This window comes from Perognathus longimembris, chromosome 5 (genome assembly GCF_023159225.1).
Source record: "Perognathus longimembris pacificus isolate PPM17 chromosome 5, ASM2315922v1, whole genome shotgun sequence".
NCBI lineage: Eukaryota > Metazoa > Chordata > Mammalia > Rodentia > Heteromyidae > Perognathus > Perognathus longimembris.
Genome location: NC_063165.1, coordinates 78,133,604 through 78,277,782, shown reverse-complemented (window position 1 = coordinate 78,277,782; position 144,179 = coordinate 78,133,604). Strand labels below are relative to the sequence as shown.

The following is a 144,179-nucleotide window of genomic DNA, read 5'->3' as shown; positions in this document are numbered from 1 at the left end:
AGAGCAAAGAAATACAAAGTACCTTGGAATGGTCCAAATTCCTCTCAATATGAATGTGATGTCACTGAATTTTTCATTTATCTCTATGAAGGAATGGGTTGATGGCCACTCACCAACTAGACCTGGAAAAATTGCACAAATGAACTTTGTATGTGCATAATTAAAATAAAGGAGATTTGGCCAAGTAACTAAGAGTGGTAACTCCTTTAAAAAGGATTCTCAAACCCCTTCTTGTAGAATACAATATAGCAGCTAGTTGTTGATGCACAGAATTACAATCTTAATTCTCTTTTTCCTGATAATGGGAGGACTAATGTATTTTCCTAACCAAATAAAGCTGTAAGTTCATCAATGACAACTTCAACATGAGAATGTGGCTTACTTTATTTTGGAGAAAATATTAATATAGGCTAACATGTTATCAGATAAAATGTATGAGTCCAAAAATTTCTGATCTCCCTGGAACAGATTAAATAACTTGAGCTGGGCTGGGAATATGGCCTAGTGGTAGAGCGCTCTCCTCGTATACATGAAGCCCTGGGTTAGATTCCCCAGCACCACATATATAGAAAATGGCCAGAAGTGGTGCTGTGGCTCAAGTAGCAGAGTGCTAGCCTTGAGCAAAAAGAAGCCAGGGACAGTGCTCAGGCCCTGAGTCCAAGGCCTAGGACTGGCAAAAAATAAAAATAAATAAAAAAATAACTTGAGCTGGTGATGATTTCACTGAATTTCAATTACCATTGCATTCTTGATTTTGAGAGTTGAGAATCTTATATATGGACAGATGGAAATGGGGGGATATTTACAATATGATAATATATCAACTTTATATATAAGCAGCTGGAAAATGGACAGACATAGACAATACCATATACGTTGACACTATGATTGGAATTACAAAATAATATGAGCAAGTGTGAGGATTTCTCTGGTGAGATTTCCAGGATTTCATTTAGGCGAGTGGAAAGACCTTTTCTATGACGGTGAGATCATCAATCTTCAAAATTTAAATCAAAGAAACAAAATCCCCTTTCTAATTTGAGCTGTGACCCACTCAATATCTATAACCTCAGTGGATACACTAGTCCTTGCAAAATTGGAAGGTAGGTTTCCATAATGTCTGTTGACGCTTTAACCTTGAGATGAGGTCACTGGCCATATGATTATTTACTTACCATGTTAGTCACGGTCTCAGCCGTGGAAACTGGATTATTTCAGGCCATCTTTATCTTCACTAAACCTCCATCCATATCATCACAACTTTAGCACACCACCATTGTTGCTTATTCTTATGTGACACAATTATCCCTAATCTTCCTCATTTCGATGTTCCAGGTTTCCATGTTTCAAGTTTCTTCCAGACTTTATCAGTTTCATTTTCTTATTTCATTCATTCTTATTGAGATAGGATCTCTCAATGTGGCCTAGAATGGCCTTGTGTTCATGATCCTTACTAGTGCTGGGATGAGAAATATATACCTGCTTGCCCCACTCTACCAGTTTCAATAAAGTAACTGCCACAAAATTAAAACAAATCTGATTCACTTATACACATTCTTGAAGGAGGTACATTTGTTCTGGGTTTGAAATATCATGTCCTAAATTATCATCTTTGTTAGTGAGAGATACAGCAACTGCAAGTTGAGCTCCTGAATTTTACTGACTTACTGGTGGAGTTGGAAAGACAATGTTATTCCACACTATCTTAAGTAATAATGCATCAACATAATTATAGCCTTATTGTTTATACATACAAAAATTTGTGTCCTGTCATAAGAATCAAATCAGTCAATGGTAAACTGATACCAAGGCATGGTAAAATATTTAAAAATTCCATCATGAGGAAACTTTCATAAACACCTGGCTGTTTATCTTAATGCAGGAAATTTAGTTACAAGGTAAATCAGTGGTGCATTAAAGTGTAATTTGACAATACAAAATAATGTTACTAAGAGGTACTGGATAATTTGTAGAAGGAAGAAAGGAACTGAATTGAACTATAACGGTAGAATTATGAATCAACCCAGCACAAATTATCACTGAATTGAAAAGCAGTCAGAAAACACAAACTCTTTTTTTTTTTGGTTTGGTGGTGCTATAATTTGAAAACAGGACCTGTGCTTGCTAGATAAGCATTCTATCAATTGAGCCACAACTCCAGCTTTTCACCATGTTTTTTTTTTTTCAGGTAGAATTTCATGCTTTTATTCAAAAGGCCTTGAACCATGTTCCTCTTATATTTGGTGAATAGCAACACTTTAGTGATAATATTAACTAACACATTTGTGAATGGCTGGGGTTTATATCATTCCAAACTTTTCACAGTTTACAATCAAATTATCTGATAAACTACAAAATTCCTTAAAGATGTTTCTAATGGATTGTGGAATTATAAGCCATCAGTAACTTGTATTAGAGATGTTAAGAGTTCAAAAAGTTATCATAATTCTAAGCTAAATGATTAAAGATATTTTTAAGAAAGGGTCTATCATAAGTATTGATAGTTTTATGTTATATTTTTAAAGCTTAACCTAAATAAAAAGTTATCTTATATGTGTGTGTGTACGTGTGTGTGTGTGTGTGTGTGTGTGTATAATTACATCACAGTTGAGGTTTTCTGGGAGAATTCTCAATAGAAAATATGCTATCATATATCTGAGTAATCTCTGAGTAGGGTTACTATTTTCCATTGCCTTAGGGGACAGTTAGTATATTTCCAATACTAAACAGATACTGAGTAACTGTTTGATAAATGTTTTTTTTCAACTGATATAGATAATGATAAAGGAAAGCTACTTTTAATGTAACTTTGATTAGGACAATCAAAGGGCACATATTTCTAAAAGAATAATTGTTAAATGAATGAAAGTATTAATATTAAACTCATCCTCTTTTTCCAAACATTCATTGTACATGTCAATACCACAATATCTATCAGATGAAAAGAGAATAAAACATTTTATACTCAATTGATGCATATGTTATATAATAGCATAGAATTAAAAGTCAAGAAGCAGTTGTTTTGAAAACTACTCCCATGCTATTGGATTGGGAGGATTAACATCATGAAAATGGCAATACTACCAAAGGCTATCTACAAATTCATTGCAATACTCATCAACATCCCAACACCATTCTCTAATGAAATAGAGAAAGCAATCCAAAAATTCATTTGGAACAATAAAAGACCCCAAATAGCAAAAAAAAAAAGTCCTTACCAAGAAGAACAGTGCTTGAGGAATATCAATACCAAACTTCAAACTCTATTACAAAACTGTAGTAACAAAAGAGGTTAGTACTGGCAAAAGAACACGCCTGTGGACCATAGAATAGAACTGAAGACCCAGAAATGAACCTGCAACTCTATGCCCACCTAATCGTTGATAAGAGAGCCAAAAAGCATTATGGAAGACCAACTTTTCAACAAATGGTGCTGACAAAATTGGTTAAACACCTGGCAAAAACTAAACCTAGTTCTTTATATATCACCCTGCACCAGAATCAATCTCAAATGGATCAAAGACTGAGAAAAAAGCAGATAGCCTGAGACATTACAGGAAGGAATAGGAGAACACTAAGGCTCCTTGACACGGGTGGAAACATTCTTAATAAAGGCCCAGAAACACAACAAATCAAAGAAAGGTTGAAAAAAAAAGGGATTGCATGAAACGGCAGATCTTCAACATGGAAAAGGACATAGGTTGCAAGATAAATAGAAAGCCCACCGACTGGGAGAAAATCTTCCCTAGCCATACAACAGACAAACAACTCATATCTAAAATATACTTAGAACTCCAAAAATTAAATTCCCCCAAAACAAATCCTCAAACACCTGACCCATCAATAAGTAGGGACTGGGAATGTGGCTCAGTGGTAGAGTGCTTGCCTAGCATTCATGAAGCCCTGGGTTACATTCATCAGCACCACATAAACAGAAAAGGCAAGAAGTGGTGCTGTGGTTCAAGTAATAGAGTGCTAATCTTGAGCAAAAAGAAGCAAAGAACTCAGGCCCTGAGTTCAAGCTCCAGGACTGGCAAAAATAAATAGAGACATTAATGAAGAGAAAATGAGAATTGCTAAAAGGGACATGAAGAAGTGATCAGCATCCCTGGCCATAAAAGAAATGAAAATCAAAACAACATTCAGTTTTCACCTTACCCTAGTGAGATTGACTATTATCAAGAAAATTAATAACAATAGATGCGGGCAGAAATGTGGCCAAATATGTACCCTATTACAATCTGCTGATGGGAGTGTAAACATCTTCAGCCACTCTGGAAAGTAGTATGGAGTTTCCTCAAAAGGCTAAATATAGAGCTCCCATATGACACAGAAATCCCAATAAAAGATCACAAACAAGGCCATACTAAAGTTACCAGCATGACTATGTTCACTGCACCATTATTTACCATAGCTAAAATATGGAACCTATCCAAATGCCTCTCAGTAGATGAATGGATCACGAAATTTTACACACACACATATATATGAAATTTTACACACACACACACATATATATATATGAATTCTATGCTTCTGTCAGAATGAATGACATTGCCCCATCTGTAAGGAAATGAAAGGACTTAGAAAAAATCATATTAAGTGAAGTGAGCCAGAGCCAGTAATATAGACTGTATAGTTTCCCTCATTTTTAGTAATTAGTATATGTCTAGGATAGTCCTAGAAGATGATCACAATAGCTCAATACCTATGTACATATGATCACATATGATGATGCTGAGCAAAAAGAACTCCAAGTTATGGAAACAACCGGTTTATCATTGTGGTTATTTTTAACATACTATGTGAAATTACTTTTTTCTTTTATTTTGTATTCCCTTTGGGTTAGCCCCTGTTGCCACTGTATTTGATTTTCGTACCATGGTATTCTATATATGTTTGTCTAAAGTAGGGAAGAGAAGGCACACATCAAAATGGTTAGACAAAGGGTAAAAGGTGAACCAATGCAACAGCAACACTTACAAGACAATATGTTGTAAAATAACTGTACAAATTAGGGTGTGGGAGGTTCGGAAGGAGGGAAGATGGGAGAAAAATGAGGGAGGAGGTAACAAGTATGACAACAAATATAGTCACTACTTTACATATATGTAACTGTAAAACCTGTGTCCATCACCTTGACAATAAAAAAAGCAGTTACACATACTAGTGGAGCCCAGAGATTGGCTTAGAGCCCCCTATGAGCCATATTTTGGGTACATAAGTGTTTATGTCAATTTTTTCAGATTGTTAAAAGAATAAAAGCATCTTTCTTCCATAGACTCTCTTACTCAGAATTCCCAAAACAGTTGAAAGTGAAATGACAGCATACTTGTAGCCCTCTACCCCTTGTTAAAGAATTTAATGAAAACTTGAATAAATGAATGAATATCTCAAGAAAAAAGAAGCAGTTGTTATAATAAGTGTCTTTCTCAAAAACTTTTATGGCACTTTGAAAATAGAAAGGCATTCCCAGTCTTCATATAATTCCTAACTTGAAGGGTGTAAATAACAAAACAAAAACTAATGTTTTCTTGTTGATAGTGGTAAAACTTTTTTGATTACATATGACTGGTGAGTCAAACTAATTTCCTTGATAATTATCCTTGTTTACACTGCAATGTACGTTTGATAATACTGTTTTTAAATTCTGAGTCTGTCAGATCCCATTACTGTCTATTCTTTGACAACTCTGCTTGTGACACGAAATCTTACCAATGTCATGATTACTGCACCTGATCATTTACTTTATCTTTTGTCCTGCAGAAGTACCTCCTGTCACCATAAATGAATGCACTGTTAAGCCAACAAAGAATGGAAGTCTTTTCCAGCCATCCGTGGTATCATAGAAAGAGTCCAACCATGTAGTCAATGGCCACTGTGTTGTAATTGTCCAGCAGGCTATCTGAACCTAGAAACAGCTGTAACACCCAAGGTGTCAGACTGAAGCATTGTGATATAGAAAAGATAACTTCTCCCAGTAAGAAATGTCAGTGAATACAGTAGGAAAATGGTTCATCTATCAAATGGAACAAACAAGCAAATGTTTCATGCAACAAGAGTTTGCATACTGGTTTTTAAGATTAGAAAGCACCTGGAAACAATTTCAGTAATTAACAGCCACAATAATCTCATAAGAAAGAAAAGCATTAAATGAAACTACTTACAGTAAACATCTTACGTTTTACTTTTAACTTGAGGAGAACTATAGTAGTTTTCATGCTGCATGATGATGTAAAGAATCAATGTTTATAATAACTGTCTCATTTTAAAGCGATCATTGATACAACAGTATTTTATACTTTTCTATAATGATAATAATTTATTATATGATATGCAAGTGTGTTGTCAGAAAATCAAAACACATATATGTTGAAAGAGAAACAATTAAATATAAGAAAAAATGGAGCAAATGAATGAAACCTAATGAAATCCCTAGAGTAATTCCAGGTAATTTTAGTTAAGAATTTTTTTTCACCTTAAGGTCTTGCCTCTTTTAGCTGGCAAAAACTTCATCTTTAACTCTTTAAATAAAGAGTTCATAAAAGCTATGGATCCTAGCTATTGAAAAGGTTGAGTTCCAAGGATCACCACTGGAAGCCAGATGAAGAAGAAACATTTGGTAGACTCTTATTTCTGTTAACCACTAAAAAAGATGAAAGTGGAGCTGTGGCTCAAGTGATAAGAGTGCTAGACAGGAGTGAAAAAGCCTAAGAAAACCCCGCAGTCTTGAGTTCATTCAACTCTCAGAACCAGCACACACAAAAGCAAGAGTTTATGGAAGGTGTAAAAGTAGACTGTGCACTGAAATTGTTTAACGTGTTGCCTATATGTCATGACATCAACATTCTTGGGTAGACTAAGACTTTAAGAAAAATAACATGTAATGGAAAAATCATACAGGCCAATGAGACCTTACTAGGAGTGGAAATTCACACAAGGAAAACAAATTTTGGGTTTATTTTGTACTGATTCTGGGGTTTGAACTCAGAGCCTGGGCACTGTTTCTCAGATTCTTTTTTTGTTTTTTATTAATTTATTTATTATTATGTTTTTATTACAAATTCAGCTGAAGCACCACTCCAATGTTTTCTGAGTAGTTTATTGGAAATAGGAATCTCACTGACTTTCCTGCCCAGGCTGTTATTGAACCAGAGACTTCAGATCTCAGCCTCCTGAGGAACTTACACCATATGGTTCAAATTTATATTTTAGTAAAATCATTGGAGTTGTGAGATAACATGTTTTGTAATAAAAATAGTAACATAACATAAAGACCAAATGGTAATCTAGTTGTATCTATTTAAATATGACTGAAAAAATAAAAGTTGGTTTAACCATGTAAAATTTGTCCAAAAGAAGAAAAATGCACGCAGTGATAAAATTTAATTTGATATTCAAAATAAATGAATGTTTGTAATTTGTTGACTTCTTTCTTCTTGTACTGGCTTTGGTTTTAATCTTGTTATGAACACAACCTTGATGAATCATGTAATGACAAAGTAGGACTCCACACTTTAAAAGTCTAAACAGGGGGCTGGAAACATGGCTTGGTGGCAAGAGTGCTTGCCTCCTGTACATGAAGCCCTGGGTTTGATTCCCCAGCACCACATATATAGAAAATGGCCAGAAGTGGCGCTGTGGCACAAGTGGTAGAGTGGTATCCCTGAGCAAAAAGAAGCCAGGGACAGTGCTCAGGCCCTGAGTCCAAGCCCCAGGACTGGCAAAAATAAGTCTAAACAGGGGTTCAAATATACCCATGTATATTTTATTTAGAGATCATACGCCGTGCTAAGTTGAAACACACATACACACATAAACACACATACATATACATATGTATGTTATATATGTTGCATATATAAATGGTATATACATAAATGGTACATACATGTATGTATATATCTACATATACATGCATACATATATGTCTACATCTATGCATACATATATATGTAAATACACATGTAATCATGCATGTATATAGACTTTCATATACACACTTATGTATATCCTTATGCATATATATACTTACACAGATACATAAATATATACATACACATATGCATATATATGTATATATTCCAATTTGTAGAAGAATTCCAATCAGGAATATTCTCTGTTTATTTCTTGGATAGTTTAACAAAACCCTGTTTTGTCACTTTTATAGATAATTCAGCTGCTTGTAACCAAATGGCTTTCATTTTCCCATCAACACAGATGTAAAAGGCAAAAGTGTTATCACAAGAGATAGACATATATAACACTTTGCTTTTTCTCTTTATAGTTAAATTTAGCTTGTGTCTTTGTTTCGAACTTATAAATCAGAGCTTATGCACATACTGGACTTACTGAATACTCAACCATTGAATTGTTAATGTTTGGTCAGTGTCACACCACCCCCAAATAGGGATGTGGGAGCCAAAATATTCATCTCCGAGGTAAACTCTTCAAAAGCTTTTCATCTTGATAATCTGAGAAACTCCAGATTAAGTAAGCAATGCTGAAAGCTGCTTTTTCTTAAAAGAAATGTGTATTTAATATCCATACCTAAATAGGACTATTTACATTATTGGAAAATCAGTTAAGTCTGTGACACAGAGCAATTATGCATCATTGTTTGATCATTTACCTTCAGTAACTTATCCCTACTCTTTTCTGGAAGAATAAAATATTTATTCCTTTGTTTTCTAAAGTATGGATACATAAGATTCTCTCAGCTGCTCCTTCCTAGCCTATTACTGCATGAAACTCTGAGGTCACAAAAGTATTTATTTCCTCTTAATCTCTTCTATGCCCATTTAACTTTTCTTCCAGCCAAACAATTTTTAAAAAGCAAAGGGAAGTGGTTTCCCTTAATATATAAACACTGCTCATATCTTACTGTAACTTTCTAACTATGCAAATATAAATATTTGAGAGGGTATGCTATAAATAATTACATTTTTAGCATCTCTTCTTTCAGTAGTCATAGCCTTTTGTTTTCTTCTTTCCTCATTTGATTCTGTCCCTTCTACTCATTTACCATTATCTCTGTATCTGTCTCCGTCGGTCTTGTTTTGTTTGTTTTTCTTTTTTATTAACTCTTGCTCCTCTCAAACTTACTATCTTCTTGCAAATGCACAGATTCAAGAAATGCATCAGCACACGTGGTTTATATGTCCCTTTTTTGCTGTTGTTGTTTTATTTGGAGTTGAACCTGTGGCTTTGAGCTTACTAAGCAGTCACTCTTCCATTTGAACCCCTCCACAACTCCCTTTGGGTGTTAGCTATGTTTTAGATAGGGTCTTGCTTTACGCCTTGGCCAACTTCCGCTGAAATCCTAGTTGTGCTTCTCTATAATAACACTGTCACAATCACATACCATCATGACAAGTCATTGGTTGACATAGAGTCCTGCCTATTCATTTTACTACTTGGTCTGGCCTTGCACTGACATCTCTTGACCTCTATTTCCCGAATACCTAGGATTACAGTCATAATCCACCATGTTTGACAAGTGTTATGGTGTTCTTCAGGACATTCATGGTTCTGTGTCATTCTGTAATAAATTAAGCTGCTTAGCTTCACTTTGATGAGGATTTTCTCAATGTATTTGAGAACGGAAAAACTACTACTTTCCAGAAATGTTTCAAAAATCTCTCTTCTTCTAAATATGGCTATGACTTGTAAAATGTGCTAGAAACTGCTGATGTTCAGATCTTAAACTGGATTCTGGATGCCAGTTTGAGTAGGATGTCAGTAATTATAAAACATATGAAATTTATGTGAATTATTTATTTTAAGGATGTCAAGAATTATACAAGCTAAGAAGGTATGAGGTAAGTCCAAAGAAACATCACTCATCATGAATGTGTCCCTCTGTGTCAACCAGCCTTAAAGTCATGCATTTAGATACTTTTGCAGTAAAATCATTGTATTTACATTGATAATTAAAATTTCCCATGGATATGGGTGAATTGTCACTTGTAAGTATCCATCTCACATTATCAGTCTCTGATGAAATTCTAACTACCTTAGTGGATAAATAGATTTCACTGTAAATTAACCTAATGTGTACGCCTACATGCACTACTGAATTTTGAAGGCTGAAATATTTTTCAGGAACATATAAAACTTACAAAAAATATTATTGGACATCTATTGGTCTTTGGATGTATAAACCCACTAGGAAAATTTTGAAAAGTGGAATCTTCCTATCTACCCATAGAGCAGCTCATAGATTATTATCCATATTGACTGCCTTTTCTCCTTGGGTTGACATTGAACTGCCATCAGTTCATCTCTACCCAAGTAGTGAGGATAATATGCTTTTAAATCAGTGGCTATGTGCATCATATTAATCAATAGCAGAGATAATGAAATTATAATTCAAACATGATGACAGCTTCTCATTGTCACTTATTTAGCTACAGAATTGTCCATCAAAACAAGGATTCCATTATTGTTACCATGACAACCTCTCTATATCAGGAAAATCATCTTTTTTAATCTTTATTTTGTTGTTGGTTGTGGAGCTTGAACAAAGGGCCTGGGCGCTGTCCCTGAACATTTTTGTGTTCAAGGTTACTACTCTACCATGTAAGCCACACCACCACTTTCAGTTTTTGAGTGATTTATTAGAGGTAAGTTTCTCATGGGGAGTTTTCTGCCTTAGAGTTTGGAACAGTGATCCTCAGATCTTAGCCTCCTGAGTAGCTAGGATTGCAGGCCGAAACCACTTAGTCAGTGTCATACTTTGGAAACTTATTGACTTGCTTAATAGCAACATGGTTACAACTGTATGTAAGATGTCTTGGTTATTTTTGTCCACTTAAAGTACAAATTTCTGTTGGAACACAAACATTTTAGTTATCTTGACAGGATGAATATGAAATTTTGAATGTTTTTATTAAACAGTTAAATTTCAAAACAGAAAATAAATTCTGTCACTAAGAATGAATATAAATGTTGGTAGTTAATATTGTCTGAAATTATTTGAATGCATCTTTATCATGTGCAATTATAAAATAAAATAATCACTTTATTGAAATATATTGAATTTAATTTTAGAATTTTTTTTCTTTTCAAACTGATGTACAGAGAGGTTACAATTTCATATCATAGGCATTGGATGCATTTCTTTTACTGTTTGTTACCTCCTCCTTCATTCCCCCCTCCCCCTGCCCCCTTTCCCTTTCCCACCCAAGGGGTGTTCAGTTCATTTACACCAAACAGTTTTGCAAGTATTGCTTTTGTAGTCATTTGTCTTTTTTATCTGGTATCTCTTGATTCTAGTAGTCCCTTTCAGTTTCCTAGTTCTAATACCAGTATACATGGTTTCCAAGGTACGCAGATAAGGTACAGAGATAGTGCAGGTACAACCACATGAAGAGGATACAAGAAGATCATCAATAATAGAAGCTACAGTTACACATAGCACATTGAAAGTAGTTACAACAGTGATATAACAATCATTTCCATAACCTGGAGTTCATTTCACTTAGCATCATTTTATGTGATCACAAATGTTGGAGGGGATGTGTCCAAAAGGGAACCCTACTTCCTTGTTGGTGAGAATGTAAGCTGATTCAGCCACTCTGGCAAGTGGTATGGAGATTCCTCAGAAGGCTAAACATGGAGCTCCCCTATGACCCAGCAGCCCCAGTTTTGGGCATCTACCCAAAAGACCACAAACAAGAACACACTAAAGCCACCAGCACAAAAATATACATCGCAGCACAATTTGTCATAGCTAGAATATGGAACCAACCCAGATGCCCCTCAGTAGACGAATGGATCCGGAAAATGTGGTACATATACACAATGGAATTTTATGCCTCTATCAGAAATAATGACATTGCCCCATTCATAAGGAAATGGAAGGACTTGGAAAAAATTATACTAAGTGGAGTAAGCCAGACCCAAAGAAACATGGACTCTATGATCTCCCTCATAGGGAATAATTAGCACAGGTTTAGGCTGCGAAGTCGCAGCAGAGGATCACTAGAATCCTCTTTTTTGTCTCTCAGGTTCTACTTAAATTCCTTTATGAAGAATAAGCAAATCCTAAAGTGAATTAAATGTTGAAAAAAAATAAACCTTTTTTAAATAGGTAATTTCCTATTCCTCATTTTCATTGACTTAAGAAAAGAATTGAAATGAAGAACTAAATGAAATGCTTAAGCAAATTGAGAATATATTTAAAAGAGAATTCCTTACCTCTTTGGCTTCAGTAATGCATAGGAAATGTTGGTTGGTATGAGATAGGTGGTTTAGAACATTATAATGTAAATGAAGAAATTTAAGAATGTTGACTAGTTTTGGAACCAATGCATAACATGAAGAAGGCAGAGTTACCACTAAGATGTTCACTTCTTCATGAAATTCTTTATTTATTAATAAATTCTTTATTAAATAATTTATGTTCATTGATAAATCCAGTGCCAAATTATCAGAGTTCAGTTTATTTCCTCAACAGAAACCTTTATTTTTCTCACTGACATTTGTTGAAAATATAAATAATGACATGTATGCCATTACATTTGAGAGCCTTGATCCCACAGAAAGATGCTAAACTTGGGCCTATCATCCTAAAGGCAAAGTAAAAAAATATTATTAGGCTCACTGTGCAGGCTGATCAAGGCAAAAAAGCAAGATTATATCACAAATATACAAAAACAAAGAGCTTTACAGACATGATTTAGTCAATGCTGTACCTGCCTAGCAAACATAAATATTTGATTTCAAACATCAGTACAATGGAAAATTGAATTTTATATGTACACATAAGCTTTTTTCCATTCATATTTGCAATAATAAAAATGTCTTGAGATGAAAAAGAATGACTGAAACTTAGTATAGAACATTATTCATTTCATTTAAAGTCCAACAAACTATTTGGATATGTGAATAACTATTCGTAATTTGGGAGAAGAAATGAAGATCTTTGTACTAATTTTCTTACATGCAATGACCCTAAACGAAGAACTTTATTAAACATCTCACATTACAGAAATGTTTTTAAGGGAAGTTATGCTATTTGCTGAAAATTATTTTGATTTCCCAGTGCCACTCATAATATGCTTTCAACAAAAGCTTGTAAGAATTAATGAATTAATAAAAAAATACATAGACATATGTACATGAAAATAAATAAGTTTAAAATCTGATATAATTAAATATTACATTAGCATAAAACAAAAGAGTGCTGAATCTAGAGTGTATTCTGTAATTAAAATGGGATACTATACATAAAACTAGAACAATGAGTTATAGTTCCATTATATTAATTATATTTCATGGGTTTATTCTTTTTAATTGTGATGCCATCAATCAAATAATTTTCAGAGGCCATTCACAGATATTAGAAGTACATAATAAAAATAATCAAACAAAATAAAAGTGAGCTTGGCACTGGTGGCTCATGCCTGTAATCTTACCTATTCAAGAGGCCGAGATCTGAGGATTGTGGTTTGAAGCCATACTGGGCAGGAAAGTCTCCATGATACTCTTATCTCCAATTAACCATCAGAAAACCAGAATTGACACTCTGACTCAAAGAGGTAGAGAACTAGCCTTGAGCAAAAGAGCTCAGGGATAGCTTTCAAGCCCTGAGTTCAATCCATACAACCCATAAAAAAGGGATACTGGAAAATATAGTAATATTGCTTCCTATAAAAAGATTACTTCCAGATTGATCATTATAGTTTTGTTATGGCAAAAATCTTTGTTGCCAGTAGATGTAGAGTAATGATGGCTTTTAACAAAGGTAACATTTTGTAATAAGTTATATTCAGCAATATTTCAATACATTTTTCACAACAATATGTCCACATCACTTAAAAACTCAAGTCAGGTATGATATCATCAGAATAAAAAGCACTACAGATTCTACACATAAATTTATCCTCACCATCAGGATAGAAAATAGAATTTTGTTTTCAGTATTCATTTTGAGCCAAATACTTTTATTATCTGAAAATATAAATTGGCATGGAGTAGGCGGTGAACCAGCTGAACTCGAGGTTTCATTCCTTTTTAATTTAGGGGGAAAGAAATATGAAAGGCTGAAATTGAAATTGCTTCATCAGAATTCACATTTGATTTTCACATTTTCAACTACTCAGCTGTATCGGTGCTCAACTGACTTCACTTCAGGCTGAATTATTCAAGGAAGTCATTCAGTAAGGAATACTTGCCATGTGTGTTCTGTAGAGTGGGGAACTAATTAAAAGAAACACACAGCTGGATTTTAAGAAGCCTTTGATACTGATTGTAAGGTGCTAAAAATGCTTGGTGCTTGGATTTTGTTCCTCATATGCTTATACCATTTGGAATCCACAGTCTTCGCTTGGAAGAAAATTATCAAGAACCCTTCATGAATGAATGAAGAAATCATTACCATTTCGCTTTCTTCTTTTGCTGAGCGCTTAATGGGCAACATTTGAAGTAGGTTCTGGTGCCTAACATTAACAGTAGGAATAATATACTATAACTTCTGATAACCAGTCACAAAATCTTTATATTAAATACAGACAGACACTCTCTCTCTCTTCTCTCTCTCTCTCTCTCTCTCTCTAAAAGGTGTATCTTCTTCATTGAAGAATTATAAAATGTTCATCGTGTTTTGCTTTTTTCTGTATCAAACTGCAGAAATTTATCTGTGCTTGAATTCTGTGCTAGAATTAGGCCACATGGTTTGTAGTGGGGAAGAATCAAATAGAGATTTGAAACAGAAGAATAATTAGCTTTCTTTCCTCTAAGTGCAGAAGATGAGGTCTCATTTCTGGAATTAAAGGTTCCTTTTTATAGAGGCTGGTGACTTGGGCGAGGTGGGACGGGTACCTGTGACCTGGCTTGGCATGTGAAGGGCAGCACCTCGGCCTCCCGCAGACCTGCCGCTCGCTTAGGGCCAGCCAGTCCATGGCGGTAAGCAGCACGCATCACAGCCACCGGGCCACAGTGAGACCCTCGGAGGCCACCAACCAACTCCCCCTGGCTGTTCTAGAACTCTCCAGGCTCCTCCCTTCCAAAGGTGGCTTTGGAGCCCCTGGAGGAATGTTGAAATTGGGGGAGCTTGAAAAAGATTACACAGGTACAAACCATAATGAGGCACAGAGCAGGAAATCCCTCAATGAAATCCACTTTCCCTGGGGAGGAAGAAGGGCTTGTCAGCATGTTGCAGGAGTCTGAGACTGAGTGGTCATAGGAAACCCTTTCCCTTCTGGTTATTTTCCCCAATGGCAGTGTCTGGCTCTTCACAGGCTTGAACATAGAGGGTCCTTGAATGGCCACCAGTTGTCCCCAGGGATGGCCACCTGGAATTCAAGACCTCAGGATTCCCAAGTGTCCTCAGGGTACCAGTCTACCACCCTCTGCCCTCTGAAAGCACAACTGGCTTGTTAGGCTAGAGAAAGGAACATGGTTCTTTGCACAAAATGAGCGTCTGTGCCCCAGCCTTCCAGCCCCCTTATCAAGTCAAAAGACAATGGCTTATGCGTTAACTTTCTACCTTTGGAGATTAAAATGGTTCATGCTCTGGAAACAAATAAAGTTCATGAAGCCATCTCGTCTTCCTTCCTAGGAGCAGTCTCCTTACCCAATAGACTGCGGCTCTGTGGGAGGATGAGCTATGTAGGTTATAGGTGGGTGTGTTTGTTTAATGTAGCATTCTTGGCAAAGCCTGTCTTGTTGACAAGAGCTGAAAAGTAAAACCCTGTTTTTCCAAGTCAGGAAACACTGTCATGCCAATTTCTCTTCCATTTCCTCACAGTTCCATCAGGCAGAGAGCCACGCTTCCAAGTTCTTGGTAGACCTAGGTAGGCAAAACCATGACAACCTCTTGCTGGATGGTGTAGCCATCAAGGTCAAGGGCAAAGTCAGGTTTCCATGTCTTCCTCCATGGGCTCTGTCATTCTCCATCTTCTCTTGCCAGTCGTGGGAGACAAGGAGAAAATCTGGTAGCCGGCTCAGCCACATCTGAAGGTGTAGTGGGGCAGAGTAGGAACCCAAGCAAGACGGTGGGAAGGAAGCTGAGACGGAAGCAGACTACTCGCAGCACGGGTGCCACAGGCCTGGACAGGCAGGTCACGTGGCTTGAGGAAGAGATGCATTCCTCAAGGAGCATCCTCAGAACATACAGCTCTAAGTCCATGTCTGGGTGAGAGATGACAATGCTGATAGCATAGCAGATTGGGATCGACCTTGGCAGGGAGTTACCAGCCCGGGCTTTGTGGTTTGGAAAGGTGCAGAGAACAGGGAGAGCATAGAGCTGCCTGGAACACAACACCTTTCTCGGCTCAGGTTTGCCCGGGGCCGCCCACAGTCAGGGTCCTCCCACCTGGAGCTCAGCTTCCACTTCCTACCTAGTGCTACTTATTTGGTCAAGGAGCCTGGTGCCATCTATTTGGCCCCGGGGTCTTACCCATGAGTCCTCTGTACCTTGTGACTTTGTGGGTTCATCTACTTCTTGTGCCAGTGGAGGCCTAGATGCAAAGAGAAAAAAAAAGTGAGCCATTGCCAAGAGTTCAGAGCTTGACTTTGTTGAAGAAGGTGAGGATCTGGCCTATTAGAGAGAGAGAGAAACCAGCGTGGGCAAGTGCTCCTATGCTGCTTCGGGCATTGGACTGGTAGCTGTCCATATTTCTCAGGTAATCTTCACTTCCACTGGCATGGCCTGCTCAGAACAGAAAAGCAAGAAGAAAAGAGTAGATGACTAACAGTAGCTTGAGCATGGTACCAGAAAAAAATAAAACAAACAAACAATTATATACCTTATTTTTATGAGAATATATTAGTTGTATAGAGTCAAGAAGTAGATTTACTGAACTGTACATGTAGAATAAAAAGCTATGGATCTGCCCAAAACATGTCAGTTAAGGATGAGTGTTTTAACAATAAAAGAATAAACAAAACCTTGAAGAAGTTCCAAAGCTGGACAGCCTTACACAAGGTGGTTTTTATAAGCTTTTACATACTCATATATACCAGTCCCCAAATAAATGCTGCACTTAGAAAGGGAAAGAGATTTAGGCAACATAAGACTGGGAATGTGGCTTAGTGGTAAAGTGCTTGCCTCGCTTGCATGAAGCCCTGGGTTCGATACCTCAGAACCACATAAACAGAAAGTGCCAGAAGTGGCCCTGAGTTCAAGCCCCAGGACTGGCAAAAACAACAACAACAAAAAACAAACAAACAAACAAACAAAAAAACAGAGAAAAGAGCTCTTCTGCTCAGTTGAATAATTACTTTCAAATGACCAGAATTTTCAAACATCATTTGCTTGAGAATTTTATAAAATTAAGTCTTTTCTTAAGCTAATCCCTAGGTCATTTTATCCTATGTAATCTTCCTATTACTGATTTTTCCAACTACTGCTATGCCAAAATGCTACAAACATTTCTGGGAATCAGAAGTTTCAAGGGAGCTAACAAAAAAGTGTTGAGAGGGAAGCATTCCTTCTGAAGGATCTAAGGTAGAAATCACGACCTTTTTTTGTGAAATTGTAAAGGCTAACTGCCAATCTTAGCCCATTCTTCCTTCTTCCCTCTCAAGGTAAGCAGCTTTGGACAATGGACCTTCCTCCATTGCTGTTTGCTCTTTCCATTGTGTTATCTCCTTCCTTCCTCCTTTATTCTCCTCTTCCCTGGCCTAATGGTAATCCATGACTATGTGGTCACATGGGTCAGAGGTAATGAAAGGCAAGCGTTCCATCTCAAGTCCTTAATTCACCCACATCTTCACATCTGCAAAATAACTTCCTGTGCAAGGTGAAGATTTAGAGGCTGGAGGAATTAAAATGTGGATACCTGTAGTACAGAAAATTTTTGTTCCTGTTCACTATATATTGTCACACTAGGTGGACTTATGCAAAATCATAAAGAGCTTCAGAAGAAGAAATCATGACAAACATAGCACATTAACAATGATCAAAAATAGATAATCATTAGTTACTCAAAAATGATAAAGAGAATGAATAGAAATAACATTAACATTTATGAATAATTATTATGGACGGTTACCAAAATTAAACCTTTTAAAATAATAATATAATATAATATACAATAACATATAGTAATAATAATATAGTATCATTGAATTCTCTTTATCCGATCTTATAGGCATGATTTTCACATTTTTCTACAAACTAAATGAGAATTAGAAAGATTAATTTGTCATCAATTTTACATTGATTCTCAATTATTTTCTCTATGCTTTAGAAACTGTTCGTTAGCAGAGCTCAATGGAGCTACTTACTGTTTAACAATATAAGCTGAGTGTCCATGGCTCATGCTTACACTCTTAGCTACTCAAGAGGCTGATATCTGAGACTCAGGTTCAAAGCTAGCCTGGGCAGGAATGCCCATGATACTTGATTTAAATTTAATTTTTATTATAAAAGTCATGTACAGAGGGGTTACAGTTGCATAAGTCAGGTTATGAGTATATTTCTTTTTGAACATTGTTACCCCTTCTCTTGTTTTCTCCCACTTTTTCCCCTCATGGTCCTTTTCTCCCCAAATTGTAAAGTTCATTTCCAACATAGTGTTTAGTGACTGTTAAGTTGGTTCTGTTTGTGTCCCACCATTTCAGTGGTTCCCGCTCCTTTCCCCAAAGCAGATAAATGTATATACAAGACAATGGTTAAAAAAGGTAAAAAGAAAACAGTGAGAACAGGGTATAAAACAATGGAATAAAATAAAGAAAATATAAATAACTGCAAACAGTAACCAATAAACAAAATCCTCTTGTTTTCATTTCCATTTCTTGGAGTTCATTTTGATAAGCATCATTATACATAGCTATAGGGACAAAGTAATTGAGCTATTGTGGTCCTCTCCTGTGAATGTCCTAAATATATTTTAATTATTACAAATGAGTGAAATCATGCAGCCTATTTTTCATTGGATCTGGCTTAATGTATTAAATTTTTCTAAATCTTTCCATTTTCTTATGAATGGGACAATCTCGTATCTTACCTATGGTGAATAATGTGGCAATGAACATGATTGTGCTGGTGGCTTTAGTGAAGGCTGGTTTGTAGTCATTTTGATAAATACTCAGAAGTGTGTTGATTGGTCATCCTTATTTATTCTTTAAAGAACCCTCATTTGAAGTATTTAGCCCACTTGTTAATGGAGTTGTTTCTTTGAGAATTTGTTTTTGGGGGCTTAGTTTTTTGAGCTATATGTATATTTTAGATATAAGCCCTTGTTAAACATGTAGCTAATAAAAATCTTCTCCCACAGAACGGGAGAATATCTTTCTATTTATCTTGCTTGCTATGTACTTTGATATGCAGAAACTCTTGAGTTTGATGCAATCTCACTTATACAGCCTTTCTTTGATTTGTGTTGCTAAGTCTTTACTTTTGACCTATGCCAAAGAGCCTTAATCTTTCCCCTATCCCTTCCTGTAATATCTTCAGGGATTGGAGCCTTACATTGAAGTCTTTGATCCACTTGAAATTGATTCTGCTACAAGGTGATATGTAAGGATGTAACTTCAGTTCTCTGAAAGTATATAGCCAATTCTGCCAGAACCATGTATTAAAGAGGCTGTCTTCAATCCTGTGTCTTTGGCTCCCTTATCAAAGATTAGATCTGTGGATTTATTTCTGGGTCTTTGATTCTATTCCATTGGTCCTCAGGCCTATTCTTGTGTTAGAACAAGCTGTTTTTATAACTACAGCATTATACTTTGTATTAGAGTTGGAAGTTTGGTACTGATATTCCTCCAGCACTCTTTTTCCTAGTAAGGATTGTGTTTGCGACGTGCCATTTTCTATTATTCTATATGAATTTTTGGATTGCTTCTTCTACAGCCAGCACTATCCTTAATGGTGTAAAGTTAAAATAATTTCCACTTCAATGTAGTATTGGAATTCCTAGCTAGAGCAGTAAGAAAAGACACAAATAAAAAGAGGATACAAATATGGAAAGAAGAAGTAAAACTCTCCCTCTCTGCTGATGACATGATCATGTATTTAAAGAACTACATAGATTCCTCTCCAAAGTAACTTGACTTGATGTGAAAGTTTGGCAAAATATCAGGGTATAGAAATAACCCACAAATGTCAATGGCTGATCTGTATGCCAACAATGATAGTTACAAGGCTGAAATTGGAAAAGCAACTTTTTTGTAAAATCTCCAAAAAAAAAAAAAACCTAAATAAAACAAAAAATAACAAACACATAAACACACACACGCACACACACACACACACACACACACACACACACACACACACAAAACCAAACTAGAAATTAACCAAAGATATGAAGAACCTCTATGATGAAAGCCTTAAAAATGTGAAAAAGGAAATTACAGCATGTTTTAGGATTGGGAAGTTGAACTTCATGAAAATCACAATATTGCCCAATTGTATTTACAAACTCAATGAAATACCTATCAAATCCATGACATTCTTTTTTATTATTATTTTTTTTTTTTGGCCAGTCCTGGGACCTGGCCTCAGGTCCTGAGCACTGTCCCTGGCTCCTTTTTGCTCAAGGCTAGCACTCTGCCACTTGAGCCACAGCGCCCCTTCTGGCCATTTTCTGTATATGTGGTGCTGGGGAATTGAACCCAGGGCCTCATGTATACGAGGCAAGCACTCTTGCCACTAGGCCATATCCCCAGCCCCCATGACATTCTTATCTCATCAAAAAGCCAGAAGTAGAGCTATTGCTCAAGTGTTAAGTGCTAGCCTTGAGCAAAAAAAGTTTAAGGACACTGCTTGGCTCAGGGTTCAATCCCCATGATCAGCACACACACACACACACACACACACACACACACACACACACACACGAAAATAAAATGTGTATTAAATGTGAATTAGAAAAAAGTAACTGAGAATGCTTTGTAAGCCATGTTTTACAGCTATGGAAATAAGTTTTGTGGGCTCTATCAAGAAGTTAAAAGGTCTTGAGTTTGATACTCTATTCCAAATCACCATTAGTTCCCTACTGGAATTTTGTTCAAAAGGTATAAGAGAAGGACTGTCTTAACATGCTCAAACATAGAACTCACCAATTCAAGAAATCAAATTTCTCAATTCTCAGCCAGCAAATGTGTTTAGATCACAAATGAGAAAATTATTAACATGCATCTAAATAATCAAATCTAATTGTATTGACAAAATTAATGGTTTTACTCACAATTTATTGTATCTCATTGAAATATATATTGACCAAAAATTGCCAATAAATACCTACATTCAATGCATTAGACTTTATGATATAGGAAATACACATACACAATTACTTGGAAAGTACATTTCATTGGAGAATTGTCTGTTTGCTTGCTTCACTTTAACATTCATTAATTGAATTGTTGTTTCTTTGTTACTTCTTTGTGAATCCCAGTTTCTTGAGTTCCTTCTATTTCCTGGTTACTAATCCCTTCTCAGATGCATAGCTGACAAATATTTTTTTCTCCCATTCTGTGCTCACTTCACTCTAGAGACTGTCTCTTTTGCTCTGCAGTTGCAATCCCACTTGTCAGGGCATGCTGAGAAAAAAAATCTGAATCATGACCGAAGTGAATTGTGAATACCGAATACTGGCCGCAATAATGGAACCAAAAAGTTCCAGAGTCTTAGAATTTAGCACTGCAGCACATAAATGTTGACTTATGCCAATAATCCTTTCCATTCATTTTTCAAAGGTCTTTGTTTGACCTCTTAAATTGTTAACAGGATATTTTTTAATAGAAAGAAGTAATAATTTCTTCATGAAAAATTCCAAACAGTACATTTTTAATGAAGATGGTTTTTCAATATACAATACACACATCAAATCTATTATTACTATTACCATCCTTTCTATGAAAAAATTTCTCATTACTATTATGGTTTTCCTAATGTGAGCCCTGTGCTTAATGATGAACACAAATTTATATTTTTTTTAGTAAATAAAAGACTTTTCTAAACTACTGCTAGCTCGGGCAAATTCTTTCAAATGCAAAATGTTTTCTTCATTTGGTGGTATTAATAATATAAAATTCATGAACAACAAATGTTGCTCATGACAATGAGTAATGATCCTTTACTTCAAGCTGTACTTGTGAACAGTACTCTAATACTTTTCCCTTTTCCATTTTATCATAACATTGTAAAACTTCTGATTAATAAAAATGTATCATTATTAAATTAAAGCAAAAAAACAAAAGCCAATCAGAAAAGGCATGGCTAAACACAAAAAAAACTAAACTTCAATTGCTTTCTTTATCATGACAAAAGGAAATACTTTGTACAACCTTAAAATGACTCTCTTAAGAAACTAAATTTAAAGCAAATTGGATACTAATATAAAATATTTTCTACTGGATTTCTACCGATATTACAGATTTCCAAAGCATCAGTAAATGAAAAACATAATCCTGTTACATTAATAAATTGGATTTTTTATGACTTTACATCTGATGGCAAGGCTGTGGATGAGTGCCTTTGTGGAATATTATGTTTCGAGGTTCCTAGAGAATGCTGAAATGAAGGGTTTTCAGATACAATTGAATATTCAGATACAGTGTTCTGAACCAATCTTAGAAATAGAAACAGGGTTCTGAAAGTAATATATAAAGTCACGGAGATATCTAATTGTGTCCTTCAGGCATCTGAAAGATTCCATGGCACTAATCCCATTTTATAAAAATTCTATTTATAAGAAACAGAGGATTAGTTCTTTCAGAAAGCACTTTTAACATCCATCTGCCTAACAAACAATAACAAGAGAGCAATAGAAAATCTCAGATATTTCCTGTTCTAAATGGAAAAGAACAAGTAAGGATAGGATATACTGTTACAAACAGAGGCATTCATATTTGGAGCTGTTTTATCTTGAATATAAATAATGTGATAACATTTCATAGCTTATTAATATTAATAATGTTTAATAATTCTTTACCTCAAAATATGTAATTCGTTAGTAAAACTAAACCTCAGGCCAATACAACAAATACCAGGATACAGATACTGGAAAGAAATGGGGGAGGGGCAGGTCAAGGGAAGGAGGAGGAGATGAGTAACTAGGAAAATGAGGAGAAATTCCATACATTTCCTTTGAAACTGACTTTGGTACTCTGGATATTGTATATATGTGTATTGGAACTCACGAAAGGAAGGAGAATTTCAAAATGGAGACATAAAGGATTAAAAACAAATCAATGAAACAGCAATACTTACAAATCCATATGCTGTAAACCAACTATACAATCATGAGGGGGAGCAAAATGAGGAGGGTTGGCAGGCGGGGGGGTGAGGGAGGAGGTAACAAATTGGAAAAGAAATGTACACACTCCCTTGTGTATGAAACTGTAACCCCCCTGTATATGACTTTGAAAAATTAATTAACAGAACAAAATAAAACAAAAACTTGGAACAAAAATTGCAAACCTGAAACTTATTGAGTCATTCTAAATATTTTCTCTGTAGAAGTTTGTGCTTTTAGAAATCAGAACAGTGTTTGTAACAGTCCACACAAGGTTTCCTCCTCACCAATATTTAAGAGTTCTGGTTCAAAGACAGAGGGAGCAGAAAAGTTCTCATCCCCAAATTAATGAAGAAAAATCCAGAAGTAGAAGAGTGATTCTACTTGTAGAGAGAGCAAGACGCTTTGAGTTCAAGATGTAATATGACCATGCACACATATGTGCAGGAGCACACAGACACAAACACACACACACACACACACACACATACACACACACACACAGAAATAATACTTTTAGGTTTTTGTTGTTGTTGTATTTGCCAATCCTGGGGCTTGGGACTCAAGGCCTGAGTACCGTCCCTGGCTTCTTTTTGCTCAAGGCTAGCACTCTATCTCTTTTTTTTTTTTTAATTCAAATTTTTATTATCAAACTGATGTACAGAGAGGTTACAGTTTCATACGTTAGGCATTGGATACATTTCTTGTACTGTTTGTTACCTTGTCCCTCATATCCCCCTCCCTCCCCCCCTTTCCCTTCCCCCATGAGGTCTTCAGTTCACTTACACCAAACAGTTTTGCAAGTATTGCTTTTGTAGTTGTTTCTCCTTTGTTACCATGTGTCTCTCAAATTTGGTATTCCCTTTGAATTTCCTACTTCCAATACCAGTAAACACGGTTTCCAATATACTCAGATAAGATTACAGAGATAGTGTAGGTACAACCACAGGAAGGTGATACAAGAACATCATCAATAATAGAAGCTACAGATACACATAGGACATTGAAAGTAGTTACAACTGTGATATAACAATTGTTTCCATAACATGGAGTTCATTTCACTTAGCATCATCTTATGTGTTCATAAGGGTATAGCTATTGGGCCTTGTGATGCTCTGCTATGACTTGCCTAAACCTGTACTAATTATTCCCAATAAGGGAGGCCATAGAGTCCATGTTTCTTTGGGTCTGGCTCACTTCACTCTATCTCTTGAGCCACAGCACCACTTCTGTTTTTTTCTGTCTATATGGTGCTGAGGAATCGAACCTAGGACTTCATGCATGCTCTGCAAGCATTCTACTGCTAAGCTACATTCCCTGCCTACTTTTAGGTATATTTATTGAAATACAATAAAGTAACAGCCACTGTCATTAAACCAGTATATCCTAGGTGCCTATCAGTTCCTATAAACCTTTTCCTGAAGAATGAATTTGTTTTCCTCTTTTTTTTTTTTTTTTGACAGTCTTGGGGGGCCTTGAACTCAGGGCCTGGGCACTGTCTCTGAACTTCTTCTGCTCAAAGCTAGCACTCTCCCAATTGAGCCACAGCACCACTTCCAAACTTTTCTGTTTATATAATACTGATGAATAAATCCAGGGCTTCATACATACTAGGAAAGCACTCTTGGTGTACTCTTCTTAATTTTTATTTATTTATTTATTAATACTTATTGTCAAAGTGAAGTACAGAGAGGTTACAGTTTCATATGTTAGACCTTGAGTACATTTCTTTTTTTTTTTAAGTTCTTTTTTTTTTTATCAAACTGAATTACAGAGAGGTTACAGTTTCATACATTAGGCATGGGATACATTTCTTTTTTTTTTTTTTGGCCAGTCCTGGGCCTTGGACTCAGGGCCTGAGCACTGTCCCTGGCTTCTTCCCGCTCAAGGCTAGCACTCTGCCACTTGAGCCACAGCGCCGCTTCTGGCCATTTTTCTGTATATGTGGTGCTGGGGAATCGAACCTAGGGCCTCGTGTATCCGAGGCAGGCACTCTTGCCACTAGGCTATATCCCCAGCCCCGGGATACATTTCTTGTACAGTTTGTTACCTTGTCCCTCATTCCCCCCTCGCCCCTCCCCATTTCCCTCCCCACCCCCGAGTTGTTCAGTTCATTTACACCCAACAGTTTTGCAAGTGTTGCTTTTGTAGTTGTTTGTCTTTTTTTACCCTATGTCTCTCGATTTTTGTATTCCCTTTCAATTTCCTAGTTCTAATACCAGTATACATGGTTTCCAATATACTCAGATAAGATACAGAGAGAGTATAGGTACAACCACAGGAAGGTGATACAAGAAGATCATCAATAATAGAAGCTACAGTTACACATGGCACGTTGAAAGTAGTTACAACTGTGATATAACAACCGTTTCCATAACATGGAGTTCATTTCTCTTAGCATCATCTTATGTGTTCAAAAGGGTATAGCTATTGGGCTCTTGTGATCCTCTACTGTGACTTGCCTAAACCTGTGCTATAATTCCCTATAAGGAAGACCATAGAGTCCATGTTTCTTTGGGTCTGGCTCACTTCACTTAGTATAACATTTTCCAAGTCCTCCCATTTCCTTAGAAATGGGGCAATGCCATTCTTTCTGATAGAGGTATAAAATTCCATTGTGTATATGTACCACATTTTCGTGATCCAATTGTCTACTGAGGGGCATCTGGGTTGGTTCCAGATTCTAACTATGACAAATTGTGCTGCAATGAACATTGTTGTGCTGGTGGCTTTAGTGTGATTTTATTTGTGGTCTTTTGGATAGATGCCCAAAAGTGGGGCTGCTGGGTCATAGGGGAGTTCTATGTTTAGCCTTCTGAGGAATCTCCATACCGCTTTCCAGAGTGACTGAACCATTTTACATTCCCACCAACAATGAAGTAGGGTTCCCTTTTGGCCACATCCCCTCCAACAATCGTTTTTGTTAGTTTTCTTGATATAGGACATAATTACCGGGGTGAGATGAAATTTCAATGTTGTTTTGATTTGCATTTCTTTTATGGCCAGTGACATAGAGCACTTTTTCATATGTCTCTTGGCCATTCTCATTTCCTCACCAGAGAAGTCTCTTTGTAAGTCTTTAGCCCACTTGATGAGGGGGCTATTGGTTCTTTGTGGTTTTGTTTTGGAGGAAGGTATTTTTTTGAGTTCTGCATATATTTTAGATATGAGGCCTTTGTCCGTTGAATGGCCAGTAAAGATCTTCTCCCAATCGGTGGGCTTTCTGTTTATCTTGCGAGCTATCTCCTTTTCCCTGCAGAAGCTCTGCAGTTTGATGCATTCCCATTTGTCCAACTTTTCTTTGATTTGTAGCCTTTCTGGGTCTTTGTTAAGGAAGTTCGGTCCTGTGCCAAGGAGCCCAAGTGTTTCTCCTACTCCTTCCTTTAGTGTTTTTAGGGTGTCTGTTTTGATTCCGAGGTTTTTGATCCATTTGGAATTGATTTTTGTTACCTCCTCCCTCATCTCCCCTCGTCCTCCTCCTTCCTTCTCACCCCATATGTTGTTCAGTTGGTTTACACCAAATGGTTTTGCAAGTATTGCTTTTGGAGTCCTTTGTCTTTTTATCCTTTGTCTCTCCATTTTGATATTCACTTTCACTTCCCAGTTCTAATACCAGTATATACAGTATTCAGTGTACTCAGATGAAATACAGTTATAGTGTGGGTACAACCACAGGAAGGGATACAAGAGGATCATCAACCAAAGAAGCTACGGTTTCACATGGCATGTTGAAAGTAATTACCACAGTGATATAACAGTCGTTTCCATAACATGGAGTTCATTTCACTTAGCATCATCTTATGCGTTCATAGGGGCATAGCCATTAGGCTCTTGTGATCCTCTGCTGTGACTAGCCTAAAACTGTGCTAATTATTCCTTATGAGGGAAACCATAGAGTCCATGTTTCTTTGGATCTGGCTCACTTCACTTAGTAAAATTTTTTCCAACCCCTTCCATTTCCTTATGAATGGGGCAATGTCATTCTTTCTGACAGAGGCATAAAATTCCATTGTGTATATGTACCACATTTTCCTGATCCATTCGTCTACTGAGGGGCATCTGAGTATGTTCCATATTTTAGCTATGACAAATGGTGCTGCGATGAACATTGTTGTTCTGGTGGCTTTAGTGTGTTCTTCTTTGTGGTCTTTGGGGTAGATGCTCAAGAGTGGGGCTGCTGGTTCATAGGGGAGCTCTATGTTTGGCCTTCTGAGGAATCTCCATACTGTTTTCCAGAGTGGCTGAACCAGTTTACATTCCTACCAACAATGAAGTAGGGTTCCCTTTTGGCCACATCCCCTCCAACATTTGTCATTGTTAGTTTTCTTGGTGAAGGACATTCTTACTAGGGTGAGGTGGAATTGCTCAAAGATGCATAAATGTTTGCATCTTTGTGCCGAAAAATTTCAGCCAGGCCCCAGGCAATATTTTGAATGTAGAGATGTTGATTCAGAGATTTTCAGGTTTCCTCATATTATTTCTTCATTTACTATCTATTTTATAAGAAATGATCTTAATATATAATTATACTCCTGGTAAACATGATTATATCTAGATTACTTATGAAACTAAAAAGGCCTTTATTATTATTCTCTGAACAATTAGATTTATTGAGGATATTTAATATATTACCCTGAATAAGACTTACTGGTACATCCATTGCACTTACAATGAATTTTAACAAAAGTGTTTAGCCCAGGGAAAAGATTTAAGTTAATTGGGTCATCATGATTGTTGGCACTTTGTATGGAATTATTCTGCACAATTACTAATTGGAAAGAAAAATTGGTTAGTATAGAAGACACTTATCATATCCTTTCTTATCTCCAAGAAGTGCTTGATATCCCATTCATCCGCAAAAGGAGAGGATATTTTTCAAGAATTCCACAGTTTCAAAATTTGGAGATACTTGCATCATGACTTGCAGCACTCACATGAGCTATTTTCATAGATGGTAGGGAATTATTGAATAAATTAGCAATCATCTTGGGGTACACTGATTGAATATCTACCTCTCTGCATGGGGAGTGACACAGGATGACCTACACTACAATAATTTCATATAGATGATAGATAGGTATGTCCTTGTTTATGTGTCACTTCCTTCCACATTATAAATTTAATGGTAATTGCCTCATGTGACAATTAATTGTTAAGAATAATTCATAACTGTAGTGGAGAAGTCATAACTGTACTGAACAAGTTGAGTTTTCATTATGTTTTTTTTATCCTCTACCTACTGTACCATGACATTAATATGTATGAATTTAAAGTCCTCCTTCATACCATCTTAGTGTTATGTGCTATATACTCATTAACTTAGTTCAACTAAAAACTAGAAAATAGTAGAGCAAAGAATTGCTATTTATTCTGAGTTTCAAAAGGATAAAATTTTCTTTGATAAATTGGATGGCAATCAATAATGTTGTAAAATGTGTATGTATATATGTGGGTATATGTTTAAATATATTATAAGTAGTGTAACTATTTTTCTCTCTAATGCAAACTCTTTTCCAAGTAAGTTACAGAATTGTCTAAATGATTTATTCTTATTCTCTTTGCTTTCTACAAATGTCATTTTTTTCTAATTATAAAACTGTAAATTATTCTTTAAAAAAATAAAGCTTTAAGCCAGACACCAGTGGTTTACACTTGTAATCCTAGCTACTCAGGAAGCTAAGCTCTGTGGATCACACTTTGAAGCCTGTCTGGGCAGGAAAGTCCATGAGTCTCTTTTTTTTTTCCCTCTGAATAATTACTTATTTATTGTTAAAGTGATGTACAGAGGTGTTACAATTTCATACATAAGGCGGTGGGTACAATCCTTGAGTCTCTTATATCTAATTAAGCACCAAAAAAGCCAGAAGTGGAGCTTTGCATCAATTATTAGAATACCAGCCTTGAGCCACAAAACTGAGGGACCGTATTGACGTTCTGAGTTCAAGGCTCAGGAGCAGAGCCATTTTATTTTTCAAATGAAGTTTTCAACAAGCAAAAGCTTTCTGAAAATATTTATACATTAACATGTATGCAACCGAAAGTGTCCTCTACAGATAAATCTATTGATGGAGATGATATTTCTTTTGATCATCTTACCAATAAGTTTTTAAATAGCTTGCTGCCACTCTGATGTATTTCAAGGCATATCTGGCTATTACCTGTGTTCTCAAACCAGTCCAACATTTCTGCAGCTTAGAAGAACAATATTTATCATTTTACTAGGCATAGATTTACCCATCTCAAGCACTCTGAGATGACAGAGTTAAATACTTCTTTGAATAATTTAAAGTAACTCCTGGAAATTTAAACCTGGAGTGAAAATATAAATTTAGAAAATAACATGCCACACAGTCTTCTGTTCACATTCTAGGTGTAGACAATACAATATGATGCAGTAGTTCTTTGCCATGATAATTCCTGACTCTACAGAGAGACCAAGTGTCTCTTGGATAAGAGGGAGACACTTTCATGGAAAAACAGTTACTTCCTGCACTGTGGAAAATGTCTGTGTACTTTCTTTCTCCCCTGGGAAACTCAGAGTATATGACCCACATGAACTCAAGTTCTAATGTCTATTTTTTATCTAAGAATGTTCAAGTTCAAGTCCTCAGAAGGAGCATACAGGTTTTCCTTTGATTTTAAAGTGGAGGATTAGATAAACTTGTATGAAAACAAATAAGTTATATTGTGCACAGGAAAATGGCAGTTTTGTTGCACTACCAAGGAAGTTTCGAGTTAAAGGGAAAAGTCTTCTTGATTTCTTGTCATAGAAGCAAAAGAATGAATTTTGCGTATTTTCTCTTGGAGGAGTGGCACTGTGGTTTGAAAAGGACTAAGAGAGTGTTCTAACATTCTCTAGAGGTGGTCTAAGCAAATCATTATAAAATGACAAAGACAAGTGAAAGAAACTGTACCCTAGCCATCAGGGAAACCAGGATTCTACAAATTTCTCACAGATAATATTTGTTAAAGAAAAACAAAAACGATGTAAAGTCTATTGGAACATCACATTCTCACTTGAAAACTTTGATCTAAATGATAGATCAAAACTTTTTTCTCTGACTTTCTGATATGAAATTTGAACTCAGGTCCCACGTGTGATGAGGAAGGAACTCTAGCAGTTAAACCTTACCTCTGTCTTCCAGTCCAGGTTCTTGCTAGTTTATTGCAGATACAGTGTTTTTCAGCCCAGGCTCACTTTCAACCTCTACCCTTAGACCTCAGCCTTCTGAGGAAGCAGGATAACTCGTCTGAGCCATCAGTGCCTTCCAGAAAGTTGTTTATGATTTATTTCATTTTATTTCATGTCTTCATTGTTGTTATTGTATTGGTGTTTGAACTCAGATACTCGGGCAGCTGAACCTGACCCCTCAGTCCTTTTATGCTTTTTTTCTTATTTTTCAAAGAAAGTCTCATATTTTTTCCTAGACTAGCCATATCAATAATCCTTCTTTTGTTTTTTTGCATAGCTAGTACAACAGGTATGTAGCACCATGCCCACTTTTTACTGCTTGGCTATGGGTCTTTTGAAATTAAGGCCCATTTTTCTTAATATCTGTTTTCCAAGTACCTAGATTTACAGACATGAACCAATGTGCTTAGTGCACAAGAAAATGTTTTGAGCAAAAACAATTCAGAAATTTCTAATGACACAGAGAGATGTAACTTGATTTAAACACTTGGCAATGTAAATTCTTATCAAAATGTTACATGTGGAATTTCATTATATTGTATATATTTTTGTGTGACATGTATCCATCCATTGAAAAAATATTTTGCTGCACAAACATATTAAGTGTATACAATAGAAGAATAATTATAAGAGACTTTTATAAAAGTAAATGGCATGTATGTATTACTTTACAGTTTGTTGGACGGTCAGATATCTGGAATGGTTTCCCACCCAATAAACTCATGATCTTGCGAGAGTTACATTTTTGTGCGAGGCTCCTGGAAGAAAATGTGTTCCTTTGCTTTTTCCCGTTTCGGTATGTTCCCTGAATTCTTCATGCTCTGACCCTTTTCCATTTTTCAAAGACCGCAGGCACTCAAGTCAATACATTTCATCCATGGGTATGCATCTGATTCTATTCCAGTCGTGGTGACTACAAAACAGTGCATATTCTATTTGCACTCCCTCCCACAATGAGTTCAGCTGATCAGACTTCACTTTGATTATTTCTACAGCTTTGCATTGTGCTAGCCAAGTTACCACAATTATTCATATTTTGTAGAGGCACGGAGATGTGAAGTATTTCTGCTATTTGTTGTACTGGAGTAGGACAACAAACCAAAGTTTATGGTCTTGGGTCACAAGACCACTATTTCATTATGCATTCTTGTAGTTGAAAAAATATACAAAGCATTTACAAGAAAAACATATGTTTAATGTGGAAGTGTCATGATAGTACTTTGGGTAATATTTAGGTATAGGTGAGAATATCACTATTATAAGTGTAAACTGATGCATGATATCTAAAGTTTTAAATTTGAACTGTTCCTAAAAAAAAATAATGTTACCCTGTTAAGGAAAATGCTATTTTAAACTCAACAATACTGGAAGAGACCAAACACATTATACAATCCTATTTTAATCCAATTTACACCTATTAAGATGTGTGGAACTGAGGAAATAAGCAACAGTATTTTCAGTGTGTCAAAAGCAAATGTTTACTCTATTTTGATGGCTAGGGCTGAAAATTCAACTGCTGTCAGATAAATTTTGCTGCATACATGACTAATTACAAAAACAGACTCCATCAGTGTTAAGGTAAACATGATTTCTGTCTCCTCACTATATTCGCAATTTTAAATTGTTGAACCTCAGAAATGGAATGCCCCAGGGATGTGTATAAAAACAACAGCCTTTCTATTCACAGCAACTCTTTCTCTTCAGCCTTTTCATTTATGCAGGTGCATGCAAGAGTATTAAGCCAAAATATTTTGTAGAAAAGCACCTGAGATTCTAATATATGCTGTTCTATTTTCTTGTTTGATGTTGTCAACTTCTGAAATTGCTAAACAGAAGTGAAATGCAACTTTCAAGTGCTTTCAAAATTAAGTAAGTTCCACTATAATGTTGCTAATTACTTATGCTTTGATAGAAGTTCTAAGAGTCAAGAATGCACTAGTGCATACATAAGCTCCTATTTTCAAAGAACTCAAAATTAAGGTGGCAGACAAGAATATAACAATCTGTAATTAAAATAGGTAGTTCACCTATGGTTTTAAATGCTAAATATGAACCAAGAAATGGTGAGGGAAAGATAATTTATCATTTCTGTTGAAATCGAAAAGGACACTTCCAAAAGACTGCAAGGAAATCAGTGGTCTGGATACCATATTATCTACAGAAAAAAAGTCCAAGTGAGTGTCCAAATGCACTAAGTGATAAGAAGCAACACAAAGAAATTACTAGAATTGAAGCAGAGAGTGAACGAGAGGTTGGTACAGGTTACATGTGTGGAGCAGGGTCTGTCACGTCTGGCTACTAAAGCTTCTGGGTTTTCTAAGAACCTCTCTCTCCTTACCCATTATTTTAGCTGTTACTTTGAATATCAGTTACTCCATAAACAGAAGGCCTATTGGCTCTGTCCATCATTCCACTTGAAACAATCTAATCTTATTGAAAAAGAATCTGTGCTAATCAAAACTGCTTGCCAAGGAAGTATTTAATGAAGCCAGGTTGGAAATAGTCCAAATTAAGGGCCTAAAAGAGTTAGAATAATTCTAAATCATTCACCATATCCCCACTTCACTTTCTTGTAAGGCCCACCATCCATTGCAACCCTGGAATTAATCAAGAGTCATAGAAATAAAGTAACTTCATTATTTCCCTTGGTGGTCAAATTCACTGGCTGATGTGATTTGTTGGCCATTTTTACTTGGAAAAGCATGTGTTAGACTTACTCTTTAAAAATGATCTGAACACATAAAATGATTCTATTCATGGATATGACCCCTAAAATATAATAATAGAGAACTCTATGGGGTTCTACAGTGTGTAGTACAAGCTAGCATTAGAAATTCACCATTCATGAGTTTCTATACATACTTCAGCTTTCAGAATCGCCACAGGGCAAAGAGGACCATACAAATCACACAGGAAATAAAGCATCACAACAGGGAGTTTTATTTTGAAATTTATTTCTAACCACCAAAGTACAATATAATACCAAACAACTTAAGAACTTCCTTTTCAATCCCAAACAAGAGCTAAGAATGCTCATGAAAATATGAGATTAGAGTTTTGGGATTTTACAGTCCTATTGTAATCTGTAAGTAATTTCAATGAATAATTTAAAAACAGTAAGTTAATTATTATGTATTTATTCAATCTTGCAATAATCTGTCCTTATTTTACAGAAGTTTAAGTGTTGCATTCTTAAAATTTTAATGCAATCACACTTCTAGCCCCAAGAAAATAAAAATAAGTGTAATGTTTGTTTCTTTTTTAAGTAGGGTGTGTCTGTGAAGAGGCAGGGTAATAAGAATGTTCTTAATCAGTAATAATCAAAGCAATTTCAAAAATAGTCAGCATTTGTGATATAATTATTATATCTTTTGTTTTCAAGACATCTTTTCAGGCATATTAGAGCAGAATTAAGAAAATTCTAACCATTTGTGGTTCATGCATGTAAGCCTAGCTACTCAAGAGGCTGTGATGAAAGGAACCCGAATTGAAGCCAGCCAGTACAGAAAAGTCAGTGAGACTTTAGCTCCAGTTAGCCAAAAACAGATCCAGAACGAAATCACTGTTCAAATGGTAAATAATCATACATGAGTGAAAAAGCCAGCAATAGTACAAAGCCATGAGTTGGCCCCTGGGCTGACATAAAAGAAATTTCTGTCCATGGTTAGCAATGAAATTAAGTGTACAGCATTTTCACACCCTTCATAGTATTGGATTTAAATCCTAACACTCACCTCCAAAGAAATTTCTTATTAATTTTTTACTTAGTTCTCATAACTTATACATTTATAAATAGGTAAGTAATTTTATTTGTACTTGAGATATAAATACCAGTCAAATAGACCAATTAATTGAGCAAAAGACAGATAACTAGGAATATAAATCTTAGAAGATGACCATGATAAATGTCTGTCATGTGTTTGTATAGTTCCTGTAACTTCCATCTCCCATCCAACTTCCTTCTATTACATACATGAGGAAACGAGAGTGCTGAGCTCCAGGAATCACAAAATGTTTTGAATCAGATAGATTTTACTGCTATTGAGACATATCCAACCTTTAGCAATTTGATTAATCCTCCATTAGAACATGAGGAGGATGATAATATATAAGTCTATCAATGCTGAAAGTTAAAATAATATTTGAAAACTAGTCCATACTATGAAAAAGTTTTAGTACTTTGTGAGCCCATAATGCAGGCATTGGTACAGTATGAAGTCAATAGGAAGAATTATGATGTGACAGAATGTCACTTTAATCTCACTATATCAAAGATCCCATCTGGCTAAGAAAAAAGAAAAAAAAATAAGAGTATCTGTTGGTAACAGATGGTGTCCATGTGTCAACCCACAGGTCTCATGATCTTCACCTGCTGAGATTCACATCTCCCAGTACTTTCCTATCCTTGAGTTTGGACAAAGCCTAGGACTGGATCTGATCAATATAACAATGCTTGTTGATCTATGACTATGAGAGGTTTCCTGCCATAAGTCTCCCTCTAAAGTGACCCTTGATGCCTTGAATATGTGAGTGGCTTTGGTGAGGAAGAATGAACCGTAAGAACTGTCATCAGACGGTAGTGCATGAAAACAACACCAAGGAGCTAGGGCACAAATTATTTTCCCTGTCCACACACAGGATTGGGGCACAGACTAGCTGATTATTTATTCACAGCCATGCCAGCCTCTTGGTACCCAGACCAGCCTCTTGATGCTTGGAAACTGAGATAGGTTGTAACTTGCTGAGTTTGTTTTACTTCATGGTAGAGCAACACAGAAAACAAATAACAACAAAACCCTAATACAGGATGAATTTCCTTGACAACACAAAGGTCTTCAAAGTATATAAGTTCTTAAGCATTATTTTTTCAAAGACAAAGGTTGATATGTCTCTGCATTAGTCAGACTTTTCCTCATTAAGGAAAATATCTGTCATTTGAAAAAAAAAAAAACTTACACCATGATTCATGTCAAGCCCTAGCTTTCTGATGTGTTAGTTGTTGGATTTGTTCATTTTGGGCCTGAGTTGAGGCAGATTACTGTGGTAGTGGGAGCAGGTAGCACGTCATGACAGAAAGCAAAAGGGGCAAGAGAGACAGAATCTCATTTCCTATGGGCAAGTACATAAGCACAATCTATCTAATATTTTCATTTAGGAGAAATACATGGAAGTCTTCACTACCTAGATAGGTACTGAAAATCAAAAGTTGCTATATTGATCCATTACAACAGTTGCTCCTGCATTATAAAACAAGATCTTTTGACTAATTATAGGCAAAATGTTTCTGGCATTTACAAAGTGGCTTAGGTCTCAAAAAGAGCTCTTAATTAGGAGTCCTCATACAACACTTAGATTTGTCATTTCTTTCCTCCAGCAGTCTGACTTGATACCTGTGCCCCAGACACGACATAGACAAAGTTGAATTTACTATGAGGACAAATAACACAATTTCTGAGAATACATAAAATATCTCTCACTGACAAGTTCGGAGGGTTATTATAAAAATTGGAATTGTGCTATGGGAATTGGGGAAGGGGTCAAGGAAGGAAATCAGCTAAAGCTGCAATTTTTGGTAAATAGATAAATAACAGTTGGATACTTCCAACAGCCCAAAAGGTAGAGGATCAGAATTACTAATGTCTCTTACTTCCTGTCATCAGACTTCACTAGAGATGTCTCTTGCTTCTTTTTTGTTCTGTTGTGGTCAAACGGAAGGCCTGTGCAATGTGTGACTTTCTCTAACAGAAGTATTTTATGGCTTGGCTCTTAGAACCAAATCAATTCGAAGCTGACTACACTATTCACTTTCAGTAAAAAGTATGTTTAGTGCTTTCTGGTGCCTTGAGAGAGCCTCTCAAAGGTCAACTAGTTACTAGTATTATGATTAGTAATATTCGTATTAGTATTGCTATTTTCATTGATCCTTCTACTCTAACATATGAATTGTCTTACATATTCTAGTGATACAGTATTCTAGTTTCCTGAAAGAAAAATACCATATCAAATCTTGGATAAACAGTAGCTTAAGTAAGCTAGTAATAATTTAATTGCTAAAAATACCAATAAAAGCTATTCTAGGTCATTATAGAGTCCTTAACATTGAACAAATAAAGTAGAAGAATAGTTAAGCTAAGAATAAATACACTAAAGATAATTAGATACTAGTATTATTCTCTCCTCTATATGAAGTGAAACCATGAAATAAGAAAAAGTGGATTTCTGCTCAGACTATTTCTGTGCCCTGATAGTAGATTTTTTTTTTTCCCCAAACAATAATCACCAATGTGATTTCTGTTGGAGAGGAGCCCTTAAAAGAGGGGATTATATCGTGAATTTGTGATCCCAAATCAGGATTAGTGGCCTATGTATTAGAGAGGAGAAAGAATGTGCTTTGATATTAGTGTCTTTCATAGAAGAGAAAAGAAGAACTTGCCCTCTCTGTCTCTCTGTCTCTCTCTGTCTTCCATGAGTGTAGATAAAAAGTATAAGACTCTGTCTCCATGATGCCACATATGATTGACAGCATCACCAGCTTCTCAATCTCTAAGTGCCTTCATCTTCACCTTCTGAGACTCATGATTTGTGAAAAACTGTTTCTTGTTAAAACAACCAAGTTACAACAATTTGATAGAGCAGCACAAACCTAAGGCAAAAAAAATTCCTTTAGAAAAACAAAGGGGACAGAGTTCAAGCTTGACAAAAGAAAAGAAAAACAAAGGGGAAACGTGGTATGATTTACTACATACACAGTTTATTTTCTGTTTCCTAATTAAATGTACACAGTACAAAAAGTTAAGTCCTGTATAAGTTGCTACATAAGTTAAATCTACAAAATACTGAAGAAAACCTCGGGTATAATTTACAATTACATGGAATTTCACTTAATTTAAAATATCACCTGTTTTAATTACATTCTAGTCACATACAGACTTGTTTGGAGACTGCTATTGCAACTATAAATATCATTATTCAGATTTTAATATATTTAACAGTTTAATCCTGTCCATATTATTGTAATAAAGTCCAAGTACTATTGATGGGCTTAGTTCTATAATTATAGATAATTGCCATGAAAGAATGCTTTAGAGAATATTTGAAGACAATGGCAAGTAAAACATAAGAAAAGTGAAATTGAGATCCAGTATTCATTTCTCCTCAGGAACTCCAATTGATAGTGAGTTTCATAACCAGTTGATTTCTATTGGTTCATCCAGAGTTACATGATTGGCTTTTAAGTCAATATTTAATATCTAAAAAATAATATAATTATAATTAATTTTTCAATCATAACCACACTTTTTTCCAAATATTTTTTTCTTTTTTACATATTATGTAATTTAGATATATCTTCTCTTTTATTTGATGAGTTTTTATTCAAAAATAGTGAAAATGGCTGTTAAATGACATGGAAAACCAAGACTGTTAACCACTTATATTAATACCTATGGCATTAATCTTTCACATGATTTGTAAATATGAAGTAACTTAGAGTTGTCCTATAACATCCTTTTTACTTCCTTCCTTCATTTTTTCCACTTGTCTAAACCCAAAGTATAGATTATAAAATGTATTTTCCTTTACTTCAATCACAAGGGGATTTCAGGAGCTTACTTTATTACTGATTTCAATTTTGTAAACATTAACACTAATTTAGAGAGATTTTATTTTATTGGCATGTATTAATTGTTTGAGGGGATTTAAAGTGATAATTCAAACATACAGTATACCACAATCCAACTCATTGCCATCTCCATTTCTTTTCCTCATTTTCTGAGGAACACAGTGTCAATAGGTTTCATTGTTCTGTTTCATGCTTGCTTTCAAAGTACTTTGACCATATCCACTCTTTTCACCATCCCCCATTGCCTCTCCCATTAAACTAGTACCCCCACCCCCAAATAAGCCTGCTTTTCCTGTCATTCATTGATGATTTTTAAATTTTTTATTTCATTTTATGCCCTTCAATATTTATTTCAAAAAATGTTTAAATATGGTATTTCACGTATGCATACATTATAATTTTGTCAAACTGTCTCAATTGCTTTCTCTTTCTGTATTTATCTTCCCTCCTGTAGTTTAACAGCTGCAGTGACTTTACTTATGCCATCTTCATACAGAAATACAAGATGTTTTATTTATTTGTTTGTTTGTTTGTTTATTTATTTGCCAGTCCTGGGACTTGAATTCAGGGACTGAGCACTGTCCCTGGATTCTTTTTTGCTCAAGGCTAGCACTCTGCCACGAGGCACAGCGCCACTTCTGGCTTTTTCTATATATGTGGTGCTGAGGAAGCGAACTCAGGGCTTCATGTATATGAGGCAAGCACTCCTCCCACTAAGCCACATTCCCAGCCCCTCTAGAAGTTTTAATATAGCATGTAAGTTTCTTGTGCTGGAAATAATTGCATTTGATCATATCGGGCATAAGGCATAGTCATGAAAGTAATCAATTTGTCTAATAGGCTTGAGAAGTAGACATGGATGTTTCGACCAGGGAGTGGCCATCACTTACCTTGGTTGTTTGGTTATGATTAAATCTAAGTTGCTCAATATTGCCATTGCGTACCAGAGACACCTCATGGACAATACTGCTCGCTTCTCCCCATACTTCAACATTCCCAAGCGTAATTTCATCTTTGTTTATGTAACCATCTTTCAATATGGTGGTTGTCAAAGTGGTCTACAGAGGTAAAGAAAAAGAAGTCATTAAACATTTTTCATTGGCAGAAAAAACATTGTTTTAGAAAACATACATATCTGCTAAACATCGTCTATTGCATAGTCCAGGAAACTGTGTACTTCAACTAAGTGTGTTACATAATAAATATTGGATGAATTTTTTTCACATATGTTAACAGAATGGTTTATAAGTGATCTGAAATACCTTGTTTAAGTTAAATTGAACAAGTAAATACATGTCATTTTCATAGGTATCTGCAGAAAGAAAACAAAGAAGAGATTGATTCATTATAAAAAAAGAACAAGAGTATTAGTATAAATAACTTTTCTTTTCAAGGAAAAATTCTCTAGTATTTTTGATTAAAGTAAAATTGATAAAACATATCATATACATCTTGTCTATATAAAATTCATTGTTGACATAATAATTCCATAGGTAAAAACTAAACACCAGAGCTTAGGTACTTTATCACAACCTATACCATGATTAAATATTACTCTTAATGTTCAAAAGAAGAAAACATCAACAGATTTAAATAGTGAAAAGTAAAAGTAAATAAATTACTCGTGAGGGCTGTAAACATTCCGATTTTTCTTGACTTCTAACATTGAATTCATACATGAATGGAAATTTTGTATAGCATAGTGAATGGAGAATGTAATGTAGCTAAGCTCATGAATAAAACTTGGCAATAACATGGCCAATGTATTTTAACTCCTCTTTGACCTTTACATATCAGTACTGTTGTCATTAATTTGTTTAAAATTAGTTTACTGTGAAATTTTTAGTAGTAAAATTGATATTGTGTCAAGTTTCTTGCATAGTAAAGTGTAAACACATAATAAGATATATAAGTGGTAATATGCCATACATATTTTAGTCTTAATGTTTAAATATAACATTGTTGCCGAATTTAGTGGTTTCAATCACAGAAATAGGTAAAAGGTTTTTTTTTTACAATAGTGACAGATTATTAGGAAAATATTGATATTTTCCTTAAATAAGAGAAATAGAATTCATATGTCCTTTGTGAATGGCACATATCAATATATTTCTGTAGGATAAACAGGGCAGGTTGACATTTTATACAGTTAGACATTCATGAAGCTATGAAAACCAAAGCTTTTGTTCTTTTGTTTTGCATGAGTTTTAAGTTAACTTCATTTGTGTTCTTTTCATATTTTTCAGAGGGAAAAGTAGTCTATAGCATATTTGATATGTGTTTGTTTAAAGCAGGTGGGTGCTGAACAGTTGATTTCAAAAGGAAAAAAAACCAACACAGTAAGCACAGGGAACTATTTGTGTTGCCTTAATGTTTGTATCCAGTCAAGAAATTCCCAGGGCATTATTTGTAATCTTTATACATGATTATATTAAATATATTGACACTGTGAAACATAATAAAAAACACATTGTACGTGTCCAGAACAAATATATATTTTTATGAAAAGATCATAAATAAATATGTGAATTTACTATTACTTTCCAGTGATTTAAATAAGCAGATTCAGCCATGGAAACTGAATAAGAAAAAAGTTATAAAACATTTGTATGTAGCTTGATTTTTTTTTAATGGAGAGAAAAATATCTTTTAAAGAAACACTCCCTAGATAAACATTATAATGCGCTAAGTTGGTTTATTAAATTATGACATTTAATAATCCTAAACAAGGATGCAAAATGTGAATAGCTCAAGTTTTACATTCCCGGGAAAATTGTGGCACAAATGAAAAACAAATACTGTAAACTGTGAAGAATTTCATTATTATGTTAATGAATATCTAGGACTTAAGGAAAATGGTTGATGTCCCTATTTTCTACATGAAAACTTTAGGAAGAAGAATTATTTTCCTCTCAATTAGATGCTTCTCATTAACCTATCGTTATTTTATCAATCTTAATAAATTTATATATGAACAAACTCAATTCTTATGGTTTTAGAACTTTAACTTTGAGCTAATGACAAGCACACAAACACACACACACACACTTACAGACACACACAGACACTTGACACACATCTACATACATACACTGTGACCCCTTCCCCTTCCCTCCATATGCTTAGGAAATCTTTTATCTACACACAATAACTAACATTGGAAAGCAAGACAGAAGATAGAAACTCAGTAGACTCCACTCATGTCAGAAAATAGATGCACTATGAAAATATATTTACACTTACATGCTGCAACTAAGAAAATCTATTATACGTTGATAGTTTAGGTTTAAGAAAACTATTCCACAAGATCTTTCATTTCTTACAAATGTTAGTTCATATTAAAAAGTCTTGTGTAATCTGGGCGCTGGTGGCCCCATATCTATATTTGTAGCTGATCATTTGGCTGAGACCTGAGGACTGTGGTTTGAAACCAGCCTGGCTTCAAAAGCCCACGAGACTTTTATCTCCAATGAACCACCCAAAAGTCCTAAGTAGAGCTGTGGTTCAAGTGATAGAGGACTACACTTGAGAACAAAAGCTCAGGCACAGCGTGCAGGCTGTGAGTTCAAGTCCCAGAAGTGGCCACCAAAGCAAAAACGAAAAAGTACCAGTTCTAGGGATTTGAGTATTAATACTACCCATCAGCAAATAATCTTAACTGTGCCTGATATCAAAGGATACATAGCAGAAGCCACACAGCTCAACATTTAGCTGTCCAGGGTGATCTTCAGGCATAATCATAATTGAAATAAACATAGGTGCATGTGAAAGGATATCTTAATGCTGAATATTTTTAACAGAGCAAACCCCCAGCATACAGAGGCCTAACTCAATTAGGTCTCTTGTTTTGCACTTCCTTTGCTCAAGGGACACCTGGAGCACACATGTTTTGTTTGTTTCTTTAACACTGAATGCACCTCACTAATCACCTTGAGCTGACACACACTGAATGTGTTCCATTACGTGGTGGGTGACCCCTGCCCCTGGCATTCTTTATTACTTATTTAGCCTGGGGTGCCCATATATTAAAAATGAGATGGGAGTTTATAAATATTGGCAACATTGTTTATGTAAGTTGAAATAATGAATAATTAAGCTCTTTGAGCATTCTGTTCAGATTGTAAAGTATAATGTTAGCTAATGTAAAAGTAGGAAGAAGGATCATATAGGTAATCAGTTAGATTTATTGGCTACTTAGGGCACTCACTGATAGTGTCACCATCATCCCAAAACAGAGAACCTCGTGCCAACTGATTGTCATCTGCTGCAACAATGAGCTTCATGTAATTTTTTCGACTATAGGAAAGAAATAGATAATTTCATGTATATTTGGGGAATGGAATTTTTTACAAATGATAATTATATATGAATCTAATCTCATACAAATAGAAATATCAACTAGAATGCAAATATTTACATAACATCAAGACATATCCCATTTCTTAAACAAATCAGAAACATCTAAATCCATAACCTCAATTTCCTTTTTTTTTTTTTTTTTTTCCTTTCTTGCTTTTTTCTTCTTTGTTGGTCCTGATGCTTGAACTTGAGGCCTGGGAGCCTCTTTGTGATCAAAGCTAGCACTCTAGCCCTTGAGCCACAGCTCAACTTATAGCTTTTTCTTAGTGGTTGGTTGAAGAGAGGACTCTCACAAACTTTTCTGCCCGGAGTTGGCTTTGATCCTCAGATCTCAGCCCCCTGGGTATCTAGGTTCACAAGGTATAAGCCACTGGTGTCCAGCTAAAATTCATAATTTTTAGTAAAAATACCATGAATGTTTTATAAAACTTAAGAGTGTAGAAGTGTCCTCATTTGTATTATGATGAGTTACATCATGGAATTTATACTATGACGTGTATTATGACAATTTGGTGTGACAGCCTTAAATTCCCAAAGAATTTCTCAAATCAACAATTTTTGCTATCTTCTTTTCCAACCACAAATGGTGAAGGACTGGTTGCCATGGATGATCCAAAAATATCCAGAATCAGAAACTGCAAGTTTCTTCAAAACCTTGATTTTTTTTTTCCTGGTAGAAGATTTTAACCTAGCAGTATGAATGTATATATTTCAGTTAATATCCACTGGGGTAAAAGAGAACGCTATCATTGTATCAAGAGAGAATTATTTAAAAAAAAAAGCCTAGTTTAATCCACAACTTAACACTTACTAATTTTAGATGAAAAAATATTCACAATTTGCATTGTAATATATGTAATGTAGATATATAAGCATAGCTATATGTATAAATCTAGGTATATCTCTATGTTTATATCTATATCAACATTTGTTTATCTTTCTAGACAGAGAGACCCATACCCAATGCTACATATGTCCCTTTCTCCCTACAAACACAGAGAGAGAGAGAGAAAGAGAGAGAGAGAGAGATCAAGGAAAAGAAAGAAAGAGAGAAGAGAGGAAAGCTCTCTTGTAGGAGGTTACCTAGATCCTACAGGCCATTATCCATCTATCTAAAAAAAACAGATGTAAGACAATATAAGTGGACATGTAAATGATGAGCATGGGATACTGAGGTAATTTCATGCTGCCTCATTAGTTGTCACACAAATACAGCTATGACAGTGGGAGTTCCATAGAAAATTCAGCATTCCTCTCTTGCTGCTTAAATGTAAACCTATTCTATTTTAAATGTCTTATATAAAAAAGAAAGCAACAATTCATTCCACATATCAGAGGGAGGACAAAAAGACACAGCCAAGTCCGCCACTGAAAAGACACAATATTCACTTGTCAGTTCTTCTCTATGTTGTTACATAGGTCCTGGGGTCTGAGTTTGTATTTCACTCTGGGTAGCATTTTTCCTTCACAAAGGGAAATTTCATGGGAAGCCAATTTCCCCAAGATCCCTTGAAATGCCACATAGTCCCACCTGCAGACTTGCTGAAGTTATTTTCCAGAAATTTTTTAGGTTAAAAAAATTAAACACCACTGAAGGATAAGATTGGATTGCTACGAATATATCACTGTTATTTTATTTTTTTAATCCTGCAGTATAATAAAGTCTCTCCCCCGGGTGGCAGATAAAGAAGTTTGTTTACAGTTTATTATAAACTATCTAGTTCCCTGATATCAGGGCTTTCTCAGCTGGTACACAAACCCGCTTCACATGCAGTGCAGCACCTGTGTGTCCTTCCAAGGGACTCGCAGTGCCACTGACACTAACAGTGACTTTTTTTCTCTTGCTGTGTTGCGTATGAGGATGTCCCATGTATCTCCCTCCATACAGATGATGGTGTGATAAAAAGAACTGGCTTGAGAGTCAAATATTTATTAGGACCCTATTAACTTAATTGGAATTCATGTAACTATTAAGAGCCTTCTTAATTCTGTTATCTCTGCACTCTATATTGCAAAGTTTAATCAAAGCCCTAAAATTAGTTTTGCTCACCTGAAAAATGTGTTCTGAGCTGGCTCTTGGCAAGGCAGGATGTAGCCACCACGCACATGTAGATTTATCATGTCATAAGGGGCTGCAAAAACATGATTTTGGCCTCTGATATTTATGTCCTCGCCCTGGAAATGAATGGAGTGGGTAGGAAAATAGGAGAAAGAAAAAGAAAAGAATCATCCACAATATTGGAATTTGAGGGGGGAACATTTATAAATCAAATGTTATTCTTCTGAAGGTTTGAGAAAAGGCAGATACTAGTGGTTCACACCAACAATCTTAGCTATTTAGAAGGCTAAGATCACACTTTGAAGTTAGCCTGAATCAACAAACAGAAGAAACTCTTATCTGCAATCAGCAAACAAAACCCAAAAGTGGTATTGTGACTGAAGTGGTAGAACACCATCCTCAAACACCAAAAAAACCAAGTGAGAACCCAATCCCCATCAGCAACATAAAAAGTAAAAATAGGAAGCTCAAATATTTACTTAGGAAATCATACTGTCAAAGCATATCTTTAGTCCTGTTCAAATACAGGTCCTTCTAAATGCTCTGAAAGTTATCTGTGTGTTTTGTAGAGCTCACACGAAGAAATTCTGTGGCTTTTGTAAGGTCACTGACTTTCCATGATCATTAGACTTTGAAAGACCACGCTATTTTTAATGATCATTTTGCAAATAAAGAGCAATGACATTTCTGAATATAACATGATCTCTTTCCATCTTTATGTTTTAATGACAAACTAAGAAACGCTTCTTGCTCACTTGGTATAATTAAATTCAACTGTAATTAGCAAGAAATGTTTTGCTGTTGAATTTTTTAAGTTGAAAAGAAAGTAATACATCAAAGATTGCATCAATTTCTTTTCTTTTCTTTTTCTTTCTTTTTTTTTTCCAGTCCCTGGCCTTGAACTCAGGGCCTGAGCACTGTCCCTGGCTTCCCTTTTTTTTTTTTTTTTTTTTTTTGCTCAAGGCTAGCACTCTGCCCCTTGAGCCACAGTGCCACTTCTGGCCTTTTTCTATATATGTTGAGGAAATGGGCTTCCTATATATGAGGCACGCACTCTTGCCACTAGGCTATATTCCCAGTCCCTAGATTGCATCAATTTCTGTTTAGTGAATTCTCCAGAATTGTGTCAACAACTTACAGTATGGTAATCGAACCAACGAGCATCAGGAACATAACCTTGCACAGATGTCGCATACTGGAATTTAAAAATACAATCATTAAAGCCATATAAAGCCCAACATATCCTTTTAAGAGGAAAATAATTTGGTAGAACTTACAGCTTCTAATACAGGGGTAACCATAAATGCTGGACCCCACAAGAACTGCTTGAATATATCCCAAGTTTGCTTATCTTGGAAGAACCTTGAAAAACAATCACAAGTAATCAGCAAGGCAAGAAATTATCTGTCCCATATGTCATAAATTTTAAACTTCAAATTCTATGTTCATTTAAATCATACTCAACCCAGAACTCCAGATATCTAGAACAAACTTGCCACTTGAAATTAAATGAGCATCAGTATGACATCAAGAAGATGGCAAATGGGCTGGGGGTATGGCCTAGTGGCAAGAGTGCCTGCCTCATATACATGAGGCCCTGGGTTTGATTCCCCAGCACCACATATACAGAAAATGGCCAGAAGGGGCGCTGTGGCTCAAGTGGCAGAGTGCTAGCCTTGAGCAAAAAGAAGCCAGGGACAGCGCTCAGGCCCTGAGTCCAAGCCTCAGGACTGGCAAAAAAAAAAAAAAAAAAAAAAAAAAAGAAGATGGCAAATACCAAAATGTTTACTATGATGATTGGTAAAGGATCAACTGATCAAAAATCGTTCTGGAAGAAGAATCATAAATGTTAACTTTTCCTAGAATATTGTTTTTTGAAAGACTTGGAAGTAAAAATATATATCTTTCCATAGAATAATACAGTATATAAAATAAAAGTGTTTACTTGTTAACCTTAGAAAAGAAATTGAAGCCAGGAGTAGCAGCTTACACATGAGACAAGCAGTTGGGACACTGAGGCAAGAGAATCATGATTTGAAGCTAGCCTGGCCTGCACAGCAAGAATGCCTCAAAAACTCAAAAACCAAACAAACAAAAAATACAAAGAAAAACTACTTAACCTACTCAACAAACATCTCAAAGCATTTGCTATGTCCTCATAGGGAATAAGAAAATATAGTAGAATATAATCAGCATACATTAGATGCATATGTAGAAACCTCACTTATTTTTCCAATATTATAGACTAGTGAAGAATTAAGACATTCTTTTATATGCTAATAAATTACTAAATTAATGACCATCAAAACTTAAATCTATCATACAGTTTGAGATTAGTCATTATTAAATAGAAATGTTCTTTAATTAAATTAAAACTATTTTAAAAAATAAGTTTCAGAACAGTGTCCTGCATACCGTAAACACTGTAAAATAGGTTGTTACATTTTAATAATTATGTTTCCTTGGTTAATGGATGGATGATATTCATGTGATTACTACATTTATTCATTTAAATGCTTTATTAACCCAAATAATTATTAAAATTCCAACAAAAGTCTTCCATTGTAATTCTATTTGAGCAAATTAAATGGAAACTATCTCCACAGAGAAGGAAGTGACTTTTTACTTACTCGTGCAAAAGAGGTCGGATGACAGTGCCGCCCTCAGCATGAATTTCATGCATTTGTGTGTAGAAATAGGGCAATAAAGTGTATCTAATCTCCAAGACATTCTTTGACATTTCAGCAAAAGATGCATTCCAAGAAACAGGATCTTGTCTCTGAAACAAAACACAATTAAGTAGACTTAATACTTCCACGTTTAATACTTAGGTGGAGAACAAAAAGTCAAAAATTTTATGGATTCATTGTCATTGGGCTATGTAACTTTCTTCACAGTAACCATATGCTACAATATTTCTACTTCATATGAATTAAGAAAAAAGATAATGTATTATATGCATATTTTATTATTCGGCTATGTTAGCGCTCAAGATTAAACTTACACAGATAAATGTTCCCCTTTTAATAGATGAAAACAAATAAACGGCCATGGTGCTACTCAATGATAGAGCAAGTCATCTAGGATGGAAGTGATATGACTGATAATGCTATGTAATAATGCTATACTGAAATAATGAGACAAATACAGAATGTATCATGGTGCCCACACATTACACTCCTCATTAGATGAGAACAGTCTATAGTACTAAATAACTTAACAGAGCCAAAGGAAGACAGGGCAAATGGGGAAGTTAAAGAACATGTTCAAGATTAGTCTGCAATGCCCACTCAATAAATCAAGACTAAAACAGAGAATACCAAAATTCCATACATTTATTATTGACCCTATGAGTTAAAATATAACATACAGTGAAATGATTATTATTTTAACAGCAAAGATACAAGAGCTTTTCATATCAACGTTATATTTATGAAGATGGCCACTTTATAGATTTGGGGAAGAGACAGTTTGAATATTGACTGAGTGATAATTCTAGTTTCCAAGTGGTAGGATCCCAAGAGACTTGAAAGCAAAAATCAACCTAGGAAAATTAAAATACATACAAAATACTACTGCTACTATTTGCAAAGTCGAGTAAGAAAAGATCATATCTAAACAACGTATTCTTTTTGAGTAGAAAACTAAGATTTTGAATTCAGAGCCTGGCATTTGTTGGCAAGAAATTTTCCACTTATGTCATGCCTTTTAACACTTTTTAGTTTACTTATACTGTGTATAGGCTTTCAAAATGTTTCCATGCCATCCTCCACTGAAATCCTACTCTGTATTCGTTTCATAGATACAGAATTTCAAAGGCAACATTATAGTCAGATTATCATTTGAGATGAGTTCTTGCTTACTTTTGCCCATTCAGGCCTTACACTGCATACCTCCATTTTTCCCCATCTCAAGAATCTATCTGAAATTACACGAATAAGCTACTATCTTTAGTTTCTGTCACAAAAATTTGAGTTTACTGAATCATGTTGAATCTAAGCGAATCTTTTCTTCTGCAGTTTTGATTTATAAAAGCTTATTCTTTTTCTCCCACTCTAGTCTGTCTTCAAAAACTTGAAGCATTTTAATATTTTAAGAAATTTCAAATGTGTCTTATACCAGAAATTCTCTTTTCCATATTTATATTGACTCTTGTCACCCATTCAATTCTTTATTCAACTATTATGTCAGTCAATATTCTGTAGAACACTACTTCAATGGAACTTCCACAAATGTCTACCATTTAAACACAGGTATTTGCGTCTGACACAATAGATTTTTTTTCATTTTTTAAGTCTCTCTAGTACATAATGATTCATGAGGAATAGCCTGTAGATATTAGAGTAGACTTTGAATAAATATTATTTAATCAATTCGTGTCTAGCCTTTTATTATTTCCCAAATATGACAGCCTTCTCAATTGTATTACTGACAATTAGATTTCTTAATCTTCCCTACTTCATTAACTATGTATCTACTCTGACTTTCAAATTATTTCAAAATGCGAAACTATTATGTCTTTTGTCCTTGAAAGCCATCTGGTTTCGAACCCTCTCTGATGTGTATTTTGCTAAACACTGTTTGCTCTCCACTCCTTCACTGAAGGCATCAGCAAATGTAACATTGAGACATTTATTTATTTCCTCTAGCTGGATAATCTCCCAAGCAATATCATGGTGTCTCTTGTATTAATTCAATGTGCTAATAAACGTCCTCCCCCAAAGCTACTTCTCATGAATCCCTTTTCTTAGTTTCTCAATTATCAACTCCATATTTTAACATTTTCCCTTTTAGCTTACTAATTCCAGTCATTGCTACAAATGGCTTCCTCTTCCATTTATTTATTGGGGAACTGACTGACTTCTTGCTCTGTTTCAGTCTGAAAAAGTTCTAGAGGCAGAGTTTTCTCTGGCTGCTTAAAAAACCATACAGAACAATGGAAGTAAGTAGATCAACTAATCACGCCATATACCCTGAAATATAATGAAGAAGTCTTTCGGGGAGAATATTCTCCCGTTGGGATAAAGGATATCTTTCCTAGATATGAAGAGATTCAAAGTTTGAAACCAAAAGTCAGTCAAGAGGGATGCAGTCTCCTGAAACGTGTGTATGGTTGGTTGGGAAGAAAGGCTGGAAAAATCACAAGGATGACTTACTCGAGTAAATGCAATGTTGTGATTTCTTGAGTAGGGATAAAATGCGCCAAGTTGCATCCAGCGAGCACAGAGGTGGTATTCAGAATTGTTAAAGAAACCACAGATGTCTGCTCCAGTCTAAAAGATATTATTATATGTAATTCATTTTGAAAAATGGGTTTTAAAAATGTGTTTAGTCAATTAGACAAGACAGACATACTTACATATGAAATTCCAAAGAGACTAAATTCCATCATACCTAAACATTAGAAAGAATAACTTTAGAAACTAAAACTTACACACTGTAAAGTCATTACTTCTCTTAATAAACTTACTGTCTTTTCATATCAGCTACGTTATAATGAAATTATTTTGGATTATTCATATGTGCTTCTGCAACTTCTTATGAAACTCAATCTTTTTGCTTAATAATATTAACAAGGGTTATAAAACAAGTTATACATTAAAAGAAGCTTCATTGACACTTGAAATAAGACATGTTCAATGCACACATCTGCCATAAACATATTTCATGAGGGAGAAGAAAGGAGCTGTCACTTTTCCAATATCATTTTTGAAATTAATCAGTTTGTTTCTGCAGCTATCTCACTAAAGGTCTTGTCGTTAAAATCAAACGAATTATCTCAAATAAATAAAATTATATAAGAATTCATCACTTTAATAATCATTACCAAGTTCTTTGTTAAAAATTATACCTGTATATTGTATCCCTTGAAATGATCTTCAGAAAATGATTTTAATACAAAATAGAAAAAGTATTTTGAATAACACTGCATTTACTTAATCTAAATGTTAACAGAAGTTTCATGATTTTCTTTAGAAATATTATATACTTTACCATTTGCCAATGATTTCTATTGCCTATCATCTACAATTTGTTACCCATTTTTTCATCTTAGCATTATTTTTTTCTCAGTCCCTGCCCTTTTCAAACAGGAAGCTAAAGACCAAGTGAAAAGATTATATTTCCAATGTGAATCACTTGGATATAGTTTACAAGCAATAATCTTGGTCCTACATGGGGACTAACAGCACTTGTTTTAGATAGATAGATAAAGAGATGGGTAGATAGATGCATACATACATACATACACACATAGATTGATGATATACGCATTGTTAGGAATTGGCATGTTTAATAGTTTAAGTCCTTTCTTTAAAAACTCTTATCACATCATCAATTGATTGTACAGAGGCATTTTATTTCACCATATCAGGTTTTTTGTTTTGTTTTGTTTTCATGTTTTTTTTTGCCAGTCCTGGGGCTTGAACTTACGGCCTGAACACTGTCCCTGGTTTCTTTTTGCTCAAGGCTAGCACTCAAGCACTTGAGCCACAGCACCACTTCCGGCTTTTTTCTATATACGTGGTGCTGAGGAATCGAAGCCAGAGCTTCATGTATGCGAGGCGAGCACTTTACCACTAGGCCATATTCCCAGCCCATATCAGTTTATGAGTTCAATGTGTCATGTCTTTCTAATTCTATGTTCATCCCATCTATTTCCTCTAATGGATTAGTTTCTTTTTAATATATATTAATACATATTAAAATACATATTTATATACGTAGAATATTATGTTTGCACTTGCTTGTTCTTCCTCATTTGATCTCATTTTATCATTGACCTATCACTAATATTTTAGTTGTTCTGAGTCAAACTATGATACTAAAAGAATAATTTTGGTAAAGTAGGTGTATGAACCAGCACCAAGTGAAATGCCATAGACCACTCATTAAATGTGGATGATTCTCACATACCAATGATGGATTTGTCCAAATTGTCCCAGTTTGCATAGTTGTCTCCAAGCCAGTGTCCCCCCCAGCGGCCAGCAGTGGGATACGTGGAACGAGAGATGACAATTCCCCTTTTGCCAGTGGTCTTCTGCAGCGCACTAACACAAGCCAGAAAGCACTTTGAGCTTTTACATGGGACATGATCAATTCCTACTTAAGACCTCCTTGTGGAGTCTGTACATTTAGATTGACTCCTACTAAAACCAATTCTTTATAAGTCAAGAATACCCTCACAGACATTACTCTTTCCTTCTGATGATTACACGAGTACCACAGTAATAAACCTAACGTGTGAATGATTATTAAAACTACCTGCAAAGCAGAAAATAAAAATTTCCCTTGAAAAGGATAGCATCTTTATACTTATTATTAGAATTGCTCAATATTGAGTTGGTAGGTCTCATTCTTGAGCATCTATCAACAATATTCATATATTTTTCAATTAACACAAGTCATTTCAACTATTAATAGTATTAACTAGTTATTTGAAAAGTATTCAGTCTACATAAATATTATTTTAATAAAATCTACTATCTATTGATTTTCCATTTCTCTTTAATTATAGCTTATGAACTTTTAACATTCAATCCACTGCACAGAAAAGCCAGGCTAAAATATTACTGTCGAGAAAAATCATATTAAAATGTTCTGTTTGGGAGGGTAGATTAAAGGAAATAAGATGTTGATGGATCTTACAAACAAAACTAAGGATCATATTACTGGCATAGAATGTATCCCAAGTCAGATATCATCAAAGCAAAAAATTAGGTCACACACACACACACACACACACATTTTTTAATTCAGTCTTTGAGATGGATTTTAATGACCTGCGCATTTTAAAACACAAAATGCAACAATGCATATGTTTATATATTTTCTCTTTTCTTATTTTTAGTTTCTCCATCTCTCTGTCTGTCTCTCTAACTTCCCTCTCAGTTCCTGAATAAAGAATATTGCAAAATTATTAAATAGAAAAAAATCAATACAAAATACAAAGTAGAAAAGTATCACAATTAATTAAAACAATTTTATGTTAGTAGATACTACAGAACTCCCTCTGGAGAGCACCCCTCAAGCTCAAATACCTAACTAGGAAGAATTTTTGAAGTCAGCAAACCGTATGGCTAGTGTCAAATCATTTTTTGTTGCAACAAAGACAACATGAACTAAGAGGTTTATGTATATTTAATAACTACATTGCGACCTTGAAAATACTAATTTCAAGCCATACCTCTGGTATTCCTTATATCTCATAAGAAATAAACCTACCATATTACTCACAATGTTCAAGGTAGCTCAAGATTATTTTAATTAGCAACAAATTCAAACCAAACTACAAGAGACTATGATCATATTAGATAGAAAAGATGGTATACTAACCATCCTTTGACAACCAAAACAACATTGTATGAATTCATTAACTTAGCAGTTTGCCCACTCACCACTTCCCAAACCATATTTTAACTTTTAACATATTTTTAACTAAGCGATCTTAAAATTCCATTCGAGTCACCCTGTTTTTCAATGGCTATATTTTTTCCTAATGTATTTTTATTGTTGCCCAGAATTATATATATCATTTGTTTCATTTGAGGAAGGGTTGTTATACAGAGATAATAAATCCAAGGTCTTCAGAAAACAGTCTACATTCCATCATTATTGGCATAGTTTTGAGTTTGTTATAAAATCAAGGTTATTAGGAAGAATATTAATGAGAAGCCAAGGGTCAGTTAGACATGTTCTCCTTGATAACAAATCATTTGTTGGAAGATTTATCCAAGTATATATTCCTTTGTCAGTATCATCAAATTATTTCATCACATTTTTGTTATTTGCTTGACACTGTACAGGAGCTCTTTTCTTATTAAATGATACAAAAATGTTTTCTTGGTAAGATGAGAATAAACAAAGCACCTGAGAGTAGTTAGAGAGATACATACATACATACATAGGCATGTAGAGAGAGAGGGAAAGAGACAGACAGACAGACAGAGGAAGAGATTACAAATAAGGATAGGAAGGTATTCTATAACACAGATGATAGATAGATGTAAATAGGTAGAGAGCTACATGATCGAGAGAGAAATAAATAGATGTGGATATGTGATCAATAGGACATAGATGCACAGATAAATGTAGAGAGGTAAATTATAAATGAAAAATGATAGATGGATAGATAGATAGATAGATAGATAGATAGATAGATAGATAGATAGATAGATTCCCTTTATTATTGGAGGAAGAGGTCAATTCCAGAAAACCATTAGGAAGGAAAGAGCTCCAAGAGGAGGGAGGCCAAAGGAGTCTCTTAATAGACAATGCATATAGATTAACAATGGTAATACTAAGCCTTGAAGATCACTTGAGCGCTGTCAGGGCTATTTGACACCTTGCTTACTCATAGGTAGGTTTCATCTGGGACCAGCCATAGAGGTTATGCACATCGTAATGCAGCACAGATGTCCCATCGCTGAGAATCTGCTCAGTCTCCATGCACATGGTTCGGAAGTGCAATCCTTCATATCTTTTCGTAAGTGCTGAAGGAAATTAGGAACAACTTTAAAATACTATGAAGAGCACAGAAGAGAAGCTTGTACCTCATATCTATATAGTCTTATTTTTTAATTTAAGTTTGGGGTATTAAGAGTTGTGTATATTCATATAAGGTGGTGTTTTGATTCATCAAATTGTGGAGAAGTTATTTCAAGTTTATTAGCATATCCAGCAAAGAAAATTTGTATTATTCTTTATAAACAATAAGAATACTTATTATACACAGGGCTGGGAATATGGCCTAGTGGTAAATTGCTCGCCTCATATACATGAGGCCCTGGGTTTGATTCCTCAGCACCACATATATAGAAAAAGCTGGAAGTTGCACTGTGGCTCAAGTGGTAGAGTGCTAACCTTGAGCAAAAAGAAGCCAGGGGTGGTACTTAGGCCTCAGGACCGGCAAAAAACAAAACAAGAATATTTATACACAGTAAGAAAAATTCTTTTAAACACTTTGAGATAGGTAACATATTATTACTAATTTTTATCATAATTTTATCAAATTATCTTAAGTTAATATGAAGTAATAGATGATTCATGTTCACAATATTATGCATTACTGAATGAATACCAGAACATTTTCCTTATATCAAATTATATCCTTATATACTAATATATTCTTTGCCCTGAATCCTTAGGTATGCAATACTATATGATAATAATATTATCATATGAAAATACCAGTGGCATAACAGTGCAATTTTACCTGGAGCATACGGTGGGTAATTTAACTCATCATTTCTGCAATTATTATTGGTTGTTCCATTTACAAAACTGGATGGCTCATTCATGTCCTTAAAAATAAAGACAGCAAACATTTTTCAAGGAATTTAGAACACAGATTCTGAAAACAATTTCTTAAGATGACAAGAGGATTAAAACAGCTTCAAACAATGTTATGTATATTCCATATTTCAAAAATTATATATAAAGGCTTTCAATTACACTGAGGAGTTTGGTTCACTGTTTCTTAACACTTTCTCCATCTACGCCTTCTTTTGAGACAAAGAAAAGATCTTATGTTCTCCTGTAGTGTGAATTCCACATATAAAAGTGAAATTAATTATATTTCCATGGCATAAATTATAACAGTGTATAACATAGCAACTCTATCCTTCTCATTGCTGCCTACAGCCTAGTAACAATTACTTTTTACATTAAAAACCTAGAGAGATATTTTAAAAGAACAAGATATTTTATTATCTTGACTGAGCCCCTTAGTCTCCAAAGGCATATGAAATTAGATTGTGATTTACATATATAAATACATAAAATATGTAAACATTTTCTTGATCAATGTGCCAATTTAATATGATACAGTAAGGACTTCTTAAGATAGTTTATAAATTTTCTATCAAATATTTGTCTTGCCACTATTCTGAAAGAGCTACAGTTCATAAAAATCACATGTCTTTAGAGCTGTTCATAATAGCATCCTTATAAAATTTTCTTCAACTAAAAGTCCATTTATTTTCCTGTGTAAAAACCACCAAAGATATCCTACATATACAATCTATTCAAGAATACATATAATCTCCAGTATATATTTACATATGATAAGGATTTTTTTTCCATAGTACCTCGAAATTTTTTGTAAAAACATAAAACCTTTCAGCAAAATTTTAAGCCTTCATCTAAAATCAGGAAATTATTTCAAATATAACATCATGACATTCACAACAGATTACTTCTTACACAAAAGCTGAGAGTGGAGTAAGACTTATTCACTGAATTGAAAGCAAAACAAATGTTTGATATCTTTATTAAAAGTTGAAAAGCTGAGAGATTTACATTCCTTGGTCAATCTGATAATTTCCAGTAAAAAGCTCTCGTACACCCTTAGAATTCTTCAAAGTATATTACAATTAGTCTTTTGCATAAGAAAGTTTGGGAACTAGGGAGGGAGAAGATGGGGGAAAAATGAGGGAGGCGGTAACAAGTTAGATAAGTAATGTACTTGCCTTGCATTGAAACTGCCACCCCTCTGTCACTTGGACATTAAAGAAGAAGAAAAAAGAAAGTTCTATGGAAAATTTCTATCTTTTACAGAATCAATTAAAATATTTGGTAACCATTACCCCCAAAATAACATAAAATACATAGTTTAAATGTTACTTACAATCCACAAGCCATCGAACATCATTTGGTCATTGTAGAAATCCATGATTTCCCTGGTCCACCACTCTGCAGTGGAATTCCTAAAGAAATCTGGGAAAGCTACATGAGCTCTGGAGGCCTAGAAAAAATGAGAATGCAGACCCACATGTAAAAAGGCACCAAAGAGGCCCCATGGCTCCTATTCACACTTTATGTGACTCAACACTTCATGTAACAGGAGTGACAAAGAAAGAGACCAGATAACAAGTTAGTTACACAAACATTTGTGAATTTCCTTCAACTTTTCCAGTGTTGGGGGAAGGGGAATTATCTCAATCAAACCTTACGGAGAAAAATAAAATAGAATAGAACAATCAACATTTAATTTTAAGTAAAAATAAATGTTGTGTTACCCACCTTTCTGAACTTTTACAACCAACATGTTTTCCCACTACCCCCAACTAACTTGTTGTTGAGTTGACAGTCATTTGGGACAGTTGAAGTTCTACTGTGACACTTTTACACACACACACACACACACACACACACACACACACACACACAGAGTTAGTTATGAACTAGTTCATCTCCTTTATCATAGTTACTTTTTCTCTGTTATTCTCAAATAAAGCCCTCTACAAACTCTCAGGGAAGAGTGATTTTATTCAATTTCTTAGCAAATGAAATTTCTATTTGCCAGTCTTCATGTCAAATTTCCAAGTTCTGGGCTGGGAATATGGCCTAGTGGTAGAGTGCTCGCCTAGTGGTAGAGTGCTCGCCTCGGGTACAGAAAGCCCTGGGTTCTATTCCTCAGCACCATGTATGTAGGAAAGGCCGGAGTGGCGCTGTGGCTCAAGTGGTAGAGTGCTAGCCTTGAGCAAAAAGAAGCCAGGGACAGTGCTCAGGCACTGAGTTCAAGCCCAGGACTGGCAAAAAAACAAGCAAAAAAAAAATATTCCAAATTCTATGTCACTGGTGTTAGCAAGATTGGCCGGAAACTTGGTCATTTTAAAAATAAAGAAAAACAATCAAAAATTTAAAAACCTACACATCAAATGCTTTCTTGGAATACATCGAATGTATTGCCTGCCAATGAGATTTACAGAAAATGATACAGGAGGGAAATATGCAGAGAGAAAATGAAATACGTGATAGAGTATCAACTATGAGCATTTCAAGTTGGAAAAGACTTAAATTTATCATGTCTCTCCATGGTTGTAGTTTTCTCCAAAAGATAAAAGTTTCATGGGATTAGAGTGATGAATACTTTGTAGGCTAAGATGTCTCCAGGATCACAACAATAAGTTACAAGATAGTTACTACCAGGTAATATTGCTTAAATTTCATTTTTTATTCTTTATATAATTTATTTATTGGACCATTTACTGTTTTTCTTTAGATAAGTGTTCTTATCCTTTCAGTGCAAATGTTTGATTATCCAGAAAAAACAATCTCAAGTATATTCAATCTAATACTCTTTATCTCTCTTGTGGAACAGAGACCTAAATTTTTTATTATTAATTTACTTTATTGTTATTGCAGAGGTGATGTACAGAGGGATGGCAATTATTAGTCAGGTAATGAGTATATTTCATTTTGCCTACATCTATATAAGAAGTCTGGCACTCCACTTCAGTGTTACCACAGCCATACAAGAATAAAAGCTCGTTGACATAGAACTGATGTTTTCCCTCTGATTTATAAGTCAGTATCTTCTGTCTTTTAACTCTGAATTAGAAATACTTTAGGATAATTTAAGCTTCCTTATTTTCTTATAATTAACATACATCTAAATGACAATGATTATAAATCAAATTAAGTATATTTCAAGCTCTTCACTTCAAAAATTAATTCTGTATTTTGTATTTTGTATTTGTTTTTTACTCTAATCTAATATTCATTTTCACCCTTTTTTGTGTTACCTATTTGAGATTTCTCTTTTTTCATATAGGTGTTATTATAAACTCAATTTACATGGGGTTTGCTGTATCCCATATATTTTGATACCATTGATTCATTCATTCATTTGCTTGTTTGTTTGTTTGTTTGTTTGTTTGTTTATTGCCAGTACTGGGGCTAGAACTCAGGACCTGAACACTGTCCCTGGCTTTCTTTTGCTCAAATCTAGCACTCTTCTTCTTGAGCCACAGCACCACTTCTGGCTTTTTCTGTTTATGTGGTGCCGAGGAATGGAACTCATGGCTTCTTATACGCTAGGCAAGCATTCTACCACTGAGCCACATTCCCAGCACTGATACCTTGCTTTAAATGTTTATTTTTCATAAGAATCTGCAATTCATTTTGCATTATTCTTTTATCTACTGATTATTCAGTTTATTTCTTCATATCCTTGGATGACTTTTTCTTAGAAAGAAATGAATAACAGGGCAGGGAATGTGGCTTAGCGGTAGAGTGCTTGCCTAACAAATGAATAACATAGTACTTGGCATAATATCAATCTTCACAATATATGATATCAATGTTCACTAACTTGGTATCCAAGCTGGAGAATATCTGAGGAGTTTTTAGTGAAAAAAGAAGTGTATCTTGCTGTTGATTAGATGGAATTTACTAAGAAGTCAGGCTACTTAGTGGATATGTTGTTCAGTGTACACTTTCTCTACTTAATTGTAGTTTTTCTACCCATAACTGAAAATAAAGTATGGAATATTTTTACTATTCTGGGATGGATATCTATATCTATCATAAGATCTTTAGGTGACTGAATGTAAATATTTTGGTGCTATATTATTATTATTATTATTATTATTATTATTATTATTATTATTATTATTATTATTGTCAGTTCTGGGCCTTGGACTCAGGGCCTGAACACTGTCGCTGGCTTCTTTTCACTGAAGGCTAGCACTTGACCATTTGAGCCACAGCACTATTTCTGTCTTTTTCTGTTTATGTGGTGTTGAGGAATCAAACCCAGAGCTTCATGTATGCAAGGCAAGCACTCTACCACTAGGCCATATTCCCAGCCCCGTTGCTATATTATTGATTGTGCATATGCTTATAATTGCTTATCTCACTAGTGACTAATCTGTTAGCCTTATATTGTTAACCTATTAATACTGTGATGACCCTTTCAAAATCTATTTTCTGTGTTTTTTTATCCTTGTTCTCTGTTTATTATGAATATATGAAGTAAATTTGCCATTTGTTTCAGTTTTTAAAGGAATCATGTAGATATTATACTGTGTAAAATAAGCCAGTTACAGAAGGACCTTTACTGATTCTATTTATTTTAGGGAACTGAAAATGTAAAATTCAAAACAGCAGAGTTATTTGCCCAAAGACAGCAGTTGACAAAAGTAGGAAATTACTTTGGAAAAGGCATAAAATCTCAATCATATTAGAGGAATAAATTCTGGAGATTAACTGTACAACATTGTCTCTACAAGATATGTACTTTATTGTATACACTCATTTTTATTGCTAGTCTCAAATTAATTTCCCTTACCATGGATAATACTTATATTTTTTGTTTGTTTTCAAAAAAAGAATGGCTGTTTGAATGAAGTAAAATATAATGTTGCTAAATCAAATGACTGATACATTTTTATTGTTACTAAACGTTAAATGTTCACTAAATATAGTAATATAGAAGCCATTTTTTTTAGAAAAGAACATTCCAATTGGATTGTTGCTCAGAAATGATTGTTAAATCCACATCTGGATTTTGTTCTTGTTGTTGTTATAGAATTAATCAGGAAAAACTTACATTGACGGCTTCATCTTCAGTTAAAGTCTCATCTATTGTGACATTGGGTAAATCTGGCCAAACCTATAACCAAAGAAAGGAAAACAGCTCAAACAAATTTAGTGTGAAATAGTTGCATTCAACCAAAGAATAATATATTTCCAAAGCATATTCTTTTTATATAGCAAGATCCTTGGATCAACAATCCTGCAAATACTTATCTGTATTTTCTGTATGGGCACTCCCTGCAGAATAATCACATTTGCTGTATGTGTCTAATTTTTAACAAGGTAAATTTTTAAAAAATGACATTTGTGTGATACTTGATACATATACATATGATGTGCATGTAAGATATATAAATGTATCTCATATATTTGAATTTCTTATACATATTATATATAATGTATATATACATATCATTATACAGTTAACCTATTTCTACTGTGATGACAGTTTTAAAATCTATATTCTCTGGTTTGTCATCCTTGTTCTCTATTTATTATTAATATAGGAAATAAGTTCTCCATCTGTTTGAATTTTATGAAGGAATGTTATAGATATTATACTATGTAAATTAAGCCAGTGACAGAAGGGCATTTACTGATTCTGTTTATTTTAGGAATACATATAGTATATTGTATATATAAAAAATATATATTAATATTATGAATATACTGTTTTACTTGAAAGGACAGAAGAACTTATTTAGAAATGGTTTGCTGAGACAAAACATCCATTAATTTGCACAGTCGGTGATAAATCTTTGCTTTATCTACTCTGCACTCACTGCCTAAGCTGCCTTGCTAAACTCCACACACCAGGAATACATAAAACAGAAACCAGTTTCAGTCATGTTGCTAGCTCCAAGAATTTCAGTCTAAATAGAAGGAGCTAGCGGCAGAATTGAAAAATATAAATGGTTCCCCAGAGAGTAATTTGAGAAGGATTAAAGACTAATAGGAGATAGTGCTCTCATGTAAGGAAGGAAGGGTAGAAATCTGAGAAAATTATGTAGAAATATAGAATGACAAGAAATAAACATGGAAGCTATCTCTCTTTGAGACAATATGACATACCTTATGACTGCAACATTTTTAAGATACTATGACTTTCTATTTTTTCACCAGATTTTGTTTATTTTTTAATTTTATTTTGTAAAGCCCTGTAGAAACTGCTATAAAAATAAACCCAAAGGTTTTGCACTCTCTTCACTCAACATCTCCTAATGCCATCATATTCTGTCATCATAACCTGATGATCAAGTCAAGCAATGGAACTAATGATTAGAGTATGTTTAAATTTCACCAAATGTATCATTATTGTCTTACTTGAGATAAAAGGTATGGAAGCTAGCTCCATTTTTAATTTTGCCTCTCATCATGGAATTTTGTGAGTTTTAGAATTACATTGTCCAAAATGCATGTAGTAGTCTGAATATTGTGAATATATAAAATCCCATGAACTATATTCCTTAAGTTAGTAATATAATTATAGCCCTTAACAAGTATTGCTGTTTTCACTAAATGAAATAATTTTTAGAGGATTAAAAATGCTTAAATGACTCAAACCATGGATTCCTCATTTGTTATTGTACTAATAATAGTAATTTCTTTGGATTAACCATTTTATTTATACTCAAAGAATATCTGGTACCTTTGAAATTATAAAATAATTATAATTTTGTTTATTTTTCCAAATACACTTTAAAATTTTTAGTTAAATTCAAATGTGATATGAAGTAACAATTTCACCATTACTTTCTTTAAAATATTTTATACCTTTGCCCAACAGATGTCATTGGTGTTTGGCCATTTGACAAACACATCTTTTTCTATTCCTCTTGAAAATGCAGGATAAGGCTTGGTTTCATTTCCTGAAATTGCTGGATCCTAAAATTAAAATAAAACATAAGCAACATATATGGGGAATAAAAATGTAGCCACATGGGGCTGGGGATATGGCCTAGTGGCAAGAGTGCCTGCCTCATATACATGAGGCCCTGTGTTCGATTCCCCAGCACCACATATACAGAAAATGGCCAGAAGTGGCGCTGTGGCTCAAGTGGCAGAGTGCTGGCCTTGAGCAAAAAGAAGCCAGGGACAGTGCTCAGGCCCAGAGTCCAAGCCCAGGACTTGCCAAAAAAAAAAAAAAAAAAGAAAAGAAAAGAAAAAAAATGTAGCCACATGGGCAGCTATGGTAAAATATTTGAGTTTTCCATTATCATAAGGTTTGATTCTTACATCAACATTATTCCTACAGCAAAATTATGCTCTAGTTTCTTTAGAAGGTATTCTAAGAGCTTTAAAAAATTCACTAGTTACTATGCTTAGCAATTTCCTTAGTGCTTTCTTGTTTAAGCTTCATTTCTCTGGTGATATGTCTGTTTGCTTAATTTATTCTCTATATGAAAATGATAAAAAATATTAGCTTCAGTGAATTATTAACCTAAAGGCAAAGTCTTACATGTGAAACACATGACAAACAATCCTAGTAAATGACTTTAGAATTATATGGGAACAAGAAACCTACTATCTTTGTTGATACTTCTATATGTTAATGTCAGTTTATAGCTTGGATGGTAACCAGAAACAATCTGTCATTGACTTCCAATTTACGAGTTACCAACATAAAGATGTACCTAAGTAAAAGCCAGGCAGTGTCAGGCTCGGTAAATTAAAGGAAATATTAATGAAGGAAATGTTCAGAGCTGAGAGTACAGTCCAAACTTTAACAGTTATTATTTGAAATGTCTTTTTGTGTCATACTCATTTAGAGAGAATTTGAAGACAATAACATTGTAAGAGAAAAAAGTTAAAAACACTGACCAGTATAATAATGTATCTCATCCCCTCATTTCTTATTCTGTTAACAAACTGAGGCAAGTCATGGAAATCTTCACCAATTGTGAAGTCTAGTTGTCTTTCCATGTAATCAATATCTGTGTATTGGACATCCTGAAATAGAAAACATTAGTGGCAATTTGTTAAGAAACAGCTGAGTCAGTGTGCCTTATTCTATTATATGTGTAAAAATTACAGCAATATGAAAGTACTAGTTCTCCTCACTATATCCTAAAGAGAATTAATCTATAATAAAGTGTTCAAACAATAAAAGTGAGCCAAGAATGTTGGAGCACTGTGTAGTCCCAGTCTCAGGGGGCTGGGGCAGGAGGATCACTAATTTGAGAGCAACTTTCATTATGTAGTGAATCCAGGGTCTGATAAAGCTATATATTCACTCTATCTCACAGAAAAAAAAAGGAAAGAAAAGTTTCATACAGAATTATAAATTATTCTAAGACTAACATAATAACTTATGTATGTATCCTAGTCTGCCAGAGTTTACGTAGCAATTTTTATTTGGAAGTAAATATTCTAAATCAGTGTATTTTGGTATGTAATTTCCAAGGAAAATTAAAATATAAAGAAATAGAAGAATTTCTGGTGTTACAAAATTATAATAAATATAGGAGCTTCCTACAGTGCATGAATAGAAAATTGTTGCTTTTGTGGCAGAAAGGAGAAAGGGACAATAGCATAGCCTCCATTATGATAAGTTCTGTTTAACCTATCAAAGACATATTTGGACTAATACCCTTGATAAATAAGCAATGCATTTTGACATATAAATATTTTGAGCTGTGTGCTAGTGGTTCATATCTGTAACCCTTGCTACTTAGGAGGTTGAGATCAGAGGATTGCGGTTCAAACCCAGCCCAGGCAGAAAGTCTATGAGCCTTCTTTCTCCACTTAACTATAAAAGCACTAGAAGTGATACTGTGGCTCAGTGTGGCAGAGCACTTGTCTTACACAAAATGTGCCAGGAATAGCACCCAGGCACCGAGTTCAATCCCCATGAATGAGGAAATAATAATAGTAATAATAATAACAAAAACAACAAGAAATATTTTGAAATATATGTACTCAAACAAACAATTAAGTTTACCAGAGAATCATGAATTAACTCCAAATCATTACTAGTTAAATCAAGTATTTTTGGGCAGGCAATCAACTTAGCTTGTTACTTGTTCGTAATAGTTAAAAAAGATGATGACTGATACAGCATTGGACAGTGTTATAAATCTTGCTTTTATAATGTGTTTCTGCTTGCATATTTCTATGTGATCCCAAACAATACAACTAATTTTCCCTCAGTACTGGATTCCATAAGTACCAATATCTTATAAGGAGTTCATCCTTCTTAGAATGATTTCTTACCAAACTTTTTCTACTCCAGTGGAAAGTATTACTAGAAAAATCCTTGTGATTCATTAAGTTTGCAAAAAAAAATTAGTAAAATAAAATACAATTGCAGATAGATTAATTATGATGATTTGGAATGTTTAATTTCCCAAATATTATTGAGTGAAAAGAGTATTTTTACTCCAACTCTCATTGGATGGTAGAAATTGTAACTATTAGCTACACCACAGCTAAAATCATGCCACGTAACATCCAACTCCTTTACTCTAATTTCTCCTGTTAATTGATCATGAAGCTTCCTCTGGATTCTATAGAATATCAGAATAGGCAGAATGTATCTGACTACTTATACCACCCATGATTTGTGACAGGACCCAATGTGTATCGTGACACGATACCATAGGATAAAAGACATGAAGGAAAAGAAGAAAAACAATGTGTTTCCCCTTTCCCTTATCATTCATATAAAGGTAATTGAATAAAATGTCATATCCAATTCTGACATTGCTACCACAACCTCAGCATCTGTTTCCTTTTGATTCCCATTGTATCTTTAGTAAGGTCTTGAAAGGAGATATACGTACATAGGGAATCTTGGCAGCCACCATATCTTCATACAGCTTCTCAATTTCTGAAGTATTTCTGTATCCATAACGACACAATTGGAACCCCAGAGCCCAGTATGGGGGCATTACTGGGTGGCCAATTACCTTTAACAACAATGACAAGAAGAAGTTGTTACATTTGAAGTAAGAGGCACATTTTCTAATAGGAAGAAACCATTTTTTAAATAAATACATCATCATACTTCATGATATTGCTTTGTTGCAACCTCTGGAGTTGGACCCAAAAACATGTAGAAATCCAAGATGCCGCCAATGATGCGGTAAGTCAAAGCAGGAGTGGGCTGGAATGTAACATCTGAAAATGATCCAACACAAAATTCCGTTTGCATCTATGCTAATGACAGTGATTTGTTTCAAAAGTCACCTTTGTACTCCTGGTGAAAATTTCAATAATTATCTTACCCATTCCATTGCTGTTCAGTAACAGAACCCCATGAGCATTCCCTTCATCCTCCAGTGCCATGTAATAGGGTTGAAATCCATAGGAATTAAGCTTATACTGAAACAAAAGGTTAAGCACAATGAATGCTTAGTAATCACAGCCTTGGTATTTAAATGTTCCTGTTTATCCTACTCAAATTACTTGAATTAAAATAAATATATTTCCTTAGGAAAATAATGTCTCTGTTGTTAGAAATGCTATTGCTCTTCAAACATGTAAATGAGTATACAAATCAATAACATCCACAAATCTGGTATATTAACTGATATAAAATAGCAATTATATTATTGTATTTGGATTTTTTCCACAGGCTACATGTCTGAATGCAATTCCTTTTGCTGACCTTGTATCCTAGAAATGACTAAATCATTCAGCCAAGAACATAGTATATAAAGGTATACTATTTTCATTCCTAAAGCATCTTATTCCTCCACCACAACTAACTTTCAGTCATTTGTTATCATGTGAATATAATCATCTCTTTGTTTTTTTTTTTTTTTTTTTTTTTTGGCCAGTCCTGGGGCTTGGACTCAGAGCCTGAGCACTGTCCCTGGCTTCTTGCTCAATGCTAGCATTCTGCCACTTGAGCCACAGCGCCACTTCTGGCCATTTTCTGTATATGTGGTGCTGGGGAATTGAACCCAGGGCCTCATGTATACGAGGCAAGCACTTTTGCCACTAGGCCATATCCCCAGCCCCCAATCATCTCTTAATACCTATAGTAATGATGAAAATTTACACAGGTAATTTTGGCAAAATGTTCTTTTGTGTTTACATGCTTAGAAAACTACATTTTCCTTTGAACAGTTATGACAAAAGCAAAAAGTTGTATGTCTACGGGGATCAAAATTAAATGGGCACATCCTAATTTAAAAACAAATAGTTGCATATTGGAAATGGAAATGAACTTTACAACGTGGGACGGAAAGCAGGAGAAAACCAGGGAGGGGGTGACACTGTTAGAAAGGAAATGTACTAATTGCCTTACTATGTAACTATAACCCCTCTGTACATCACCTTTATAATAAAAAATTGGCTGCTCTAGTAAACACATTTGCATTTTATTACTGAGGGTATCTTTTAAAAAAGACATTATTGAGCAAAATAAAAATGAGATTTTATTTTACCAAAATGCCTTTGTTTTCTTGACATGCTTGGAGTCATTGTAATTAAGAGCATATTTTTCATAAAGCATGAGATATTTTTTTAGCAAGACAACTCTAGGAAGCCTATCACAAGTATATAAAATGTTTTCAAGATGTAGCTAGTAGTTTGGCCTCGGGTAAGTATACAATTGCAACAGTGGTTTACAATGGTCTATGTATCAAATCACTACATAAGAAATGAAAATTAATCAATTGATAAACAAAACAAGACCTGTAACCATATAGAATAGAATTCTTTGTAATTGAAAAGGTTGGAAAATTACTTTGTTAACCTGCATCTTTTAATCAGGCCAATCGACATTTTTCCCGCTGTTTTTATCTATCTATCTATCTATCTATCTATCTATCTATCTATCTATCTATCTATCTATTTTTTATTTTATTATTTTACTATATATATATATATTCTTTTTTTTTTTTGCCCGTCCTGGGGCTTGGTCTCAGGGCCTGAGCACTGTCTCTGGCTTCTCTTTGCTCAAGGTTAGCACTCAACTTCTTGAGCCACAGCACCACTTCTGGCTTTTTCTGTTTATGTGGTGCTGAGGAATTGAACCCAGGGCTTTATGCATACTAGACAAGCACTCCAACGCTAAGCCACATTCCCAGCCCCTACACCTACTTAAGTAGTAGTACAAAGAGGATACATTTCCATAAGTCAAGTCATTTTGAACATATGTTAATTGGTTTTTAAAAAATAAATATTTTCTAAAATATTTTTTATAATATTTGCATTTGGTTTTAGAAACCTTCTAGAGGAGGGAAGGGGTGACATTGTCCAAAAAGAAATCTACTCTTTGTCTGATGTATGTATCTGCAAGCCCCCTCCTCCTGTACATCAACTTCATAATAACAATAGCAATCATGTTTGGACCATGAAACCTCTTCTCACGTTCACTACCAGTTGAGGAGATCTTCTAGCCACCTCTAACCGCTTTGTATTTCTCCCTCATCCCTCCACTGTGAGCTTGCACTCAGGGCCCTGCACTGTCCCCGCGGCTTTGTCCTCGGTGTCCTGGCTCCCCTAGATAGGTACTCACTCCAGGGGGCTGATCCCGAGTGAACATGCCCCATGTGTTCCACTTCAGGTCTCTCCTAAATGCTGTGTGCTCCACTTCCCCAAAACCATAGATGTACTCTGAGGGCAAGCGCGTAGAGATCTGAATAAACTGGTCATTGAAGGCAAACCCAGGCAGTTGAGAATCCCAGCTGAAAACACAGGAAGACAGCTGTACTTGGGCCAAAATACACTGCACCTGAGTAGCATATTTAAATAATACTAGCAATTATGCTGTTGGCAATCTGAAAGCAAATAGTTTCCCCATATATTTAATTATACCCAGATACTTAGATACATTGATCATTACTATAGCACACACACACACACACATACACACACACACCCCTTTGAGTTACATATCATATGTAAAACATAATATGAATAAGATTGTGTTCCTAATAATCATGTTAAATGGCATAATCTGCACACCTCAAAAGACAAGGATCACTCATTGTATATCATACGTGTGTTTCACAATGAAACTTTTCACTACGTACAATTTATAAATCCCTTACTCTGAGCATACCAATAATTGATAAAGATACCATTTTAGTCTCAAAAACTAATGAGCAATTAATGGTGACTCAGTATTCTACGCCAGGAAAATTCACTTTCACTTTACCTTGAGAAAATCAAGGTACAAATATTCTACATGTGGAATAAAAGGAAATAAATATTAATAGGAATTACAAGCATAATTGATAATTTAATTCTCCCTATATTTCACTCAATCTTTTTCATGTTCTCTTTTGCATTTCTGAAAGATGTTACTTAATAAATCATATGCTACAAAAAATGATCTTTTGTTAATTGAGTCATTGGCTAGCAAAATAGGCGTGAAGAGATTGCCTACCTATGATGAATAAATCTGTGCCATGATTAAAGTTTAACATTACTTTTTGGAAAACCAGTAGAGTACCTCACTCCAAACATGGCCATTTAGCACATGCTTCTCTTGTTTCCTCTTGCTGGCCATTGCTGACTACCTGAATTGATCATTTTGTAGGCCCTCAGAAGATGTTAAAAACACAACAGTCCTTTGAACAACAAAAGTTCCTCATCCCGGAAAAATTGGTAAGATAAATTTAAAATAATCAACAGTATATTTTATTCTAGTGTAGCTAAAATAAAGTCAATGACTTCAAATGATTTATTTTCGATGATATCAAAATAAATACAGATTTATATTTGAAGCCTATGACTTTCATGTTCTTATTCGAGTCCCTCTTCTCATAAATAAGTGTAGCAATTCTAGTGATACATTTATATATGTACCTAACTTGTTTTGACCAATGCTCATCATGGTCAGGAATCTTAGTTTAGTTTTCCATTACCTAGAAGATACAGTCTCAGTTCCATTCATGTAAGCCATCAGATTTCTAGTGTAAATCAAATTTCAGATCAGTTTTATCTTATAGTCTCATTTCTGAACTAAATGTCTAATTTTATGTAAAAACTAGCAATTATTTAACACATCTTAAGGCCTTAATATGATGTCATGGTACGACTGTCATAATAGTGAACCATTGTTACACAGTAACCTTCCTTTTCCTTCCTGAGCTAACGGCGATAGCCTTCATAAGGAATAATTCTATCACGTAATTCTCATGTATTCCTTCATAAAGAATAACCCTGTCACTTACATAATTCTCCCAGTGCTTCTGCGTCGAACTTGGATACCAAATGGATTTTCCTTGATTTCAACATCATAAAGTCTGTTTTCGTAAGTGCTCATTGGCGTTTCTGGAATGTTCAGTGGCACTGGAACTTCGTATCTTTTATTTTGGGAATCATAAATCTGTAGCAAATAAATAGGAAGCAAGAGGGATGGAGTTTGTTCTATGTTGCTGACTGTGCAAATATCATGAAATATTTTAAATAATCATTGAAACAATCATGTTTTGAACAATACACTTCAAATAACTAATTCTAAATCAAACTAGGTAGCATTTCATGATTCATTTTATATAGATTCTTTGTAATGATGTATGCAGACTCATTATATCTATTTAAGGTGTTTAGAACAGAATATCAAATACAAAATGTTAAATATTCCCTGTAAGGACATTCCAGTTTTGACATACCATTCTGGATTCAACAGTATGTCACAAATATAACCAAGTGGAACATGCAAATGTTTACTCGCAATTATTAATTTCTTTGTTCTTTCAGTACATTACCTATGTGTACAAGTGCTTGCTGAAAGTATATTTGCTTTTCAGGGTTCAATCGCAATGGGAAGCTTCCTTCTATGATCCTTGTGTTAATATTCTCACCAAAATAGCTACCCAAATAATATTTTACATTAAACTGAAAGTATTTTAAATGTGGTTAATCACAATAAGGTGTGACATACTAATATTCCCACCAAAGCCAAGTCCACATTATTCTGTGATCGTGGGACACACCTCCAGCATATGTTGTCCCTGCCATGTGTAAGCATGCTCAATGGAGATCGTATAATCACAAAATTATGATTCTGAGAATCCCAATTCTCAGAATGCTGTTCCAATTACATAATAACAAATAAAAGTACTTGTTAAGGACTCTGCAATCTTTCCCATGATATCCTCTGAGTTTTGCTTTTTTCGAATTTGCTATTTTGTGTTTTCTGGTCCTGGCTTGAACTGATAGAGTCTGGGCACTGTCCCTGAGCCTCTTTGTGCACAGGGCTAATGCTCTACCAATTTAAGATGCACCAGCACTTTTGGCTTTTTCTGAGAAGTTTATTGCAGTTAAGAGTCTCATAGACTTTCCTGCCTGGGCTAGCTTCGAACCTAAATCAGATTTCAGCCTCCTGAATAGCAAGGATTTCAGCGTGAGCCACTAGTACCTGGCTAATTTGTACTTATTTTTGTATTTTTATTTTTATTTTATTGTCAAATTGATGTACAGACAGGTTACAGTTTCATGCGTTAGGCTGTGGGTACATTTCTTGTACTATTTGTTACCTCCTCCTTCATTGCTCCCTCCCCCCTCTCCCTTTCCTTCTCTCCCCAGGAGTTGTTCAGTTGGTTTACGCTAAATGGTTTTGCAAGTATTGCTTTTGGAGTCCTTTGTCTTTTTACCCTTTGTCTCTCGATTTTGATATTCCCTTTCACTTCTCTAGTTCTATTACCAGTATATACAGTATCCAATGTATTCAGATAAGATACAGTGAAAGTGTGAATACAACCACAGGAAGGGATACAATTGGATCATCAACAAAAGAAGCTATGGTATCAGATGGCGTGTTGAAAGTAATTACAACAGTGATATAACAATCATTTCCATAACATGGAGTTCATTTCACTTAGCATCATCCTATGTGTTCATAAGGGTATAGCTATTGGGCTGTTGTGATCCTCGGCTGTGAATAGCCTAAACCTGTACTAATTATTCCCAGTAAGGGAGACCATAGAGTCCATGTTTCTTTGTGTCTGGCTCACTTCAGTTAGTATAATTTTTTCCAAGTCTTTCCATTTCCTTATGAATGTGGCAATGTCATTCTTTCTGATAGAGGCATAAAATTCCATTGTGTATATGTACCACATTTTCCTGATCCATTCGTCTACTGAGGGGCATTGGGGTTGGTTCCATATTTTAGCTATGACAAATTGTGCTGTGATGAACATTGTTGTGCTGGTGGCTTTAGAGTGTTTTTGTTTGTGGTCTTTTGAGTAGATGCTCAAAAGTCGGGCTATTGGGTCAAGGGGAGCTCTATGTTTAGCCTTCTGAGGAATCTCCATACTATTTTCCAGAGTGGCTGAACCAGTTTACATTCCCACCAACAATGAAGTAGGGTTCCCTTTTGACTACATCCCCTCCAACATTTGTTATTGTTAGTTTTCTTTATAAAGGATATTCTTACTGGAGTGAGGTGGAATCTCAGTGTTGTTTTGATTTGCATTTCTTTTATGGCCAGTGACATAGAGCACTTTTCCATATGTCTCTTGGCCATTTTCATTTCCTCATCAGAGAACTCTTTTCTAAGTGTTTAGCCCACTTGTTGAGGGGGCTGTTGGTTCTTTGCGGTTAGAAAGAATAGTGCTGGAGGAATGACAATACCAAACTTCAAGCTGTATTATAAAGCTATAGTAATAAAAACAGCTTGGTATTGGCACAGGAACAGGCCTGAAGACCAATGGAAAAGAACTTAAGATCCAGAAATGAACCCACAGAACTATGCCTACTTAATCTTTGATAAAGGAGCTAAAAAAAAAAAAATAGGATGGAAGAAAGAGCACCTCTTTAACAAATGGTGCTGGCAAAACTTGTTCAATACCTGCAACAAACTAAAACTAGATCCTATATATCACCCTGCACCAAAATCAATTGCAAATGGATCAAAGACTTTGAAGTAAAATCAGATATTCTGAAAAACACTACAAGAAGGAGTAGGAGAAACACTTGGGCTCCTTGGCACAGGATGAAACTTCCTTAATAAAGGCCCAGAAATGCTACAAATCAAAGAAGGGTTGGACAGATGAGCTTGCATCAAACTGCAGAGCTTCTGCAGGGCAAAGTACATAGCCTGCAAGATGAACAGAAAGCCCACAGATTGGGAAAAGAACTTTACCGGCCATTCAACAGACAAAGGCCTCATCTCTAAAATATATGCAGAACTAAAAAAATTACCTTCCTCCAGAACAAAACCGCAAAGAACTAATAGCCCACTCATCAAGTGGACTAAAGACCTACAAAGAGACTTCTCTGATGAGGAAATGAGAATGGCCAAGAGACATATGAAAAAGTGCTCTACATCACTGGCCATAAAGGAAATGCAAATCAAAACAACATTGAGATTCCATCTCACCCCAGTAAGAATGTCATATATCAAGAAAACTAACAATAACAGTTGTCCTCTCATTTCCTTCAGTTGACATTGCCTTCTTTACCCCACAAGAGGAAGTATAACTTATCAATGGGACTTGTGTGAGATTATTTTTGATGGGTTTATGTACCTTGAAAGATCATTGCAAGTTTTGGTCAAGATAAATAAGCATTCAAATTTCATTTGCAGCTTACATTTGGTTGACTTCATATAGAATGCTCAAGCTAACTTTTGTGTATTTTTGAGGCAGAAAATTTGATATGAATTATTAAGTAGTATACTTCATAATTAGTTGCTGAGTTTTGTTTCATGTTAAAATTTTAAAATCATATATTTTTAGATATCTATGAGATATTTGAGAACATTGCCTCCATTATTTGTCAGGAAATTCTGACTCTGGACTGATAGTATTATGATTTTACAAATGTTAAGCATTTTCCCTTTTAAAATTACCATAAGATTAATGTAGAAAATTGTTAATCAGTATAAGAGTTACTCTGGAAAGTATCAATCATATTTTATTATAATTTTATGAAAATCCATTAACAGCATCAACTGACGTAAAAATGAATTAACATCTAAAATGTCATTTAGTTTTACTTAGGATTTAGTACTTAATATTTACCAATGTGTTTTATTAGTTTCATTTTACAGAGTGCTCAATAATTTCTGATATTTTTGTTCTAATATTTTGATTATTTTATTTTTCCTGATTTTTACTACAATTGCTACTATTCTGACTTTCATTTTCTTATGCACCCTCAAAGACAAGAAAATGCATTGTGGAACTCTTCTTTTATACCCAGCCAGAGTGTTCTTCTTAATCATGTCCTATTAGTAGCTAAGTAGATTGTTGTCGGGATTCTTAAAAGTAAAATTTATATTTGTAGTGGTGGAAGCAATTATTATTTTTTTCATGTATTATTTCATTAGATATGACTAGATTTATATATAGGAAATAATATGTAAATAACACAATATACATATAGTAAGCATTGTGTTTCATGCATTTTGAAACTGATAACATGGTTTAATTCTAAGTAACTTGTCTACATAGTACCACTTTAAGATTTTAACTCATTTATTAATTGGATTGTTGTTTCTTTGAGGGTTATGGGGAGAGGGATTTAATTTTTTGAGCATGAAGAATATTTTTTAAATCACAAGATGTGAGTCAAACATTGAGATAGTTTCATCAAACATACCTTAAACTGCAGCATGTCATTTTTGTGATATTTCACCTCCACCCGAAGGGCAGTGATGGGTTTTGATGGGAGCTGAATTGCAGCTCTTGCAGGATTGAGCTGAAGGTCTGCTGTCATGCCAGTTGGAAAATACTGAATTGACGAAACTAAGTAAGGGTTGTCTTGTCGAGGAAAGTAACATGGCGGTGCTCTGGGGTCAGATGTAGCCTAAAATCACAATGAGGGCTCATGGTCAGACAGTGTATGCTGGTGGAGAGTACACTTCATCCGAGCCTTATCTATAACTTCAATCTTTTATTACGCATTTAGAACCAAGTAATAAAATATTCCATTCAGTTTTTGTATTGATCCTAAACATACAACCATGGGAGAGAAAGTTCAAAAAGACTCATGTTTTCAGCTTTAAACAAAAAGCCAAGTAGAATGGATAGATGGACAGTTTATACAGCTAGAGATTTTGTAGTAATATGTAAAACTGAAATGTAAAAGGCAAGAGTTGTAAATGGCCATTTGAAATTAAAAGATAACTGTTAAAAAACAACAACAGAATCAGCCAGGAAGGGAAATGGAATATCAAAATCATAAGACAAAGGATATAAAGACAAATGATTCCAAAAGAAAGACTTATAAAACCATTTGGTGTTAACCAAGTGCACAACTCATGGGGGCGGGGCAGAGGGACAGGAGAGGAGGGGTGTGGGAAAAATGAGGGAGGAAGTAAGAAGTTGAACAAGAAATGTACTCCCTGCCTCATCTATGAAACTGTAACCCCTCTGTACATCATTTTGTCAATAAATAAGTAAATATTTAACAAAAAAAATGAATCAGGGTTTCTTAACTTTGCAAAAGTCACATTATTCACACAATTTTGATCTTATACATAATCTTATACTTAATAATGACTGGTATGTGTTGGGGGTGTGTGTGAAATAAGTTTATAATAAACCCTCAAAACAACATGTGAGCTGGATTCCAGGGGTCTAGATCAGTATCCTAGCTACTCAGAAGGCTAAGAACTAATACTACAGTTTGAAGCAGGAAAGTCTGTGAAACTCGTCCCTAATTAACCACCCAAAGGCCAGAAGTCAAGTTGCAACTCGACTGACAGAGTGCAAGTGTTGAGTTTCAAGCCCTGAGTTCAAGCCCTAGTATTTGGCACAAAACAAACAATAAAAGCTAAAGAACCATGTACTCATGCCCCTTTTTCCGTTTATAATGACACAATTTCACTCCCTTTTTCTGACTATTGTTCAGCTGATCAGATGCACTTGATTAGCACTAAACTTAGGAACTGTGACCAAACATTAGAGCTGAATGCATTTTTTGAGAAATAACAGCTAAAACCTAATAGAAGAAAACACTGGACTGTGGTACTAAGGCTACTTGATTTACCAAAATCTGTTTTCTTTATCTTCCTAATTATTAACTTGTTATTTGGTTTTCATTATTTTATTATTGTTTTTTAGTTATCACAGTCTCCTTCGTAAATGTTGGGTTGAACAGCAAAGGCATCTTGTACAAAAATATATAAATTGTGATAATGTTGGCTTTCGCATTTTCTTTGTGGCATGGAGAATGTAAATAGTGCCAGTAGCTATGATAAAATTTAAATATAAAAAATGGAAAAGTAAATATGGAGAAGCCTGGGACATTGAAGACTTTAGAAGTTATGCATATAAGCTTGTGATTCATCTTGTAAAGCCAAACAAATTAGATTCTTGATCAATACACGTGGAATGGAGGGCCTGGTTTCTCAGTTTACAACAGTGCTTACTTACCTCTACTGGTCACTCTTCATTCAAACCTCTAGGTCTCCCATACCTATTTTTTCCTACCCACAATCCCTTTAAATTTATTACTCTGTAAGTCATCTCATTGATAAATCTTGTTGTACATGGTTATTTTTTAGAGTTGTGATGATATTCCGTGAGCTTTTTAAAGTAGGGAAAGAGTTTCAAGACATGTTTGAAGACATTCTTAGCTTACTTAATGTCCTAGATGTGATCCCAACATTAAACTGCAAATAGAATAATAATAATAACAATAATAAAATGACTCTATAATTAGTGATACAGGAGAGAGGAGAGTTGAGGGATGTCTTTTCATGAAGAGAGACATGCTATTGTTGAAGAGGTGTTGACTCCTGTAGTCAGGAGCTGGCAATATGAATGTGAGTATGTGGACTTCGGGGTATGGTGATCTACACAATTGCAGGCATTGAAAATATGAGGTATGCATCTCTTTCATGATGGGGTGTTCATTGCTGAGTAGGAGAATATACTGAAGAGGGCTCGATTGAGGCTTTGTGGAAGAATAGATTTAGTGATAGACGTGCCAGTGGAATTTTACCACCAATTTTCCCTTACCTTTTCTCCTGTTTTTCCTGTCTCATAATATGTATCTAATGCAAAATACATTTGTTTAATGTTTTTTTTCCCTAAACTGAATATAAACCCTAACAGGACAGGTGGATTTGTTTATTTTTTTTTTCAAATGGACTAATAATCACAAAGCACTAGGGTTATTAGCTGAGCACCAGTGACTTCCTCTATAACCCTAGATATTCAGGAATCTGAAATCCAGAAAACTGAGATTCAATATCAGCATAGGCAAGAACCTTCACTGGATTCCAGCTCCAAATTAAACAGTAAAATGCCAGGCTGGAGGCATGGCTTAAGTGGTTATATGCCCCAGAAGCAAGTAATCCAAGCAGCAGTGAGGCCTCGAGGTCAAACCTCAGAACTGGCAACACAACAATTTTTGCCAGTCGGGTAAATGAAGAGGCTCACCTGGCCAAAGTGTTATATTTGCTTGGAAGAAACGGATAACAATGAAATCTGTTAAATTGTTCTAAGATGGAGAGGAAAGGGGGAGGGAGAGAGTTATAGGGAGTGTGATTCATCTGGATATACTGTTTACAGGTGTAGAAACATATCAGTGGAACTCCCCTTTACAGAATATGTGTGCTAATAAAAGTAGAAAATCTCAATATAAATAAATAAATAAATAAAGTAATAAATAAATAAAGTAATATATCTCAATGAATATTTGATAAATGGGAATCAGTGTGGTTATTAAATGGGAAAGAGCGTGGGCTAAAGAAGTATCCAATGCCTAACATATGAAACTGTAACCTCTCTGTACATCAGTTTGACAATAAAAATTTGGAAAAAAAAAAAAAAAAGCCAGCCTAGGGAGAAAAGTCCTAGACACTCCAATTAACAAGCAAGAAGCTGAAAGTACAGCTCTGACTCAACTGGTAGAGAACCACCTTTAAGTTAAAAAGCTAAGGGACAGCACTCAGGCCTTGTATTCAAGCCCCAGTATTGGCATCAAAAGAAAAAAAGAAGCTCATGCTCCCCACTTCAATCATACCAGTGTCTATACATGTTTATGGAGTAAATGGAAAACAGACATATTCTGCCTCATTTTCCTTAAGTGTCCTGCATTCTGTTCTCCTATTGCCTTCAACTCTTTCCAATTTCTTCCTGTTATCCTTTTTATTACCCATTTCCATCTCATTATGTAGCGATGATCAGCAGTTGTAATGGCATCTTCCTAAACAATATCTCTCATTTTGGTTTTGAATAGCTGTTTTTTTTTCTTCTGTCAGTCATGGGGCTTCACCTCATGGACTGGGCACCTGTTTCTGAACTATTTTGCTCAAGGCCAGCATTCTACCAGTTAGAGCCACAGATCCACTTCCAGTTTTCTGGTGGTTAATTGGAGTTAAGAGTCTCCCAGGACTTTCCAGACAGGGCTGGCTTCAAACTGAGATCCTTAGATCTCAGCCTCTCTAGTAGAGTAGCTAGTATTACAGGCATGAACTACCAGCCCATGGCATTATGCTGAGGTTTCCCTCTCTTCTTTCTTCATTAAATTACAAGTGCTTTGGGACCAAGAAGCTCTAGCTCCCACCAGGAGCTATGGAATGCTGTAATCCTGAGGACTCTGCTGACTAAATCACATCACACAGCTTTTTTCCTTAAGACTGACTTGTTCTGGTGTTTGGCTTCACAAGGCTCAGTCCCTCATATCATATACTATCAGCTATTCACATCAAGGAAGTTTTTGGAGGCCAGCTAAGGTAATTTGTGAACTGTTCTGTGAAAGTGGAATGTTGCTGTGGGGCATAAGTGGGCTGTTGGTGGTGAACTTTAGTGCCCCTCAAGTTAATATGTTAACATAAAATATCCATGTTTAATAATTATTTAAGACTAGCATTGTGTAACTAAATAAAGTCTGGTTTAAAGTCAAAAAAATAAAGAAACACAAGAAAGCCTGTCTCCACTCTAAACAATCAGACTGAATGTCTTATGTCTGATTATTTTTTCTCTTGGCTTCTTTGCTCCTATCATAGCTGGTACCTTGCTACTTGAGTCAATTTCCAGACTGGTGTTTTGCTAGTTATTTTGAAGATGGAGTCTTGTGCACTTATCTGCCTGGATTGACTGGAATCTCCATCTTAAAGATCTTGGTCCTCAGAAAAGCTTGGTTTACAAAGGCATGAGCCACTGGCACCCAGCTCAGAATCCTATTTTATTAAGTAAAGTGACAATGTGTGATGCATTCTGAAAGTGATTTATATTAATATGTTGATTAATATAAGTCATGTTAACCACTTTAAAGTTGGAGTGTGCATCAGCACTACTAATTGTACATTCTAAATAACTCTCCACATTAATTTGTTTTGCTATTATAGAATTCAAAATTGTGATAAATTTCACATTGAAATGCTTACATGGAAACACATATTGAGTCAGAGATAAGCTGTCCATTACCTCTTTCATTAAGCAGCCACGCTGCAAACACTGAAGCTCTTCTACAATTTCTGTGTCAGGATAGCAGTTGAATCTCTCATAGTCTGGGAAAACTTGGTTCCACTGAACGCTAAAAGATTTTCCAAGGTTAAAGCTGAGACCCGTAATTAGGAGAACCTTCGAAGATTAAAAGAGTTATACATTTTTCTTTAGTTTTTCCATAACAATTTTAAAATACCTAATCATGTGGGCAACTCCAGAAATTCTTCAAAACAGTCCATTAATATTTTTGATAGCAGTATCGAGGAACAGAGCAGCAAGGAGCAAATCTCCATGCCATGAAGTTGCTAGATCCTACAATGGTACCTACAACATATTGTGGACACTGAGATCAAGTCTCAAATCTTCTACTTAATGATTTTAAGTTCTTGCACCTTGTGTTCATGAGTTTTTGATGAACTATGCATTCAATGCCATCTGCAGTTTCCTCCCTTGTAAAATCAAGTCAGAAATCTTAATGACTAGGAGAGTTTCCTGGCATAAATGATATGTGAAACTTGAAGCACATAGCTCAGTACCCGAGACAGTAATTCTAAGAACATGATACACACTAACTTCTGCACAGTATATATAGGGACACAAAGGTAGGTCAAATTGATATGGAAGCTTCTAGACTAAGGAGGCATTGTATATTTCTTTAACATAATAATTTATTAATATCTACAATTTTCAGTGTGGGGGAAAATGAAGGGAATTAATATGGAATTATAAAAAATGGTAAGAACAAGAAATGATAGAAAAGGGAGGAAATAAAGAAAGAGAGAGAAACAAATACAGAGAGAGAAAGAAAGGAGAGAGGGGCGGGGGGAGGAAGGGAGGAAGGAGAAGGGAAGGAAAAGGAAGGGAATGGAAAGAAGGGTATAGGAGGAAAAGAAAGTAGGGAAGAAGGAGATTTGGAGGGAAGAACTCAGGAGGAAGGAAAGGAGAAAGGGAAAGAAGGCATGGAGAGAGAGAGAAAGATGGGGGAGGGAGCGGGCAGGAAGGATAGAAAGAAGGGAGGAAGGAAAGAAGGAAAAGAAGAGGGAATAAATACCAAGAAGACAAAGAAAGTGCAAAGTTTGGTGGTTTTTCCGTTTTAACAATGAGAGCTTATGGCAGCTGGACGTTTTCAAGAATTCTTTTTACCTGGTTGGAAGCATCATAAGTGAAATTGCCATGTGCAGACATAGGCTGGTTGTTTTCAGCTACTTTAACTTCAGTAACAGTTTCTGTCAACCCCAGGACTTTTATGGTTTCAAATGCTAAAGTTGTTCCTTCCTCATAGTTTGCATGTGTGCATGTAATTTGTAAAATGTTCTGGAAGAAGAAAACAAAGCAGTTAATATTATAAATAAATTATCAGATACAAAACTGACATAACAACAGGCTAGGAGAAAATGAAATGATCCAACCACCAACTCCTCCAATCCCACCTGCCCTCCCCAGGGAATGGATTTTTCACTATATATCTAATATCTCTCTCTCTCTCTCTCTCTCTCTCTCTCTCTATATATATATATATATATATATATATATATATATATATCTCATACAATGTTATTTTCAGAACTATCTTAAGTCAATTATGGTGCAAGTCATATGCAAAGCTCCTTATTCTAGCCTTATCATTGATGATGAATAGCATAGCTCTGACCAAAAAATGAATTAAGAGACTTCAGATCTATGAAATCCTTTTCTATGTGTTATTCAAACTTTAATCTGTAGATAGATATTTTTCATCCTAAACTTCCATGCCTATTCTTATTGTGATTAAAATATTAAAACATTTTCAAATGATTTGAAATTATCTTCCTAGGGTATGTGCCTTAAAAACAGGTGTGAAATACTTTAAGAATTATGATAATTTAAGGGCCCGATTTTGTGATAAAAATGATCTTTTACCTTTACATATAAATATTAAAATAAATTAGCAATTATAATTTCCCATATAATTCCATTGCATTTTTACAATTGAAAGAAAATTTTAATTATTGTTTTCAAATGTATTTTGCAACTAAATAAGACATTAGTAAAATTTGCATTCATTTAACTGTTGAGAGAGAGCTCTTACATTAGAAACTGAAAAAGTATAGAATATATAGCTGCGACTCTCGATGCTTTCTGAAATGGAAAAAGAAAATATCAGATCAAAACGCTCTTAATCACAGTTGTACATTTAAGGTTGTTTTTTTTTTTTTTTTTTTTTTGCTTAGAGAATGTTTTTTAAGTAGATCTCTTGGAGAAACTTCTTATTCTATTTCTCCCCATATGTAAACATAATAACTTAATATTTTATTTCCTTAGTAAACAAAACCAATACTTAATATTTCAGAATCTGGTGAAATATTTCTGGAAGTTACATAAAGAGCACTGATAGGAAAAGATACATTAATGTACATTGTACTATTTTGGACAATATTTACATTTTATTCAGTATCAGAAATTTTATTCAGTAATTATCCTTCCTAATAAAGACATGGCCAACCCCACAATTGTGCTTCCTAACTTAATGTCATTATTTTTTCATTGTTTGGGGAATAAATCAATGAATCTAAAAACATGACAAAGAGCAAAATTTGTTCATGAAAGAAACTCTAAAGACCTTTTGATTCCTTTCTGCTCAACTATTTTAAACTTCAAGTGGTTGTACAAGTACCTTAAAATTTAACATATGTGTCTATGTGTCCAGTGTATGTTCGCCAGTCAGCTCTTCCGTCATTCTCCCACATCCTGTCTGCCCCCACCCTCAACGCGACTCTTTCCACATTTCCCCTATCACATATCCATGTTGAGTATTCTTGCTGTATTTGTCTCTCGTCCCATTTTCCATTCCACTTCTACTGGCTTCCTTAGTGGAAAACAAGGACATGCTGCATCATGTATGTAACCAAGTCTAGGTTCTTCATCATGGAATGGAAGATTAAAACTAACATAATTTTAAGGAAACTGTTAAAATAACAAATAGTGTCATAAAATTATATACGATTTTTAACAACATCAACTTGCTTAAAAATTTCATAAAACCAATTGGATTACAATCAGAATCTGAAGTAAACATCATATCATTCCAATATTTTCTGATGTAGTTATTATTCAAAAATATTGGGTTGGATGGCTATAAACTTTTTGTTAGCATCTACTTTTACTGAACTTCTATATAACAAAAAATTCTTACTATTTATTCACAGAAGTTTGCTTAGGACCCTGAGTGTATAAGAAACAGCAGGTACACTGGGCTGCTGAGCTAGAATAAGACAGTGAGAAGCATTTGGGGTGTGTGTGTGTGTGTGTGTGTGTGTGTGTGTGTGTGTGTGTGTGTGTGTCTGTGTGTCTGTGTGTCTGTGTGTTTGTGTGCCTGTGTGCCTGTGTGTCTGTGTCTGTGTGCAGGCAATTCCTCTAAAAGCACAAATTATAATAAGCCTGTAATTTCTATATAACTTGGGATTCCTAAATGAGTAAGCCGATTGTCATTAGAGGATATGCGGCACAGGTTTAATGATTTAAATCAACTTTTATGGGGATTATGAAACTGTTGGATTGTACATTGTAAAAGGTTTTTGCAACAATGACAGATCTAGACCTGTTAGGCAATTAAAAGTGGCAGGAATGAAACTTGCAGATATGAAAATGAAACAGAGTAGTGTCAATAATGGGTATGATGAGAGAATTCAGACCAAACAAGACTCAAGAGAAATTTCTAGACTATAAGACAGAGCAGCCAGCTTTCCAGGTCTTGGCCTCAGTAGTGCTGTTTTCCATCAGTTTTTAAAGGCAAGGTTGTGTTGACATGCTCAAAAGCAATTCCCTTCTGTGGCTACATGATGGTGAATGTTGAGCTCCAGGATGGCCTGGAATTATTGCTTTTGATTAGACAACGGAAAGGAGATGGAAGGAACACAGAGGTCCTATCTAATGGTAGCACCTGGGCATCAGGAAAATAGGACAAAATGCAGTAATCATGGAGGGATGGACATACACAGAAAACAAAAGTTAATGTAACAGTTCTGACTGATGATTGGGCAGGAAACACCATAATTCATCTTGAATCAAGAACACTTTTTCAGTGAGTTCTGTAGAATAATTGTGATTTGTAACACAGTGGTAAATTAACAGAAATAAATGTAACTGATTCAAACAACTTAAGTCTAAATATCACAAGTGAAGGAATTACTAAATCCCAGCAATAGTTTCAAAAATTCATAACATGACAAACAGCAAAAAAAACTGAGAGATGTCACATCCTCAGATTAAAAAATAGCATACAAACAGTTAAACCCTTGGTGTGAGGGTAGAGACATTGAATGACATGTAGATTTAAGATATATGGATATTTTCAAGTACATTTTGCTAAGTGTTGAGCTCAAATAGAAGCTAGCTTTAAATTTGTACAAACCTGCACAACCTTCAATTAAAGGAAACAGATAATAAATATGAACTTATGAAACAAGTTATAAATAACTAAATTTAAAAAGATCTAGTAGGATTTAATTAACATGCAGTGTCTCAGATATATTTAATAAACTGGACTCTCAAGTTTGGAAATGAGAAAACACAATTAAATAAACTTAATAAAATAAATTGTGAAACCGTCTCACTTCAAATATTGATGTCATTACCGAAAGCTTTAAACAGCAGGTTTCCTTTTATTTAGAGGAACCCAATTTTGCCTTTAAGAACTAGAATCATGTAAAACATTTGAAAACATAATGCAATCTATGCATTTGGAAACATCACCTTAATTTGAAAGGTATTCACACAACTTATGTAGATACACTTGTTGAAGGCTAATGAGAAATCAATGGTCAAAACCAGTTATTTTGATGAGATATAAGCAAGAGAGATGACAATATTAATTCTCATAGAGGAATCTACAAACCTACGATAGCATGCGCAATTTGTCTAGAAGCATAAGCAGTAGGGGACTTCATAGGGAGGTTGAGAAGCTATCATTGCCCATCAAAGCAGACTTACTTGTGCTTTCTCCATCATCCCAGAAAAAATCTCCCTTCGCTATGTTATTTTCATCCAGTGCAATGATAAGGCCGAGAGGATTCTTCCGGCTATTAGGTAAAATAAGGAGTATGTATAATTAAAAAGAAATGTTTGGAAGTGTGATGTCCTGTAAATAAGCCCATTTTAATCTGTTTTGGAGTTCTGCGTTAATACAACAACACTGATCCATAGATTCAAAGCAATACTAATATTCTTTCAAATTCTTATGTGAATGTAGAGATGATTTATGTAACTGGGAACTACACAAAAGTAGGAAATAGAAAAACATGGAAATGAAGTTGTTTAAGGTATAATAGCTATAACATTGACCAAATACCTTATTTCGACACACAAAAAAAAGAAAAATTAAGTGTTTTATATCTGTAGTCAACCACCATAATCTGTTTTTTTTTTTTAATGGATTTTCTTTTTGTCATTTCTTTTTTGGTACTGGGGATCAAACCCAGGACGTTGCATGTGCTAGGCAAGCACTTTGTCACTGAGCTACATCCCAGCCCTCAACCACCATAATCATAAATTGCAGTTTATTAGATCTATTACCTTCAGTGCATAATAATGAAAAGATGACACATAATTTTAGAAATGTCTAGAGTAATCTTTACTAATTTTATAAGAAAACCAGCTGTAATAAGAGTGAGACCTGTGATCAACAAAGTAATTTCTTAGTTTTATATTACCATAAAATAGAAGCCCTTTGCCTAGGAGATCCAAGACATATTCTTTGCTGATCTTAATCCTTCCAACTCACATTCTAACTCAACAGTTTACTTCTCTTATTCATCACATCTTTACTGTATAACTAAAGCAGAAAGAAAAGTTGTGAGTTTGGAAAACTCAGTGTATGAATGACTCATTATTTTCAGCTGTATAGCAAAGGCTAATATTTCAAACTACTGGAAACAGAGATTACTTTTACTGGCATATTATACAAAAAATAGTAATGAACTTTTGGATTTTAATCCAATCTTTATAAGTTCAAACCATTGTGTGCATGTTGTATGTGTACCTGCATATATACATACAATTATTGTATATATACACACATTTAAGTGACATATTTATATATAAATATATTTACAAATAAATTATTATATCAATTTATGTGCATATAATTTAAATATTTTATATATACACAATTAAAATATTTGTAGAAACATGACATCTCTAAGAATAATCTGGCTGTGAAACATCTTGGAGTGAAAGCAAATATTATCTTGTGATTCTTAATGGAAAGAATAGCTACTGCAGGAAATGGCCAGCTCACTTTACCTAGCAGTAGTTGTTACATCGGGCTCTTGGATTGGAATGATGTAGCCTCCTCTCAGGTGCAGTCCGATTTTGTCTTCCGGAAGGTACATATTCACCCTCTCTTTCCTCCAAGGTCGTTTTGCTCCCTAATGTTTGTGAAAGAATTTTATGCTACATGTCACCAGAATTGCAATTTACACATTGTGGCACTTTTTATTATGAGCAAATCATATCATCAAAAGGAACACTGTACTGTTTTCCAACTTTGGGAGAGAATTATTGGAGATTATTGCACAAAGAAATAGAAAATTATTTTTCCTTAAAATACAAAAACTGGAGATGGAGATATTAGCTTCCTTTCTAAAATAATGACTGATTAGCTTTACCTTTTACATTTATTTTGATTTAAAGTTAGCATGTTTCTAATGGTGATTCTTCATTCTCATGGAGATTGTTTAGCATTCACATGAGAAAATAAACAAACAGTATTTATCAGTCTGGCTTATTTTTCTTGAGGAAAGTTTCATCCAAATTTTGCTGAAATTACATCTGTGACTAAATACTATCTCATGGTGTACACATGCCATATTTTCTCTATCCATTCATCTGTTGCTAGACACCTGGTGATTCGATATACTAGCTCTTATAAAATATGTTGCAGTCATAAGTATTGGAGGGCTGCTATCTCATAGATAGATTCATATCATTGCTTTTGAAATATACTCCACCATGTTACAGCTGGATTATCTGCTAGATCTAACCTTATTTCATTTGTGGGGCCTCCCTACTCTTCTCTGTACCAAAAATATAAAAAATGAAACAAGAATATCTATAATTCAAAGGTGAACAAAAAAGATTTCAATTGTCCAGCTATAAACTTCATGAAAATTCAGGAAGAGCTCAAACAGTCCAAACTCTAAGAAATCATGTAGAGCCAAAAAAAATAAACCAGAAACAAACAACAAGGTCATTGACCTGACTCCATCATTCCACAAAGGAGACAAACACTGAGAAGTAATGCTGTGCTCCACAAGTAAATAAAATGAAATTAAGAGGACATGACCTGTTGATTGCATTTCTATTAGAATGAACTAATGTGAAGTCAATTTCAGACTTAAAAAGGCCAAGTCATATGTAAACATTTAATGTAGCTTAAATTGATATATTGTCATATTTAATATAATGTCTGGTGTTTGAATGTTATCTAATACATTAAGAGAATAAAGAGACTTTACTGAAATTGGAGGAGGGGGAAATCTAAGTGCAAGCAAACATACACATTGAATTTCATGATAGTTTGCCTTTTAAAGATCTATTTTTAAAAATAAAAGTCATTGCTTACATAAAAATAAATAGCCTGATTAGGAAATATAGGCCTTGTAAGAGATAATGCCTTTCCTAGTGGTAGAGTGCTTGACTCACATACCTGAAGCCCTGGGTTCGACTCCTCAGCACCACATATATAGAAAAAGCCAGAAATGGTGCTGTGGCTCAAGTGGTAGAGTACTAGCCTTGAGCAAAACAGAAGCCAGGGTTAGTGCTCAGGCCCTGAGTTCAAGGCCCAGGAATGGCAAACAAAAAGAAAGAAAGAAAGAAAAAGAAAAAGAAAAAGAAACAATGACTTGAAAAAGAATGACTTGCCCAGTTGAAAAAAAAATAGAGTACATGTATGAAAGCTATCATTTCTTTCCAAATTAGAAATTAGAAGTTTTTTCACAATTGTTTGGAGATACCACATAGAATCAAATATAAAACTATCTCAGTAATTCTTCAGGCAGTATAGACAAGTAAGATAGGGAAGAAACATTAAAAATATTAAACACTGTGTCCTACAATATTCCTTTGATTCCACTATAGAATAAGTATCTTATGGCACATCAAAATTTACTCCATTTTCACAAATAATGGACTTATATGAACTCTTTTTCAGTTCTCCATTTTGGAATTCTTTTTTTTTTTTTTTTTTTGCCAGTTCTGGGCCTTGAACTCAGGGCCTGAGCACTGTCCTGGCTTCTTTTTGCTCAAGGCTAGCACTCTGCCACTTGAGCCACAGCGCCACTTCTGGCTTTTTCTATATATGTGGTGTTGAGGAATCAAACCCAGGGATTCATGTATAGGAGGCAAGCACTCTTGCCATTAGGCCATATTCCCAGCCCCATTTTGGAATTCTTACTGGATGGTAAAAGTTAGAGAAAATCTCGGTAGAAATGTGCTATCTATTCGGTGTTGCATTCTGCCCACAGATATTGAGAATTCCTCATGACCCAGGCACAGCTATGAGAAGAGTACTTACTGTTTCATAGTCATACCAGGTTGCATCTGGGATGTAGGCACTCACCACCTCTGCTCCCTGAAATCAAGCAAGACAACACACGTACACATCTGCGCATGTTCAGTCCTTGAGTTGGGGGCATGGATCTATTACTAGAGTGAATGCCTAGCAACATTGAGGCCCTGAGTTCAAACAACAGTGCAGTCAAAATGAAAAAAATAAAGTAAAACTATAGAAGGATTGAAAAGGAATTCAATCCTTAGCAAACAGCAAACAGGTTGTAAATGCTGTGGCGGATTTTCCATTCATTAAGGGGAAGAGATTTTCACTGTTATTGCACTTCAGTATTTCCAGTAAATAATAATTCCAATAAATATTCCAAGGCCTATTTACTGATTTTATTACATAATATAAGAGACAGGCAAAGTAGTCATAATTTCTAGTGGTGATTAAGGTAGCATACACATCTTTCTACTGTAAATCACGTGTTTTTTGAGTGACATACTGTCTTCTTTTTGTCTTCATGGGCTGAGAGACATGTAAAACATAGGAACCACATGATTTAATTCATTATTTTGTCAACATTTTTCTGATGACAGTCTGATTTTCAAGTATCCTTTTATTTACAATTTAGCAAAATGTCAATACTTGTGTCTAAATAACTGAGATTGTTACTAACTGATTTGAATCTGATTAATGAATAATGATTTTTAGGAGAAACCTGATTTTATACATCTACTTTATGTTATATAACTGATAAGCCTTGGTCTATTGCATGATTTCATAAAAATGTTAATGTCTACTGTAATTCACAAACCAATGAAACATACATCAGCTTGAAATTATTCATCAAATAATAAATGTTATCTAATGCTTTGTAATGAAATATGGATTTGGTTATATAAAATTCTCTTTAAAATAAATAGAAATAAATAATAGAAATAAATAATTTTAGTAAATTTAAATACATACCTGCTTCAAAACAGGAGTAATGAGTAAGGCAGGGCCCCACAGAAACTCAAGGTCCTCAACCCAGCTGTTCATGTCGTCATAAAACCTAAGGAAAACGACAACTTTTACCATGTTACAATGTTTATATCCAAATTTCTTATTGGGTTTATCTTTTCAATATTTTCTGAAAACTGTGATTTATTTTACTTAGCATATCACTTTCAGGCAACACTTACTGGGGCTGGGAATATGGCCTAGTGGCAAAAGTGCTTGCCTTGTATACACAAATCCCTGGGTTCGATTCCCCAGCACCATATACATGAAATGGCCAGAAGTGGTGTTGTGGCTCAAGTGGCAGAGTGCTACCCTTGAGTAAAACAGAAGCCAGGGTCAATGCTCAGGCCCGGAGTCCAAGCCCCAGGACTGGCAAAAAAAAAAAAAAAAAAAGAAAAAAACACTTACTAAACCTGTCATGACTCATCAGACTCAACACAGACGAAGGAAAGAGTGGAGTAGAAGACAGGGAGAAAAAAGCAAGGAAATGAGTTTGACTGCACTACATTAATGATAAGGTTACTTGTAATCGTGCATTAACAATCATTATGTTTACTTTTCTGCTGTAAGTCTTTCATAATATACTTCATTCCATTTAAACATTTTCATTATAAAATTCCAGTTCAGTATGGCTTTAACTGTATTTTAAGTAATTTCTTAAGCCCATTTCTTGAGCCCATTTTTGGCCCTGATACTTGCAAAGGAAAGGACAATTCCTCTTCACTTGAAACTATGCATACTTGGTATTTATATGATTTACATTTATTATTTGTTAGTCACATCTGTTTATAAGGTTTTACAATGCATACTCTGTATGCCTATAATAACCCTACCCTTGATCTTTCTCACTGACAGAATCTCCCTAACACATATTTTAAATTTCATTCAAGTCCCACATAATATTTTTCATCTACAAAATTTTGCTTCATAAATCATTTTAGAGATCTTAAAACTATTTTTTACATTTAAAAAAGCAGTCTAAAGCTACCTAATACCTTAATTAATTTCCATTCATTTGTATTACCTCCCAAATTTCTTTAACAATGCATTGCAACAAGAGCCCTTTCTGTCTCTGCTGTGTTTGTTTTCTTTCTTTCTTTTTTGTTCTGTTTGTTTATATGTTATTGGGAGGATCAGGTGAGGCACAGAAATGGAGGGACAAAGGGTGAACAAAAGCGGCGGTGGTACTCAAGACACTATGTTGAAAATCAGCGATACAACTTGGAGGTGGGATTGGGAGGGAAACAGTGGGAAAGAGCAAGGGAATGGATGACACTGCCCCCAAAGAAATGCAATGCCTCTGTATATCGCCTTTACGATAACAGTAAAAAATAAATAAAAATAGTGAAATTTTATACATAATACTTACTCATGAAGAACCGGCCTCGCTACTGTTTCTCCAAGCGTGTGCGCTTTGTAGAAGAGCGTGTAGAGGAACGGCAGCAGGGTGTAGCGGATCCTCAGGTAGTGCCTGGACGTCCTGACGAGAAGTGAGTCCAGTCCAAACACTGCAGGGTCCTGCTCCTGAGGACAAAAAGAGAAAATGAAAGAACATGAAATAACACAAAAATAAAATGAAAATTAAAACTAAAAATATTTTAATTCACTCCTCTAAAAAAGAGCACACACACACACACACACACACACACACACACACAATTCTTTAGGGAAAAAATAAAACAACAACTTAAAACTACCCCCATTTTACCTTCAAGATGTCTGAATAAATGTTAGCCTCATTATAATTAAACTTGTGTTCTTCAATAGGCACTTCCCATTTAAATACACAAGGAGGAAAAATGAAAAATAAGAAAATAAAGGTGTTATTTTTCACCTGCTAAACATGAATACGATGAATCATTGGCACTGTTATTTTTTTTTTTTTTTTTTTTATTATCAATTGAACATAAATTTTTTTTTTTTACAAGGTGCTGTGCAAAGAGGGTGCAGTTACATAGTAGGGCATTGTGTACATTTCTTGTGATATCTTACAACCTGTTTTCCCATCCCTTGTCTAGGTTAGGTAGACCCATATGCAGTATACAATGTATCAAGCACATATACAGTGTTCACAGACTTGGTCTCTACTGTCTCTCCATCTCCCTTTGTTAACAGTCATATATCAGGGAGATCATGCCCCTTTGTTTTCTGTGTTCTAGGCTTGTCTCACTCAACATTATTTGTTCGAGTTCTGACCATTTCCCTGCAAATAACAATATTTCACCATTCCTAATCGCTATGTAGTATTCCATTGTGTATAAGTACCATATTTTTTGGATCCATTCATCTGTGGAGGGGCATCTGGGTTGTTTCCAAATTTTGGCTATTGTGAATTGTGCTGCGATAAACATGGAAGTACAAATGTCCTTTTGATATCTTGGGTTTTGCTGTTTAGGATAGATGCCTAGGAGTGGTATGGCTGGGTCATAGGGTAGGTCTATATTGAGCTTTTTGAGAAACCTCCATACTGTTCTCCAAAGTGGCTGTACTAATTTGCACTCCCACCAACAATGGAGAAGGGTTCCTCTTTCCCCACAGCCCCTCCAGCATTTGTTGTTTCCTGAGTTCAGAGTATAGGCCATTCTAACTGGGGTGAGGTGGTATCTCAGGGTTGTTTTTATTTGCATTTCCTTTACTAGCAGGGATGTTGAGCATTTCCTCATGTGTTTCTTTGCCATTTTTATATCTTCTCTTGTGAAGTCTCTCTTTAGCTCTTTTGCCCATTTCCTAATAGGTTTATTGGGCTTGGAGGGGCTTAGTTTTTTGAGTTCTCTGTAGATGACAGATATCAGGCCTTTGTCTGTTGCTGTGCTGGTAAATATCCTTTCCCATATCGTTGGCTGTCTTTCTATTTTGGTGGCTATGACCTTAGCTGTGCAGAAACTTTTTAATTTGTAGTAGTCCCATTTGTTGAGTCTTTCCCCTATTTGTTGTGCGCCTGGGACTCTATTCAGGAAGTTCCTTCCTGTGCCTATAAGTTCTAGTGTCTTTCCTACTCTGTCCTTCAGTAGTTTCAAGGATTCAGGTCTGATGTTGAGGTCCTTGATCCATTTTGAGTTGATCTTGGTGCATGGTGATAGGCTTGGGTCTACTTTGAGTTTTCTGCATATGGCTGCCCAGTTCTCCCAGCACCAGTAGTTGAAGAGGCTATGTTTATTCCATTGTATGTCTTTAGCTCCTTTGTCGAATATCAGTTGGCTGTAAGAGTGCGGTTTTATTTCTGGGTCTTCAATTCTAATCCACTGGTCTTCCGATCTGTTTTTATACCAATACCATGCTGTTTTTGTTATGATGGCCTTGTAGTAGAGCTTGAAGTCTGGTATGGTGATACCTCCTGCACTATGTTTTTTGCCTAGAATTGCTTTGGCTATTCTAGGTTTTTTGCTGTTCCATATGAACTTATGGATTGGTTTCTCTATTTCAGTGAAGAATGTGGCTGGGATTTTGATAGGTATTGCATTGAATTTGTATAACAATTTGGGCAGTATGGCCATTTTCACTATATTGATTCTGCCTACCCATGAGCATGGGAGGTCTTTCCATCTCCTTGTGTCTTCTTTGATTTCCCTTATTAGATTTTTGTAGTTTTCATTGAATAGGTCCGTCACGTCCTTGGTTAAGTTGATCCCTAGGTACTTTATTCTTTTTTTGGCTACTGTAAATGGAATCGTTTCCATAATTTCCTTTTCTGTTTGTCTATTGCTGGTGTACAGAAAAGCTGCTGACTTTTGTGGATTGATTTTGTATCCTGCTACTTTGCCAAATTGGTTTATTAGATGTAGGAGTTTGGGTACTGAGTTTTTTGGGTCCTTGAGATATAAGATCATGTCGTCTGCGAATAGGGATAACTTGATTTCTTCCTTGCCGATGTGGATCCCTTTGATGTCCTCCTCTTGCCTTATTGCTATGGCTAGGGATTCCAGTACTATGTTGAACAGAAGTGGGGAGAGTGGGCATCCTTGTCTTGTTCCTGTGTTTAGGGGGAATGATTTAAGTTTCTCTCCATTTAATATGATATTAGCAGTTGGTCTGTTGTATATGGCTTTTATTGTTTTGAGGAATGTTCCATCTATTCCTGTTCTCTCCAAAGCTTTTAATAGGTATGGATGTTGTATTTTGTCAAAGGCTTTTTGGGCATCGACTGAGATAACAATGTGATTCTTGATTTTAGTTCTGTTTATGTGGTGAATTACATTGATTGATTTACGGATGTTGAACCATCCTTGTGACTGAGGGATGAAGCCTACTTGGTCATGATGTATGATATTCTTGATCACTTTCTGGATCCTGTTAGCTAATATTTTATTGAGGAGCTTTGCATCTGTGTTCATTAGTGATATTGGTCTGTAGTTCTCTTTTTTTGTTGGATCTTTGCCTGGTTTGGGGATGAGTATGATATTAGCTTCGTAGAATGAGTTCGGGATTTTTCCCTCCGTTTCTATTTCGCGGAAGAGTTTGAGGAGTATTGGAATTAGCTCCTCACTAAAGGTTTTGTAGAATTCATTGGTGAATCCATCTGGGCCTGGGCTTTTCTTAGTAGGGAGGTTCTTGATTACCTCCTGTATCTCACCGTAAGTTATTGGTTTATTTAGTTGATTTATTTCTTCTTGGTTCAGTTTGGGCAGTTTGTACTTCTCTAAGAATTGATCCATTTCTGTAAAATTATTGTTTTTTGTTGAGTAGAGGTTTTGGAAATAGCTCCTTATGATTGTTTGAATATCGTGTGTATTTGTTGTAATTTTTCCTGTGGAGTCCCTGATTTTACGTATATGAGTCTCTTCTCTTCTTTTTTTTGTGAGTCTTGCAAGGGGTCTGTCAATTTTGTTTATTTTCTCAAAGAACCAGCTTTTAGTCTTATTTATTTGTTGAATGGTCTTTCTATTTTCAATCAGATTTATCTCTTCTTTAATCTTTGTAATCTCTCCCCTCCTAGTCGTTTTAGATTCTGTCATTTCTTGTTTCTCCAGTTGTTTTAGTTTCATCGTGAGGGTATTCACCTGCTCTGCTTCCATTCTTTTAATGTGGGTACTGAGTGCAATGATCTTGCCCCTCAGTACTGCCTTAGCTGTGTCCCATAGGTTTCTTTGTGATGTGTTTTCTTTGTCATTGTGGCTTATGAATTCGTTGATTTCATCTTTAATTTGATCTGTGGCCCAAGTGTTGGATAGCAGCGTGGGGTTTAGCCTCCAAGAGTGTGTATAGGCTCTGTGGTATCCTTTGTTGTTGAGGGTTACCTTTAATCCACTGTGATCAGATATAATACATGGGATGATGTCAATTCTTTTGTATTTGCTGAGGTTCTTTGTGTGGGCTATGACGTGGTCTATTTTGGAATATGATCCATGGGCTGCTGAAAAGAAGGTGTATTGGGTCTCTGTAGGGTGGAAGGTTCTATATAGGTCTGTTAGATCCATTTGGGCAATGGTGTTATTTAGGTCCTCAGCTCCCTTACTAATCCTCTGGGTGTTGGATCTGTCTCTTGGAGAGAGAGGAGTATTAAAGTCACCCACTATGATTGTGTTTGCATCTATCTTGCTCTGTAATTCTGTGAGAATTTGCTTGACATATGTCGGGCCTCTTTTGTTCGGTGAGTATACATTTATCACCGTGATGTCTTGATTCTGGATTTTTCCTTGTATCAATATGTAGTGTCCTTCTTTGTCTTTTTGAGTGGACTTTAAAGAGAAATCCAGCTTGTCTGAGATCAGGATGGCTACACCTGCCGTTTTGGTGGGTGCATTTGCTTGGTAGATCTTGCTCCATCCTTTCATTCGAAGCCTGTTTTTGTCCCTTGCTGTAAGGTGGGTCTCTTGTAGACAACAGATGTCAACTTTTTGCTTGCGGATCCATTCTGCCAGTCTGCTCCTCTTGATCGGGGAGTTTAAGCCATTTATATTTAAAGAGATCAAGGATAAGGGTGTTTTTTCTCCTTCCATTTTCTTGTTGGGCTGTTTTTTCCTGTTGTTTTTTTTTTTTTCTTCTTGTCTTTAGTGAGCTTGTGTTTCTGCTGGACTTTGGCTATTGAAGTTTCTTTCTGAATCTGTCTGTGTGTCTTTTACGATCTCTGTTGGGTGGGCTTCCCCTCTTAATATTCGCTGTAGGGCTGGTTTTTTATTCACATACTCCTTTAGCTCCTCTTTGGTGTGGAAAGATCTGGTTCTCCCTTCGAATGTGAACTCCAGTTTCGCTGGATATTTGATCCGAGGTTGTAAATTGTTATTCTGAAGTACTTGGATGGTGTTCTTCCACTCACTTCGAGCTTGGTAAGTTTGTGTGGATAAGTCGGATGTTATTCGAATCCTCTTCCCATTGAAAAAAGTTTCCTTCTTCGCTTTGGCTGAATTCAGAATTTGCTCTTTAATCTTGAGGTCTGTAGTCTTGAATATTATGTGCCTTGGGGTGGTTTTCCTGGGGTCTGGCCTGCCAGGTGTCCTATAGGCTTCGGTTACCTGGATGGGGTCCCCTGTGAGATTGGGGAAGTTTTCTGCAATAACTTTATTGAGAACATGATTAAGCCCTCTGCTCTGATATTCGGCTCCTTCTTCTATTCCAATTATACGCAGATTATATCTCTTGTCTTTGTCCATTAGTTCCTGGAGTAATCTTCCCTGAAGCTTCACCTTTTCTTGGAGTGTGGTCATTTTCTGGTTGTTGTCAGCTGCTTCATCGTCCAGGCGAGAGATTCTGGATTCCATATGGTCCACTCTTTGTGTTATGGTTTCAATTGCGGAGTTTATGGATGTCAGAGAGCTATTCATGGTTGTCATATCAGCTCTGATCGTGGAAATTTCTTCCTTTAAAGAGTTGTATTTTAAATCTATTTTTTCATGCATTTCAATTCTCAGGGTGTGGAGATTTTCTTTAAAGGCGGCTTGCATTGTATCCATTTTTGCTTCCATTTCTTTAAACGAGGCTTGCATTGTATCCAGTTTTGCTTCCATTTCTTTCTTGGCTTCCTGGGTGTCCTTCCAGATTTCCGCTCTAAACTCCTGGAATTGTTTTCTGATTTCATTTCTGACGGTTTCGATCATTCCTGTTAACATGTCCTCATTTGCTTTTTTATTCTCCATCTCCTCTCCAGTCGTGCTGCTTTTTGGAGCTGGCGAGTTGGCTTGTCCTTTGATGAACTGAGTTATGTTTCTTTGTGATTTGCGCATCTGGAAGTCTGTGTAGTTCTTCCCTCCCTTCTGTGTAGGCGTGTCTGCGTCAGCAGGTGCTGTCGCTGTGGCCCCGCCCACCAGTGCAGGGCACGCCTATCAGAGCGGGCGCTTTCGCCGGGGCCCCGCCCTCCTGTGCACTGTGAGTCCCCTACAACAGGCACTTAAGTGGGGTCTGCCTCCCAGAGCGAGCCCTGGGTTGTTGGGTTGTGCTTGCGCCCTCCCGCGAGTCCGTTGGGGGGGGGGAAGCAGTATGTGTGGGGCCCAGTGGGATCGACTGTCCGGGTGTGGCTTGGCACCCTCAGACCTCGCCTCCGCTTCGAGGAGGGGGAACGAGATCAGGCTCAGGTGACCCTGCTGGGCTGGTATTGCCCACCAGCGCCTGTGATTTTAGTTGTAAGAGTCCGCAAGGTCTAGGCGCCTCGGGTGGGGCTTGCCCTGCCGGCCGTCCCTGGCCCCTGTTGGGAAGGGGACGGGGCCGGTTCTGCCAGTTCAGGAACCTTTGGGGGCTTGGGGCTGTTCCGCCCTTCCCCTGCTAGACTGGCTTCCCAGTGCCTGCTGGGAGCTTCCCGCCTGATTTGGGGAATCTTTGTTCCCACGGGAGTGGGGAGGGGGAGGGAGGGAGATATATCGTCTTTGTCGGGCTTGGGTCTCCCGTTGGGGGAAGGGATTATGGGGGACTCACTTTTGCTGCTTTGTGTGCGTGTCCCGCACCGCCGTTGGCCCTTCAGGGGTTGGCGAAGTGTCGTGGTGGCTCCCCCGTTCCCTCTTTCTGCCGCGCTGGGTTCCCTTGTCCGAATCCGGTGTGGACCCGAACTTCTCGTCGCTGCTGGGTGTGTCTTGGTCCGCACCCTGCTTTGTGTCCGTGGGGTCTCCCGCTATATGGATTCTGCGCTCCTGGCAACCTGTCTGCCGATCGCCGGGTTTCCCTTTCCCAGCCTGACCCTGTTTGGGCCAGGGCCGGCTGGTGGGGGGAGGGTGCCCCGATTAATCTCCGGCTCCGTGTAGGTTTTCGGTTCTTCTTTTTTGCTCCTTTTTGTTTTCCTGCGTTTCTCCACTGCTTCTGGATGCTGGTTTTGCTGGGTTCTTGGTGGAGTGTTGGGTGTTGGAGTTCCCAGCTCGCTATTCAGTTGGTGCGAGTCGGGGTGCCTCCCTATTGTCTCGGCGCCATCTTTCTCCTCCGGCACTGTTATTTTTATAATATGTCTTCGTACTCCAAAATGTCTGCATATAACTTTGTGTTCCCTAGCAGTAAAGACATAAGGCAGCGCTTCATGCCAACTGGGGCTCAGCCCTGTGACATGCTTTGGCAGTTGCCATCCTGTAGTGGGTCACTAGTTGAAGCAAGGACTTGAAATGGTGAAGCTTAAGATGTGCTATTTGGAGCCTATTAGAATAAACCCACAGAGCGAGCTAGCCTAGGAACTCAGACAGCAGAGCCCTGTGGGCAGCCTGCAGGAGCTGAAGGAGCATTCATTCCTATTGAGACCCCAGAGGCACTCAGAGTGCTCCCATTTCCAGCCATTGAATAAGCACAACAAAGCAGGTAGTCCAGAACATGACCTGGAAATACAGGGCTTTCCCAGGAGGCACCATTGTCATAGAAACTTCCCAAGCGCCCAGGATGAAGATTCTCTAGAGTTGAGTTCCAGGTTGTCTTCTCCCTACCACAGTCTTCTCCCTACCACACCTTGTTAGCTTTGCCAGGCGGAGACCTGAATTGTGATTTGATAAACACACACACACACACACACACACACACACACACACACACTTACACACACACATTTATACAAGCCCTGTCTGTTTTTTTTTTCTGTTTTTTTTTCCATAAGAACTTCATCAAGAAACCTCCAATATGTTGACCTGTCAACAGTTTCAAGAAAGCAAATGAATACAGAATGTAATATAATGTGTATCAGGTTCTCTTATAGATGTAAAATGCATATTTGATAGCTCAAGAGAGGTTTATTTTTTTGCTGTCAAATGCTGTTACAGCCTGACCTGTTCAGCTAGCCCTTTTTCATATCCTTTTCTCTTTCTTTCTTTCCTTCTTTCTTTCCTTCTCCCTTTCCTTCTCTCTTCCTTCCTTCTTTCCTTCCTTCCTTCCTCCCTCCCTCCCTCCCTCCCTGCCTTCCTCCCTCCCTTCCCTCCCTCCCTCCCTCCCTCCCTCCCTTCCTTCCTTCTTTCCTTCCTTCCTTCCTTTCTTTCTCTTTTTCATCTCTCTCTTTCTCTTTCTCTTTCTCCTTTTCTCTCTCTCTTTCCTCCCGCTCCCCACCTTTCTGTTATTTTGTGTGTGTGTGTGTGTGGTGCCAGTCCTGAGATTTATACTCAGAGACTGGGCACTGTCCCTGAGCTTCTTAAGGATATTCTGTTCTACTACTTGGGCCAGAGTTCCACTTCCAACTTCATTGGTAGTTTCTTAGAGACTAGTGTTTCATAGATTTTCCTGCTGGGTAACTTCAAACTGTGATTCTAAGATTTCTGCCTCAACAGCTAATTTGTAGTCAAACATTGCCATTTGCTTTTAGAAATATGATTTTTATTGCCCACACAGGTTTATTTCAGGGCTGGCAGAATAACTATTTCCCTGTGTTGCTTTCCTTACCATCTAGAGCCATGTTTTTTTTTGTGTTTTTTTTTTTTGTTTTTTTTTTGTTTTTTTTTTTTTGGCCAGTCCTGGGGCTTGGACTCAGGGCCTGAGCACTGTCCCTGGCTTCTTTTTGCTCAGGGCTAGCACTCTGCCACTTGAGCCACAGCGCCACTTCTGGCCATTTTCTGTATATGTGGTGCTGGGGAATTGAACCCAGGGCCTCATGTATACGAGGCAGGCATTCTTGCCACTAGGCCATATCCCCAACCCCTAAAGCCATGTTTTAAAGGGGTCCATTTTATCTTGTACTGGCTTGTTTATTACAGTTTTGTTATACAGAGATTTTGGGTGCAAATCATTTTCTGTATATGTTTAATTGGAAGCTTTCCTTTCAGTATAGAAGACATGGAAAATCATTGATATCATATTACATTTTCTTTGAAAGAAAACTTACCTGGAAATTGCATTATTATATATTATTATATTATACATATATGATATCATGTATTATATGCATTATTATATATCTAATTCATTATATATCTAAAACGTATTTATGTATTAAGAATGCATAATCAAACACAGTTGTACATATTATTTGTATTTTATTATACATTCTTAATATATGAATATATATTTATATATTTTATGTATATATGTGTAAATGCATGGATATATACGAAGAAGAGGGATTCTAACTATTACAAATTTTGCTGCAAACTTTCAGATCATATGACTTGCAGAAATTTGCTAAAGTACAATATTAAAAATCTGGGGCTAGGAATATGGCCTAGTTGCAAGAGTGCTCGCCTCGTATACATGAAGTCCTGAGTTTGATTCATCAGCATCACATATATAGAAAAAGCCAGTAATGGAGTGATGGCTCAAGTGGCAGAGTGCTAGCGTTGAGCAAAAAGAAGCCAAGGACAGTGCTCAAGCCCTGAGTCCAAGCCCCAGGACTGGCCAAAAAAAAAAGAAAAAAAAATTCTGATAGTGCTTCACTGCAAACCACATCACCTTAGAGTCACTCACCGCATATCCCTCAGCATTATGGTTCCTAGAAAATGGATAAAAGGCACCAAGTTGCATCCATCTTCTGCACAGCTCTTCAGTGGTATTAGCCACAAACCCACAGATGTCTGCACCCACCTGTAGGAACAACACACCCATTCATTGTTCAGGGCTGAGATTCAACACATCCCCAGAGCACAAGCACGAGTTGATGGCCTAAATAATAGACCTGATTTATAAAAACGAATGAATTGTTTTACCATCTTTAAATGTGTCTCCCCAAACTAGTGTTGTTTTCTGTTATTTTGCACAATCTTTTTCAAGACAATGCCTCACAATATAGCCCAGAATGACCCTTAAATTCCGGATCCTCCTGACTCCACCTCCCCAGTACTGAGCCACAAGTACAAGGCCATTACCATGACCGTGCTCTTTCCATCTTTGTCACCGTATATGTTTTCTCAACTTTGTTTGCATTTTTATGTATTTTCACTTCTGAAATAATAATTACTTCATTGTATGAAGATGAAATTATTTTATTAAAAGTATCTTACTGAAGAAAGAAAAATCTTGCTTTTAAATCCAAAACTTCCTTCTTTGAGTTTTCCCAGTGAACACATGCACAATTATGGGGAAAAGTTAGAACAAATGACCATTTATTTATGTGTAGCTCACAAAGAAAAAGAATAATCAGAATTAAATAGATTTTTATGCAGTAGGTACCCATATATAGCCTTGCCTCTCAGAGGCCAAAAAGTGCCATTTAAAGTTTAGTATTTATGATTGACATCATTTCTTTACACGTATTTATACGTATGTATTCATCTATAAACAATATCTAATTTTACGTTTTCCATTTTTAATGTTCATTAGTTGAAATTCAGTCTGTTTTGTTTCTTTTTTAATTATTTTTAATTTTTGTTTTGTTAATTTAATTTTAATTTTTTTAGTCTTCTCCAAATACTAATACAACAAATCAAGCAGCTCTGATACTAAAGAAAACTACTAACATGGCAATAAAACAACACGTCGTTATTTTTTATTCCATTGCTATATAGCTTATCTATTATTCATATGTGATGTGACAATGTGTTTTAAAGTTTCAAATGCAAGGTATATGCACTAATTATTTTTGTTTAGTTTCTATGTTTACATTGATTTTTTTTGTAGAATAAGGGAATCAGTATAAATTTCCTTAGATACTTTATACATTTTTTCTTATGTAGTGGTTCTAGTTAGTCTTGTATATCAACAGGCTATGATTCGCATTTGAAACTGATTTTTAAATGTCATGTGTAATACTTCATACTGAAATATTCTATACTTTAGAATTTCAAACATTCTTCCAGCACTGATTTGTGTTTTATTGTTGTTGTGTTTGTTTTTTTGCAGGACTCTGGGTCTTGAACTGGTGGCCTGAATATTGTCCCTGAGCTTTATTGCTCAATGCTAGCACTTCACCAATTTAGCCAGGACTCCACTTCACTCTTTTTTTTTGTGATTAATTGGAGATAGGAGTCTCTTATTGACTTTCCTCCTAGAAGTCAATTTAAATGGTGATCCTCAAATGTCAGTCTCCTCAATACTTAGTATTACAAGTGTGAGTCACTGACACCCAGATTCTATCATTGCTTTTCATCTTGTTGCTAAAAAGCATGTAGCATTATGCTTTGAAACTAAACTAATAACAGAGCATCTTAAGTATATTTAGAGTTTTGACATTTACATTATTATCAATGTATTTAGATTCCCCGCTACTGTCTTATTTTGTGCTTTATATTTCTTACATAAGTATTTTTCCTATATTCTTTCTATATAATTTTTTCCTGTTTAGACTGGATGTATTCATTTGGTCACTCAAATATCAGAAGTATGTATCATCAACATTTTTATTTATCTCATATATTTGTGACGGACACAGTTTGGTGGTGTCTTTAATAATGTGCTGTCAAATCATTTTAAATAGATATTATAAATATAATGATAATTCAATGAATAAATCTCTCTGGTTTGATCCCTTTCACTGGAAAAAAAAAAAACACCTAAGTAAATAACTTTAAAAATGAGAGAGCAAACAGACTGATTTGGTGCTGTTCTAAGCCACAGGGGACACAAGAATGATTAGCTGGCACGCACTTCGACACTCACACATGGTTGTGTCTGTAGAATCGTCTTACCAGAGGCATTCCGAACATACTGAACTCCAGCATCCCCGTGATGGACCACTCCATCTGCTCCCAGGAGGCCGTGTTGTCGCCTAACCAATGGGCAGCATGTCTCCCAGAGCCCGCGAACGTGGATCGGGTGAGGATGAAGCCTCTTTTATTCGGAAATACCTTTTCTACAGCTCTAAAAGTGAGAAAAATGGAGCAATGAGCGTTAACTTACAAATAAGTTAGACATCTGTTTGTTTAAATGTTTTCATTTCAAATGGATATAAACTGTTCCCAGAGACATCACAACATGTAAAAGCTGTGGTCAGAATGTTACTCATTCTTCTTCTTATCATTGTTATTATCATCATCTACCTATCCAGACAAGTACAAACAGTAAATCCTCTTTTGCAACCCAGAATTCAGTATTGAGTGTGAAATTTGGGTGCGTGTAAGAAGGATTATAATTTGCACAATAGTTGGTAAGGTGGGGGTTTGTTTACTCACACAGGTTGGCTCTGAAAATAAAGTTGATATAAAAGCTCAAAAGTAAAAAGTAAATAAAATAAACCCTATACTTATTTCAATGCACTCTGGTCAATCAATAGAAATGACTGAGGAAACTTTCACCCATGTTTTGTCAACTTAAAAACAACACAAAGTTTAATCAATATGTGCATGAAATCCCATGCTATAAATATACTGAAATAATTCCACATGTGTATAATGCATCATATTAGTTTAAACTCAGTAGGTTTACGTAGTGCAAAGGCAAAAGGTAGCTTAATTTTTACATTTACATATATTTGTAAACAAGGATGAAAAAATCTGGCATAGTCTTAAGGCATTTTAAATATCTTTATATCCACATCAACTACCAACATTCATCTGATCACCGCTGAACCTTCACTCTTGTTAATTACCCACCATAGCTAAAAAAAAAAAATAAAGAAATAGATACAAAATTTAATGAAGACTGGGTACAAGAAGTTTTGACATCCTGGTATATTTTTTTATGAAATATCTTTAAGCAGTAGTACAAAATGTGGAGGAGGTTAATGCAACATATTAATTTATAAGTATAATGCATGTTGATCAGTTTGAAACAAAAAAAAACTTTAGTTGAATAATGACTGGTTTTTAGTTGTGGGAAATTTATTAATACACTGAGATCTGGAATTTTTTAAACTTTTGCAAAATAGAAACTAAGAAATTGCTGCATAAAAAGCATTTAATTAATATAGGATACTCCTCTCATTTGTTCTGTATTACTTTTCATATACATGTGGTTCATGGTATTATAAAATTAGTGATCCAGAATTTAGAAAATGCATTTAACTTAATACATATAACGTATATATCATATATGACCACATATATGTACAAAAACTACATGAACTATGTATCTCTTCATAACTATATTCAAAATTAGTAAACCTTATTAAAAAGTCTCACATTTGGAAGGCCATAAGATTTTAGGTTGAAAAAAGTGTTTTCCCTTCCTCCCTCTGTCCCTCCCTCCCTCCGTCCGTCCCTCCCTCCCTCTCTCCATTCGTCCGTCCATCCCTCCCTCCCTCCCTTCCTTCCTTCCCTCCTTCCTTCCTTCCTTCCTTCCTTCCTTCCTTCCTTCCTTCCCTCCCTCCTTCGTGTTGCTGTTTTCCAGCTAAAGGAATATATCCCCCTAATCCCCTCGATGCAGTAACTACATAGGCCTCCGTATAAAGCTATACCCACTTCTCGGTGGCGATGGCCATGCTGTACCCATACAGGCTGTGCACGTTGTACTGAGTCCCCCAGCTCTGAAGCGCATCCATGCAAATTGTCTTGGAGTACAGGAGTTTGTCAAGAATACCTTAGAAAAAAAGAATTTGGGGATAATTCTTTACATTCAGCCTTTTAAATCTTCATATTGCTTTTTTCAAAATGTACTATGTGTCATTGTACTTAATCAAAGGGTAATGAAAAATGCAAATAGTTAAAATGATATCCAACTAGGTATAGCTTTATTTCATGCCATCATGACAGTGGAGAAATTATTCAGAAGAAGAGGCAAGTAGTAAGTTTGATTAAATGAAATAAACGTATGTATGAAATACTGTGGTAAATCTATTTTTTAACAATCGATATTCACTTTAAAAATATACTTCTATTGTCAAGGTGATGTACAGAGGGGTTACAATTACATACATAAGGTAGTGAGTACATTTATTGTCAAACTTGTTACTCCTCATTTTTTTCCCACGTTCCCTCCCCCACAAAGCAGTTGTACAGTTCATTTCTTACACATTGTTTTGTGAGTATCACTGTTGCATTGGTTCAGCCTTTATCCTCTCTCACACAATTTTTATGTTCCCCTTCCCTAATTCAAATAAACATATATACAACATCATGGTACCTAAGTCAAACGTAGTGGCAACAGTGGGTGAATCATAGGAAAGAAAAATGCAAGGAAAAAGAAATAATTTTACATTGTACATTAAAAATAGCAATGAAAATTAAAAAAACATTTGTTTCCATATCTTGTAGTTTATTTCACTTATATGATCACCTGTACTTAGCTATTGAGCTATTGAGATCATCTGCTAGCACTATCCTAGTTATATACTAATTATTACCAATTACAATGAGGAAAACCATGGAATCTGTTTCTTTGAGTCTGGCTCATTTCACTTAGTATGATCTTTGTGAACCCAGCTGCTCCTCAGTAGATGAATGAGCCAAGAAATTGTGGTATATATGCACAGTGGAATTCTACACTTCCATCAGAAAGAATGATATCGTAAGAAAATGTAAGGACTTGAATTTTCAGGTTCAAAAAAGGAATTCTGAGTCAACTTCAAGTGGCTTACACCTGTAATCCTAGCTACTCAAAAAGCTGAGATCTGAGGACCAAGGTTTAAAGCAAGACTAGAGAGGAAAGCCTGTAAGACTTCCAGTTAACCACCAAGAAGCTAGAAGTGGAGCTGATGCTCCAGTGCTAGAGCACTAGCCTGGGCAAATCGTTTCTGGATGGAGCCCTGAACCTGAGTTCAAGGCCCAGGACTAGCACAAAACAAATATCTGTTAAGAAGATAAACCATGTCCTACTGACTTGGGGGTCAAGAGCTGAGAGTATGGAGGACCAGAATTATGTTGAATATACTTTATATACGTATGTAGAAATTAAACAAAGGATTTTGATAAAATTAGTTTTGGAAACAGGAATGTGCGTCAGGCAGGGGATGAAGGAAATGCATCTTTACAAACGATATTATATATATATATATATATATATATGGACACATCAATAGGGATGCCCCTTATATAACTAATCAATACTAGTAAATCTATTAGATTTCCATTATATTAATAAGTACTAATTATAGTTCCAAATTTTAATAATTAAAAATGACCGGGAGTATATTTTAATGGGCATATAAAATATATACATATGCATATATTTTGCCAATAGACACACTGTAAATTTTATTGTATATTATTTAAAGATTATATTAGCAAATATTTTAAATAAAAATACTTTGAGAAATTAGGCAAAATTTTAAATTTGGAATTATATGTGTTATAACTTAAAAGTCAGCACAAACCATTTTTAATTCAGGATTAAGTAAATAAGCAAATGGGATTTACCAGGAATAAAAGGTGGATAATTCCATTTGCTGTCAGCACAGCCTTTCAGTGAACCATGAATAAAACTAGAAACTTCATTCATGTCCTGAATGTACATAAAAAGAAAAGAAGCAGATATTAAATAATCATAAAGCATAAAAACAGAAATTACATTATTGTCTAAGAATATTTTATTTAAATAAAATTTTTCTTCTATAAGAATAAAAGTTGCAAACCAAGCCAGATTTTTAAATACCAAAAACGCATTTCATTTTGCTCATTTTGATTGTTTGTGTCATTGTCCACCTACCTTCCACATTTATCTAGTTTCAGTGTGCACTAGACATCGTATACCAGATTATTTTAGTAAGTCACATCTCCTAAAATCTCAGAAAACAAAGGAAGCTATGGGAAACCATCCTTTAATATTTTAATTAAAATGGTAATCCCCATGGATTTAAGTTGTCCCAGGTGATCTTGATCACATTCTGAGAATAATTAACAGACTTCAGTGGTGATTGTCCAGTGAGGTAATGGATTCACTTATTTTTCTATTTTTTTTTGACAAAGACTCAATATTTTCTTATTACATACTAGCAATATAAGCCTAACCAGTTAAGGAAAGCCTTGTGCTTATTATCTCATGTGCTAACTACTTTGTAGGATTTCCAAAAATAATGTTATTTACCACATCTCTATTAAATTATCTCTGTGCTCTAAGTAAACAAAGAAGTGACACATATGCCTTAACAATTTTTTTTTTTTTTTTTTTTTTTTGGCCAGTCCTGGGCCTTGGACTCAGGGCCTGAGCACTGTCCCTGACTTCTTCCCGCTCAAGGCTAGCACTCTGCCACTTGAGCCACAGCGCCGCTTCTGGCCGTTTTCTGTATATGTGGTGCTGGGGAATCGAACCTAGGGCCTCGTGTATCCGAGGCAGGCACTCTTGCCACTAGGCTATATCCCCAGCCCCCTTAACAATTTTTTATCTAATATTCCATGTCTCTTTTCTTCTCCCACCCAAATCATGGACACATTTTAAAAGCCAGATCTTTCATCTTCATGGATCGTGTTCCTCTTTGACTCTAGTTGTCAGATACCTTCTTAACCACATTGTTGCTATATTATCTTTGTTTGATTCCTCTTCTTCTGTTTCCTAAATACTCTAAAGCAGTCAACATTGATGGATTTGACATTTATTTTCTGAGAGAATGACACAGCCAATGTGGAAAATTATCCCATAGCATATAAGTGAATGGCTTGATTGGGCATTATTATTATTATTATTTTACAAAACTGTTGCTCAGATTTTTGGATTCTCCTTTAAATGCCAGTCATTTCTGAGTGTGGTATATGAATAAGATTGCACATCTCTACTAATATTCTCTGAATTACACACATGAATATCCAAATTGTGGTGATCAACAGATTCTAAGAAAATTTATCATATGGGATTAAGTGATGTACTCAAGGGAGGAGATTTCTCACATCAAAGCAAAAAGTTAATATCTCCCAAATAAGTTCTAAGTATTAAGCATGAGGAAACACATACACTTGTTTTAAAGTTCAAGAATAATTGAAGTGCTGTTGGGTTATTTCTTTGGCATTTATATCTGCTCTCTGTTCTACTGCACCTGAGTGTCCCATCAATTTTAATTAAAGTAATAACTTAAGAGCTAGGATGAGAAGAGAGCTTGAAACTACTCTACATTTTTACTACTTTTTCCTGAGTGAGTTAAAAAAAAAGCTAAAGAATTTACACTAGTTGATACCTCAATAGAATTCCTTAACATATTGTTAACATTTTATTCATTTTTTCTCAAAAGGTATCACCTTCCCATATTTGTATATTACAGATGGTACAAAAATAAGTATTTATTAAATGAGTGGTTTAATTGCATAAATAATTAGTATTAAAAATTATGAACACTTCAAAAATAGAAATAATATGAACCTAACCAGTCAATGAGAATTCAGATAGATTACACTTTTAAAAAATCATGGTTTCCCCTATGTATTCCGAATTTTATTTTCAAAACATACTCAGATTTCAGGATCATAATTGTCATAACCAGGGTATTAAACTTTTCGCCATTGTTCACTAAGTTTTGTTCCAGAAGTCTACAAACTAGCTATTATTAAATCTAGACCAAAAAACGTTCATCCAGAGAAATTTCCAAACAATGCTTTCATTTTAGCAATTGTTTACACAGTATAGGATTTTGTGAGTCATTATTATTTTTTTGAGATAAGATACAAGCAAATGTCAGTCTTGATTTCTTTTATTCCATAGACTACTCAGAAGTACATGTTTTTCTTCTTTTCTTTTTGTCTATTGAAGTGAGGGCTTCAACTCAGCACTACACTTGGAGCCACATTGCCACTTCCTGTTTTTGAGTGGTTATTTGGAGATAGGAGTCTCATGGGGACTTCTCTGCCTGGGCTGCCTTCGAACCATGATCCTTAGATCTCAGTCTCCTGAGAAGCTAAGAATACAGGTGTGAGCCACTGGCGCCCAAAAAAGAACTTTTTTTTTTTTTTTTTTTTTTTTTTTTTGCCAGGCCTGGGGCTTGGACTCAGGGCCTGAGTGCTGTCCCTGGCTTCTTTTTGCTCAAGGCTAGCACTCTACCACATGAGCCACAGCACCAGTTCTGGTCATTTTCTATATATGTGGCGCTGGGGAATTGAACCCAGGGCTTCAGGTATACGAGGCAAGTGCTCTTGCCACTAGGACATAGTCCCAGCCCAAGAAAGTATATTTCTTAAGTGAGGTAACTTACACAACTTTATGCTGCCATCATGATCTTCTGAGACACACTTTCCAAAAGGTTATCTTGGCATTTTATTGACATAGGACTATCCCCAAATCCCATTAACTGTTCTTTCATAGAAATCGCTAATTATAAAATTTTAGCATGTTACTTACAAAAGTAAAATTTGTCCATGAAATATATTACTAGAGAAAAAAAATATTTTAAACAGTTTAAGTTTTTTCTCCTTGTCTACTGCAGTATTTCTTGTATGCAACCCAAGAGCTTGAAACGTTATGTTAAAGGTATTTGAAAACTACACATGATCATTGCTTTGATGAATAAGCTATTCTATACTAATTGGCTAAATTCCCCTATTCGAAATAGATACTTACAGAGCTGACATTGATTAAGATGTATTTAAAAAAAAAAAAAAAACACATGACATTGAATTGAAAGCCCTTGGTACACTTGCTTCTAGATAATGTTTAAAATTAAAAATAAAATAGCTACTTACGATCCAAATGCCATCATATTTCACTTGTTTGTAGAATATATCACACTCATTTACCCACCAATCGATGCAGTTTGGATTCGTAAAATCCGGGTACACTGTTAAACCTGGCCAAACCTAGATGAGAAGATTAGTCACATGTATACATAGATTAAATAAAATATTAAATTAAAGGAGTTCAAAGGGATATCAACAAAAACATTATTTATGATATTTTCCTTTTGTAATGAAGTACACATTTATTCAGAACAGTCTAATAAAAGAAGGCAATGTTAATTCACTTCTGAAGGCATTGCCTCCAAGAATTCAAGAAAGAATACTAATTTTCTAATTCTTCTCTTATTTCTGTCAATGAACATGGCCATGATACTTAACATGTTTCACCACTTACTGAAGCATTTTTAAGATTATTAACAATTTTTATTAGCGATTCAAAAGGTAAGTACTGTTTGTTAAATATATATATAATGGAGGCACCAAAATCAATTCTACCCTGTAGATAGGTAAAGGAGCACACTTGAACCTTCATTGTTTGCCTGCCTACTTGGCTGGTGCTCAACCACTTGAACCATACCTCCATGTTTTTTGGTGTAATTTTGCAGGAATCTCACTAACTCTTCTGACTATTATGGCTTCAGATACCCTCCAGATCTTATCATCTGGAGTCACTGTGATTATAAGCATGAGCCACCAAAGCCCTACAATCTTGGGAAACCTACTAAGCAATAAGTAAGAAAAAAGCTTACTTCTCTGTATTTCAGTACTTTTGCAAGGATTTTTAATAATAACTATTTCATTATTTAATTGTGAATGTGCAGTGTAAATACTAACACTTGGTGCTCAACATGGATATAATCAATTTACATTTGCAGTAGTTAGCATTGAATTTCTGATCTCTCAGAATATTTGTGAGATTATAAATTATGTATCATGATTTGTTAGCTTCAATTTGCTTTATAGTCAAATGATGTGTCTGTTGGGTTTTCTGTAAAACTAAAGGAATTGAAATTATGCTTACCTAAACTTCAAATAATAAATCTAAAGCTGAAAGAAACGCAGATATACTATCATGAATACACTTCGAGAAGAATTGATGTGGAGTAAAAAAGATGAGCTGCACATATTTAAAGAGCATAGAACTTACCTCTCCAATAAGCGGTGTTTTTCCATCGGACTCAGTTACCCACACATTTTTTTCATTTCCTCTATCATAAGACTCATATGGGCTTCCGTTGGTACGTTTATTTATAGAAATTGCTGGGTCCTAAAAACAGAAGGAAAAAAAAACCATGAACATCCTTCAAGATGCACAAACATTGAAAATAATTAACATATGATTTATTATTACCAAAATGATAATGTATTTCTGTCCGTGGGCATGCAAATCTTCAACAAATTCGGGGAGCCCTTTAAATGTAACATCGTCATAAGTGAAATCTTTCTTGTCTTCCATGTAGTCAATGTCAGTGACTTGTGTGTCCTGAAAATGACCACAACATATTCAAATAAGGAGCCAAGGAATTTTATTGGTTTATAACTAAAATGAGCTTCTACTGTAAATATCATAAAAGAACTTAGTTTGGGAGCCAGTAGTTCATAGTGGTTCAAAATCAACCCAGGTAGAAAAAAAAAATTAAGAGATTCTATCTCCAGTTAACCAGCGGAAAGTCTCAGCTGGAGGTGTGGCTAAAATGCTAAAGCAAGAGCCCTGAGTGAAGGACTCAAGTGAGAGACCTGGAGAGCAGAGGTTCAAGCCCCATACCAACACTACATCTGTAACAGAACTAAAGCACATATTTTGAGCTCTAAAATGGGTGGTGGTACAATGTCCTTATCTCAAAACAAAAAAATAATAGAAATAGTACTTCTCCAGCAAAATCCAAAGAAACAAACAAAAAAGTGAATAAAGTAATAATACCTTCATTTAATAAAAGAAGCCACATTAGTTATTCTAATTGCAGTAATTCTAATTGTAGTTATTCTAATTAAATTAAGTAATTTTGCTGTTGTAATTTTAGTTATTCAAATTTTATTGTAAGTCTAATATTAGTTGTTCTAATTTTCTCCATAACACCAGTGCTGATATTTGAATTCAGGATCTGAAATAATACTTAGCAAATACTGTACCCAGTGAGTCACAACCTCAACCCAAGTTTTGATCATTTTATCTATAAAAGCAGTGAAGAAAAAACTGATTTCTTTGCTACTGACTAGAGCTATTCCTTGTATTATAAATACATATGAATATATATACACATGTATACACATATTTATATATTCATAAATTTCATTTCATAGGAAAAAGAAACTGCAGAATTCCAAAACAAAATAGAATACTTGGAATTCATTTCTGAAACTGAATGAAATTTCGCTCTCATATATACAAATATATGTATATAAATATATATGTAAGTACATAGGAATAAATAATGTAATATATGATCATATATAGGAATCTATGATTATATGTGATATACAAATATGTGATATATTAATATATGATACATGGATATATACATATATAAAATGAATGTATATTATATATGAATATATCTCCATTTCTAGCATAATTCTTCAATGTACAATTTGTAATTGTCAGGCCCAATTGGACATAGGGAATAGATATAGACATCACCATTACAGGGAAGCTGAAGCATCATATATACTCCTCAGAGTGCGGTACGTTTGCTATTATGTGGCAGTGTTAAACATCAGAATTATCTCCCCACCAAGCTTTCGTGCTACTTACATATGGAATGCCAGCTTCCCGGTTTCTTCTGACCACTTCCTTCACTACGTCTAAGGACCCATAATTCCAGCGACTCAACTGGAATCCAAGACTCCAGTAGGCGGGCATGGCTGGCAGGCCGATGAGCTTGAGGAAAGCAATGCATGTTTAGTTTTTTACAATAGGGAAAACTATAGTAAGAACTAGTCACTGATATTAACAGGCTTTTTATCTCTAGGGACTCATTTAACTACATATTGTAAGGAAAATCTAAAATGACTTGCCTGCTGAGATTTTCCTTGCTGATTGTGTAAGAATTTTTTTCACATAACTCTCATAAAGTTTATGTGTTTCCCCTTGTCGTCTGCTTATTTTTAAAAATGTACATTGCAGTACTCAAGAAAATAACATTTCTCATATTTTCTATTGTGAAAAGTTAAAGGAAAAAAAATAAAAGTGTAAAAATAATAAAAGGAAAGTTTTTCTAATACCAACAACTAATTTTTTGATCCAAATTATCCTCAAAACATCACTGAGAAAAAGTCTGTTTTCAGTGTACAAAAATTAGATATAATCTACTGCTTTATTCTACTGAAATAGGTTGAGAATAACAAAGATAAAATATGCAACATACCAAAGGAATGTAACTTCTGAGATTATTCTGAAATTAACTGTTTGGAAGTAAAAATCACTTTGAAATGCAGGATAGAGAACCACACTGAGAACCTGACATGTTGAAATAAACCTCCTTGGTACAGCTACTTAAAAGTTAAAACCAGAAAAACATATAGGTTCTTTTCATGGGAGAAAAAATTAAAACTCCATATTTATATCTTGAAACAAATGTAAGGTGCAAATATACCTTCTAAACAAGAGGCCATAGAGAGGTGAAATAATGTTTCATTTTGTGTAATTGTTAGATAATAAAGCAATAGAGAATAAAATAATAGTATTATGTAAGCATTGAACACTCACCTCTTGATACTGTTGTACCACTTGTTCTGGTGTATCTCCAAGGAATATATAGAAGTCCAGAATACCACCAATGATTTTGTAAGTTACTATTGGAGTGGGTTGGATTAAAATCTCTGAAAAACAAAAATTGGAAATATAGATGCACACACACACATATGTATATTATACAAAACCACTTCACACTTGAATAAAACATCGCTCTGAACATATGATTCCGTATTGTTTTAACTGATTAGGAAGAAATAATTACCTGTAGCAATAACATTGAAAAAATAGAATGCCACATTTGTGAGGCGACCATTAAAAGAGAGCAAAACTCCCCTGGGAATTGCATAACCAGGAGATGGAGAATGAACCTTTCATAACCAAAAGGTTTATTTCTGGGGATGGGAATATGGCCTACTGGTAAAAGTGCTCTCCTTGTATACAAGAAGGCCTGGGTTCAATTCTCAGCACCACATATATAGAAAACGGCCAGAAGTGGCACTGTGGCTCAAGTAGTAGAGTGCTAGCCTTGAGCAAAGAGAAGCCAGGGACAGTGTTGAGGCCAAGTGTTGAGGCCAGTGTACAAGGCCAAGGACTGGCCAAAAAAAAAAAAAATCATTTCTGTAATGGTATATCAGTCTTTCAACTCACGACTCTTTGAGGGTCATGCTACAACGTATTAATTCTTAAGCAAAAAGGGGAAAAAAAAACAGGTTTTCAGTTTAATATTTTATATGTGATTTGATATTTAGTAAAATATTACTCTTTCTGAAACATTCAATTTAGTCACTTTTTTTTTTTTTTTGGCCAGTCCTGGGCCTTGGACTCTGTGCCTGAGCACTGTCCCTGACTTCTTCCTGCTCAAGGCAAGCACTCTGCCACCTGAGCCACAACACCACTTCTGGCCATTTTCCACATATGTGGTGCTGGGGAATCGAACCGAGAGCTTCATGTGTAGGAGGCAAGCACTCTTGCCACTAGGCCATATTCCCAGCCCTCAATTTGGTCACTTTTTGTTATCACTGACTCACTAATATCACTATTGAATATATATATATATATATTTGTATTTTATGCATATATTTATTTAAAGGAAGGCTTCTATGTCACTTGATTTATAGTAAACTAGACTGTATTTATTCCTTCTTTTCCTTTTTGGCAGTTCTTGGGCTTAAACTCAAAGCCTGGGCAGTGTCTCTGAGCTCTTTGGTTCAAGGCTAATGCTCTACCCCTTGAGCCACAGTTCTAATTTCAGCTTGTTGGTGATTAATTGGAGGTAAGAGTCTTATGGAAATTTTTTGCCCAGGCTGACTCACACCTAGGATTACACATGTGAATCAGACATAGGCATATATGTGTGTGTGTGTGTGTATGTATATATATATATATAATATATATATATATTACCAAATACCCTCACAGATATATTTTTCTTCGTTATACAGAGTAAATACATCTTGATAAATGGGGTGGTTGGGATGACAGAAGCTTGTATGAAAGGATATATTTTCAAATTGCTCTAAAGGGAAACACCCATATGCACATTGAAAAACAGAAAATTCTCCTCATCATGGAAACACTGATAGGCAAAAATGTTGCATCACTAATTCCAAGTCCCACTTCTAAAAATTCCACATGGTGAGTCATAGACAAAGCTTATGGTACCATCTACAATCTGGTTGGTATCAAAACAGTGGGGTATAACATAGCAAATCCCCTTGGACCATTAGCTAAAGTAAACCTACCCATTGCATTGCTGTTCATTAAAAACACCCCAAACGCTTTTCCAGTCGTGTCTTCCATACACATGAAGAATGTCTGATGGCCGTATAAGTTGTGATTGTTCTATAAGGCAAAAATTTGCTAATTAAAGTTCCAAGTAAGGTAAAAGTTTTACAGTATTTACGGTAAAAGTTTCTTTAGAAAATTACTTGTTTCTGAATTTAGCTACATACAATATTTTTTCTTCCCTCTATATCCCAAAGCAAACAGTATAGCACAAAATTTATGTAACTTATTTTACATTAAAGAATTTAGTATAAAACAATATGAAATATACTGATATATTACTAGAATGTTTTCCCTTCTCTATGCTTTATTATAATTGAGAACATATGTGTGAGCTACTCCTAATGAAGTGGTGGTATATTTACCTATTATTCACATTCTGTTAACGAACTTTATAAATTTTCCTCAATATATTTATTGAGAGCAGATGCATAGCTGAACTAACAGAAGTCTGAAAGCATCAACAGGTGAAAGGAAACTGATGTTTATCTGACTGTAGAATTTTTTTTAAAAGAATATGAACATCGTGAAACACGCCTATAGTCCCAGCTCTTTAGATAGTATACACAGGAGGGTTACGGTCCTGAGCCATCCTCAAGGAAAAAAAAAAAAAAGAAAAGAAAAAAAACAAGAGACTCTATCTCAAAATTTAAAAGGTGTGTGATGTGACTCGACTGGTACAATGCTTTCAGCGTGAGCCTGTAAGTTCAAACCACAGCAGTAACAAAAATGAAATAAAACAAACAGAATAAATTTAGGAAAGAATGTATGAAGAAATGAACATGAAGCCTGCACCCATGGCTCACGCCTGTAATCCTAGGTATTGGGGAGGCTGAGAACAGGGATGCGAATCACAGTTAGCCAGGGCATGGAGCTAGTGGTCAAACCTCAGGACACACCAAGGTTCTCACCTTGCTGTTTATTATAATCAGCAAAACTGTAACAGAAATTGGTAGAACTTACTGGTAGTTCTCTCCCAATTGGGGAGTTGGGGACGTCTTGAAATAAACATTTACATATTTGGAAGAAAAATAACACTAGCATTTAAATATCATAAATGTTTAAAAAACTATTTTAATGGTATATTCATTATCCTAAAGAATCTCATATTCTGGAAGAGACAACTCTATGAAGAAATACTGCATTGTAATCTTGTACATATCATTTTTAAGCACACTGTTTTGCTATGGTGTATGAAAGATAGGAAGACACTGTATATAGACATTAAAAAATATTTGTAAATACATATTGAGCATTCAACTAGAATAATCGCAAACAACAGGCCTTACACATGTAAAATATAAATGTGATCGAATAGAAATAATAAAATATAACAATGAAAGTCCACGAAATCATTCATAATCAAGAAGATTTTTGTTCAAGTCCTAAAAAACTCTGTTAGTCACAGAATTAATTTAAGATTTAGAGTTTAGCCCTAAGTAAACTGAGTAAGATTTGGATTACCTATCAATGATTAATGGTACCAATAATCTGACTGGTAATGCTGAATAAATAATATACCCAAAGTTGGTTGGTCATCCCTGCAATCATAGCTAATCAGGAGTCAGACAGTTGAGGACAGTAGCTCAAATCCATCCCACATAGAAAAGTCGATTAAAACTTTTATCTCCAAAGAACCTGTCATAAATAGGACTGGGGGTATGACTTAAATGGTAGAGTGACAGTCGTGTGAGAAAAGCTGAACATGGTATAGCACCCTGAATTCCAGCCCCACTATAAATATGCACACATACATACAAGCATAGTACACTTGTATATATATGGGTAAGTATATAGTCCGTACATGTATACATACAAAATCAAATAAGCTTCAAACATCATCTGCTCCAACATACTCATTTAATTTAAAACAAGGAAGATGATTTCTCACATTCCCAGGAAGTTCATCTCGAGTAAAGATAGGCCATGTTTTCCAATTCACATCATGACGAAATCTCTTATGAATGTGTTCCCCAAGACCGTACATGTATTCACTGGGAAGTTTGGTGGAGATCTGCAAGTATTGGTCGGAGTAAACCAGAGGTCCAACACTGGTATCAAATCTGAACCATAAAGGACAGAAAGACACAATCCAGAAAGATATGTAAGGTATTTTTGCCACGTATGGTTATGTGGAAACTTCAGCCGGAAGATTTCATTTGAACAAAGTCAGTCACTTTTTAGAAACAAAAATTGCTGCAAGCTCCTCACTTGCTTGTTGCATCCACACAAACTCTGATCCCTTCATGTGTTCTCTGCTTCAGTACCCCCTCCAACACTCAGCCGGAGCAGCCCCGCCCATCCCACAACACCGCTGTCACCAACAGGGTGAAAATCACTTCACACATCTGACAAAATAGATAGTAACGCCCTGTTTCAAACCCAGCTTTGCCTAGCTCCAAGGACTGAACTTTATACCATGGTTTTATGATATAATATTGTCCTGACTTCCACACATCCAACATTTATGTTACAATTCACTTCAAAATTATTTTCCTAAAAAGATGAAAAAGCTTGCGTATTGTATATCCACCAAATATATACTACCAAAAAAGTTAACTAGGCTTTAATATTTTACATTTTCATTAGCAAACTATGAACATAGACATGTATGGAGTATAGTGTCATATTTTGATATATATTGATAAATAATCAATTTATCATACCCATGATCATACATATTTATAATTATGAACCTTTGGTCTGAGTACAGTCTTATCAATTTTTGAAATATATCAAAATATGAATTAAAGCATAGCAAAGTGTGGTAGTTCAGCCAAGACTGGAATCCCAGTTACTTGAGAGGCCGAGATGAGAGGATTGCATCTGGAGAGCAGTAAAAATGTCCCAAGCTCCATGTCAACAAGGGCTATGTGTGAAGTCTACAAGCCTGCCATCCCATGCCACACCGAAGCACATTGTAGAGGACAGTGAGCTGTCCAGCCCAGGCACAAAGTAAGATTTTACCTTGAAAATAACTGAGGCAAAAAAGGGGCGGGAGACATGGCTCAAACTGTATAGTATAGCGAATAAGCACATGGCCCTAATTTCAGTATTCGGTACCAGAAAAAAATAATAATAATAGATGTTAGATGTTTATTAACAAACATCTAAACAAGTTGTGATACCATGTAGTAGATATTGAAAATTCTTTCTTTCTGTCTAAAACTTTACCAAAATATATTCACTCATCTTCCCTCATTGCAATTGCCACCGGTAACCAATGTTCTATGTTCTGCCCTGGGATTTCAACTTATTTGGATTCCACATACAAGTTTGAATACAATTAATTTGTCTATGTCACTTATAATTCGATATTTTTATGGACTATCACAAAGTCAACTGAAAAAGTACTAGAATGTAGTAAAAGTAATTTCTGATACTGAGTTTTTGGGGTTTTTTTTGGCCAGTCCTGGGGCTTGGACTCAGGGCCTGAGCACTGTCCCTGGCTTCTTCTTGCTAGCACTCTGCCACCTGAGCCACAGCGCCACTTCTGGCCATTTTCTGTATATATGGTGCTGGGGAATCAAACCTAGGGCCTCATGTATACGAGGCAAGCACTCTAGCCACTAGGCCATATCCCCAGCCAGTGATACTGACTTTTGACAATTGGTTAAGTAATATTGGGGGAATGTAAGAATGATTATTCTCTTTTGAGGGGAAAATTTTGATGAGAAACTTCTAAAATCTTGGCATCAATTACCTTCACCCTAAGCAATCCAAACTAAGAGTGGTGAATTTAACTAGGATTTATTAGGTGTATGAAAATTCTCTTAAGATTGTCACAGTAACTAATACCTTAATTGATAACTACTTTATCCTGCAAAATGGCTACAGAATTTTGTAAATAATGAGGCTAACACACAGCAGTAGCTGGACATATGCAAAAGAATAGGCAAGATTCTAATCCTAGTTAGAGTTCCTCTAATGCTTTAGCACACTTTAGCTATAGCCAACAATCCCCCTTTTCTCATGCTAATCTTTAAACAATTCTACAGCCAGTCATTTTGGGGGAAGCAATTTATTCTTTGTGACAAATGTCTTGGTATTATTCTCTAACAGTGAGATAATAGCAGCCAGTTACTTAAATAAATGAAATGTGATTTTTTTTTGTTAAGTCATGACTTACAAAACATTGTTGTTGCTTTTTCTGATAACTTTGATGCTGAATGGATTATTTGTAGTCTGGACATCATACAGCGTTTCAGAAGGCACGGATCCAGAAAAATCTTTTACAAACTGATGGGGAACTTCATATCTTTTATTAGTGGGATCAGCAATCTGCAAAGATTAAAACAAATCAAATGGATTCAGAGTACTCTAACTCAGGATGACTAAATGGAAGCCGAAATAAAATGTTGAGTGATTTTATAGACAAAGTCACATAGTCACAATCTACAGTTTGACTTTATGAGAGTACATATAAGTAAACCACAAATTACTAAAAAAAATTATTAAAAATAAGTGTGTCTAATTGATTAATAAAATTCAAATATACAGAATCAAGTAAAAGTTTATATCTGCTGATACAAAAATTGATGATAGCATTACCAAATGCTGGTTTTTGAATATTAGATAATAACATTACTCTCAGAGTTTTTGAGTGTTCGTCTCCTTAGATTGAAAAATTGTTTTAGAAAAATACTCAGGGAAGCAAATTTAGCCACTAGTGGAGCATTGGTCTAGCACATGAAATACCAAGTTCATTGTCAACTAAAATAATTAATTTAATTAAATATCACCTAATTCACAGTAAGGTAGTGGTAAAGATTACTCTTCAAATGATAATGTACTGTACTCTTATTTTTCTCTGAACTTACAAAACTACTTGCTACAAAGCAGCAACATTGGTTTCTATAAAGTGAAGCATGAACTGGGGGTTAGTGGCTCATGCCTGTAATCCTAGCTACTCAGGAGGATGAGAGCTGAGGATCATGGTTCAAGGCCGGCCGCTGCAGGAAAGTCTGTGAGACTCTTGTCTCCAATTAACCATCAGACAAACAGAAGTGGCCCTGAGGCTCAATAGTGTTAGACCACCAGCCTGGAGCTGAAGAGCTCAGTGTCCAAACCCAGAGTTAAAGCGACCCCCCCAAATAAAGGAAGGAAGGAAGGAAGGAAGGAAGGAAGGAAGGAAGGAAGGAAGGAAGGAAGGAAGGAAGGAAGGAAGGAAGGAAGGAAGGAGCAAACAAATACGGAAACATGCGAATTTCAACCAGTTAGAAAAGAAAAAACAACAAAACAAAAGAGAATGACTGTGACATTGAGATGCCATTATTCACACTTGTATCAAAACTTTAAAGTAACACCAAATCACAGCCTGCAGTGAGGGTACTAAAAATTATTCACATCACGTTTACTGAGAAATTGTTTCCCCAAGAAAATGTGGTTATGTATTTTACACAGCCTTCATAAGTAATAGGGAATGTACTATTATTTTTTATTAATTATATTATCAACAAGCAAGCAAGTTTTAAGAAGGGGATTAATTAGTATAATTAAATCTGATGGTAAGGAAAAATTCATCTCAGGTGAGAGAGTGTTCACAAAATATATTTCAAAATTAACTCTTCTTTAGAAATGAGAAATTATCAAACCTTGATCCGCAATCGATTGGGCGTCTGACTTTGAGTTGTGAGGAGGACACTGGGAACGTCATTCCCAAATAGTGTAGGCGAAGCGATTCTGTTTAATTTGGCTTCAAGTCCTTAACAAAAATGAACAAGAAAACAGGCACGTGTAATTTCACATATAAACATATACAAAGAGGTTGTAAAATTCCTTCACATGCTTATATTTTTATGATACATAGGATAACGAGGGAGTGTTCTTTTAACTTGGAAGACACTTCTTGCAAAAACTTCTTTGATGGAAATAACTTGAATATTTTGTGTACACACTGATTTTATTCTACATAACAAATAGTTCCAATTGGGAGAAAAATGAGGGAATGGGTAACAGTGTTCAACAAGAAATGTGCTCATTACCTTATGTAACTGTAACCCCTCTGTACATCGCCTTGACAATAAAATTAAATTTTATGAAACAGAAGAGATTTTTCTACTTAAAATGTATTCTGTTAACTTATCACAACAGAAAGCATCTTACCATTGTCTTTTAGTGTCTTTTGCTCCATGATGTAGCCATGGTTATCGGCAAAGAAGCACCAAGGGATGCCAGAATTATTCCCAGGCCTCCAGCAGCAGCCTCTCTGCTCACAGGTCACCTGATATAATATTGTAACAGAGTAATATGGTTTCTATTACCAAATGGGGCTGTCTTTGTTTCCCCAGTGAATGAGTACTTAATAATAAGCTTATGTTTACAAATACAGAATACGCTCTCACAATATTTTCCTTCTCTTTCCTTCCACTAGGAAGAAAGGTAAGCATTGAATAAATTGAATTAATCCAAATCACATCTGATAGACTTTCTCTGTGATATGATGTCCCTAATCCATGCACATTATTGTAAAGTCAGAAATTATACATATTCCTGCTCACTAGAAAATTATAATGTATTCTGTTTTCTGATTGTGGTGCTGATAACCAACAGAGGTGGTTGTAATTATATATCAAATTGCAAATGAAAGTATAATGAAAGAAGATATAAACCTGAATTCAGTAAATAAAAACTTATAGTGATTTTCAGCTATTTATTATTTCAATATTTATTTATTTGAACAACTATATCTAATATATACTTGGATAAACATATATATATCAGAAGTCACAAATAGTTAATGCAACTCAATGTTTAAGAGAATTCTTCAAAATTTTATTATACAAATAAGGTATTATTTCAAGTGAAAAGCATTTTAAGCTCCCACTGGGAAGTTGAGTGGCATGGTGATACTGCGCATACAAAAAAAAATAGAATCTCCAAAATGAAAATCTACTGAGATCATTTTCAAAGTTGGAAAACCTGAAGAATTTTTTCCTGTTTTTTTATCTTTAAAATGAATTAAAAGCCTTTATATTTAGTCAAGTGAAAGTTCATGTTAATCTCTCTCCCGTTTTACCATTAAATTAAAATACCTTAAGTTACACAGACAGATACAGACAGACTGACAAAGAGACAGACAGGTAGACACACACACACACACACACACACACACACACAAATACATTAGAAGCTTTACTACTATTCCATCTGCCCATTCTGGAGGGTGGCTTCATATCAGACCTTTAAGTATGTGAGCCTTCTAATTGGGCAAATTATAAATCCAGTTAACTATGTAGCTTATATCAATATTGCCCATGATACAAAATGTAGTTATACAAAAAATTATTTATAGAAATTTTGCAAAGGTGTTTATATTGTTAACATACAACAAAAAGGCAGAACTAGACAAGACACAAAATGACTTTAAAAGATATTGAATTACAATTTAAAAAAAAATAAAAGATGCAATTGGAAGGCAGAAATCTGAGGATTGAGGTTCAAAGCCAGCCCGTGCAGAAAATGGCAAGAGACTCATATCTCTAACTAAGAACAACAACAACAACAAAATCCCCACAAAAAACACAAAAATAACCCTCAAGTGGAGCTGTTACTCAGTATAAATTAGTTAATTAAGTCATGAAGAGATAAAAGCAGCAAAAATAAAAGATGTTTTAACCATATTTTGAAAAAAGTAGAACAAAAGATATACAATAAATTTCCCAAGATATGCTCTATTTTTTTTAATTTTTTCTAGAGTTACACAGTAGCCATGATAAACCACAGCATGAATTCACAGAAATTAATTGAAACCCAAACTCAGAGTAAGGGGACCCTGCACGGCTCTGCCCCTGGCTTTCATGGGCCTCTAATAAAGTTGGCAGCCCTGGATTTGTGATCAGATCCAGTCTCTGCTTACACTTAAAGTGGCATTCCTCTCTGTTACTGTGGGACTGCTGGTGGGTGCTTTCTCTACTTAAAAGGCACCAGTTATAGTTAGGGAGGATTTTAATCTAGTATGAATTCTTCTTAAATTATTAAGGCTACTTTACCCTTATTTGCAAACAAAATCACATTCTGGGTGCCCGAGTGAACACGGAGTTTTGGAAGACATCTTATTAGTATGGATATATATATATATATATATATATATATATATATATATATATATATATCTCCCATTCAAATTGTTGAACATATACCCCATATTTAAATTTCACACATTTATATTATGGTGGTAATTTATGATTTGACAACTAAAGGCTGTCACTTGAGACAATAAAAGATAATCTTTAAAAATTAAAATGAAATCTTCCAAGATATTAGGAAAAATACATTATTCAATTTATTTCACTATAACTAATAAATTAAATTTTTTGTTAAAATTATCTATGCATATATTTGAACAGTTCCTTTATATTCTTAATTGTATTTCCTTTTTTTAATTTTAGTAATTTTACATGATCCTGTTAATTCATCATCTATCATTGGCTGATTGATTGGTTAACAGATCACTTGTGCAGTTATCTTTGTCTGACTGCCGGACCTAGACAGCTTATTCAGCTTGCCTTTTCACAGCTGGCATTTACCACCTAAGCCATGCCTACGTTTTGGCATTTTGCTGGTTAATTCTAAATGAATTGTCATGGAATTTTCTGCCTGGGCTTGTTTTGAACCAGGATCAAAAGAATGTGGATTACAACATTACATCTATGATTACAGGCTAGCAGAGCCACCATCCATCCATCTACTCATTTCTTACGCTATGTTTGCAAAACAAAGATTTAAAAAAAAATTAAGTAACTATTAGTGTATGATCTCATGAAATTCTACCAGGTAAAATGCAACAAGTTTTTTTTTTTAATTTCATTTTCATATGTATGTGCAGGAGTAACTACATATACTACACTGCAATGTACAAAAAGGATCATATATACAGCACATGTATGTTTGTCCCAGTATTATTACCAAAATCATGTTCCTCTCATCCATATGTGGAAACTCTTGATCCTAAAATAACCCTATTTGGGAATACATCTTTGGAAAAAAATATTTAAGTTTCAGAATTTCATAGAGGTATATCTCAAATCTAGCTGTGTAGGTAGCAGCTACTACACAAAGAATGTTATTTTCAATGTACCATATGAAATTTTGCCACTTTCTTCTGTCTTTTTTCCCCCAGGGTTTTACCCCTGATGTCACTGTTACTGATTTTGGTACCTTGGGTATTTTATGTATATGCTTATTGGAACTAGGGAAGGGAAGGGGAACATCAAAAGGGAGAGACAAAGGGTAAAAGACGAACCAATGCAACAGCAATACTTACAAAACTATATGCCAGTAATCCAACTGTATAACTCATGGGAGGTGTAAGGCATTGGGGGAAGGGAAAGAGGAAGAAAAATGAGGGAGGAGGAAACAAGTTTGATAAGAAATATACTCACTACCTTATGTATAAAACTGAAACCACTCTGTACATCTCTTTGACAATAAAAATGGAAAGAAAAATAAAAACAATGAACAAAAAGAGAAAATAGCACAGAAACAGACAACTGAGTCCTCTTAGGGTCCACTGTCAACTTATGTATAACAACAGTGTGGTCACTGGGAACTAAGAGAGACTAATTTGCCACCATCTGAATGGATCTGGGGGCCATACTCTGTGAATGGATAAATTGTTGGCTACTGAGCTATTACTGAGTCTACTAGAAAGAAATTAGAACTCAACACTGACACAATACAGTCCTTTCTGAACATTGAGAATACTTAAACTGAAAGATTTCAAATGATTAAAAGCTTCACATTTTAAAAAGCCACATACAAATACCTGAATGATTACAAAGTAAACTCTAGAAATAATCCATTGGTGAAAATAAGGAAGATAATGAAGGATATGCAAGAGGAAGTCAATAGAAATATGTGTTCTTAATAATCATATACAGGATTCTCTAAATTAAAAACACAAAAAGCAAGTCAAAAACAGAGGTGCAAGCCTAGGTAAACAGATGGACACAATTGAAGGTACACTAACAGTACTTGAAAATAAGGAAGATGAGTTATAATATTCTAGTAAAAATTCAGGAAAAGAAACATAAATGATGTATCAAAGAGATGTGTAAGGCCTCTATGATATCAAAGCTATGAATCACGGGCATAAAGAATAGAGAGATGGGACAAGCTAAAGTTACAGAACAGATAAAATCCTTAAAAATGAATGTCATATTACAGTCAAAAAAACATACCCCATGATTACACACAGGATCATTTCAATGGACAGATAGAAAGATTTTGAAAAATACAAGATCCAAAAATGATAAAAAATCCCTGAAATATAGAGAGAAAGAATATACTCCAAAATAATAAAAACTCTTTGACAAGGTTAGTGTTACCATTGTACTAAATAAGAACATCTAAAACCCTTGAGTATTTAATGTTTAAACATAGTGATGACCTCGGAAAAATCTCATAAATCTGACCATCAATCTATGCTGATAGAAACTCAATACTCAAGAAACACTGGATTTTTATACATATCAACAAAAAATCCAACTCATTTAGAGTAGCCTGTAAATAAGTTATTTACGGATAAATTAAATGTGGAGAAATCTAACATAATGAATAGAATGAAGCACTGTGGGAAAAAAAAAACACCGAAGGCACTCACTGGAAGATGGAAAGATGTTCTATGTTCAAAAATTTAACAGAATTAATAATTTGTAAATTGTTATAGTATTAAAAGCAATTACAGATTGAATGTATTCCCCATCAAAAATGCAGTGCCTTTCTTCACAGAAATAGAAAAGCAATCCCAGAATTCATAAGAACCTTGGAATCTGTAATAGCCAAAGCAATCATGTCCAAAGCAGACCTATGCCAATGGTTATTACAAAACCTAATTTCAGTACAGTTTGAAATCAAGTGCAAGAAACTTTATGCTCTTGCAAAAGGAGATTCATAAAATAGAATGGAATGAAACAGAACAGAATAAAGTAGAATAACTGTAATAAAATGCCACAGAATATCTGATTATTAAAATAGTATATTAGTCTATTCATTGAAATAAAGATGAATACTGTATAAAAATGTCAAAAAGTAAACATTAGGGGCTGGGAATATGGCCTAGTGGCAAAAGTGCTCGCCTCGTATACATAAGGCCCTGGGTTCAATTCCCCAGCACCACATATACAGAAAATGGCCAGAAGTGTCGCTGTGGCTCAAGTGGCAGAGTGCTAGCCTTGAGCAAAAGGAAGCCAGGGACAGTGCTCAGGCCCTGAGTCCAAGCCCAGGACTGCCCCCCCAAAAAAAAACAAAACACAAAAACAAAAAAGTAAACATTAAAATGATCAATTCAATTAATAAATTGGCAAAATGATTAAATAGACAGTTCCCAAATAATGATGTACAAGTAGCCAGTGAATACATGAAAGGCTCAACATCTATAGCAATAAAGGAAATGAGTATGAAAGAAAAACCAAGGAAATGAAGGAAAAGCAAGTTAAAAGAACAGTATTGGTTTTTCACTTCTGTAATCCTAGATGCTCAGAAGGTAAGATCTCAGTATCACAGTTTGATGCCAGCCTTGGAAGAAATGCCGGATTCTCTGACTCCAACTGTGCTGACGGCACAGATCAAGTGGTAAAATGCCATCCTTAACTAGAAAAAGCTGAGTGAAAGCTCAAGGATGAGTTAAAACCCTGGCACTAGCGTAAAGATGAAGAAACAAAAGAATGAAAACTATCATAACTTCTGATGAGGAAGCGATAGTGTCAATATTTGGTATATCTAATTTATATATGTATACACTATATAAGATTGTACACACTGTCAACAGGAATGAAAATTAATGAAACCAATATGGAAGTACATAGAAAAGTCCCCCGGAAGCCTAAAACTAGACACCACACACACACACACACACACACACACACACACACACATAATCTGTATGTATGTGGTATATATTATATAATATATACATATAATAAAAACATACATATATTATATTCTGTATTATAATATGTAACATGTAATGTACATTATATCTTGCATATATTATATAATATGTACTGTAAAAGATGTGATATATCCGATGCTGTATATACATAGATAATATATGTCTATACATATATACACATTTATTTCACATATGTGATATACCATATGCTATATATCCATAGACATAATATATATCTATGTGTATGTATGTATATATGTGTGTACATGTATATATATATATATATATATATATGTACCCTGCTATACAATTTGAGATCATGGATCTGAAGGAAGGTAAGTCAACGTACAACAGAGATCCTAAACACCATATTTATTGCATCATTATTCACAATAGCTGAGCTATGAAATCAGCCTGATGCCCAGCAACAAATGACTGGAGAAAGGAAAAGTGGTATTTTTGAGCCATAAAGAAATATTGATTTTTGTCTTTTTCAGGAAAATAGGTGGAGCTGGAGATGATCATGTTGAGTGAGACAAGTGCAGAAAGACAAATACCCCACGTTTTCTCTCATAAGTGCAATCTAGACCTAAAAGAAAGAAAAAAAATAATGCAGCATAAATGTAAAAGTGGAGCTATTATGCGGAATATAGTTAAGTGACCAGGGGAAAAAAGGAGGTGGGTAATGGGGAATATGCCCAAAAATCCATTATCTATTTGTATGATCATAGCATAGTGAGGAAATGGCACTGTGGCTCAAGTGGTAGAGCACTAGCCTTGAGCTAAAGAGCACAGGGACAGCACCCATGCCCAGAATTCAAGCCCCATGACCAACAAAAAAGAAAAACAGTGACAAAAATAACAGTGAAACTTACTGCGCTAAAAATGAAAATGTAACACAAAATTGAAATGAGAGAATAGAGAGAATGAGAATAGTCAAAGGACATTTTATGTGTGTATGGAAATATCACAGTATGATCTATGCAATTGATGCACACATACATAAATAAAACACAAATTTTATATTAGTATTAAAATCAATTTCCCAGTTAAGTACTCTTGCAACCATGATTATCTTTATACAACTTAAAAGGCAAGAAAAGGGGCTGGAAATATGGCCTAGTTGCAAGATTGCTGCATCATAAACATGAAGCCCTAGGTTCGATTCCTCAGCACCACATATAGAAATGGCCAGAAGTGGTGCTGTGGCTCAAGTTGGCAGAGTGCTAGCCTTGAGAAAAAAGAAGCCAGGGACGGTGCTTGGGCCCTGAGTTCAAGACCCTGGACTAGCCAAAAAATAAAAATAAAAAAGCAAGAAAAATGTAATTAATATTATACAATTTTCTTGACAGAACATATGTGATGTATGCGTACATATATATATACACATATATCTATGCACATGCATATATGTTTGTATTTCTACTTATACCTATATTACCTATATCTCCATCATCTAACTTTACCTCTATTTATTATATGTAAATGATAAATCATTTCTTTACATGATAACTTAAGAGGATGCAAAGTCAATATTTGAAGTATGTTAAAGAAACCATCGCCAATTTAGTATGCTCAAATTGTAAGAGTCTAAGCAGCAGCATAAAAAGGGAGTGCAAGAGTTTGAATAAAAATGACATTTGAAATTCATAAGACACCCTCAAGCAGAAAAGGCAGCAAAAATGTATCCCCTTTTCCTAATTTAGACATGTTTTACTTATTTTGCACTTACCATCAATTTTTCTATAACCAAAAAAAAATAAAGATTAACATGTAAAACCACCTATTAAGAAAAAGTTGCACACTGCTGGTTAATGAGCAGTGAGGAGTGAAGTCATGACCGCGAGCTGACATTGGACTACATACCCCACTTTTCTAATTCCAGTGAACTGTCAAAAAGACTACGATATATTCATTCATCCTTGGCAAACTCTAAAAGTTCTCATGAAAGTCCAAAATCCAGTAGATGAAATATTATTTAATATTAGACTCTCATTAAATCTAGTTTGCGAAATTCCATGTCAGCTAATAAAAAATCTCAAGACACCATTTAATTAAACTTGAAATCTCTCACTGTAGCTCCATGGTACAAGTCTTGTTCTAACATAAGAAGAACAGAAAAACAATTTACTTTAGATGTCCAAAGTTACCCTTTAAAAATAAGCTCAGAAAGTTTCCTTAGATGATCCATGAAAGTACATTTTCTGAGGTTTCATTTGCATTATTTGGACACTATTCTTCAGCAAACTAAGAGGTTGGAATGACAAAGCTGCAGTCGGCATTAAAAATAAATCACCGGCTTATAATGTTTCCTACAAAGATTCTTGTAATATGATTTTGGTAACATGAATTGTTTCTAATAAATTCTGCTATAGGTCTCAATCATTTCTTGAGGAAAGTATTATTTGAGAAAATATCTGGCCACTTCCCTTCATGTATCGCAGTAAATACTGTTATTCAAGACATTTACCTATGGACAATTTTCCGAACCTGTACTTTTCTACTGTTTCCTATGGAGAATTCAGTCTATTGAAAATTGTCTGTGGCATATTAATCAGAATACTATTTGTTTAATGTCACAAAAGTAGGCTAGAAAACTTAATGTTCATATATTTGTTCAGTGCATAATGGTAGGAAACAACAGTGGTGAGCTTTAAACATGTGTATTATAGACATTGTCAAAAGGTGGAGATGAAAGGTAAATGCAACACATATCTATTCACTTTTGTTCCCATAGAGATTTTCATGAGTTAAAAAAGAGCCAATTTGGGGTGACATGAATACAGTCACCTACACTTAACTCTTCTCTCCAATGAATTTGAAGCTGGGTGCCAGAGGCGCCTGCCTGAAATCCTAGCTACTAAGGAAGCTGAGCTCTGAGGACTGGGATTCAAAGCCAAAGAACTGATATTCAAAGCCAGCCCAAAGAGAAAAATATGAGTGCCATTTATCTCCAAGGAACAGGTAGAAGCCCAAAGTTGTACATAGCAGAAATGATAAGAGCACAGCCTTGAATGAATGGCTTAATAGGAGCATGAGGCACTGAGCTCAAGTCTGAATAAGAAATAAAATAATTAAAAATAAAATGAGTGTGATATTCCTTAATACTATTATTGCAAATCTTAGGCAGAGATAACGATATTTGAACACAAATGTGTTATCTGTGAAAACTTATGAAAGGATACGATGTCTTTGAGAAGATAGGAGAGATCAAAATTTCATGAAAGTTTCTGGCATCAAGATCTTGATAAGCATGATGAATATTAGTTTTTTTAATTTGAATGAGCAGAAATTGAGAAGTGCAAGTCCAGTGATTTCAGTTATCTATTAACTCGTTACAAAGAGCTACAATAAAAAGATTTGTGCACCTTGATTTATACTTAGAACTTTGAAGTCTGATGTTATCCAATGTTGAGAAATGATCACTACATATTATTTGCATTTTTACAGAAATGTTAAGAATATTCATACAGACCTGTGTTGGGAATTGTTCTGGAATGCAGTTGATCCTTGTGTTGGTAGGGTCATTTAACTCAGCAGGACATTTTCCCAAACCAGGAGTAGGCTGAGTTGATACTGGAGGAAAAAAGAGTAAAACTGAGAAATTGTATTGTTTTCTTCAGATTTTTCAAGCCACTGGATTGTAGATGCTGAACGATTACATCAATTTATAATTAAAATGATGAATTAAGTCATAAGGTAGTCTCACAAACGTAAGCCCTAGTCATCAAAAATATTTAATTAGTATTTTAGGGGGGAGAAAGATGGCGCCGAGACAATAGGGAGGCACCCCGACTCGCACCAACTGAATAGCGAGCTGGGAACTCCAACACCCAACACTCCACCAAGAACCCAGCAAAACCAGCATCCAGAAGCAGTGGAGAAACGCAGGAAAACAAAAAGGAGCAAAAAAGAAGAACCGAAAACCTACACGGAGCCGGAGATTAATCGGGGCACCCTCCCCCCACCAGCCGGCCCTGGCCCAAACAGGGTCAGGCTGGGAAAGGGGAACCCGGCGATCGGCAGACAGGTTGCCAGGAGCGCAGAATCCATATAGCGGGAGACCCCACGGACACAAAGCAGGGTGCGGACCAAGACACACCCAGCAGCGACGAGAAGTTCGGGTCCACACCGGATTCGGACAAGGGAACCCAGCGCGGCAGAAAGAGGGAACGGGGGAGCCACCACGACACTTCGCCAACCCCTGAAGGGCCAACAGCGGTGCGGGACACGCACACAAAGCAGCAAAAGTGAGTCCCCCATAATCCCTTCCCCCAACGGGAGACCCAAGCCCGACAAAGACGATATATCTCCCTCCCTCCCCCTCCCCACTCCCGTGGGAACAAAGATTCCCCAAATCAGGCGGGAAGCTCCCAGCAGGCACTGGGAAGCCAGTCTAGCAGGGGAAGGGCGGAACAGCCCCAAGCCCCCAAAGGTTCCTGAACTGGCAGAACCGGCCCCGTCCCCTTCCCAACAGGGGCCAGGGACGGCCGGCAGGGCAAGCCCCACCCGAGGCGCCTAGACCTTGCGGACTCTTACAACTAAAATCACAGGCGCTGGTGGGCAATACCAGCCCAGCAGGGTCACCTGAGCCTGATCTCGTTCCCCCTCCTCGCAGCGGAGGCGAGGTCTGAGGGTGCCAAGCCACACCCGGACAGTCGATCCCACTGGGCCCCACACATACTGCTTCCCCCCCCCAACGGACTCGCGGGAGGGCGCAAGCACAACCCAACAACCCAGGGCTCGCTCTGGGAGGCAGACCCCACTTAAGTGCCTGTTGTAGGGGACTCACAGTGCACAGGAGGGCGGGGCCCCGGCGAAAGCGCCCGCTCTGATAGGCGTGCCCTGCACTGGTGGGCGGGGCCACAGCGACAGCACCTGCTGACGCAGACACGCCTACACAGAAGGGAGGGAAGATCTACACAGACTTCCAGATGCGCAAATCACAAAGAAACATAACTCAGTTCATCAAAGGACAAGCCAACTCGCCAGCTCCAAAAAGCAGCACGACTGGAGAGGAGATGGAGAATAAAAAAGCAAATGAGGACATGTTAACAGGAATGATCGAAACCGTCAGAAATGAAATCAGAAAACAATTCCAGGAGTTTAGAGCGGAAATCTGGAAGGACACCCAGGAAGCCAAGAAAGAAATGGAAGCAAAACTGGATACAATGCAAGCCTCGTTTAAAGAAATGGAAGCAAAAATGGATACAATGCAAGCCGCCTTTAAAGAAAATCTCCACACCCTGAGAATTGAAATGCATGAAAAAATAGATTTAAAATACAACTCTTTAAAGGAAGAAATTTCCACGATCAGAGCTGATATGACAACCATGAATAGCTCTCTGACATCCATAAACTCCGCAATTGAAACCATAACACAAAGAGTGGACCATATGGAATCCAGAATCTCTCGCCTGGACGATGAAGCAGCTGACAACAACCAGAAAATGACCACACTCCAAGAAAAGGTGAAGCTTCAGGGAAGATTACTCCAGGAACTAATGGACAAAGACAAGAGATATAATCTGCGTATAATTGGAATAGAAGAAGGAGCCGAATATCAGAGCAGAGGGCTTAATCATGTTCTCAATAAAGTTATTGCAGAAAACTTCCCCAATCTCACAGGGGACCCCATCCAGGTAACCGAAGCCTATAGGACACCTGGCAGGCCAGACCCCAGGAAAACCACCCCAAGGCACATAATATTCAAGACTACAGACCTCAAGATTAAAGAGCAAATTCTGAATTCAGCCAAAGCGAAGAAGGAAACTTTTTTCAATGGGAAGAGGATTCGAATAACATCCGACTTATCCACACAAACTTACCAAGCTCGAAGTGAGTGGAAGAACACCATCCAAGTACTTCAGAATAACAATTTACAACCTCGGATCAAATATCCAGCGAAACTGGAGTTCACATTCGAAGGGAGAACCAGATCTTTCCACACCAAAGAGGAGCTAAAGGAGTATGTGAATAAAAAACCAGCCCTACAGCGAATATTAAGAGGGGAAGCCCACCCAACAGAGATCGTAAAAGACACACAGACAGATTCAGAAAGAAACTTCAATAGCCAAAGTCCAGCAGAAACACAAGCTCACTAAAGACAAGAAGAAAAAAAAAAAACAACAGGAAAAAACAGCCCAACAAGAAAATGGAAGGAGAAAAAACACCCTTATCCTTGATCTCTTTAAATATAAATGGCTTAAACTCCCCGATCAAGAGGAGCAGACTGGCAGAATGGATCCGCAAGCAAAAAGTTGACATCTGTTGTCTACAAGAGACCCACCTTACAGCAAGGGACAAAAACAGGCTTCGAATGAAAGGATGGAGCAAGATCTACCAAGCAAATGCACCCACCAAAACGGCAGGTGTAGCCATCCTGATCTCAGACAAGCTGGATTTCTCTTTAAAGTCCACTCAAAAAGACAAAGAAGGACACTACATATTGATACAAGGAAAAATCCAGAATCAAGACATCACGGTGATAAATGTATACTCACCGAACAAAAGAGGCCCGACATATGTCAAGCAAATTCTCACAGAATTACAGAGCAAGATAGATGCAAACACAATCATAGTGGGTGACTTTAATACTCCTCTCTCTCCAAGAGACAGATCCAACACCCAGAGGATTAGTAAGGGAGCTGAGGACCTAAATAACACCATTGCCCAAATGGATCTAACAGACCTATATAGAACCTTCCACCCTACAGAGACCCAATACACCTTCTTTTCAGCAGCCCATGGATCATATTCCAAAATAGACCACGTCATAGCCCACACAAAGAACCTCAGCAAATACAAAAGAATTGACATCATCCCATGTATTATATCTGATCACAGTGGATTAAAGGTAACCCTCAACAACAAAGGATACCACAGAGCCTATACACACTCTTGGAGGCTAAACCCCACGCTGCTATCCAACACTTGGGCCACAGATCAAATTAAAGATGAAATCAACGAATTCATAAGCCACAATGACAAAGAAAACACATCACAAAGAAACCTATGGGACACAGCTAAGGCAGTACTGAGGGGCAAGATCATTGCACTCAGTACCCACATTAAAAGAATGCAAGCAGAGCAGGTGAATACCCTCACGATGAAACTAAAACAACTGGAGAAACAAGAAATGACAGAATCTAAAACGACTAGGAGGGGAGAGATTACAAAGATTAAAGAAGAGATAAATCTGATTGAAAATAGAAAGACCATTCAACAAATAAATAAGACTAAAAGCTGGTTCTTTGAGAAAATAAACAAAATTGACAGACCCCTTGCAAGACTCACAAAAAAAAGAAGAGAAGAGACTCATATTCGTAAAATCAGGGACTCCACAGGAAAAATTACAACAAATATACACGATATTCAAACAATCATAAGGAGCTATTTCCAAAACCTCTACTCAACAAAAAACAATAATTTTACAGAAATGGATCAATTCTTAGAGAAGTACAAACTGCCCAAACTGAACCAAGAAGAAATAAATCAACTAAATAAACCAATAACTTACGGTGAGATACAGGAGGTAATCAAGAACCTCCCTACTAAGAAAAGCCCAGGCCCAGATGGATTCACCAATGAATTCTACAAAACCTTTAGTGAGGAGCTAATTCCAATACTCCTCAAACTCTTCCGCGAAATAGAAACGGAGGGAAAAATCCCGAACTCATTCTACGAAGCTAATATCATACTCATCCCCAAACCAGGCAAAGATCCAACAAAAAAAGAGAACTACAGACCAATATCACTAATGAACACAGATGCAAAGCTCTTCAATAAAATATTAGCTAACAGGATCCAGAAAGTGATCAAGAATATCATACATCATGACCAAGTAGGCTTCATCCCTCAGTCACAAGGATGGTTCAACATCCGTAAATCAATCAATGTAATTCACCACATAAACAGAACTAAAATCAAGAATCACATTGTTATCTCAGTCGATGCCCAAAAAGCCTTTGACAAAATACAACATCCATACCTATTAAAAGCTTTGGAGAGAACAGGAATAGATGGAACATTCCTCAAAACAATAAAAGCCATATACAACAGACCAACTGCTAATATCATATTAAATGGAGAGAAACTTAAATCATTCCCCCTAAACACAGGAACAAGACAAGGATGCCCACTCTCCCCACTTCTGTTCAACATAGTACTGGAATCCCTAGCCATAGCAATAAGGCAAGAGGAGGACATCAAAGGGATCCACATCGGCAAGGAAGAAATCAAGTTATCCCTATTCGCAGACGACATGATCTTATATCTCAAGGACCCAAAAAACTCAGTACCCAAACTCCTACATCTAATAAACCAATTTGGCAAAGTAGCAGGATACAAAATCAATCCACAAAAGTCAGCAGCTTTTCTGTACACCAGCAATAGACAAACAGAAAAGGAAATTATGGAAACGATTCCATTTACAGTAGCCAAAAAAAGAATAAAGTACCTAGGGATCAACTTAACCAAGGACGTGACGGACCTATTCAATGAAAACTACAAAAATCTAATAAGGGAAATCAAAGAAGACACAAGGAGATGGAAAGACCTCCCATGCTCATGGGTAGGCAGAATCAATATAGTGAAAATGGCCATACTGCCCAAATTGTTATACAAATTCAATGCAATACCTATCAAAATCCCAGCCACATTCTTCACTGAAATAGAGAAACCAATCCATAAATTCATATGGAACAGCAAAAAACCTAGAATAGCCAAAGCAATTCTAGGCAAAAAACATAGTGCAGGAGGTATCACCATACCAGACTTCAAGCTCTACTACAAGGCCATCATAACAAAAACAGCATGGTATTGGTATAAAAACAGATCGGAAGACCAGTGGATTAGAATTGAAGACCCAGAAATAAAACCGCACTCTTACAGCCAACTGATATTCGACAAAGGAGCTAAAGACATACAATGGAATAAACATAGCCTCTTCAACTACTGGTGCTGGGAGAACTGGGCAGCCATATGCAGAAAACTCAAAGTAGACCCAAGCCTATCACCATGCACCAAGATCAACTCAAAATGGATCAAGGACCTCAACATCAGACCTGAATCCTTGAAACTACTGAAGGACAGAGTAGGAAAGACACTAGAACTTATAGGCACAGGAAGGAACTTCCTGAATAGAGTCCCAGGCGCACAACAAATAGGGGAAAGACTCAACGAATGGGACTACTACAAATTAAAAAGTTTCTGCACAGCTAAGGTCATAGCCACCAAAATAGAAAGACAGCCAACGATATGGGAAAGGATATTTACCAGCACAGCAACAGACAAAGGCCTGATATCTGTCATCTACAGAGAACTCAAAAAACTAAGCCCCTCCAAGCCCAATAAACCTATTAGGAAATGGGCAAAAGAGCTAAAGAGAGACTTCACAAGAGAAGATATAAAAATGGCAAAGAAACACATGAGGAAATGCTCAACATCCCTGCTAGTAAAGGAAATGCAAATAAAAACAACCCTGAGATACCACCTCACCCCAGTTAGAATGGCCTATACTCTGAACTCAGGAAACAACAAATGCTGGAGGGGCTGTGGGGAAAGAGGAACCCTTCTCCATTGTTGGTGGGAGTGCAAATTAGTACAGCCACTTTGGAGAACAGTATGGAGGTTTCTCAAAAAGCTCAATATAGACCTACCCTATGACCCAGCCATACCACTCCTAGGCATCTATCCTAAACAGCAAAACCCAAGATATCAAAAGGACATTTGTACTTCCATGTTTATCGCAGCACAATTCACAATAGCCAAAATTTGGAAACAACCCAGATGCCCCTCCACAGATGAATGGATCCAAAAAATATGGTACTTATACACAATGGAATACTACATAGCGATTAGGAATGGTGAAATATTGTTATTTGCAGGGAAATGGTCAGAACTCGAACAAATAATGTTGAGTGAGACAAGCCTAGAACACAGAAAACAAAGGGGCATGATCTCCCTGATATATGACTGTTAACAAAGGGAGATGGAGAGACAGTAGAGACCAAGTCTGTGAACACTGTATATGTGCTTGATACATTGTATACTGCATATGGGTCTACCTGACCTAGACAAGGGATGGGAAAACAGGTTGTAAGATATCACAAGAAATGTACACAATGCCCTACTATGTAACTACACCCTCTTTGCACAGCACCTTGTAAAAAAAAAAAAATTTATGTTCAATTGATAATAAAAAAAAAAAAAAAAAAAAAAAAAAAAAAATTAGTATTTTATAATAGTATATAGTCTTTGATATTGAAAATCTAGGGACAATCTTAAGAACATAAAACATGATTTTAATTGGCTTTGCTCTTCAAAACTATTTCATATTCTGAATATTGTTTTAATAATCATTGTGTCTCTGTGCAATTCAAACTATCCCTGAAAAGTAACTATATAGTTAAAAGACAGAATTTATAAAAATCTTTTACTGTAGCAAGGAGAGGCTAACACATAACTGTATAAATCCTTGCCAACCATTCAGGAAAACAAAACACATTCACAGGGGTCCCGGCACCCATTTAACAGGATGCAAAAGGTACAAAATGCACGTTCACGGTGCATTGACAATTTGTGTTTTACAGATGAAAAAGAAGATGAAGAAACATCGACCCAGAAAAGGGTGAAAATGAGACAAGAAATGTAGGAGGAAGAAATTACGTGGAAGAGAATATCAAGTACAGATTAAATGTCTGAAGAAGTAATCAAAACATTGAACTCAATTCTATATAAGGAAGAATATTCTATTAATGTACAAGATAAACTTGAGCATTTACTACATACTGAGTTCTCCTCTACTGGAAAAAGATAAACCAATAAAAGACACTTAAATTGCTAACCACAGTTAGAATGGAACACATTATCTCCCATTCTTTTTCTTTTTTAACCATGTTTTACATGTCCTTTTTATTTATTCATTGAAACTGCCTGTATTGCAGGTTTTGCATGGATGAAATATGGAACTGAGAAGATTCCTTTTTTCAACAAAATTATAGTATAAACTTGCTCAATTTTCTGTCTTATTGCTAATAAACCTTACATGCGTACAGTTTGTAAAGTAAACCCCTTAAAGACTGAATGAGTACAGCATGCTGCAAGGTATGAGAAATAAGCTAAAAATGAGCATATAAACCTACACCTGGACCAACACAGTCCTGAATGCTGGCAAACATTTATCATGACACAGGGGAAAATTAATAGGAGATACAGTTCAGTCCTGAAAGGGTTAAATAGAAACCCTAATATATTATTGTTTCTAACTATCCATATCAATTACAGTGCTTGAAAACAAAGTCAAAAGTCTGGCACAGAAAATCATACACATTTATTCAGTATGCTTCAGAAAGACAGCTACTTTTGAAAATACGGTAATTTAGTTAAGAATTAAATAACATTTTGCTTCAGAAAAGAAACCCTACCAGTGTGTTTTCTGGTGAATGACTAGTTAAATTAGTTAAAATGGCATTGGACATATTCTGTGAGGGCATAAATAGTACCATTATTTGGGCATGGGAAAAAGAAGATATAGCAGAGTTGGTGGTACACCGAAGATTAACTAATTCTAAATTATGACAGAAATATTAAGCTCTCTTGCCTCGATTAGCCTATCCTATGCTTCCTGTTATCATAAAACTTCTCTCTCAGATATCTGACAAAGAAACAAATTATTCACATGCCTAATATGCTTTGCAAATTTCTGCAAGGCAGAGGCAAAATTTGGGTTCCCCTAGTAAGGAAAATCTCATTGGTCACAATGGGCAATTATTCCATTTGTGTTAACCTTTTTATTCCTCTACTATTCTTTTTCTCAAGGAACAAAAGTAGAGAAGTAGAGAAGTCCCACTAGCACCTGATTCTACATAAATCACCCAGCACGGTTAATTTCTTTAAATCAGTGTCTATTACTGAGTTAACTTTACTATCACTTTACTATATTCCTACATTGCTTACCTTCAACAGCTGGTGTCTTAGTTGCTAGAACAACAACTAGAGCCACAGCTATTACAGTAACTATTATAAAGAGGACAATTAGAGAGATTTCCAATCCACTAAATTTCTTCCTTGCCATCTATGAAAAAGAAAACAGTTTGTGTTAGATGTAAAATACATAATTATCCTCAACCACAATCAAGTAGAAAATTGTACATATATGTATATATATCATATTTTATATACAATATATACATAATAAAAACAAACCTGGAGACAGCTTTATTAACTTTTATTCTAAGACAGGACAAAATGATCAAAACATAAGCAACACGAACAACTACAAAGAAAAGAAATGCTAATAACCACAGATTACATTAAGCAAAGGGAAAGACATGTACATATCACATGAACTGGAAGGAATTATTTTATTGTTAATAATCATAGAGTTCATAAGCATTGTAGACTAGAATGACGATGTCCATCATTGGGAAGGTTTATAAAAAAAGGATGAAAGCAAGGGGTGAGTTGGGGGAGGGAAGATCTGAGAAAAAAGCGGAAGGGGTAACAAGTATAACAAGCATGTAACTGTAACCCCTCTGTACATCATTTGACAATAAAAATAATAAAAAGAAATGTTATAACCAGGTATATCACATGATATTTCAACATAGAAAAGTTGAGGAGTGAGAATACCAAGCTGAGCTTTCTTGCACTCTCATTTTGAAGAACCTCTTAAAATAAAGAAAACATCTAGTTGTACTATGCTCCTTTATTGTCATCCTTAATTCTATGAAACAAGCGCTCTTAGCATGGTTTTCTGATTCAAAATGCCATACGCAGAGGGAATAAATTATGTTTCAGAATGAAATAACTCAGGACTGCAACTCTAAGTGGCATGGATCCATTTCAAATTCTGCTATCCTACAGCAATACTGTGGGCAGAAATGCAAATATAAATTGTTGTAAATAGAGTATACGTTTGGGGCTTTTTGTATTTTAGAGTATTTTCTACTCTGTCACCACAAGCTCTTTGAAAAAGAACTAGCAAGTAAAATACAAAAACAAAACCACACATATAAATCATATTTATTTGGAAAATGTATGCATTTCAGGGAGTACATGGATGATTTATAACTCTAGATTAACAAAGAACTCTTCCATGATTATTAACTTTTCATAAATTAATTTGGGGCATAGAGACCTATTTTTTTCCTTCTTGTAAATTCTCCATGGGTTTCTAGTATTTTGGCATATAGCTGCCCAGAACTCTCATGATATATATTTTTTAAAATGTTGGTTTCATGTATTCTTCCCCCCTGTGGTCCTGAGTTGCTTATTGAACTCAGGTTTTACAACTTGAAAAGCTCTTTTTTCCTGTCCCACATTTTTTGTCAGTCAGTAAACTCTACTGATTTCTATCTTCAAGTAGGTCCAGAAATAAACCCCCGTCCTGTCCCTAACCCTGCCACATATTTTTGGATAGCAATCCGTCTTGCCTGCTTTTTCATCTCCCTTGGCCCACTTACCACTGACTCAGCTAGGTGAGTTCAAGTTAATGCCTGTGTGATCCCAATACAGGTCTCAGAGGCAGAATTAATCTAATATTTCTCCATTTTCCCTCACACCAGCAAGTGCATTATATTTATTAGTATAATAGTGTTTGTCACTAGATTATCACAGTCCTAAAAAGAAGAAATATGAGTGTGGATAGGCAGTGGTAGGAATATGGCCAAGATTTTTGTTGTGTTTGTGTGCTGTCCCTGAATTCTTTATCCCAAGGCTAGCATTGTACCACTTGAGCCACAGCTCCACCTCTAGCTTTTGGCTGGATAATTGGAGGTATGAATCTCATATTTTTTCCTGTCTGTATGGGCTTCCAACTGAGATCCTCATATCTCAGCCTCCATAGTAGCTAGGCTTTCAGGTGTGGTGCCCAGCTCCAGGCATAATTTTTCATACACTTATTAGCGAGTATTGGAGAACAGCATTTAGTTTCACTATAGAATTTCCTGGTAAGGGTATATAAGCTAAACTGTTCTTTTAATATCAATAATCTTCAAAGACATTAAACTTAGTAAAACGATACAGTCAACTATATGCAAAACATGATGAATGAAGAAGCTTTTTAAACAATGAAACCTAATTATTTACAATGTTCGATGAATAGGAATTTGGTCATAGTTAATGTTTCACTTTCAGAAAGTATAAGGTTTTCCCCAAAGCAAAGTCCTACTTTGGCCTCAAGAAACCATTAGAAAGCATTGTGCTTTTCATTTACTAAAGGAAAAGGGAAGGAATGCATAGTATTGCCATATAAACCCTCCCTTACCTAGAAAAATCAGAACAAAATTCATGGACCAAAATAAATTAGTCACATGAATACTTACAAACAAAGAAGCACTAAAATTATTTACTTACTGTAGGTAGTAATCACAGTGATCATATTTTAGATCATAGCAAATTTAAGTAAATTTTCTGAGGGAAATTATAAGCAGATTATCTCTATTAAAATCAGTTCTTTTTTATCAGACAGTCACTGGATGACTGATCTTAAAAAAATGAAGAGAAGGAGGGAAGAAAAGAGAGTCAAAAAATCCATATATAACCTACAAAATTAAGAAAATTGCGAGGAGGGGTAAGGTTGGGAAAGGATAAGGGAAAAGGATGCAACCATTGATGTTGATAATGACACATTATATCCATAAACTGATTTATTGAACGGTAACTCCTTGGTACAACTAATTAAAGATCCTCTCAAAAGTAATAATACCTAATAGACATTATTAATGTTTTACAAATGTGGCATCCTATTCTATTCATATAGGTTCTCAAATATACTTCATTATATTAAAATTATCCTCTCATTGTTTAAAAAATATTTTCAATCCTATATTCCTTTATATTAAAATCTAAATGAAAACTGTCAAGATACTACTTATGTTTCACAAAGTTTATATTGCTGAACTGAGTGAAGAAAATGGTTTCATATTCATAAAAATTAGAAGGCTTGTCCTCTGGATTTAGTATAAACATCTATATATTTTATATACCAACTTCAATATATTATTTCACGACTTACAATTAAAGATGAGAGAATAGCTAATGTGAACCAAGGCAAAACATAGTAATTTAAAACATAAAAGAAGCAATAGAAAAAAACTCCATGGGCTTACCTTGTTTCATAACCTGGTATATTTGTTATGTTGTACTGGAGTTGGGTAAAGCTCTTACAATAATGATTAAGGGGAATTGCCAGGTATATATTGACCTACTCATAAAGTTTTATTGTACCCTCACTAGCCTATCAATTTTTAATATACTTCTGGCTCAACATGAAATTGTTAAAACATTTAATCCTTAAAGGAGTTTTATAAATATCCCTTTCTGTGAATCTAAGTTAATTAATAACTGGACTCTTAAATAGATTTTGATTTTTAGAAGCTAGGAATTACCTTAAGAACCTGACAAAATAATTACTTCAATTATTTTTCTATTTGCAAGGCTTCATTTCTTTGGGGATTTTTATACTTATAATAATTATTTCATGTCATTGTGTGAAATTTAAGTCCTCAGTGAAAACTGGAAACATACTTGAAAGACATAAAATATATAAAATAAGAGAAAGATTTTCAGAAACTGAAAATCAAACACAGCCCAGTATATCCTAAATCATACTGATTGAAACAATGTAACAGCAGATGCAGACTCATATGATCTTTGGACTTTCTGTGGTCTCTGCTTTACTGCTGGAGATCTCTTTCCTGCCCACCTGATTATATTCATTCTTTTTGCTTCCTATCATTAGAGTAGAGAAGTTTTAAATCAAATTCAGTCTAGTCAAACAAAAAGAAGGATAATACTTCATAAGTACTAATATTTAAGTAAATGACAACCGACTTATTATTAACCCGAGGTTGAAGAGCTGACTATGTTCCTAACAAGAGAAGCAAGTCATCTATGCCCTTAACTAAGTCATACATAAGTCAATTACTTTTATCTATTTATTATGTATAACACAAAACCTATAAAAAATAATATGGTGAAGTCTGGTGACAGTAGCTCACACAATGATTCTAGCTCCTCAAGAGGTAGAGATCTGAGACTTGCGATTGGAAGCCAGTCCAGGCAGACAAATTTCAGAGACTTTGATCTCCAATTAACCAGGAAAGAGGGGGTAGAAGTAGAAGTGGAGGTGTGGCTCAAATGGGAAAGAACCAGCCTTGAGTAGTAAAAGCTGATCAAGACTGTGAGGCCCTAAGTTCAAACCTCAGTACCAGCAAAAGGAAATACATAGGTAAATAAAAAGTTCACAAAAGAAAAAAAAATCATATTCTAACAATTCTCAGTTATGCAGGCATAATGTTTAAAATTTTTAAAAAATTGCAATAAAGATCTGGGTATAAAATGCTAGCTGTACTTATGGATACACATCAAACCATGGAAAGATCGTTTGGTTATTTAAGCAAACTTTTCAGGCACAAAGTGTTTTAAAAATAATAACATGCCTGAGCAGAGGGTCACTGAGGGAATTATGATTTTCTCTGGTATCAGGGTCTGATTTTATTGTCCAGCTTTGCAATCACAGAGTCACGTTTCACTCAGAAATGTACCCAGATTGTGCCACACACTCCATTAGCACTTTTTCAAAATATATACATTAAAATGATGCAGCCACACAGAGCACACACCTGAACACATATATTAGAAAAGGCCTTAAAGCTTGCTCATATGACTACAAGATTCTAGGCAATAGAGAGGATCTCCATTTGCCTACAAATGAGACGACACCTACTATAGAAGGACCTCAGTGAAATTCTCAGAAAACTAAATTCAGTTATTAGAACTTACGAGTAATCTCTTCTCTACTCATAGGCCAAACAAATTTATTTGTGGAAAATCAAGCAACTCTACTAAAATCTCCACATGGAAGATGTGAGTCATAGATTAGAAGAGGTAATGCCAATACATAATAGTCAATCCAATTTCTCCATGGAAGCAGTGATTAACTGGACAATGAAACTAAAGTATAAACAAATGCATATAGTTGATAGAGGTGTAGATAGGTATAGATATAGATATCATTATAAATAGCTACATTCTTTGTCCCACAATATTTCTAGTTTTAACAGTGGATACCAACCAATTAGAGGGACAATGTTTTCATGGATATTTATGAAGTTAATTCAAATGAATCTATTATATAGAACAAAGAAGGGCAGAGAAAGGGAGGATGATAGAGAGAGTAAGATTGATTAGAGCATAGTATAAAAAGTAGAAAAGTAACAATGAAATCCCCTTCTGCATAACAAATGTAAGCTAATGAACATTTTCAACACATCATATAAAAGGCACTCAATTACAAGCAAAAGAAAATCAGCTCTAATAAGGATATTCACTTCACTTGAAATGATAATGCTTATATTTAATAGTAAAGATGAACTTTTATATTTCCCACTAAAATGAAAAGCGCCAAGATATTTTCAAAACTATATAAAGCAAAATAACTTCTATATTTTAGTAGGTAGGAAAATAACAAACAGCATGACTAAAATGGAATAATGGATGATTGACACCTACTGCAATCAAAGTAGATTTCTGCTAAACTGCTCCTTTTGGATTGTATTTTGTTTAAACATTTTAATTTAAATTTCTGAATTTCAAACACCGGGTGGTAAAGTCACAAATATAAAATATGTACTTAGTGTTAAAATTTAGAATGTGTTATAAGTTATATGCTCATTTCTAATCCTGCTGGGCCACCAGAGTGTGAGACCACAAACATAAAATCTGATTACAGAAATAATTTTCCCATCATTAAGTCATCAAATACTTCTAGAGCTTTCAGATAACTGTGCAAAAGAAGGAAACCATAGAAAGTAAATGACAATAGAGGGAGGGAAAGAGAGCGGGAAGGGGGCTCTCAGGGGTTGTTGAGTTATGTGTACATGACAGATGGAGGTGAAGAGACACGCTTAAGAGGCAGCCGAAGCTCAGAGAGTGCACTGGAAGTAAAGAAAGGGGAGAAATGGGAGACAGATGAAAAAGAGGTAGAAAATGAGTAAGAAGCAGGAGGAGGAGGAAGAGAAAAATTAAGAAACAAAAGACCAACACCAACTGGGACAGAAAACAAAAAGATGGATATTATGTGAAAAGTTTCCAGAAAATAGGACACTTGCATGTGACTTTACAAATTCTTATTTCTCCTGTATCAATAAGACTGATGAATCTACAGGTTTTATTCTCTACATCTGATTTGTCTTGCAAACAACAGACTCAAGTTTTGAGATAACACTTTCAGCAGACCCAAAACAGTATTCTCTCAACTCTATTAAACTATTAATTTACCTAGCTTACTAGTTCAATCAATATTGTACTTTCCTTAATGTCTTGCAAGCTCTAAATTTTCATTTTCTTTTATTTTTTTCCAGCACACATAGACAATTTGTTTTGCTTTTTGTTTTTTGGCCAGTCCAGAGCCTTTAACTCAGGGTCTGAGCACTGTCCCTGGCTTCTTTTTGTTCAAGGATAGCACTCTGCCACTTGAACCACAGCACCACTTCTGGCCATTTTCTATATATGTGGTCCTGAGGAATCGAACCCAGAGCTTCATTTGTACAAGGCAAGCGCACTCTTGCTACTAGGCCCAATTCCCAGCCCCACACATAGACAATTTACCCCACATTTCATATTTGCTCCCTCAGTATCCCATATGTAACTCTCTGTGTTCATGTTTTTAATGATGATGTAACTTGCAACTTGAAATTTTTGTATTCATTAGTTTCCGACAAGTCTTTTAGACTTCAATTATTTGAATTTCCTGCTTTCTTTAAAATAAGTCTACCTACTTCTCCTTCCTCTCCCCACCAAAAAAATCACCTAACTACATCACCAGAGTCATAGGCCAGTGGTAATGATGAACTAAAAACACAGAACCAAATGATTTAAACTTTTACTTACATTCCTTACATTTTGCAGTTACCATTTCTTTTAAAATCTCATAATGCGCCCATTCATCAGATATTAAGCACCTTTCATTTTCTGAAACTTGTAGATTAGGAAATCCCAGACGGAATCTTTCCTTTTTGAATGTAAGCTGCCCACATTTACAGTGCTCGATGCCATCGTTCCTTTGACCAGGGGAATTTTCCATCCCCTCTCCACAACAAGGAACCCTTCATCAACCTTCTTCCATGGCAAAGTCCTTTCATTCCAGCCTTGTCCTAGCTCATCGCTTAGCAAAGATATCCATGGTGTTGTTATTAAGTACTTTTTATTTATTCGTTATGTGAGAGCCTGAGAGAGGAAACCCATGCCTTCCTTGGATTTTCTTGACTCACTAGACCACAATGGTACTTGGCATATGGAGTGGAATCTGGTAGGCATTGCCAGCTATGTATGTACTCTTGTTCTGCTTTGTCTAAATTACAGCCGTCTAACCATTCACACCGTGATAACAAGGGAGGATATTCTTGGAAGAGGAGAGCATGGACTCAAAAGCTATG

At 35.5% G+C, this 144,179-nt stretch overlaps 1 protein-coding gene across 1 annotated transcript; it reads right to left on the bottom strand.

Moving 5' to 3' along the window:
* Positions 1-37,565: 37,565 nt before the first annotated feature.
* Si (sucrase-isomaltase) lies at positions 37,566-136,813 on the bottom strand. The gene is made up of 47 exons (XM_048345852.1): positions 136,696-136,813; positions 128,213-128,313; positions 118,950-119,067; positions 118,439-118,548; positions 116,974-117,125; positions 114,736-114,907; positions 112,802-112,901; positions 111,072-111,184; positions 110,118-110,243; positions 108,717-108,848; positions 108,513-108,632; positions 107,372-107,485; positions 104,129-104,213; positions 102,236-102,353; positions 100,526-100,697; positions 98,370-98,486; positions 88,957-89,111; positions 87,555-87,639; positions 86,604-86,660; positions 84,332-84,456; positions 83,021-83,109; positions 80,121-80,170; positions 79,196-79,366; positions 78,032-78,187; positions 73,251-73,457; positions 68,876-69,030; positions 67,213-67,381; positions 64,970-65,066; positions 64,750-64,862; positions 64,526-64,651; positions 62,565-62,693; positions 61,518-61,628; positions 59,758-59,820; positions 56,050-56,166; positions 54,637-54,724; positions 53,776-53,914; positions 51,339-51,472; positions 49,783-49,817; positions 49,580-49,696; positions 47,054-47,202; positions 45,701-45,785; positions 45,562-45,618; positions 44,415-44,539; positions 42,213-42,301; positions 39,268-39,317; positions 38,896-39,063; positions 37,566-37,634 (listed from the first exon to the last, which is right to left on the bottom strand). The coding sequence occupies exons 1-47, from the start codon at positions 136,811-136,813 to the stop codon at positions 37,566-37,568; spliced, it is 5,448 nt and encodes a 1,815-aa protein (XP_048201809.1).
* Positions 136,814-144,179: the final 7,366 nt, after the last annotated feature.

What these genes read in the sequence shown, in the direction of transcription:
- Si (XM_048345852.1), bottom strand. Translation starts at nt 136,813, where the DNA reads ATGGCAAGGAAGAAATTTAGTGGATTGGAAATCTCTCTAATTGTCCTC. An exon ending in TGGTACAACAGTATCAAGAG is followed by an intron (nt 110,244 to 111,071) that starts GTGAGTGTTCAA and finishes GCTTTCCTCAAG; the next exon opens with CTCATCGGCCTGCCAGCCAT. An exon ending in TGTTCGATGGCTTGTGGATT is followed by an intron (nt 54,725 to 56,049) that starts GTAAGTAACATT and finishes TTTATTTTTAAG; the next exon opens with GACATGAATGAGCCATCCAG.